This window comes from Caenorhabditis remanei, chromosome III (assembly GCF_010183535.1).
Source record: "Caenorhabditis remanei strain PX506 chromosome III, whole genome shotgun sequence".
NCBI classification, from domain to species: domain Eukaryota; kingdom Metazoa; phylum Nematoda; class Chromadorea; order Rhabditida; family Rhabditidae; genus Caenorhabditis; species Caenorhabditis remanei.
The window spans coordinates 13,866,370-13,998,281 of NC_071330.1; the positions used below are offsets into that span (position 1 = coordinate 13,866,370).

Here is a 131,912-nt window from a genome sequence, read left to right on the forward strand (position 1 = left end):
TGAAAAATATAAATTTGGGACAATGGGGACAAAATGTGACACCAAGGGGACATGTCAAAGTTTGGTGTTTCTCTACTCAAATTTGATTGAGATTTCTCTACATTTTTCAGTTTCTGAGACTTTTAAAGAAAAAAAATCAAAAAACCACGTTTTTTTTCGAAAAACTCGAAATCGTCTTCCTACGGTATGCGCCTTTAAATGGGGTTACTGTAGTCATCGTGGTGGGACCCAACTTGCACCAAATATATGGTTGTTTATACTTTTCTGAAAGCTGAGAACTTGTTAAATCCAAAAATGTAAATTTACGAGAAATTGGGTAAAATCTGACTGAGGTACGGCTAAATTGTTTTTTAATTTTTCGAAAATTTTCGAAAATCTCCAAATTTTCCATTTTTCCACGTTTCTGATTTATTTTCAGCTCAATACATGGCAAATCATCTAAACTATTCTAGAAAAATATTCGCCACAAAGTTCCTCTCCAATAACTACAGTAACCTCGTGTTTTCGTAGCGGGACCCAATTTTTTTCATTTTTTTTCTGTTATTATCAAACCTAGGCATAATTATACTTTTCTGAAAGCTCATGATGTGAAAATCACTATATGATGGCCTAGAAAACCAACAAAAGTCAGACGCGTACCTGTATGCGGGGTGTTCTCTTAAAACTCCACGAGAGTTGCATTTTCTCATGCACAAACGCATTATGTCACCGCACAAACTACATTGGATGAATTCTGGCACTTTTGTGGTTACACCATTCCAAGTAACTTCCAACATTGCGATTATACCACTTGAAAGATTTTTCAGTCGATCTTTTTTCTTCATTCCTAATATGCCATGTGTCAATTGCATCGGGCCGCCGAACACTAGTCTTTTCTGAAATTTTGCATTTTTTACATTAAGCAGACTTGTCACGGGCCGGGCCGGGCCGGGCCGGGCCAAAATCAGGAAAAATCTCGGCCCGGCCCGGCCCGTTTTGAAAAATTTTTTCAAAATTTTTTTTGTTTTTCAACTTTTTTTTGGAAATTTTTTGAATTTTTTTGAACTTTTTTGAAAAAAGTATAGTTTTTGAATAAACATTTAAAATTGAATCAAAATGTAAATATGTATGATAATTTAAGCATTTTTACTCTTTTTTTCGAAACATTTAAAAAAAAAAATTGGTAAAAATGGGTACCCATTTTTGAATCCGGGCCGACCGGGCCGGGCCGGGCCAAGAGAAATTTCGGCCCGGCCCGGCCCGGTCAAGAAAAATCTCGGCCCGGCCCGGCCCGATTTTTGACAAGTCTGACATTAAGTTCATTTAATTCCACTCATTTCAAGCCAAAAATAATACAAAACTATCGGAAAACTACAAAGTTACAGAATTTCGAAACATTTCAAAATAAAAATTCAAAAAAATCACAAAAACTACCGTAACCCGGTCAGTTTTGTTTCAAATAAAATAAAACTTAGATATTCGGATTCAGCTCGTCAAGACGCTTCGAATGAGTATAATCATCACCGATTTGGTGAAAGTTGGGTCTCACCACGAAAATACGCTATGCGCCTTTAACCTAGAGAGGGGTACTGTAGTTTTCGTGGTGGGACCCGATTGGAAGCAAATATAGGCGTGTTTATACTTTTCTGAAAGCTGAGAATTTTATAAATCCAAAAAAGCAAATTTCACAAAAATTGGGTAAAGTCTGACTGAGATACAACTAAAATTCAATTATTTTGATTTTTCGAAAATCTCCAACTTTTCCATTTTTGCACTTTTCTGACTGATTTTTAGCTCAAAACATGGCAAATCATCTAATCTACTTAGAAAAAATATTTGCCACGAAGTCCCTCACCAATAACTACAGTAGCCTCGTGTTTTCGTGGTGGGACCCAATTTTTGTCATTTTTTCAGTTTTTTTTTAAACCTAGGCATGATCATACTCTTCTGAAAGCTCTTGTCGTGCTGAATTCAGAAATATTAATTTTATATGATTTCAGTCAACAATCACTGAATTAAAGAAATTTGAGTTTTCTATAATTTTCGTAATTTTTCGAAAATCTGTAACTCTGTCATTTTCTAACCGATTTTGATGATTTTTAGCTTTAAAATGACCGCAACATTCTAGATTTTTCTCAAAAAAACATTCCTCACCTTTCTTTCAATGCGTTCATCCAATTCCTTGCTCAAAAACTTGCTTACATCATTGTTTTGCATATGATGAATACGTGCCAAATTTTTGAACAGACTTGGCGAAGAACGCGACAAAGATTCACAGTATTCTGGAAACGCCGCCAACGGTGCGGGCGTCTGAATGATCTTTTGAAATGCCGATGAATCTTCAGGTGGTTTTATGAAATTCTTGAATTCGTCTGACTGCATGTACTCGCAGATTTTGAATTCGTTGAGAATCAGTTTCTGAGCCAATGCCTGTTTTTGTCGCATGGATTCTTGGATTCGTGCTTTTTTGAGATCTACCATTCGCTGGATTTCTTCTTTATCGATTTCATCTTCTTCTTTTTCTTCTTTTTCCTCCACGTCTTCTATCAAAACTGCACTTTTATTGATAATATTTGATATATCATCCGTAGAATTTACAGCCGGACGCTTTCCAAACGACGCCAGATTGAAATTTCTCACAACTTTCTGTGTGAACCGACTGAACTTTTTTGTCTGAAACTCTTCCGGAAAATCTTTCATTGGTTCCTGGGCGCCGAGAAAAATTCTAGATGGTGAGGTGCTTCGTTGAAGCGCGGCGGGCTCGTAGATACTTTTGGTTTTCCCTGGTTCTTGATCAAGAACCGGAATTCTGGGTTGCATCGCTGACGTATAGCCACTTTGAATCTGAAATAATAATAATAATGAGTCAGATTTATCAGGTACAGTACCGCCCAAAAATATATCATATTTTGCCTTTTTCAGTTGAAAATGAGCAACTTTGAGAGGGTGTCAGGATAATACTTATTATCCCATTAAGTAGTTTTTTAACGGATCGTACAGATCAAAAGTAGAACTCCATTTTTGTAGTTGACAACTTTTTTGTACGGACAATCCCTAGAGAGTTATGGTCATTTTAAGAGACCTCGCATTGAAAATGGTCGATTTGAGGGAGAAATTACTTTGTTGATATGTAACATGCTAGGGAGTGTCCGTACAAAAAAATTCTCAACTAAAAAATTGAAGCCCTTAAAATTTTTCACATTTTACTAGTTTCCACCTTTTTGATATCTCTTCACCCTGCAGAGATATACCGCTTCAAAGTTGGGAAGACGCAGACGAGCAGAGCGTCTGACTGTCTGCGTCTCTCCGAAAAGAATGTTTGAAATGATGTTTGAAGTTTTTTGTTTTAAAAATGTCATGTTCTACACGTTTGTGATTTGAAAAAATGGATTTTTCGAATAAAAATTTGAAATAAAAAGACAAATTTTCATCTTGAAGTGTGATTTTCAGTTGATAATTTCCAAACTTTGAGAGTGTGTCATGGTAAAACAAATTGTCCCATCAAGTAGATTTTTAATGGATCATAGAGATCAAAAGTAGAACTTAATTTTTGTAGTTGACCACTTTTTGTACGGACACTCCGTAGCAAACATTCTTTTCGGAGAGACGCAGACAGTCAGACGCTCTGCTCGTCTGCGTCTCCCCAACTTTGAAGCGGTGTATCTCTGCAGGTTGAAGAGATATCAAAAAGGTGAAAACTAGCAAAATGTGTGAAATTTCAAGGGCTTCATTTTTGTAATTGACAACTTTTTCGTACCGACTTTCCCTAGCAAGTTACATATTGACAAAGTAATTTCTCCCTCAAATCGACCAATTTTAGTGCAAGGTGTCTTAAAATGACCATAACTCTTTAGGGAGTACTCGTACAAAAAAAATTGACAACAAAAATGGATCTCTATCTTTGATCTGTATAATTCATTAAAAATCTACTTGATGAGACAATCAATATTACCATGACACACTCTCAAAGTTGGACAATTTCAACTCAAAACGGCCAAAGTTAAGTTAACAACCTTTTGAGCTATACTGTACTTCTGTTTGATTTTGTAAAAAAAACTTACTGTACTATAAGGGCTTCCAGTGTCTTCCATCGGTTCTTCTTTCACGTCTATTGGCTCTTCTTTAACCAGTTTCTGAGTCATTTCACAACAGATTGGTTGATTTGTCAATTCTCGATTTCCATTTCCCGGTTGAAGGCGTTGAGTTAAACCAGGAGGTGGTGCAAGAATCACTTTTTGGATTTGAGGAGGAGGTGGTACTCTTTTTATCACAACTCTTCGAGTCGTAACAATTTTCCCATCTGGTCCACGTGTGATAAAGATTTTCTCCATTGTCGTTCCACTTGGGATATAAGTTGGTGCGGTAGGGAGTAGCTCTTCCTTCGGTTGTTTAAGACCACTCAGTGTCTGCAAAAACACGGATATCATATTTCCTAAAAAATCCAAAAAATGCTGAGCATTTTCCATCCAAAACCAGTCGAAAATCTCGAAAACTCAAAAAGTTACAGATTTTCTAAACTTTTCGAAAATCTGAAAATCACAATTCCTACTGTACCTCGGTCCAGATGCGCCCGATTCTAATGAAATTTATATTTTTAGAATCAGCAAAATTTGGCTTTAAAAATTGGTCCAAAATTTGCAAATTTTGGACCAGAAATGTCACAGGTCTGAAAACAAGCTGGTGGCCTAGAACCCCAAAACTAGTGTCTGAAACTCAAATTTTTGAATTCAGCGCGTTGAGAGCTTTAAAGAAAAGTATAATCATGCCTATATTCGAATCGAACTGGACCCCACCACGAAAACTACAGTACCCCCCACCCCGATTAAAGGCGCATACCGTATTTTCGTGGTGAGACCAAATCTAGTCATGATTATACTCATTCGAATCGTCTTGACGAGCTGAATCCGAAAATCAAAGTTTTATTGAATTTGAAACAAAACTTACGATGGTTTTTGTGATTTTCGGACTTTAAGATTTTCGAAAAGTTTCGAAAATCTATAACTTTTTGAGTTTTAGAAATTTTCGACTGGTTTTTGATGGAAAATGCTCAGCAATGTTTGGATTTTTTGGGAAAATGTTCTGCTTTGATTACCTTCACTGCAACCGTACTGGAGGATGGATTGGATGGTCTCATTATTGTTTTCACAGGTAGCATCGTTGGTACACGTCTCGGATTCTGTAGTATAGGGAGTCGTAGAGTTTGTCCGTTTTGAGAACATGCGACATTTCTACGGACTACGGTATTAGGAGGACTCAAAAAGTCAACGTGTCTCTTTAATGTCTTAGGTTCCGGCATTTTGTTCAATATCGAAACGTCGGCGGTCGCAGTAATATAGTTGACGATTTCAGCGTCTTGTGCAGCCGCTTGATATCCAGTAGGCATTTTCCCGTTGGTACGTGTCTCAATTATCTTTTTCACCGCTGCTTCTCGAATTCGAGCGACAGTCATAGCGGCCTCCTCGTCTAGTCGAAAATCTTCTTCTTTTTCTTGTTCGTCATCTTTCTTGAATTTTATAGGCGGTTTGGCGTCTGGTTCCAGGACACTGGCTGGAATCGAAATTACTAGTAAAACAAGGCTAACTTCAAACCGCTGTATCTCAAAAGTGGGTGGAGCTAGAAAAAAGTTGTCAACTACAAAAATGTAGAGAATTTTAAGAACTAAATTATTTCAGTTGACAATTTTAAGAGAACTTTGCCCACTTTTGAGATACAACGGTTTGAAGTTAGATGGAGAGAGAAGGAGAGGGAGAGACGCAGAGAAGCGGGTGTGTCTGACTGTCTGCGATCTCTCTGTTTCTGTTGATTAGAGTTTTTGAAACGAACGTCTTTTTGAGGATTTCCAGCAAAAATTCCAAAAATAAATAGCACAGTTAGTGATTTTTCGGGTTTTTTTTTCAGTCGGAAATTATCGAAAAACGTTTTTTTTGTTGATTTTTTCGGTTTTTTCGATCTAAAATTACTGGAAAACTTTTTTTTCGAATTTTTCAATTTTTCGGTCTGAAATTATCGAAAAACAGTTTTTAAAATGAATTTTCCGGTAGTTCCGGCCTGAAATTATCTGGAAACTTTATTTTTTTCGAATTTTTCAACTTTTTCGGTCTGAAATTATAGAAAAACTTTTTTTCCAAATTTATCGATTTTTCCGGTCTGAAATTATCGAAAAACTTTTTTTTTCAAAATTTTCGGTTTTTTCGGTCTGAAATTATCGGTTTTTTTTTTCGAATTTTTCAACTTTTTCGGTCTGAAATTATAGAAAAACTTTTTTTTCCAAATTTATCGATTTTTCCGGTCTGAAATTATCGAAAAACTTTTTTTTTCAAAATTTTCGGTTTTTTCGGTCTGAAATTATCGGTTTTTTTTTCGAATTTTTCAACTTTTTCGGTCTGAAATTATAGAAAAACTTTTTTTCCAAATTTATCGATTTTTCCGGTCTGAAATTATCGAAAAACTTTTTTTTTCAAAATTTTCGGTTTTTTCGGTCTGAAATTATCGGTTTTTTTTTCGAATTTTTCGTTACAAAATTTTTCGAAATTTTTTTTATTTTTTTCCACTTTAGACACTTACCGTATTCTAACGCACGATTTTGTTCTTCGACAATTCTTTGAGTGTGTTGCTCTTGCATCCATATCAAACTATTCCTTACGGCAGAGTCATTTCTAGGCGCCGGCTGAAATTTCTTTTTTTTTAAATAAAAATGCAATGACAGTAACCTACAAAAAGTTTGGCGATCTGAGATTGACCTTGATTTGCATTTTCCAATTTTTCATTCACCTTTCGTTCTTCGGTTACAATTTCGGACTTTTTCACAAATGTATCCGTCATTATTACCTGTAATAATGCATTATTTGGAAGAAAAGTTAGTTTTTTTGAGTAAAAATTCTTTTTAATTGGAGAAAATGGGAAAAAACCGTAAAAAGAACAACCAGAATAGGCAAAAAAGAATGAGAATAACAATCCCGATCTCGCGCGTCTCAATGGAGCGCGTTTTCCTTGGCGCGTGGAGGGTGCGAGACGGTTAGAGAAAAGAGGGAGAGAGACAACGCAAATAGAGGAGGGTGCGAGAGAAACAACACCTGCAGGGAGTTCCGTTGGATTAGATACGGTCGGGAACCATACTACCACAGAAAATTAAATAAATAAAAGATTTGAAAATTTTCGAAAATCTGAAAATTGCTCATTTTTGATTTTTTATGTCAAAAAAAAAAAAGAAATTTGTCAAAGTTTGATGAAAAAATAGGTTGGGAGTAGCTGACAGCTAGATTACTGTAGGATTACTGTAGTTTTCCTAGTGGGACACAATTTTTTGGCATTTTTGAAAATTTTCGAAAATTTTCGAAATTCCAAAACTTTTCCAGTTTTTCAGATTTTCGAAAAGTTCGAAGCGTATATTGTTGCTAAAAGAAATTTTTGAGGTTTTTTTTTCGAGAAACTTATTTTCCTTAAAAAACTGAAAATTCCCAAGAAAAACAGTTTTTAGAGTCAGTTTTTGATGCGAAATTCATATTTTTTATCCATTTTTATTGCTAGATGGTCATTTCTGTGATTTTTCGTAGAATTTAATGTCTGGTGACACCGTAAACCATATCGTTGGCAAAAATCTGTCTAGAATGGTTTTTGATGCGAAATTCAAATTCTTTGCCGTTTTCCAGTTCTGGACGTTTTATTACCAAGTAATTGTGCATTTTAAAGTAAAATTCAGTCCATGATCGGTGTTTGCGTACTATCCCTAACTGCAGTACCCTTTGAGCCCCAAAAATGGTTTCCTAATCCAAATTTTGCGGTGAAAATCCGAAAATCCGGTGGTTCTGGTTATGTATACTGTTTTGAGCGCCCAAGAATCCGACTTTTTTGGTTTTCCAGACCATCATATTGTGATTTCCACATTCAGCTGGACATGAGCTTCCAGAAAAGTATAGTCATGCATAGGTTGGGTCCCACCACGACAACTACAGTAACCCAGACTATGGTAGTTTTTGTGGTGAGACCCTACCATGGCATGATTATACTTTTCTGAAAGCGCTCAGCGCAAAAATTATTATTTTTTGACATTATCAGAACAATTTTTGAACCGAAGAAAAAAGGAACAAAAAAAGAATCAAAATATTATTCTCCCCAACACCAAAAACCCATCCATCTTCGGACATCATCTAGTACATAGTTCACGTAGTTCATCATCTCTCTTATTTTCTTCATTTTCTTCTCGAAAGAGAGAGAAATGTTGACCTTATCTTGATTTCCAATCTGTCCATTTTTCTTCTCTCTCTTTTTTCTTTTTCCTCAACTTTTTGGTGGTAGTGGTCACATCACTTTTCACACGGATTATTGGCTGCTTTTTGTTTTTGTTCAATTTAAAACTGGTCAGAGATTCTGATAATTTGATATTAGACCATCACCCGTACACATACACGGACAGAAAGACGGAGACAACTTCATTTTTGATTGAATTGGACTTTTGGACACACAGACAGAAAGGTTTTTTGTTAAATATTGAAAGAATTTATTCAGATTTAAAAAAAAAAACTAAGAAGCAGCAAAGCTATTTACCAAAAAAGTACGAACATTTTCCTAAATTTAACCATTTTTATAACTTTTTTCCGCAAAATAAAGACGAGATTGTTTTGAATTTAAAATCTAGGCCATCCGTGTTTTTAGGCGGTTTTAGGCGGTTTCAAGAGATTTTTGACTCTGAAAACGTGAAAAATTGCTCAAAAATGAAAATTTGGATTTCTAGGCCACCGAATTTGGGGTTACCGTCTTTTAGGCGGTTTTTTAAACGATTTTGAGCAATTTCGCTAAGATTTTTGACTCTGAAACCGTAAAAAATCGCTCAAAAATAAAAAATTTGGGTTTCTAGGCAACCAGTTTGGTATTCAAGACCTCAGGTGTCATTTCTGAGAGTTTGAGACTGATTTTCGCAACTTTTTGGCAAGTTTTGACATGTTTTAAGCGATTTTTTGGTTAAAAACACCTTAAAAGTCGGAAACCGGAAATTTGGGTTTCTAGGCCACCAGCTTGAGGATTTTCATGACATCTTACAGTTCCCAGTCACTTAGCAACAAAATACGTTTTGAATTTTTGAAAATCTAAAAATCTGGAAAAGTTTTGGAATTTCGAAAATTTTAAAAATCCAAAAAAAGCTGATTCCACCGTAACCAGGCCAGTTTTTGTCTGAAACATCGATTTTCAGAAGGGTCTGATCACGAAAACTACCGTAGTCTCGGTTACTGTAGTTTTCTGAGTAGGAAAATGACCATTTTGCAAAATTGCAAAACTAAATATTTTAAATTTGGAAAAATAAAACCAAAAGTGGGTCCACTAGGAAAACTACAGTAATCCTACAGTAATCTAGCGATCAGCTACTCCAAAACTATGTTTCCATCAAACTTTGACAAATTATCTTTCTTTTGACATCAAAAAATTTCAAAATCACTCAAAAATGAGCAATTTTCAGATTTTCGAAAATTTTCGAATTTTGACTCATAACTTTATTAGTTCATTATTACAGTATGCCGAATTAGAAGACGCATACCGTTACCGTAACTGCATGAAAAATTATCTAAGAATCTCAAAACTCTCACAAACAGGTTGGATTTTTTTTTCAAAATCTTTGAAAATGATAATACACAGTTTTTTTCTGAAATTTTTTATTTTACTTTTTTTTTTTAAATTCCCAAGGTTTGTACTCTTTACCTATTCATGTAACTAACTTCCTTTCCATATTATTCTTGCCTTCTTGCTCCCCTTTCACCTCATTATTCCCATTATCTCGAGCAGCCCATTGTGACGTACCTATTCTTCCATTCTTTTCCTTTTCTGAACCAAAAAAAAAAGAAAATAGAAGAAAAAGAAGTAACTTTACTTCTCCATTCACACAGAGCCACCACCAGAGCAGAGCAACACATTTCTTCTTTTGTGACTGCTCTTTTCTTCCCCATTTTCTTATGCCTCCGGAGCAAGAGACCCAAGAGAGACGCAGACGGTGAGAGAGCACACGAGATAGTGTGGATACCAGAAGAGACTGCAGAGTATTCCCCCTTCTTCTCTTATTTTCTTCGTTTTCTGTTTTCTGGCAGCCGGCTGGCCCGGCGGACGGCCGTCCGCTCCACTTTGATTATCGTTGAGGGGTGAGAGAGTGTGTGGAAGAGAGAGACGCAGACACGAGGGGGACCATAAAAAGTTGAAATGGTCCCCCGGTCCCGGTTGCCTTTTTTTGGAGTGTTTTGAAATGTTTTTTTGCTTTTTTTTCTTGGCGTTTTGTGTATTTTGAGGTTTTGGAATGTCTGAGAGAGTGATATTGTTGCATTTTTGCTGAAAATTTTTTTTTTTGCATTTAACTATGGTTTTGGTGTCTAATTCCTTCTTTTCGAGTCGAAATTGATTTCAGATACGTTTTGACTGGAAATAACATTAAAATTGTTACTTTTTGAATTTTTTTCCGTGTTTTAACAAGTTTTAAACCAAATTGAACTGAAAATTATAAATATTTCTGATTTTCTCTTCTTGAGACCTGTTTTTCAATCTGATTATCATTTTCCACTTCTAGTACTCTCATTTTTTGAACTTTTGAACTGGTTCTTACTACTAAACGTCAGAAAAATAGACCCGAAATACGTTTTTTTTTGCAAATTTTCATAATATTACAATCGGCTTATACAACATTTGAATATTGATATAACTCATTGTTTCACCTCACTCTTTTTTTTTGTTCAGGATTTTTTCAGTTTTCATTCCTGTTTATAGAAATTCCGCCTAGAACACTCGAATTTACTGATATTTTTGAGATTTTTGGCACTACACGGTCAGGCTTGGTCGGATAATTTTATGAATTTTGCCGGGAACGCTCTGGGAATCTCAATAGTGTTATTTTTGGATGTATGTCACTGGGTTATTGATTTTTAACTGCATTTTGTCTGAATCAAAAAAGTGTCCCTTGAGTTCTGGCGATTTTATCCGAAATTTTTTATCCGAATTTTATCTGAAAAAAAGTCGGATAAAAGTTTCATAATTTTTCATAAACGCGACTACAAACGAAAAATTAAGTGTAAAAGTGTTCAACTCGCTAATATCTACAATTATAGATAGGCAACTGGTTCTGAGAAATTGTGTGCGCAAAGTTAAACGATTTTTATCCGACTTTCTCCGACTTTTTCTCCGACCAAGCCTGTACACGGTCTCCCAGCCTCCCAATAAGAACTGCAAGAAAATTTTTGATCCACCCTCATGAAACGAAAAATTTGAGAAAAATCATGGATTCAGATATTATTTCAGGTAGAAATAGCAATTTTTCATTTTTGATTTCGTAAATTTATATCAGCGTTTTTATTTCTCCACATTATCGAACGACTGATAGCTTAAAACATGCGCCAAACGTTTTTACACATTTTTTATGGACAGGACCAAATTTGGCTTGGTAGTTTTCGAGAAATCGATCAATTTTTGAAAATTTTGTGATTTTTTGTTATTTTGTCCATAAAAAAGTGTAAAAACGTTTGGCGCATGTTTTAAGCTATCATTCGTTCGATAATGTGGAGAAATAAAAACGCTGATATAAATTTACGAAATCAAAAATGAAAAATTGTTATTTCTACCTGAAACAATATCTGAATCCAGGATTTTTTACATTGAATGGGTGGATAATGCACTCAGAATAATTCTAAAACTGACATTTTCTTACTTGAGCTTTACGCTAAAATTTAAAATAATAACGCTTTAGAGCTGCTAATTTCTCAAATTTTTCGTTTCATGAGGGTAGATCAAAAATGTTCTTGCAGTTCTTTTTGGGAGGCTGGGAGACCGTGCACTAAGACGATCAGTTTGAACCATTTTAAGGGTTTTTTACAACCAAAAATGTCACAATCGTCTTAGAATTCGAAATGGACAAATTTCGACTTGAAAACACTCAAAAAATGAAAATTTGAGTTTCTAGGCCATCCGTGTTTTTTTTGACAATTTTCGACTCTGAAAACGTGAAAAAATGCTAAAAACTGAAAAGTTGGGTTTCAAGGCCACCAGTTTGGTATTTTAGGCCACTTGTCTCATTTTTGAGGGCTTGAAGCCGGTTTTTTGCAACTTTTTGGCAAGTTTTTGGCAAGTTTTAAGCTATTTTTTGGTTAAAAAACACAAAAAACAAGAAAAATCTGTCAAAAACCGGACATGTGGATTTCTAGGCCACCGATTTGAGGTTTTCTAGGCCATCTGTGTTTTAGGCGGTTTTTAGGCGGTTTTGAGCGATTTTGCAATGATTTTCGACTCTGAAAACGTGAAAAAATGCTAAAAACTGAAAAGTTGGGTTTCAAGGCCACCAGTTTGGTATTCTAGGCCACAGGTGTCATTTCTGAGGGTTTGAGACCGGTTTTTGCAACTTTTTGGCTAGTTTTGACATGTTTTAAGCGATTTTTGGTTGAAAAACACCCAAAACAAGAAAAATCTGTCAAAAACCGGACATTTTCGCTTTCCGCCTCCCTTTTTTTAAATTCTCAACTTCTTTTAATTAAAATTTCCGCAACTTTTTCTCTCAAACTTCTCCCCGACTCCTCTCAATATAATTCAACAATTTTTCAGATCCACCCCCCGTTCCTCCTATGGGTGATTTCGAAACAACATCATCATCGGATGGGTCAACTGGAAAGATGATGATGAGAGACGGGTCGAATGATACGGAGGAGAGGGTCACATTCTCGAGCACGTTGGATGATGGTGAGAGTTTATTTTGCTCCGAAACTTGAATTATTTAAAAATAGGAAAAATTCTGCATCTTTTAAATATAAACACTGTAAGGAAATGTTGGAAATTGAGAAAGCTAGAAAATTCAAGTACACAAAAACTACTATAACTCGATAATGCCTTTCTCAAACAGTTTGAAATTACAATTTTTGAATTCAGCGTGTCAAGACGCTTCGAATGAGTATAATCATGACCGAATCGGGTCTCGACGCGAAAACTACCGTCTGGGGTACTGTAGTTTTCGTGGTGGGACCCTGCTAGGGCATGATTATACTCATTTGAAAGGTCTTGGCACGCTGAATCTAAAAATGTAGGTATTATTGAGTTTGAGAAAAAACTGACTGAATTATGGTAACTGGATAACTTCAAAAGTTTCGAAATGTTTCGAAAATCTGTAATTTTGCTGGTTTTTATCGGTTTGTCATGAATTTTAGTTCAACATGTGCAGAATTTCACAATATTACCGGGAAAAATAGATTTTACTCTTTTTGATCAGCTATGACCACAGTATGGGACAGGTTTCAACGGTGAAATCTATCAGACCATGTTCTAAAAGTGAACACCCCCAAAAACAAAAAAAACATTTTCGTTGTAAAAACCCAATAAATAACTTTCTATACGAAAAATAACCGATTTTTCTCATTTTTTAATCTATTTTTAAAGTAACTGACTAGAAAATGTAATAAATCAGCATTACTAGTCCCCGCACTCAATATTTGCAAAAAATGAAATAGTGCAAATAAGTTATCTATTTCTATCACTTAGGACAGAAACAGACTTTGAGAACTAAGAACACAACTAAAACTTACAAGTCAAAGAGCGTTTATTTGTTGCCAAAAGCAAAACTTAGAACTTAGAACTGATTAATTAAGGAAAGTTCAATTTCACATCAGCCTTTGACGTGGCTTGGGTCGTCCAGATTCCACGTGCCTTTTCTTCTTTTGTTTCTTCGCTTCCAATGGGTTTCGAGAATGTAGAACTTCGGCAAAGCCACTAATAGAAAAAAAAAGTGGGTCTTGGTTTATGAATACTTTTGATTAAAATTGAAACTATGAGAATGAGAAATATAATTTTTTATATTACCCATCCGCCGGTGGCTGACCACTCGCTCAAAGTTCGACCCGGGACGCGGAGTGGGTCTCGTTGCGGAATTTTGATTCACGGCGGCTCTTGACCGTACTTTCGCCATGAAAAAGTTTTATACTACGGTAGTCGCGTCGAGACCCACACCTCGTCCCCGGGCCGAACTTTGAGCGAGCGGTCAGCCACCGGCGGATGGGTAATAGCTGACTAGAAAATAGCAAAAGTTTGAAGCACAATATTTCGACTCTCTTTAGAGATACAACTTTAAAAAAAATTGAAACCATATATTATAAATATCGAACTATATTTTGTTAGTTGACAACTTTTCGACATCTCCTTTGGGAAACAAGACATACCGGTTTGAACCTCTGGGTGCACCTCTAATACTGGGTTTACCATACTTGTCAACCGGGCCAAAACGGTCCGACACGGGCCGCCGCGTAACTCACTTCAAACTCAATATTGTGTGCTGAAAATTATACCAAAATGTAGATCTCAGCGAGTTCTATGTCCGTGACCTACTACGGGCCGGATGGCCATTCGTCAATGTGCCGCGGGCCGGGAAAAAGTGCCAAAAAACGCGAAAATGGCCAAAAAAGAAGCCATTCTAGCCCGGGCTGCGGCACATTAACGAATAGCCATCCAGCCCGTAGTAAGTCACGGACATAGAACTCGCTGAGATCTACATTTTGGTATATTTTTAAGCTCACAATATTGAGTTTGAAGTGAGTTACGCGCCGGCCCGTGTCGGCCCGCTTTGCAAGTATGGGTTTTACGGTACCCCCGAAAAATCAAAACAACACGTTTCCGACCTGGTGTCTCAAATAAAAAATGTTGTTGTTCCCCCCGATCCCCCTATTGTATCAACATCATTGGTATTTATTATTATTCTGTATGTTAAACCCCCCTGTAACCTCCCCCCGTCGCCCCCCTCTTCAGTACCTGTGTCTACCACCACTATTTTCATTTTTCACTGTTTCCAAAGCAGACAGAAAAAACTAGTCAATCGGAAAGTTTTTTAAATGTGTGAGTGCAATTGGGTGGTTGTGGTTCTATTCAATATTTCGAGGTTTTTAATGTGCCAAACAAAATTTGAAAAAAATCCTACTCGAATTTACTGAAATTTTTGAGATTCTTTGTAGTAAAGCTACCAGTTTTTTTGCAAAAAACTAAATTTTACACAATTTTAACCATTCTTAGGACCTTTTTACAACAAAATAAGGTCGGAACCTTGGATTTTTAGGCCATCCATGTTTTAGGAGGTTTTTAAGCAGTTTTGAGCAATTTTCCAAAGATTTTTGACTCTGAAAACGTGGTTTCTAGGCCATGATTTACCAAAAAGTACTAAAAATTTCCCAAATTTAACCATTTTTTGAAACTTTTTACAGCAAAATACAGCCAAAATCATCTTCGAATTCGGAATCCACAAATTTCGACTTGAAAACACTCAAAAAATGAAAATTTGGATTTCTAGGCCACCAATTTGGGGGTTTCTAGGCCATCCGTGTTTTTATGTGGTTTTTAAGCAGTTTTGAGCAATTTTTGAAAGATTTTTGAGTCTGAAAACGTGAAAAATCGCTCAAAAATGAAAATTTGGGTTTCTAGGCCACCAGTTTGGTATTTTAGGCCACTTGTCTCATTTTTGAGAGTTTGAGACCCGTTTTTGCAACTTTTTGGGTAGTTTTGACATGTTTTAAGCGATTTTTTGGTTAAAAAACACTTAAAAAGTCGGAAATTGGAAATTTGGATTTCTAGGCATTTCACTATTTTCTAGCCGACTCTCCACTAAATTTTGCCTGTTTTTTACGCCTATTTTTAGTCATTTTTCACAGATTTTTCACATTCCCTACTCTACTTCCTAACCTTCACACATTTCCTTTACACATCCCAAAAGTATAATCATGACCATATTCCCACACCTTTTTGGTCTCGCCGCGAAACTACAAACTACAAACTACTGTATGCGCCTTTAAACTCAATTTTTCAATTTTTGCAGAATATAGGCATGATTATACTCATTTGAAAGGTCTCAACGCGCTAATTTTGAAAATGTAAGTTTCATTGAGTTTAGGTGAATTCCTAGAGAGTTATAGTCATAACAAGGATGACAAGATTTTCGAAAAGTTTCGAAATTCTGTAACTTTGTTGGTTTTGAAAATAGAAAAGTGGTTTTAGACTCAAAATGAGTGAAAAAATTTGTTCTAGCCATGAAAAAAAAACGCCGATATTCCCAGTTTCGGTCTCACCACGAGAACTACAGTACCCCCAAATTGGCCCAAAATTTCGAAAATTTTCAAACCTTGACATGATTATACTCATTTGAAAGGTCTCAACACGCTGATTTCAATAATTTAATTATTATTTATTTTCAGTGAATTCCTGGAGAGTTATGGCAGTAAACAGGATAACAAGATTTTCGAAAAGTTTCGAAAATCTGTAACTCTTCGAATATTTGACTTACAGAGATGGTTTTACGCCTAAAATGTAGGAAATTTAATTTGGTTTCAATGAAAAATAGTAGACCATGACGTGGGATTCTAGTCCTCCAAACTGCTTTCTGCCTTCCGCCATTTGAAAAATCTGTTTGAGACCATTAAACACCCTATTTTTCACGATTTTCACGCCTATTTTAGTTATTTTTTAAAACATATTTTTCACATTCATCTTATCCCCATTTCATTTCCTTCACACATCCCATTACCCCATTTCCCCTCCCCCAATCTCATTCCATTTTTGAAAGCTCCGAGAGCTCCGAGCTATTTTTCACCACACCCACAATACAAAAAGACCCATTATGGGTTCCTTTATTTCCAAGAGGAGTCTTTTTTTTTCCATTTGCCTCCTGGCCCATTCCATTAAACTTCTTCCCGTCCGTCCACACACACTCACATTATTCTTTTTTGTACTCTCCTCTCCTCGTAGTCTCCTCCTACTCTTCTTTTCATTTTTTGCTCTTTTTGCTTTTCTCTTGGTGGCCTAGAATCCCACGTCATGGCCTAGAAATCCAAAACTTGTTTACCAAAATTTAAAGAAATCATTTTTCACTAAAACTTCAATATACTTCCTACATTTTAAGCCTATAACCAGCTCTGTAGGTCAAAAATTCGAAGAGTTACAGATTTTCGAAACTTTTCGAAAATCCTGTTATCCTTATAACTACCATAACTCCCCAGGAATTCACTCAAATTTGATGAAACTTAAATTTCTGAAATCAGCGCGTTGAGACCTTTCAAATGAGTATAATCATGCCTAGGTTTGAAAAATTTCAAAATTTTGTTATAATTTGGGGTTACTGCAGTTTTCGTGGTGAGACCGAAACTGGGAATATCGGAGTTTTTTTTCATGGCTAGAACAAACATTTTCACACAGTTTAAGTCTAAAACCACTTTTCTATCTTCAAAACCAATAAAGTTACAGAATTTCGAAACTTTTCGAAAATCTTGTTATCCTTATAACTACCATAACTCTCCAGAAATTCACTCAAACTTGATTAAACTTAAATTTTTGAAATCAGCACGTTGAGACCTTTCAGATGAGTATAATCATGCCCATATTCTGTAAAAATTGAAGAATTGAGTTTAAAGGCGCATACCGTTGTTTGTAGTTTGTAGTTTTGCGGCGAGACCCAAAAGGTGTGGGAATACGGTCATGATTATACTCATTTGAACGGTCTCGGCAAACTAAATCTGAAAATCTTAGTTTTAGAGGATTTGGAATAAATCTGAAAAAGTTATGGCAGTTTTTAGTAAAGAAATTTTCGAAATCTCATAACTTTCTCAGTTTCCAACCGATTTTTTCAATTTTTTTGTAAAAATTACATATTTTTTCCAGAAGACTGCGTCTCCGACACTCTCCATTACCATTCGATGAATCCGACGCTAGTGGAGGAATGTGATCTATGTGTTCTCGAAAATGGCCGCATTTTTTATATTCAGTAAGTTTTTGCCCTTGATTAAATATTCTTTTTATTCTCCTTGAGAAAATTGCGCCCCGAGCACTTTGTGTGTGCTCTTTTTTGCTGCTCCGGGGCTCCGCGGCTCAAAAAGAGCAAGAATAAAACGAGGAAGAGTTCATTACAATTGAGAAAATTTAAAATTCTGAAAGACACGTCTTCTGAATTATTAAGAATATGTAGACGTAGAAGGGAATGCACGTCAATGGAAGGGTAATCTATCCCATCGGGCAAATGGGTTTTCTGGTTGGAAAAAAAAATAAAAATGAATAAAAAGGGGAGAAATTGAGAAAAATCAAAAAAATTTCAGTTAAATATGGCTAAAATTTGTATAAAATGGGAAAAAATCAGAATTTCGTAATGATTTTCGAGTCCCACTCGTCAAGAGCTTTCAGAAAAGTATAATCATGCCCACATTCGCTTCAGGTTGGGTCCCACCACGAAAACTACAGTAACCCAGGTTACGGTAGTTTTCGTGGCGGGACCCAACTCGCTCAGAATATGGACATGATTATACTCATTCGAAGCGTCTTGACACGCTGAATTCGAAAATTTAAGTTTCAAGGATCTTGACACGTGACTGACGGTAGTTTTAGTGATTTTTGGATTTTCGAAATGTTTCGAAAAGTTTCGAAAATCTGTAACTTTCTCAGTTTGTAAGACATTTCAATGATTTTTGGTTCAAAAAGTAGTGAATCATTAGTACTAACTTTAAAAAATGGAAACAGTAGAATCTCTCCAGGGTTACTGTAGTTTTGGTGGTGAGGTTCCAATATTTTGAAATTTTTCGATTTTTTACAAATCTAGACATGATTATACTCATTTGAAGCGTCTTGACACGCTGAATAGGAAGTAAAGACAAATTTTGAGTTTTGGGATAAATTTAGTCAAGTTATGCCGCTTTTAGTTAAGAGGGAATTTTCGAAATGTTTTGAAAATTTACAATATTGGAAAGTTTTAAAATTAAAAAAAAAATTTTAAAAAATTATTCAAAGCAAAATTAACGGGATCTTATTTATAAAGAGTTTTTCCATTCTCAATTAAAAAAATTAATTTTGATTTTTTTTCTTCTTTTTCAAATTCCAATGCAAAACATCAGTCTCCATGTTCCCTTTTTCCTCCAAAAAAATATATTTCTATTTTCTTTTCGGAGAGACATAAAAAAGTGAAAACGACGACATGTCGCCCCGTCGTGCCGTCCGAAATGTTTATATTCACACACACACGCATAGAGACGGGCGGACGGACACATGTGCATTTCACAGAAGAAAAAAACTGACACCAGAAAGACGACGAAAAAGACAAACGGATGACAATCCGTTTTTTTTTTCGTGTTGGTTCTTCTTTTTTCAGTGATTTTTGGTGGTTCTGGAGCTTTTTTGAACAATTTTTTGTTTTTTGGACTCTAAAAGGACTACTGTAACATTGGGACTGTACGCAAACACCAAGAAACCAAATTTACTAATTCTGAACGGATTTTTGGATTTAACGCAAAATTTTGATTTGGAGGGTACTGTAGTTAGGAAAAGTACGCAAACACCGAGCCATGCAATTAGTCGGTTATAGAACGTCCTGGAAAAATGACAAGGAATTCGAATTTCGCATCAAAAATTGACCCCAGAAACTGTTTTACTCATATTTTTCAAAAGTTGTTAGAAGAAAAACACGTTTTTCAAAAAAAAAGCTTCAAAAATGTTTCCACAGATTGTTCCACTAACTTCTCAGTTAGCTGAGTCAATTAGCAACATTATACACTTTAAATTTTTCGAAAATCTGGAAAATTGGAAAAGTTATGGAATTTCGAAAATTTTCGATAATTTTTAATGTTCGAAAACAAGAGATCTACCGTAATCCGGCCAATTTTGGGTCTGAAACAGCGATTGCATGAGTTTTCAGAAAAGTATAACCATGCCAAAGTAGGGTCCCACCACGAAAACTACAGTACCCCTCCCCTAGTTTAAAGGCGCATTCCGTAAATTGACCGAAAAGTTTCGAAAATCTGTAACTTTGTTGGTTTTGAAAATAGAAAAGTGAATTTAGACTCCAAATGAGTGAAAAAATTTGATCTAGCCATGAAAAAAAACGCCGATATTCCCAGTTTCGGTCTCACCACGAGAACTACAGTACCCCCAAATTGGCCCAAAATTTCGAAAATTTTCAAACCTAGGCATAATTATACTCATTTGAAAGGTCTTAACGCGCTGATTTCAAAAATGTAAGTTTCATTGAGTTTGAGTGCATTTTTAGAGAGTTATGGAAGTAATGAAGATAACAAGGTTTTCGAAAAATTTCGAAATTCTGTAAACTCGGTCAAATTTGAACTGATTTAAAAAAAAACTAGATATTCAGAATCAGCATGCTAATAGCTTTAAAAAAAGTATAGTCATGCCTGGATTCTCAAAAATTGGGTCCCATACTGAAAACTACAGTAGTACCACAAGTTTAAAGACGAATACCGCAGTTATAGGGAAGGGTAAAGGTTTGCTTTTTTTCATGAAAATTTCATAGTTATTTGTTTATTCTGCAACTAAAAATACAAAAAATGGTCAAAAAACAACAAAGTTACAGACTATCGAAAATTTTCAAAAAATTTAAAAATTAAAATTTTGAAATTTTGAAATGAGTCTAACTCGGTCAGTTTTGCGTCAATATCAAAAAAACTTAAATTTTTTGACTCAGCCGGCCGAGACCTTCCAAATGAGTATAATCATGCCTAGTTTTGGTGAAAGTTGGGTCCCACCACGAAACTACAAACTACAAAAACTCAATTTTTAAATTTTCGCAGAATATAGGCATGATTACACTCATTTGAAAGGTTTTGACGGGCTGATTTCAAAAATGTAAATTTCATTGAGTTAGGGTGAATTCCTGGAGAGTTATGGTAGTAATAAGGTAAGAAGGTTTTCGAAAAGTTTCGAAAATCTGTAACTCTCCAATTTTTTGACTCACAGAGATGGTTTTAGGCTTAAAATGTAGGATATTTAGTGGGGTTTCAATGAAAAATTGTTCCAGATTGTTGCGAAAAATCGAAAATCTGAAAAACTGGAAAACGCAAAATTTTCAAAAATTTGTCTTTTTCACTTTGTGCTTCTCCTCGTAATCCCCATGGCCCATTCTGGCGCCACGTGCCCTCCAGACATTTACAAATACTCTCATTTTCCCACGACATGAAATTCTTTTCTTCTTTTGCCATAATTTTCCACGATTTTATTCAGATGGAGCTCTGCAGCCTATAAAAATGTAAATTTCGACTTCTTTTTCTTCTTTTTTGGACAAAAAAAAACAAAACGTCTAGAATTTCAATTTGTCTCCATTTCATGTCAATCATTAGAGAACATCAGAACACATTGAGGGGACCGCCCATGTTGTTCAAACATCGGTTTCAGTTTTTTTGTCCGAAATAAAAAATTTTCGATCTGAAATTATTTTTAAATGGTAGAACTTAACATTACCATCATTTAGACATATAAATTGAGAAATTTGGCTAAAAATTTAGAAAGTTACAGATTTTCGAAACTTTTCGAAAATCTTCAAAAATTCAATTTCCTGTAACTTTATCATTTTTCACTCAATTCTCATAAAATTTTGTTTTTTTTGGAATCAGCGCGACGAGAGCTTTCAGAAAAGTATAATCATGCCCACATTCGGTGAAAGTTGGGTCCCACCACGAAAACTACAGTAACCCAGGTTACGGTAGTTTTCGTGGTGGGACCCAAAAATTTTCCAAACCTAGGCATGATTACACTTTTCTGAAAGCTCTCGTCCCGTGGATTTCGAAAATAAAATTTTCGTCAAGATTGAGTCAAAACTGATCAAGTTACAGTTCATTCGATTTTCAGAAATTTTCGAAAAGTTTCGAAAATCTATAACTTTCTCAATTTTCAGTCAAATTTCTTGATTTGTATGTCGAAACTACGGCAATATTCAGCTCTATCATTTAAGAATAATTCTAAGCCGCCAAAACTTACACAAGACCAGATGTTGACCTCCTTGCACTTTCCTCCATTCTTAGTAGAGCGCACTTGCACTATCACTATACGACTCTCTTTGACTAGACACCTAAAATCAGAATCTCATAACATAAAACTCCCAAGAGAGGTCATTTGAACCAAGAGAGAGAGAGCACAAACATTAAATTCGATACCCCCCATCTCACTCTCTCCCCACTTTTAATTTATGCAAAGTGAAACCGAGTCGGTGACGTCAGAGAGTTCATTTTTTGATACTTTAACTATTTTTTATTGGAACCCCATTAAATTTCCTTTGTTTTAAGCGTAAAACCATCTCTGTAGGTCAAACATTCGAAGAGTTACAGATTTTCGAAACTTTTCGAAAACCTTGTTATCCTGTTTACTATCATAACTCTCCAGGAATTCAACCTAATTCGATGAAACTTACATTTTCATAATTAGCACGTTAAGACCTTTCAAATGAGTATAATCATGCCTACATTCCGTCAAAATTGAAAAATCGAGTTTAAAGGCGCATACCGTAGTTTGTAGTTTCGTTGTGGACCCAACATTCACCAAAACTAGGCATGATTATACTCATTTGAAAGGTCTCACCGCGCTGATTTCAAAAAATTAAATTTATTTGAGATTGGCGCAGAACTGACAGAGTAAGAGTCATTTCAAAATTTCAGGAATTTCCGAGTTTTTCGAAAATTTTCGAAAATCTGTAACTTTGTTGTTTTTTGACCAATTTTTGTATTTTTAGTTGCAAAATAACCAAATAACTATGAAATTTTCATAAAAAATAAATGCCAGCAGACCCCTGCTACGGTATGCACCTTTACACTCTGTTCTCTTTGGTCTACTGTAGTTTTCGTGGTGAGACCCAAAATTTCTAGAATCCGGGCATGATTATACTTTTCTGAAAGCTCTTAGCAAGCTGATTCTGAATTTTTAGTTTTCTTGGAAATCAGTTCAAATTTGACCGAGTTAAGATGGTTTCTAAATTTTTTGACGTTTCGAAATGTTTCGAAAATCTGTAACTTTTCTGATTTAAGTGATTTTCGGCTGTTTTTTATTGGAATTTGCACGACAAACACTGAAAAAGCCAAAAAAAATACAGGTGGCCAATTTCGAATTGGTAAGATTACGGTATGCGCCTTTAAACCTGTCCTACTGTAGTTTTCGTGTTTTTTTAGAAACCGCCCATGATTATACTCATTCGACGCGTCTTTTTGCGCTGATTTTGAAAAATTGCATCAAAATTTATATAAATCGGTTTTCAAAGACATTCACCTCATGTGAATTGTGAAGCTAACTCACTATTCACTTTTCCCCCTTTCTGCGTCTCTCATTCTCTCTGTTTTCTATTTTTTTTCGAAAAAAAGGGGGAAAACTTCAATTGTGTATACACTATAGACTGACTGCACACACACACATCGTTATCTCTGTTTTTACTGGTATTTATATATATATTTTACTCCGTTCTCCCCCATTCTCACCAACTACTACTATACTTCTATTCTTCAAAATATTTTTCTCACCTTTTCTTTAGCTTTCTTTCTATAACTATTCATGGGGGACAAGTAGCGGTCAAAAACAAATAGAAATTCGCGCGACACTTTTTGTTCTAAGCCATTTTTTGGAGGTTAGGGGGACGGGGGGGGGGGGGGGGGGGGGGTGACGACAAATATTTGTAATTTTTTCGTGGTTTTCGGTTAGTTTTTGGTTTTTATAAAATTTAGGTCATTCAAAAATTCTAATTTTTCCACAAAAAAAAGAAAGTTTTGACTGCTGAAATGGATTCCACGTAGTCGAAAGTACATACAGTACCGCTCAAAAGTATTTCAAGTTTTGCCTTTTTTAGTTGAAAACGTCAAACTTTGAGAGTGTGTCATTGTAATATTTATTGTCCCATCAAGTAGATTTTTAATTGATCATACAGATCAAAAGTAGAGCTCCATTTTTGTAGTTGACAACTTTTTTGGACGGACATTCCCAAGCAAGTTACATATCGTCGAAGTAATTTCTCTCTCAAATCGACCAATTTTAGTGCAAGGTGTCTTAAAATGACCGTAACTCTCTAGGGAGTGTCCGTACAAAAAAATTGTCAACTACAAAAATGGAGCTCTACTTTTGATCTGTATGATCCATTAGAAATCTACTCAATGGGACAATAAGTATAACCATGACACACTCTCAAAGTCGGACCTTTTCAACTGAAAAAACCCAAATTTCCATAGTACATACAGTAGCGATCATAGGTGAGTACACCTGCATACTTTCATATGTATCTCAGCTGAAGTCTGTCCGTTTTGCATAAACTTTTTTTTCAAAGATAGCTGAAACATTCAGCAATACGAAAATCGGTTTTTTGAAATAGTTCCAATTTTGATTTTTTTTGATAATCGATTTTTCCTGATCGTGATTTGAAAATTCAAAAAAAAACTTTTTATTTTTCTCTTGGAGTTATTGAGTTTTTAATGTCAAAATGTTGGAAAACACTCAAATAAACAAAAAATTATGTTGAATCCGCATTCTACTTTTTGAGCATCGTGCCACAGCTCCAGAAGTCAAAAGTCGCGCCCTCGGGAAAATCATCATAACTCTTCAAAAAATGCTTCAAATTAGTCGAAACATGTACCAACATGTGTGTCTTGAGTTTTTCTACAAATAAATATTAAAAAGTTACAATTTTAGAAAAATAATTTTTCAAATTTTTTTCACTCAAAGATTTTTTTGATTCCCATTTTTTCCTAATTTCCGATTGGTTCTGGCTATAAAACAAAGAAAGAATGCAGAAATGTCTTTGATTACGTGTGGAGAAACACTTTGAATCCTGTTTGTGAGAGGTATGCTCGTTTTATAGCCAGAACCAATCGAAAATTAGGAAAAAATGGGAATCAAAAAAATCTTTGAGTGAAAAAAATTTGAAAAATTATTTTTCTAAAATTGTAACTTTTTAATATTTATTTGTAGAAAAACTCAAGACACACATGTTGGTACATGTTTCGACTAATTTGAAGCATTTTTTGAAGAGTTATGATGATTTTCCCGAGGGCGCGACTTTTGACTTCTGGAGCTGTGGCACGATGCTCAAAAAGTAGAATGCGGATTCAACATAATTTTTTGTTTATTTGAGTGTTTTCCAACATTTTGACATTAAAAACTCAATAACTCCAAGAGAAAAATAAAAAGTTTTTTTTTAATTTTCAAATCACGATCAGGAAAAATCGATTATCAAAAAAAATCAGAATTGGAACCATTTCAAAAAATTGATTTTCGTATTGCTGAATGTTTCAGCTATCTTTGAAAAAAAGTTTATGCAAAACGGTCTTATTTCAGCTGAGATACATATGAAAGTATGCAGGTGTACTCACCTATGATCGCTACTGTAAAAACCATCCGGGCCGTAGTAGGTCAGGAATATAGAACTCGCCGAGATCTACATTTTGGTATATTTTTCAGCCCATAAAATTGCGTTCTAAGTGAGTTACGCGTCTTTTACTTTTATTTTTGTCGTATCTGACATTTTTCACTTTTTTTCCAAAGTCTTACAAGCATTTTGCATAGTTTAGCCATACTATCGGCGTCACATAGACTAACTTTAAAAAATGCCTAACATTTGAAACTCGTTTCAATTAATTCAGATATCTGTACAGGTTTGTGAAGTTGCTCAACCAGTTTTATATTCTGCTTAGAGATTTTAAAACTTCTCAACACTTCTAGTATGTCTTAATTAAGTTTCCTAGACTGCTTAACTGAATTTAAGCGCTGCTCAACCTACCGATATACTTGAAATCCCGCAAAAACTTCTCCAGACGATTTTTCCTCTGCAAAATATAAAATTGTTACGTAGATCAACCAAAGAGCACCAAAACTTCCTTTTTCCAAACCGATGAATCATTTCTATCTTGCACTTTTGTTCCTTATCTTTCTTCTTTCTTTTTATTTTTCATAAAACGCTAAGCCTTCACTTTTTTAGCTGCTTTGACCTATATTGGCACTGCTTAGGAGGCTCCTGATGACGTCACCAATTCCCCAAACCCCTATTCTTTTCATTTTTCCCACATCTGAGACAAAAATTGCGAAAAAAATGTCAAATATAGCAAATCAAGTTGTTGGGGTGTGAGAAATTCGTTATTTTTAGGAGTTAGAGATTATCGCTATCTTTCGCTATCTTTGTCGCTATCCTTTGCTATCACTATCGCTATCCTTCGCTATCCTTCGCTATCCTTCGCTATCCTTCGCTATCCTTCGCTATCCTTCGCTACCTTTCGCTATCCTTCGCTATCCTTCGCTATCCTTATCGATATCTTTCGCTATCTTTGTCGCTATCCTTTGCTATCCTTCGCTATCCTTTGCTATCACTATCGCTATCCTTCGCTATCACTATCGCTATCCTTCTATATTTTCTATCGCTATCTATAGCTATCCTTCGCTATCTTTCGCTATCGCTATCGGTATCTTTGATATCCTTTTCGCTATCCCTCGCTATCCTTCGTTATCCTTCGCTATCCTTCGTTATCCTTCGCTATCCTTATCGATATCTTTCGCTATCACTATCGCTATCCTTCGCTATCTTTCGCTATCCTTATCGATATCTTTCGCTATCACTATCGGTATCCGTCGCTATCCTTCGCTATCCTTATCGCTATCTTTCGCTATCCTTATCGATATCTTTCGCTATCTTTCGCTATCCTTTGCTATCCTTCGCTATCCTTATCGATATCTTTCGCTATCTTTCGCTATCCTTTGCTATCCTTCGCTATCCTTATCGATATCTTTCGCTATCTTTCGCTATCCTTTGCTATCCTTCGCTATCCTTATCGCTATCTTTCGCCCGTCTTTGGTCAAATGAATCACCCCGAAGCGTGAGAACTATTTTGTGCTGTCCAAAAAGAGGAGTGGTCTTCACATATGTATATGCATATGATTAAGCATTTCTTCTCTCCCCAAACAACTTTCTTCCCCCTCTTCTTTTAAAACTCAAACTCTAAGAAATTTCCGGAATCCCCCCCCCCTTTTCCTGACACCAAAATGTCAACCCATCTGTTCGGGGGGACTATTCTTGTTTCTTGCCCCCCCCCCCTGGGGACCATTTCTTTCAAGTTTTCTCGTTTTCTATGAGAAACTCAATCCACATTTTTTGAAAAGAAAAGGAAAGTAGCCCTGCCTTTTTTGTACTATTTTTTGGAGGAAATATTGCATGAACTTGAGCTTTTTTGTGAGAAATCCAATGGTCAGCGACCTAAAATCCGATTTTTTGGTTTTCTAGGCCATTATTTTGTCATTTCAGATGGTCAAGAGATTGCAAAAAAAGTGTAGTCATGCCTAGGTTGGGTCCCACCACGAAACATTACAGTAGAAGGCGCATACCGTAATCCTAAAATTGGCTACCTGTATTTTTTGTGGCTTTTTTAGTGTTTTTCGTGCAATTTTCAATAAAAAACAGCAAAAATATCACTTAAACTAGAGAAGTTACAGATTTTCGAAATTTTTCGAAAATTCGAACACTTATAAACCATCATAACTCGGTCAAATTTGAACTGATTTCAAAGAAAACTAGATATTCAGAATTAGCATGCTAAAAGCTTTCAGAAAAGTATAATCATGCCTGGATTCTAAATTTTGGGTCTCAACACGAAAACTACCGTAACCCAGCCTACTGTAGTTTTCGTGGCGTGACCCAAAAAGTATCAGAACTCAGGCATGATTATACTTTTCTGAACGCTAAGTTTTTCAGTTTTCGAAATGTTTCGAAAAGTTTCGAAAATCTGTAACTTTTCTGATTTAACTGATTCTTGGCTATTTTTTATTGGAAATCGCATGGCATTTTGAGTCTGCGAGATTACGGTATGCGCCTTCAAACCTAGCGCCTACTGCAGTTTTCGTGTTGAGACACAACTTCATCAGTTTTCACTCAATTAATTCAAAAACGTGATTTTTGAAACCAGCTCGTGTAAAGCTTTCAGAAAAGTATAATCATGCCTAGGTTTGAACAAAATTGGGTCCCACCACGAAAACTACAATAACCTACTCCAGGAGTACTGTAGTTTTCGTGGCGGGACCCAACTTGCACGGAATATAGGCATGATTATACTTTTCTGAAAGCTCTCGATGAGCTGATCTCAAATCTCAAATCTGTTACTGATTTTTTGAAAAAATTTTGATAGATCCCAGAAATTTTCAACGAAAAAAAAATTTCAATCTCAGTGTGTTAGTTTCGTAATTTCATTCATTCGGACTTCTTTTTTTTTCTTCTTTCTCGTTTCCTCCCTGCAGTCATCCCTTAGTTTCATTTCTCTTTTTTATATATCAAATTTCACATGGGGGAGCTCCCAGGCTCACACGCCGTAGAGCACCCGGACAAATTGCCCCCCCCCTTCTGTTTTTGTCCCCCTTTGTTTTCTGTTAACACTGTGAATGAAATTTTATTTTCTTTTCGTTGTATTACTTCCAGTTCTCGCTAACATCCCCCCACCCCATCATTCCTCTTTTTTTAGTCTCGTTGTTGTTTTTTGGTATCATGTCAGAATTTTAGATTTTCGAATTTCTCAAGAATTTGGAATGTCTGGGAGGATTTTGAACGCAAAAATTGAATTCGTCATTGTTTTTTACCCTTGGGAACCCGTTAATTGAAAAAAAATCTGTGTTTAAAATTTTTTTGGAATTTTCAATTTTTTGGTTGGGAAAAGTATTATACCCAAAGAATAAGTTCCTAGACTCATTTTTAGTTGTGAAATTCAATTTTCCCGTTGTTTTCTACCTCTGGAACACTTTTCTGGGCGAAATCTGCAATTTGTCGTAAGATATGATGCACCTGCGGTGTTTGCGTACTTTTCAGCCTACAGTAACCGGAATAACTAAAAAATTCGAAACTGAAATTTCAAAATTCTAGTTTGACCAATTTTTCGCCGTAGAATTTGAATATTTTGTTTTTAAATGTTCCGGTTCCCCGTCTTATTCCGAAAAATCTTTTTTTTCAAAGTTTTTATATTTAAAAAAAAATTTATTTTCTCCAAATTTTTCCAAAAAATCTCAGTTTTTATACTCATTTTTGACGGGAAATTCAATTTTCCTGTTGTTTTCTACCTCTGGGACACTTTTCTGGGCAAATTCTGCAATTTGTCGTAAGATATGGTGCATCCGAGGTGCTTGTGCACTTTCCAACCTACAGTAACCCGAAAATTCAAAAAAATCAAATCAGAAATATCAAAATTCTGTCTAGACCAGTTTTCTACGCTGATTCCGAATATAATGCTGAAAATCCTCAAATCCTCATTCTTCTCCTGCTACTTTTATGTTTCCTTCTTCTCTATCCGTCTGAAAAATCTGAATTTTTTTTTGAAAATCTGAAAAATAAATTTTGAGTCGAATGGTATCATGATCAAATCGAAAAGTCTGCAATTCTACGCGAGTGGCTCTCAATCACCACCGAAACGTATCTGTTGTTCGGGAAGTGTTGATGAGATTAAGGATTTGATGTGAGTGAGCCAAGGGGGGATTGGAGCTCTAAAAGTGTGGGGGGGGGGGGTCTAGAAATTGGTGAAAATATTTTTCAGAGGTAGATCGAGTGGTTTGAAACATTTTAAGACAAAAATCATGAAAATCGAGTCGGAAATTAAAAAGTTATAGATTTTCGAAAACTTTCGAAAATTTTCGAAAATTTTCAAAAATTCAATTTGCTTTAACTTTGTTATTTTCACTCAATTATTATAAAATTTGGTTTTTTGAAATCAGCGCGACGTGAGCTTTCAGAAAAGTATAAACATGCCTAGGTTTAAACAAAATTGGGTCCCACCACGAAAATCCGAATTTCGGGTTACTGTAGTTTTCGTGGTGGGACCCAACTTGCTTCAAATAGGGACATGATTATACTTTTCTGAAAGCTCTCAACCAGCTAAACACAAACATCAAAGTGTCAGACCTGCTAACTGTCACCACAAAAAGTTTGAAAAAATAAATTAAATTTCAGCCATACAACCCGCAGCTCCCACTGGGAACCACCATGGGCTTCATGGAGGTGTCGACTCGGCCTACCGTATGGATGGGAACAGGCAAAGGATAACGATGGGAACACTTATTATATTGAGTGAGTCTGATCTGAGATAAAAATTTTTTTGAAAATTTAAAAAATTCGAAAAATTCAAAAAATTTCAGCCACCTAAACCGTACCACCACTTACACGGACCCGAGGAAGACACGCCCACCGGATGGGAAGAGAAGTGTTAGTATCCGACGGGGGAAGGATATTGGATTCGGATTTGTGGCTGCCGGACAACTGCCCACTATTATTCAGTTTGTGTCGCCGGGTTAGTATTGAAAATTTAAAAAAAAAAATAATTTGCAAGTCAATATTAACATTTTTCACTGAATGCTAACGTTTTTCTGCTGAATTTCAGCTAAAAATCATTGAAATTGAGCGAAAAATAACAAAGTTACAGAATTTCGAAACATTTCGAAAATCTTGAAAATTTCAAATTCTTGTAATTTGTTTATTTTTCAACCAAACTTGACAAAAATTAAATTTTTGAAACCAGCTCGTCAAAAGCTCTCAAAAAAGTATAATCATGCCCACATTCAGTGGAAGTTGGGTCCCACCACGAAAATCCGAATTTCGGGTTACGGTAGTTTTCGTGGTGGGACCCAATGGTGACCAAACCCAGACATGATTACACTTTTCTGAAAGCTCTCGGCGAGCTGATTTCAAATCTGTCAATTATTTTTTGAAATTTTTTGTCGTTTTTCCAGAAGGACCCTCCGACGGTCTCCTGTTTGCCAATGACCAAATCCTGGAAGTGAACGGAGCGGACATGCAAAACGAGTCGAAAGACAATGTGGTGAATGCAGTCAGAGCAACAAAAGAAGAACTCCAGATTACTGTACAACAACTGCCACAACGACCAAAAAGTTCAAGAAAGAATTGCAAAGTTCGGTTTACGGATCGGGTGCTAGTCTCGTCGAATAATGATAATGTGAGTTTTTGAAGCGATGTATCTTAAAAATGGGCGGAGCTACCGGAAATCTGTTAACTACAAAAATGTAGACCTTGAAATTTTACACATTTTGTTAATTTACAACTTTTTGATATCTGTTCACCCCGTCAAGTTACAACCGTTTAAAGATTTGAGGGGAAAGACGCAGACAGTCAGACACTCTGCTTGTCTGCGTCTCCCCAACTTTGAAGCGGTGTATCTCGGCGGGGTGAAGAGATATCAAAGAGGCAAAAATTAGTAAAATGTGTAAAATTTCAAGAGCTACATTTATGTAGTTGACAACTTTTTTGTACCGACATTTCCTAGAGAGTTATGTATTGACAAAGTAATTTCTTCCTCAATCGTGTTTTTGGGCCAAAAACGCAATTTTTAGTAAAAAAAATCAATTTTTTCAAATCAATAACTTGTAGAAAATAACATTTTTAAAACTAAATACTGATTTTTAACTCAAAAAACTTGTTTTTAGCATGAAAATTATCATTTTGTGTTTTTTTGAACCACCGAACTTCAGATTTTTGGCTAAAAATCGATTTTTAAAGCGAAAAAACGTTTTTGAAGGTTTTTGATCAAAAATAGTCATTTCCATGCTGAAAACAAGGTTTTTGATTTAGAACATTGGATTTTTCTACTAAAAATTGCGTTTGTAACCTAAAAACACCAATTTTGAAAAATATTTGCTTCCAGAACTCTGACTTCCCACCACAACTGCCAAACGTGTTGCGTGTCTACCTGGAAAACGGACAGACTCGATCATTCAAATATGACACATTGACGACGGTTAAAAATATATTGGAAAGTATACTCGAAAAACTACAAATCACCGCCAAATCTCACTTCTCGTTGGCTGTCGAGTACTCGTTGGGCGCGAGAACGAGCAGAATTAGTCTGCTTAGGCCGGACTGCAAAATTAAATCGGTGGGTTGGGGCGAAATTTGGATTCAGAGGGAAGAGAGCTTTCAGAAAAGTATAATCATGCCCATATTCTGAACGAGTTGGGTCTCGTCACGAAAACTACAGTACCCCGGGTTACTGTAGCTTTCGTGGTGGGACCCAACTCGCTCAAAGGCTAGGCTTGTTTATACTTTTTTGAAAGCTCTTAAAGAGTAGAGTTTGAAAATAATATTAGTTTTTAGTTTTGAGTAAAAAAATTGTTTTTTTTTTAAATTTTCTGAATGTTTTGTAGGAAAGGTAAGTTTTAGCCTAGTTTTTATTTATCAAGGTGTCTACAAGTATTTTTTTTACTGAAAATTCATAACATTTTGCACATTTTAAACCAAAAAATCATCGAAATTGCTGAAAACTAGAAAAGTTACAGATTTTCGAAAAATTTCGAAAAACTTCAAAAATCACTAAATCTGAAAATATACCGTAATTCATTCAGATTCACCCCAAACTAAAAATTTCTAAGATTTTCAGATTAAGCACATTGAGACTTTTCATTTGAGTATAATCATGCCTAGGTTTGAACAAAATTGGGTCCCGCCACGAAAGCTACAGTAACCCGAAATTCGGATTTTCGTGGTGGGACCCAACTTTCACCGAATTGGGGCATGATTGTACTTTTCTGAAAGCTCTCAACGAATAGATTCCAAGAATGTAATTTTTATCAAATTTGAGTCAAAACTGATCAAGTTATGGCGAATTGAAATTTATAAGAATTTTCGAAAAGTTTCGAAAAGTTTCGAAAATCTATAACTTTCTAAATTTTCATTCAAATTCCATCGTTTTGGTGTCAAAATGACGGCAATATCAAGCTCTACCATTTAAAATTGTTTTCAACATTCCCACATCCTAATGAAATCCAAAAAATTCTACATTCTTACAGATCGTCGACCTGCCCAACTCGGAACACCTGCGTTGCGTCTTCCGTCTATCGTTCGCCCCGTCCGACGCTTTTGTGCTCCTTCTGAATGATCCAAAAGCTTTAGAATACTATTATCAACAATGTGTGAACGATGTGGTCCGCGGGCGGTTCGCCATGGAAATGAGATATGAGGCCTGTATCAGGCTGGCAGCACTACATGTACAACAGGTCGCGTATGATTGCAATATTTTGAAGGAGAATAACAAAGTGTCGGTGCATCGAGTCGAGTGAGTTGGAAAAAGCTGAAAAAAGCTGAAAAGTTGGTGCAAAATGGCGGTTTCTACAAGCTAAACAGACCATTTTAAGCCTCATGGCCTAAAAATTGACCTGGTAGCCTAGAAATCCAAAACGAGGCCATCAAACTTATATAGTCAGAATCAACTCGCCGAGAGCTTCCAGAAAAGTATAATCATGCCTATATTCTGAACAAGTTGGGTCTCGCCACGAAAACTACAGTACCCCTGAAGTGGGTTACTGTAGTTTTCGTGGTCGGACCCGACTTGATCAAAGGCTAGGCTTGTTTATACTTTTCTGAAAGCTCTCGACGAGCTTAGTTTGAAAATAAGATTGGTTTTTAGTAAAAACAAAATTTTAAGCAGATTTTTTTCAGACGCGAATACGGACTGGGCACATTCCTCCCTGCCATTGTTCTGGAGAATGTGAAACGTCGTGACGTCCGGAAACATATTAGATTCTATTTGAAACGAGACAGCTCTCGATTAGTGGATTGTCTAGGGAAGCCGAGTATTAGCAATGGATACCCGCCAGAGTTGGAGGCTTGTGAGTTTTTTTTTGGGGGTATGGATGTTGAAATTATTTTTTAATGATAGAGCTTAACATTAAAATCATTTTGACATATAAATCGAAAATTTTGGCTGAAAATTTAGAAAGTTATAGATTTTCGAAACTTTTCAAAAATACTAATAAACTTCAAATTGTCATAACTGGATCAGGTTTGACTCAAACTTGATAAAAATTGTATTTTTGAAATCATCGAAATGAGAGCTTTCAGAAAAGTATAACCATACCTGGGTTTGGTTGAAATTGGGAATTACCATGGGTTACTGTAGTTTTCGTGGTGGGACCCAAAAATTTTCTAAACCTAGGCATGATTATACTTTTCTGAAAGCTCTCGTTGCGCTGAGTACAAAAAATTTAATTTTATAAAAATTGGATAAAAAATGACAAAGTTACAAAACATTGAATTTTTCAAGATTTTCGAAATTTTCGAAAATTTTCGAAAATCTGTAACTTGCGAATTTTCGACTCAATTTTTATGATTTTAGTCTTAAAGTGTTTCAAATCATTTTATCTAACTCTAAAAATCATCTTTACCAATTTCTAGGCACCTCCCAATTCGCCAACGAGCCAAGTATGATGGTTCGTCTCAAGTACATCCATATCGTCTCCCATCTCCCATCTTTTGGCGGTCGCTCGTTTTGTGTCACTTTCAAAGAGTCTCAAATCGATATGCTGATGCAAGTGGAGCCACGTACCGGGTTACTTGTCAGACATCCCGGGAAATCCGGCCAGCCGTCGATTTCTATCGGATTCGATTTAATTGGAAAATTGGTGGTTTGCCAGGAGACAGAGGTGGCGTCAATGATTAGTATACGGTTGGCAAGTAATCCGCATCAAGGATTGGAGTTTTTGGTGGATAAGGATGATTTGGATGACTTGGTCATGTATATTATTGGGTATCATAAGGTGAGAAAGAACGAAAAAACGCTATATCTCAAAAGTGGGCGGAGCTATCTAAAAATTGTCAACTACAAAAATGTAGCCCTTGAAATTTCCTGCATTTTACCAATTTTCACTTTTTCCATATCTCTTCACCCCACCGAGTTACGCCTCTTCAAAGATAAGGAGGTGGAGAGTAGGAGGGCGCAGAGAAGCGAGACGCTCTAACTGTCTGTGTCTCTCTACAAATGTTTGAAGGCCTGTAACTCGGCGGGGTGAAGAGATATCAAAAAGTTCTTAACTGAAGAAATGTAGGAAATTTCAAGGGCTACATTTTTGCAGTGAACAATTTTCCAGTTGCTCCGCTCACTTCTGAGATACACTGCTTTAAAGTTAGGGAGACGCAGACAAGCGCAGTGTCTGACTGTCTGCGTCTTTCCATGGGATATAACTCAAAAGTGGGCGGAGCTACTGGAAAAGTTTTAACTACAAAAATGTAGAAAATTACAAGGACTATTTTTTTGTTGTTGATAATTTTTTGATAACTTGACTCCTTCTTGAGATAAACTGCTTAGAAATTCAAAGAGAAAAATGAGGAACGAAGGAGGAGCAGACAGCAAGACACTCTGACCGTCTGCGCTCTCTCATTTTTTGAAATTGCAAGTTTTTTTAATTTTAACTGTGAAAAACGCCTTATTCACAAAATAAGAAGCAGAGTGAGCGCAGACAGTTAGAGTGTTTAGCTGTCTGCGTCCTCTCTGTTAACCTCCAAGCTCTATATCTCAAAAGTGGGCGGAGCTACTGAAACATTTTCAACTAGAAAAATGTGACCCTTAAAATTTCCTACATTTCAACAGTTGACAGCTTTTTGATATCTCTTCACCCCGCCGAGTTACAGCCCTTCAAACATTTGTGGAGAGACGCAGACAGTTAGAGCGTCTCACTTCTCTGCACCCTCCTACTCTCTACCTCCTTATCTTTAAAGAGGCGTATCTCGGTAGGGTGAAGAGATATCAAAAAAGTGAAAACTGCTAAAATGTAGCAAATTTCAAGGGCCTCATTTTCGTAGTTGACAATTTTTAGATAACTCCTCCCACTTTTGAGATATAGTGCTTTTTCTGAAGTAACATAGTTTATAGCGATCTTAGCCGATCTCAACCGATCTTTTGACCGATTTCAACCAATCAATCTTCCAGGTAACGTACGAAAAAGACCTCGAATGCGAAATCGACGACTCCCCACCAAAAGCCCGGGAACTTCCCGACAAAGCGCCGCCCTACTCGGCCATCCATACCGTAATCAAATCCGACTGGAATTATAGCGAAAGCTCGACACAAATCGAGAACGCCTTCGATCCGACGGATGGTCCGCCGAGTTATGAGATTGCGAATTCGTTTGTGCAGATTGCATTTGAAAATGGGAATGAGAATGAGGAGGATAATTATGTTGGTAGTAATCCGGACGGTCTGGGGCACATGGATAAGAAATTTGAGCCCAAGAAGTTGCTCCGTGCCACCGACTCCCTACTTATCAAAAATTCGCGGGAACTCCACGCCAAAGAAATTCAAAAATCAGAAAACGATGAGTCCTCTGACACTGAAGATTCCTCGTTCTCCTCGCCACTCCGTTCCCCGAATATCGATCGATTATGCGATGGAATTGATCTACTTGTCACAGGTCCCCCTAATAGAAGGGCATCCATCGAAACGCTACTGCAAAATAATCAGAATCCGAATACCAACTTGGAGAGCTTGATTCTACAGTTTCCGGCGATTCCGGATGACGAGGAAGGGGCGGAGGATACTGTAGGTGGTGGCGGTGGGATGCAGACGTCGACGACTACGGTAGTGACGAATGGGAAGACGAGGTGCTATAGGAATGGGTCAAGTGTGACAAAGTGTCCCAAGAATAAGTGAGTTTTTTTTTTGAATTTTCAAATGTTTTCTTGAAAACTACAGATTTTCGAAACTTTTCGAAAATCTTCAAAAATCTTCACAAATTGAAATACCTGTAACTTTGTCATTTTTCATTCAATTCTTAAAAAATTATGTTTTTTGGAATCAGCACAATAAGAGCTTTCAGAAAAATATAATCATGCCTGGGTTTGGTTGAAATTGGGATATACCATGGGTTACTGTAGTTTTCGTGGTGGGACCCAAAAACTTTCCAAACCTAGGCATGATTATACTCTTCTGAAAGCTCTTATTGTGCTGATTCCAAAAAACATAATTTTTTAAGAATTGAATGAAAAATGACAAAGTTACAGGTATTTCAATTTGTGAAGATTTTTGAAGATTTTCGAAAAGTTTCGAAAATCTGTAACTTTTCGATTTTTCAAGGATTGGGATGGCTTTTTGGCTTAAAATCTGCAGCATTATATGAATTTTCAGTAAGAAATACTTGTAGACATTTTAGTCACACTAAAATAGAATTTTTCTAAAAAACAATCAAAACTCAAAAAAAAAATGTTGATTTTTTTCAGCGAAACTTAAATTTTTTATACTATATAACTTTCAAATATCAATGATTTCATTTTTTTCCAAAAATTCTTTTAATTCTGCACACTTTTAGCTAAACCTTACTTTTCTCCTGTCAAAACTAAAATAGTTACAGAATTTCGAAATACTTCGAAAAAATCTTGTACAATTCAATTTATTGTAACTTTGTCATTTTTCACCAATTCTTTATAAAATTATGTTTATTGAAATCAGCGCAACGAGAGCTTTCAGAAAAGTATAATCATGCCTAGGTTTGGAAAATTTTTGGTCTCACCACGAAAACTACAGTAACCCATGGTAACTTCCAATTTCAACCAAACCCAGGCATGATTATACTCATATGAAAGGTCTTGTCACGCTGATTCTGAATATTTTATTATTATAGTATTTGGATAAAAACTGGTCAGGTTACATCTATTTTATTTTTTTGAATTTTACGAAATGCTTCGAAAATCTGTAACTTTTTGATTTTTCAACATTTTCAAGTGATTTTTGGCTTAAAATGTGCGGAATTTTTCAGGCAAGCTGTAAAAATAGTAATTGTGTTTTCCAGCAAGCAACTAATCTCGACTCCAGTCTCCGGTGACTCTCTACTCGGTGATAGCTCTTCGATTGCAGCAATAGATGATGATGTGCCGCTTCTTTGATAATTATATAATTATTGACTTTTTTAATTATTTTTCTTTTTTCCAACACACATTCCTATCCCATTGTGATGATACGAATTCCTTCTCTTTTCCCATCCAGATGTTTCCCATTAATAATAAATCACCACACTCAGAGCTCTTTGAGCAAAAGCACTAACAGGGGGCGTGGCTTATTTTGCGGGGAGAAAAGGGGCGTGGCTCGTTAGCCGGGTAAAACAGATGAAGGGTAAGACGGATCAGTCGGAAGCAGATGGGCTCGGCGAGCCTGGTTTTCTCTTCTTTTTTCGATTTTTGGTTCATTTTTGACGATTTTTCAATTTTAGACGCTTTCTCTTACTATTTTAGTGAAGAATTCCCTTCAAAATACCCCAAAAACGATTTTGATGCCTAAAACCTTGTTTGATGGCTTAGAATTCCATCTGGTGGCCTAGAATTCCAATTTCCGATTTTTGAAACATTTCAAAATGTTTCCGACGTTAAGATGGCTGTAACCTGACCAGTTTTTATCCGAATACTGTAAAAATTAAATACTCAAAATCACCTTGTCGAGACCTTTCAAATGAGTATAATCATGCCTAGGTTTGGAAAATTTTTGGGTCCCACCACGAAAACTACAGTACCCCTCCTCCCACCCGTATCTCAACCAAACCTAGGCATGATTATACTCATTTGAAAGGTCTCGACAAGGTGATTTTGAGTATTTAATTTTTACGGTATTTGAATAAAAACTAAAGAAGTTACAACTAGGTTCGCTTGAAATAGGGTCTCACCACGAAAATCCAAATTTCGGGTTACTGTAGTTTTCGTGATGGGACCCAATTTTGTGTAAACCTAGGCATGATTATATTCTTTTGAAGCGTCTTGTTGCGCTAAATCCAAAAATGTTATTTCCAAGCAAGTTGGAAAAAATCTGAAAGAGTTACGGTAGGTTGAAATAGGGCTACTGTAGTTTTCGTGATGGGACCCAAAAATTTTCTAAACCTAGGCATGATTATACTTTTCTGAAAGCTCTCATTGTGCTGATTCCAAAAAACATAATTTTTTAAGAATTGAATGAAAAATGACAAAGTTACAGGTATTTGAATTTGTGAAGATTTTTGAAGATTTTCGAAAATCTGTAACTTTTTCAGTTTTCAACATTTTTGAGTGGTTTTTGGTTAGGATTGTAGAAAAGTTTCAGAGAAATCCGTAAAAAATTATTTTTGGTACATTTTGTCACACTTGACCCATTCCTAGAGCACAGTATCCTCCCTGACTAGATACCCTGATTTTTGAGCTCCTTAGTTATCATTTTCCGTTTTCCAAAAATTGCAAATTTTGTAATTCGAGCCACTTCTCAAATTTCAGTCATCCGATGATTCATAACAAATTCATTTCTGTTTATATTCCTTTGTAATTGTTTAGATTGATCTCCATTGTTTATTCCCCCCGACCAATCACCAATCTCTGCGTCTCTCATGTTCCAGAACTCTCTCTGCTTTGTCTGCGTCTCCACAATCAACACACTCTCTCTTTCTAGCTCCGCCCCTTACAGCACCCGTATAAAAGGGCGGCCCGTTCCCTTTAGAATCTATAGTTCTAATAGTTTTCTCGATTTTCCGGATTATCAGAAATTCAGAAAAGTGAGTGTTTGGTATAAAAATTAGGGAAATTGTAGATTTTTTAAATTTTGACTTTTACGAAAAAGTTTTTTGAAATTTAAGCGATAGCGATAGGGATAGGGATAGAGATAGCGATCACCCCAATAAGTACAGTAACCCTTCCGCGCATACAGTATTCCGTGGTTGGACTTTAAAATAACTGGTAGTACTTAACATTGCCATCATTTTGACTTATAAATCAAAAAATTTGGCAAAAAATTGTGAAAGTTACAGATTTTCGAAACTTTTCGAAACTTTACGAAAATCTAAATAAATTTCAATTTGTCATAACTCGCTCAGGTTTGACTCAATTTTGATGAAAATGTTATTTTTGGAATCATCGAGATGAGAGCTTTCAGAAAAGTATAATCATGCCTAGATTCCCTCACAATAGGGTCCCACCACGAAAACTACAGTAACCCTTCCCAATTTAAAGGCGCATATAGTAGGAGTTTCGTGGTGAGACCCTAGATAGGGCATGATTATACTCATTTGAAGCATCTTGACATGCTGATTCTGAAAATTGTAAAATTAAAAAGATTGAATTAGATCTGATAGGGTTATAGCGATTTAAAATTTTCTTGAAATTTCGAAAAGTTTGCCAGTTTTTGACGGATTTTTTTGATTTTAGGCTTAAAATGACCCGAAAGTTTAATATTTTTGATGAAAAATACTCTGACACGTAGTCTGACAGCGCTAACCACCAAAAATAAATGTTTTAGATTTTTCCTTGAAGTTAATGCAATTTCATCCGGATTTCAAACTATTTCAATAACGTTTCTGGAAAATTATATTTTTTACAATTAGTTCTCAAAAATCCGCGTTTTTTGAGCCAAAAACTTCCTTAAAAAGTTGAAAAATTGAAAAATTACCGATTTTCGAAAAATTTCGAAAAACTTTGAAAGAATGCAAAAAATTGAAAATGCTCTTACTCTCTCTAATATACTCCGAATTGGAAAATTTTTTGATTATTTGATTCAGCGCGTTGGGGAGTTCACACCACGAAGGTGTGTCCTGCACCCTTTAAACATTACTGTAGTTTTCATGTCTTATTCTTCTTCTGTACAATTCCTTAAAACACTCATATTACATAAATAATCCTCGTTTTTCCAGTAATGAAAGCTGCCACCCTTCTCATCCTCGCCTCCCTGGCCACAATCGCCGCCACCGAATTCATTGAGATCGGGTGGAAAACCTGCAAAGCCGATGGCACCGTCACCATGGTAAAGGCGGACGGATGTAATCTCCAGATCAAGGATGGCAAAAAAGTCTGTTTCTTCAAGAAAGGAAGCCGTCCGGAAATCCAGATTGCATTCAAACCCTCCAAGGATTCTGAGAAGCTCAAAACGTCAGTCCGCGCCAAGGTTGGAGGAAGTGCAATGGTCGATTTCCCACAAACCAACACGGACGCCTGTACCTACGGTTAGTTTTGGGAATTGTGGAAATGTGGAAGTCTAGGAAAAAACGTGAGAACTTTTGGAGTAATTTGATATAGAAATGAGGAAAAACTGACTGAAACTGAGAAAGTTATAGAGTTTAGAAGATTTTGGACAAGGTTACTGTAGTTTTCGTGGTGGGGTCCTGACCTGAGCATGACTGTACTTTTTTGAAAGCCCTGATACTAAAATATAAAGGTTTTGAGTATATTTGGCAGAGCTTTCAATTTTCAACAGTTTTAGGAGGTTTTTGGTTCAATTTTTGTCTCGTTTTCTAAAAGTCTCCGTTTTAAAACGTCCACTTTGATATCAATAGCCAATATACTAAGACCTACGGTTTCTCTATGTAATTACATTTTCATTTAGAATTTCTCGTTGGATTCTCAAAAAAATCCCGGTGTCTAACCAGACAAGATTTCAACAACTTCGGAGCTCTCGATTTTAGTTTGACCGAAATTTAAATTTAAAAAATTGGGTATTTTCAAATGATTGTTGAAAGAGAGACACTACATTGTCAAAATTTAAGATTTTTTAATATGAATCGTTTAATGAGAGATGGACCATGCCGTGAGAGTTGGTCCAACTTTTTTACCAAATTGTTTTCCTTTATAACTTTGTCAATTTTGGTCGGATCGGGAGGATTTTTATACGATTCGAAACCTTTTGTTGTTCTCTATCGATATAATCCAATTTAAAACAATTTCCGTTAAAAATTGCAGTACCGCCCGAAAGGTTACCAACTTTGGCTGTTTTCAGTGGAAAATGACCAACTTTGAGAGTGTATTTCGGTGTCACCTGATTGTCCGTCAAACTCAATTTTGTATGGGTTAAACAGAGCAAAAAAGCACATCATTTTTGTAGTTGACCATTTTTTTCTAGGGACACTATCTTGAAAGTTACAGGTTGTCAAAGTGAAAAGCTCTAAAATTTTGCTTATGAAATTAGTCCGTAACTTTGACAACCTGTAACTTTCAAGATAGTGTCCCTAGAAAAAAATGATCAACTACCAAAATGATGTGCTTTTTTTGCTCTGTCCAACCCATATTAAATAAAATTAGCCGGATAATCAAGTGACACCGAAATACACTGTCAAAGTTGGTCATTTTTCACTGAAAACAGACAAAATTGATACCTTTTTGTCCGGTACTGTAAGTAACATCCCATAACTCCAAACTGATTTTGTGACCTTTCTAGTGAGTATTTGACTTTTTAGCCAAAAAACAGTATACAATTCGAAAAATTTGGAATTCGAATTTAGGCGCCAAAATAGCGAAGGGCTGAAGTGTCATATTTGTTTTATGGCAGAATTCGATATTTATGGAAAATCTAAGAAACATTTATTATTGACCCATATATGTTAAAACCGTTGCGATTTCCGTTCCTCTGACTCAAAATGAGGCTAGGTGGAAGAGTTTTTCCGGGCGTTCGTGTAGTCCTCTCGGACAAGAAGATTTTAGCTCAAATCCCTCGTTTTATTCGCTTTTTCCAACAAATGTTCGTTTTTTTCTCTTTTTGCGATATGAATTGATTAATTGAAGAAAATCTTGTCCGAGAGGACTACACTGCCGCGTGGAAAAACTCTTCCATCAAGGCTCCTCAGGAGAACGGGAACCGTAGCGATTTTTTAGCATGAAACTGTCATTTTTATCATTTTTAGGCGTAAAAATCGATTTAATATCTTCTGATTCTCAATTTTTTCCAATTCCCATCTCATTTTCCAGGAGTATCCTGTCCAGTCATTGCATCCAAGGACCAACTCTTCCAACAGTCGATTGCAATTACCGACAATCATCCAGCTGGTGACGTCATCCAAGTCAATTGGCAGCTCACCCGCCCGGACTCTGGAAAGGAGGTCTGTATCATTTTCTTGGCACAGATCGAGGACTAATTGGACTAATTGCTGATGGATACCCTTGCCCCAATTGTCCAATTATCCCAATCCGTCCTCCATCCACACCTTGCATCCCAAAAAACCCAAAAAAAAAATTAGTAGTCTTCGAACATTTTGAGATTCAGAATCTCTGGAACTTGGAAGCTCGTCTTGAGCTTTCAGGAGTCCTGTGGATTCAGAATCTCGGGAATTCTGGAAGTCCTGTAGAAAATCCGGAAATTTTGAAAAAAAAATTTTCGAAATTTTTTTTTTCGGATTTTTCCTGGAATCCAGAATTCCCCCCTCTTATATATGCTTCGCTTCCCTTTTGTCTCTCCTTTTTTGTTTTTTGTGCCTGTAATTTTGATATATTCCTGCTTTTTTTCTATTTTTTCTGTAACTTCATTTTTTTTCTTAAATAAATTAAATTGCAAGCATAGTTAATGCTTTTTGTTTTTTGTTTTCATTTTTACAGGTCTCGATTTGAGTCAAAACAAGATTTGAGCCACATTTTTAAATTCCCCTTGTCGAGAGCTTTCAGAAAAGTATAATCATGCCTACGTTCTGAACAGTTTGGGTCTCGCCACGAAAACTACAGTACTCCCCTCGACTGTAGTTACTGTAGTTTTCGTGGTGGGACCCAAACTGGTCAGAACGTAGGCATGATTATACTCTTTAGAAGCGTCTTGACATGCTGAATCTGAAAATCTAAAAATTTTCTATTTCGGACTAAAAATAAGAGAGTTATAGCGTTTTTAGTGAAATTTGGGGTTTCGAATGTTTTCGAAATTCTGTAACTTTTTCAGTTTTGACGGGAAACGAGTGGGTTTTAGCTCAAAATGTGCAGAAAGAAATAAATGTTTAGAAAAAAATTAATTCATTTATACTTATAAACGATATAATATAAAAAATGCAGTTTTGGTATGAAAATGCAACTCAATTTCCAAAAACTTTCGAAATTCTGTAACTTTGTCAGTTTTTGAGATAGATAAACGGTTTTTGGCTTAAAATAATCAGAATTTTTGGAATTTTCAGCAAAAAATGCCACTAAAACGTTTTGACAAACTGGAAACGCGTCAAAGGTGCGCCATCCGAAATATTGAAAAATTTTGTCTGGGGTGCCTTGAGCGCGAATTTCAATTGGAATAGTCGGGAAGGCTCGAAATCGTCAATGTTTTGCATCTGGGGCGCTATTGACGCGTTTTAAGATTTTGAAAACGCGTCAAAGGCGCGCCAGATGCTTGTTCTGTGGTTTCAAGCGATTCTAACAAGTTCAAGTATCTGTACATTCAGATTTTTCTAGATTTCGAAAAATGTTTTTTGGAAAATGTTGAAAATTGAAAAATCGAAAATTTTATATTCATCTTGTAGATCAAAACCAGAGCTAAGTTCTAGTAGTTGATAATTTTTGGTACAGGCGGTCCCTGGGGAGTTACAGCTCAAAATTTATGTGAAAACGCGTCGAAGGTGCACCAGCCACTAAAGCGTTGACAGACGTCACCGGATGTTTTTGCAGAATGACCACATGGTCTTCAATTTCCTGTCATGTCTGTATGGTGAGAAAAAAAAACATTTTTTATTTCAGCCCCAAAATTTTCTTTTCAGTCTCTCCGCGATGAAAACTTACTTTCAATACTCGAATGTCTTTACAAAGATCGGTTTTGGCGCCGGATTCATTACCAACATATTTTTGATCTACCTTACCGTATTCCACGTAAAAAAGATTGTTGGAACGTACAAGACAATCGTGATCTCGTTTGCTATTATGGGAATTGTGTTCGCCGGATGGGAATTGGTGTCACGACCATTTATGCACAATTATGACAAAGCTTTAGTATATTTCAGTTTGGCCGATGGAACTCCCCAATTCTTTCAGTTTAGTATTGCATTTTACGCTATGATCTACATGTCCATCTTGTCTTTTATCGCTGTCCAATTTGTTTATCGATATCTCGCACTTTTCAATCTGAAAATCGCACAAAAATTCGATGGGAATGGGGTTTTCGGGTGGTTAGGGTACCCGATTATACCTGGAATGATTTACGGCTCATCGTTCTATTTGTATTGCCAACCTGATGCGGATTCGGATGATTTTGTGAGGTAAGAAGAAGATTTTTTTGATAGCGACAGAGATAGCAATAGGGATAATGATAACAACCTGAAGCAGATCGCTGACAGAACTATTTTTATGAAAAATTAGAAATATTCTGAGTATTCCAAGCTATAAATCATGAGAATCGGATGAAAACTCGAAAAGTTACAGATTTTCGAAAAATTACGAAAAATTGAATTAACACATTTTCTACCGTAACTTAGCGAGTTTTTGTTTGAATGATCTTAAAATTATATTTTCAAATTCAGCGCATCTGGACGGTTCAGAAAAGTATAATCATGTCGATATACGGTGCGAGTTGGGTCACACCACGAAAACCAGCAGTTTAAAGGCGCGTACCGTAGTCTCGGGAGGGTCGACTCAAATTATTCATTGGTAAACCCACTCGATACATATACACAGACAGGACAGGAAATTAAAGACAATGTGATCGTACTGCAAAAACATCCGGTTACGTCTACACGCTAACACCAACGCTTTAGTGGCTGGCGCACCTTCGGCGCGTTTTTACATAAACTTTTGAATCGTAACTCCCCAAGGACCGCCTGCACCAAAAAATTATCACCTACAAGATTTTAGCTCTGGTTTTGATCTGCAAGATGAATATCAAATTTTCAAACATTAGAATGTTATGCACCTTTTTTCAGACAAGAAATGCTCTACAACTACGAATTGGCTATTGGGGAGGTACCCCGATTTGTGATTGTCTCATATGTAAGTCTGTCTGTGTGTCCGAATGTCCGAATGTCCGAGAAACGTGTTCATGGTGTCGAACCTTTGACGCGCTTCTTGCAAAATTTACCTTTTTTTCCTGACTGGCGCGCTCTCTTAACGAACCATTGAAGCGCAATATCTCAAAAGTGGGCGAAGCCACCAAAAAACTGTCAACTACAAAAATGTAGCCCTTGAAATTTTACACATTTTATCAGTTTTCGCTTTTTTGATATCTCTTCACCCCGCCGAGATACACCGCTTCAAAGTTGGGGAGACGCAGACAAGCAGAGTGTCTGACTGTCTGCGTCTCTCCCTCGAATCTTTAAACGGTTGTAACTCGACGGGGTGAAGAGATATCAAAAAGTTGTAAACTTACAAAATGTGTAAAATTTCAAGGGCTGTAATTTTATAATTAACAGATTTTCGGTAGCTCCGCCCCTTTTCGAAATGCATCGGTTCAAGATGTGACAGTTGAGTAAGGGAGAAACGGTTTTTGGCTTAAAATAATCAGAATTTTTGGAATTTTCAGCAAAAAAATGCCACTAAAACGTTTTGACAAACTGGAAACGCGTCAAAGGTGCGCCAACCGAAATATTGAAACATTTTGTCTGGGGTGCCTTGGGCGCGATTTTCAATTGGAATAGTCGGAAAGGCTCGAAATCGTCAATGTTTTGCATCTGGCGCGCTATTGACGCGTTTTGAGCTTTTTAAAACGTGTTGAAGGTGCGCCAGATTCTTGTTTTGTGGTTTCAAGCTATTCTAACAAGTTCTAGTATCTCTATTTTCAGATTTTTCTAGATTTCGGGAGTTACAATTCAAAATTAACGCGCCAGCCACTTAAGCCTTGGTGTCCTACAAGATGAAAAATTTTCTTAATTTTCCAATTTTTTCTTCTTTTTTTCGAAAACCAAAAAAATCTGAAAATTCAGATATTTGAACATGTTAGATTAGGTTGAAAGCATCTGGCGCACCTTTGACTCGTTTTCAAATCTTAAAACGCGTCAATAGCGCGCCAGATGAAAAACATTGACGATTCCGAGCCTTCTCGACCATTCTAATTGAAAATCGCGGCCAAGGCACCCCAGACAAAATTTTTCAATATTTCGGTTGGCGCACCTTTGACGCGTTTACAAAATTTTGGAAAAAAATCTTGAAACGCGTTAAAGTTGGTGGAAAAAGAGTCGAAATATATCAAAATTTAGCAATTTTTTCCTGACTGGCGCGCCACTGACGCGTCTCTAAACTATTTTAAGGAAAAAATGTTTTAGAATTCGGACGGAACGCTTCGCTGGAAAAATATGTGTTTTCTGGTGCAAGGTGTCGCCGTCATCGGTCTTCACTACGCCGTCATCATCTATTTCGGTCTCAAAATGCATTTCAACATGAAATCAAAACTGAAAGACTACTCCACCACCTATCGACGTCTTCAAAATCAATTCTTTCGGGCGCTCGTCGTCCAGACTATGGCACCGACAATTATGTTTGTCATACCAGCTGGATGCATCCTTCTCGGACCCCTCTTCTCTCCAATATTTGGAATCCATATGAGTCTACAGACCGGATGGTTGTGCTCCGTGTTCAGTCTGTATCCACCCATTGATAGTATCGCGTTTATGATAATTGTCACCGAGTATAAGAAGATTATTAAGGGTGAGTGCTGAAAAAACGAGACTCAAAATTTGGATTCTTTGTGACTCAAAATTTATCAAAAATCCTGATTTTCAGACTCAAAATTAGCGAAAACTCGTGATTTTCAGTCTCAAAATGTGGCAAAAATCGTGATTTTCAGACTCAGAATTTGTTAAAAATCAAGATTTTCGAACTCAAAATTTGCTGAAAATCCTGAATTTCAGACTAAAAATGTATCAATACTCGGGATTTTTAGACTTAAAATTTGCCAAAAATCGTGATTTTCAGACTAAAAAATGTGTCAAAAATCCTGATTTTCAGACTCAAAATTAGCGAAAACTCGGGATTATAAGGCTCAAAATTTGCCAAAAATCGTGATTTTCAGACAAAACATTTGTCAAAAATCGAGATTTTCAGTCTCAAAATTTGTCAAAAATCAAGATTTTTAGACTCAAAGTTTGTCAAAAATCAAGATTTTTAGACTCAAAATTTGTCAAAAATCAAGATTTTTAGACTCAAAATTTGTCAAAAATCGTAATTTTCAGTCTCGAATTTGCTAAAAATCGTGATTTTTAGACTTAAAATTTGCCAAAAATCGTGATTTTCAGACTCAAAATTTGTCAAAAATCCTGATTTTTAGACTTAATATTTGCCAAAAATCGTGATTTTTAGACTTAAAATTTGCCAAAAATCGTGATTTTCAGACTCAAAATTTGTCAAAAATCCTGATTTTTAGACTTAATATTTGCCAAAAATCGTGATTTTCAGTCTCAACATTTGACAAAAAAACCTGATTTTCGGTCTCAAAATTTGTCAAAAACAAAGCTTTTTTTTGGTGTTTCTAGTCTAAAAATTCATGTAGAATTTCAATTTTAGAGCGATTTTGAGCTAAACTGCGTCCAAAACATTTTCTGTTTCTATTTTTTTGCAGAACACTTCGAATTCTTGTTCACACCACCAGAAACTGTGGGTACAGTAAGCCAGACGACGGATACGCGAGCAAAACCCATTTGGAATTGAGATTATTTTTTTGATTATTTTTTTCCTGAAAATTAAACAAATTCTGCGCATTTTGAGCTTAAAACCACCCAGAAATGTTGAAAATTCACAAAGTTACAGATTTTCGAAATTTTTCGAAAATTAATATATCACATTTTTCAACGTAACTTTCTTAGATTTGTCTCAAACTTATTGAAATTAACATTTTCAGACTCAGCATGTCAAAACGCTTCAAATGAGTATAATCATGCCCTATCTAGGGTCCCACCACGAAACGCCTACTGTATGCGCCTTTAAATTCAGAAGGGTTACTGTAGTTTTCGTGGTGGGACACAACTTTCAGGAAATGTGAGCATGATTATACTTTTCTGAAGCGTCTCGATGTGTTGATTTCGAAAATACAAGTTTTATACATTTTGAAGCAAATCTGATAAAGTTACAGTAGTTTGAAAATTTTCTAGATTTCCGAAAAGTTTCGAAAATCTGTAACTTGGCTCATCTTTGAGGTAGAGAGCTGATGTTTGACTCAAAAAATTTTAAATTCAATAAACTTTCAGTGAAAAATATTTTGGGTTCATATATTCCAACATTTTCAGCCAAAACTCAAGTTAGGCTGAAAATTTCAATGATTTTCAATCTGAAATCTTTTTTCGCAGTTTTTTTTTCAATTAATTAATTAACACAATAAACTTTATTTCTGGTTCTTTTTCAACAAATTCGATGATGATGGCGGCTGTGGTGGGAAAATAGGGTGACTCTCATTCTGGAGATGGTTGGGTAATTAATGGTAATTAAAGGGTAATTAACTGAGAAAAAACTTTCAGCTAACAAATAAATAAGAACATTTTTGCGAAAAATAAGTGAAGACGATGACAGAAAATGGGATCAATAGCAAGTTTCCTCGACCTTTTGCTCGCAGAGTGGATCGTTGCTGATGGAACAGACACATTCGGTGAGACGGACGCAGAACGAGGCTGAAAATTATGAGAAATGGAGTTGAGATTCAGAATCAGCACAACAAGAGCTTTCAGAAAAGTATAATCATGCCTAGGTTTGGTTGGGATACGGGTTACTGTAGTTTTCGTGGTGGGACCCAAATTTTCAAATTTTCAAAAATCTTATGATTATACTTTTCTGAAAGCTCTTGTTGTGCTGATTCCAAAAAAACATAGTTTCATGAAAATTGAGTGAAAAATGACAAAGTTACAGCAAGTTGAATTTTTGAGGATTTTCGAAAATTTTCGAAAATCTGTAATTTTTTATTTACCAACTCGATTTCCATGATTGTTGTCTTAAAATGCCTCAAATCACTCCACCTATCTCTAAAAAAACACTTTTCATCTATCTGGGTCTCACCACGAAACTACGCGCCTTTAAACAAACGGGGTACTGTAGTTTTCGTGGCGGGACCAAAATTGGTCGGAATATGAACTTTTATTTATTTATTTTTACCTCAAAATGTATGTAATACATCCAGTTTGCAGTAAAAATAAACTTTGCCAGTTTTTATGTATTTTCCTTACAGTATACTGCAGTTTTCGCTGTAAGACCCAACTCAAACCGAACCTAGGCATGATTATAGTCATTAGTAAGGTTTTGATTAGTCAACTAATTAAAAATAACCGTTTTTGTTGTTCAATACTTTCCCACGGTCTAATTGTTACTTCCTTTTCAAAATAATAATTGCTTTCGTATGCACAAATAAATGAAATCAAACTCAAATTGAATTTTTTCCCAAAAATATGTTTTCAAACTTTGTTGGGAAATAATTTGGACTCTAGACTTAACAGACTTGACATAATAGATGACGTGAATTTTTATTTTGCTTCTTTTTTTTCGGAAACTATTTGATTTGATTCAATTTTAATATTATTTTGGGTATACACGTCACACATAGCAAAAAAACAGATCAATCTACGTACACTTTTTATATATTTTCCTTTAAACTGGGTTACTGTAGTTTTCGTGTCGAGACCCAACTTATACGAAATCTAGTCATGATTATACTCATTCGGAGCGTCTTAATGAGCTGATTTCAGAAATTTAGGAATTTTTTGTTTTTGACAAAAACCAACAAAGTTACAGCAAATTTTGTGAATTTCAGATTTTCGAAAAGTTTCGAAATTTTATTACTTTTTTCTTAAATGGAATTAAGTTGCACATTCTATAAAATATGCCGTCGCTCTAATCACAAAGCGCCAAACTAACAAAACTTTCAGAATATTGGCAGAAAACTGCGTATACTTTTAATATATAATAGTGCTCCCCGTAAAAAAACTCAAAAAATTTGCATTCACTAAAAGAAGTCAGCTTAATCATAAACATATTAAGATGAACTGGATCAATCGGATGTTATGAATTAATAGGGAACGAAACAACATTCAAGGTGTTTATCAGTGTGAGCTATAAAACTTTTATGTGAAAAAAATATTTTTTTCTATATAAAATTTGTGATATTTGAAACTTAGAAGACTAACCAAAGATTAGTGTGAAAATTTTGGTTTGAGATAGAAATCTCGCCAAAATTGCGCGTTTTCCAGCCAAAAATTAGAAAAAATGGGACAGAATTTTGAAAATTTTCTAAATTTTGTAACTTTCTGAATTTTCACCTTTTTTTGGTGATTTTAGGCTCAAAATGTGCAGGATTTTTGAAATTTTCATAAAAAAAATAAAATCTAGTATCCCTGACCAATGATCTCTCCCTATCTGACACCAAACAATCACGAGTTCTCCCCGGAGCCAATTTTCTTATTTCCGGACCTACCAAACGGATTGAATGGATCACGAAGAATGCATTGGCTGCACGCGGATCTCACGCAGAACAAGTTGCCAGGTTTACAGAACGCCTGGATCGATTCGCTGGTGCACGCTGTGTTAACGCCTGAAATATTTTTGTCATTGTAAGAAAATTTTTGTCCTTGTAAAAAAAATTGTCATTGTAAAAAAATGTTGGTCATTGTAAAAAAAATTTTGGTTTATTGTAAAAACAGCCTTCCTTAGGCTTAAGGCCTTCTTAGGCTTAAGGCTTTCTTAGGCTTAAGGCCTTCTTAGGCTTAAGGCTTTCTTAGGCTTAGAGCCTTCCTTAGGCTTAAAATCTTCCTTAGGCTTAAGGTCTTCTTAGGCTTAGAAACTTCTTAGGCTTAAGCCTTCCCTAGGCTTAGAGTGTTCCTTAGGCTTAAGGCCTTCCTTAGGCTTAAGGCCTCCCTTAGGCTTAAGGCTTTCTTAGGCTTAAGGCCTTCTTTAGGCTTAAGGCCTTCTTAGGCTTAAGACCCTCTTAGGCTTAAAATCTTCTTAGACTTACCAATAACCGGTCCTGGACGTGGAATAGCATCGGCGCCCGACGACAAGAAACCGACGACAAAGAGAAGCGATAGAGCACTGACCAACGAGATTTTAGAGCTCATTGTAATATACCTGGAATCCAAAAATGTTGATATCAAATCAAAATGAGAAAAAGAATGAACTGAGACGGAGAAAGCTGAAAATCTGAGGAAAAAAGGGGCGTGTCTTGAATTCTAGAGGAAGAAAGGGGGCGGAGCCTGGCTGCCAGAACTGGAATTAGAAATTTATGAACATGCGATATTTGGAGAGGAGGAGAAGAACAATAAGAAGAGGATGGCTGGATTGAAAAATAAAAATAAAAATGGAAGTTGATATTTTTGGAGAAAAAAACAACATGGTCACTTCTTGGTTTTAATTTAGTTCCTAGAGCGGGGGAAACTTGATCTCGTAAATCTACACAGGAAGCCGCGTAAATCGACACAAGTAACTCGTAAATCTACCGGATGCCCTCGTAATCCAAAATAGAGCTTTCCTCGCCGTCTGTCTGTGTCAATCCAGATGTCCACTTTTTTTTCGATTTTGAAAAAAATCTTTACGAAAGTTCTGTTAATCCACAAAGAAGCTTCGTAAATCGATTTTTGTTCTTGTAAATCTACACGGACTACTTTAAGGATTTGATCAAGGCTAATTACATCTTATTGACTTGAAAATTACGTTAATTAGCGCGCTAATTAGCACCAAGAACAGTCTATAGAGATATCAAAATCAAAATTTCCTCCTCCTGGCATCGCTAAATCAAAATCTTTAGAATTCATTTTGCGAAAAATCAGAATCAGAATCCGATCAGAATACAAATTCTGATTCTTCGTGACTTTTCTCAAAACTTTAATCATCTGGAGTATTCCAGAAGCTCTCTTTTTTGTATTCTGATTTCTTATGGCTTATGACACCTTCTTATTGACGTAAGAGGAGTCATAATTGCTCTACAAATAAATTGTTTCTGTGAAATAAAATCATCTGATGGGCATACGGTAGTTTTAGAAGAACCCGGAATGTCAGTAAATCCTCAAAAAACTCTCGTAAATCTACACCAAAGGCTCGTAAACCCACACAACTTCTTTCAGTCCCGTAAATCCACACAGTAACTCCGTAAATCCACACAAAGCCTTTGAAGTAGTTCTTGAGAATAGTTACTAGACAACCTGCATATGTAGACACCCCTCTGGAGAAAATTCCTGGGAACAGAATGTCTGGGGAATTCATGAGTGTTCTACGAACAATCTTTGTGTAGCCTTCCAAGGATCTCGGGTAAATTTACGAGGGACTTGTGTGGATTTACGAGAGAGAAAATGAAAACAATCTGGACATCTGGGTTGACAGAGGGACAGACAGACGATGAGGAACGGTTTATGAAGGTTTACGAGAGCCTCGGGTAGATTTACGAGGGACTTGTGTGGATTTACGGCGCTCTTTGCTTATTTAATCTACCTTATGATCATAAGGATTAGTTTCTCACGAGCAGAATTTATTTGTAAAGCAACTATGACTCCTCTTACGTCAATAAGAAGGTGTCATAAGCCATAAGAAATCAGAATACAAAAATTGAGAGCTTCTGGAACATTCCAGATGATTCGAATTTTGAGAAAAGTCACGGAGAATCAGAATTTGTATTCTGATCGGATTCTGATTCTTCGCCGCGATGCCAGGAGGAAATGTTTATTTGATATCTCTGTAGAGTGTTCGTGGTGCTAATTAGCGCCCTAATTAACGTAATTTTCAAGTCAATGAGATGTCATTACCCTTGATCACATCCTTAAAGTGGTCCGTGTAGATTTACGAGAACAAAAATCGATTTACGAAGCTTCTCTGTGAATTCACAGAGCTGATGTGTAGATTCATTTTCAAAATCGTAAAAAGTGGACATCAGGATTGACAGAGGGACAGACAGACTCGGGTAGATTTACGCGAGCCTTGTGTCGATTTACGCTGATTTCGTAAATCGAAGCTGTGCAGCTTCAGAACAAACATCCCCCATCCCCATAAGTCTACACCATTTATATGACTCAAAGAGTTCCCCGTAAGCTCCGCCTCCACTTCCGTGTCCAATTAAGTCGTCAAAAAAAAAGAACAAAGAAGGAGAAGTGACATGACAAAGAAAAGTTATGCGTTGTACATATTCCAAATATGGAAAAAAAAGTTTGGGCCTCGATGGAAAAACTCAATTTTTCGAATATTTAATAAAAATGGAATTTTATTTCCCTAGAGCCCACTCCTGGGGAGGAATCCATGGACACTTGAAAATTTCTAAGTGGGACATCCGGACAGACAGGCAGGCACACAGACAGATAGAAAAACAAAATCATACCAAAAACGCGTCCCTAGGCGCGCCAGACATGAGGAAAACAACCAAACTGATTTTTGAGCAAACGCGCCCAAGGTGCGCCAGCCGACTGAAAATCGAGAGTTTTGAGCGAAAAACTAGCTATTTTTATGGAAAAAAGCAACGATTTTTGGAAAAAAATAAAATTTTTGAGCAAAAACGATGAAAAGTGAATAGAAAATTGCAATTTTTTCATAAAACTGAAAATGTTCAAAAATAAAAAAAAGTTTCATATTCAATTCACCCACATGTCCTTCCTCCCCTCCCCACTTCTACTTGTTACCTATTATAAATTCTATTCAAATTTCTCTTTTTCTCTTCTTTAAAAGGGATAGAGTCATGTTATCCGAATGATGTATACATATGTACGTAAATTTTGTTAAAACATGTGGATTTTGATCTTTTGGGCTTTGAAAATTTGGAAAAAATAGGGTACGTATCTCATTTTCAACATTTTTGACCCAAATTAACAGAAAAAATGAATAAAAATGCACAAAATTGATTAAGATTAGTTGAGATCGGTTGAGATCGGTTGAGATTGATATTTCCTCAGAAAAAGCGGTATAACTCGAAATCGGGCGGAGCTACTAAAAAATGCAAAACTACAAAAATGTAGCTCTTAAAATTTCCTACATTTTACCAGTTTTCACTTTTTTGATATCTCTTCACCCCACCGAGTTACACCCCTTCAAAGATGAGGAGGTAGAGAGTAGGAGGGCGCAGAGAAGTGAGACACTCTAACTGTCTGCGTCTCTCCACAAATGTTTGAAGGAGTGTAACTCGGCGGGGTGAGAAGTTATCAAAAAAGTGATAACTGATAAAATGTGGGAAATTTCAAGGGCTACATTTTTGTAGTTGAAAATTTTTCAGTAACTCCGCCCATTTTTGAGATATAGCGTTTTTCTGAGGTAATAGCGATATCAGTCGATCCCAACCGATCTCAATCGATTTGAAGCTAGATTTTTAGTATTTTCTATATACAATTTCCCAAAAATGAAGACCAAGAAGTGACATCCAACTTCACCTCCTTCTCGCTATTTATCATTTTTACACAAATGTTTCTGATTGAATGGAGAAAATAGGAAAGAGTTTTTCATCAGAAGGTAATACCCTTAATCGCACGTATTGTACTCCTTCTGACGTCTGGAGACGTGAGAAATTATTCTGGAAATGTGATGTAATTTTCTAAGAAGAACTTTTGGGATCGGACTACAAACTACGAAAATCTTTGAAACGCTATATCTCGAAATGGGCGGTGCCACCTGAAAACTGTCAATTACAAAAATGTAGGCCTTGAAATTTCCTACATTTTTCTAATTAATAACTTTTTGATATCTCTTCACCCCGCCGAGTTACACCGTTTCAAAGATAAGGGAGACGCAGACAACTAGAGTGTCTGACTGTCTGCGGCTCTCCACTCAAATCTTTAAGCGGTTGTATCTCTGCAGGGTGAAGAGATATAAAAAAAGGTCTAATTAATAAAATGTGTCAAATTTCAAGTGCTACATTTTTGTAGTTAACAGATTTCCGGTAGCTCCGCCCACTTTTGAGATATCGTGTTTCAAAGATGTGAAAGTAGAGAGATTAGGCGCAGAGAAGCTGGGTCGTTAACTCTTTTTTTCCGTTTAAAAAAAAAGTATATACCAAAAACTTTTTAAAAGTTTCAGCCAAGGACTAATTGGTTTCCAAAAATAAAAGAGAAAATGGAAATATATAAGTGAAAAGTTTATTGCTTTTCCGTTTTCCTTTTGAGCTTTTGAACTAAGAAAAATGAGAAAAAATTTTGGTGGAAAAATAAAAACGTGATGTCATATGTAGATGTGGGGGACCTAATTCATATATTTTCGAAAAAAAATTGTTTTAAATTCATCTAGAATTCGGTGAGTGGCAGAATGTCGATAATTTTCGAAAATTCTGAAAAACTGAAAAAGCTGTAAATCCTCCGTCAATTCTGATCCGATTTACACGAAACTAACATTTTTGAATGCAGCGTGTTGAGACCTCTCAGATGAGCATAATCATGCCATAGTTGGGTCCCACCGCGAAAACTACAGTACCCCTTTCCCATTTTAGGCGACTTTAGCCATCCTACCCCTACGACGACTCTAAGTTAGCACCGACTTTTTGCATTTTGTTTTGCATATATAATTGAAGATTTGACAATCATTTTAAGCCAAAAACTTACAAAACTGTCAAAAACTGGCAAAGTAACAAATTTTCGAAAATTTTCGAAAATTTTTGAAAATTTAAAATCACTGTAACGCTGCCAGATTTTACCCAATTTTTCTGAATTTACTATTTTTAGATTCAGCATGTCAAAACGCTTCGAATGAGTATAATCATGGCTAGGTTTGTACAAAATTGGGTCCCACAGCGGAAACTACAGTAACCCGAAATTTAGATTTTCGTGGTGAGACCCAATTTCTACCGATTGTGGGCATGATTATTCTTTTCTGAAAGCTCTCATAAAGCTGAGTTTGAAGTTTCTCACCACGAAACTCCTACTGTGTGCGCGTTTAAATTAGTAGGGGTTACTGTAGTTTTCGTGGTGGGACCCAACCTGATCCAAACCTAGGCATGATTAAACTCATTTGAAAGGTCTCAACAAGCTGAATCTGAAAATGTAAAGATTTTCAGATTTGGATTTTATTTGACAGAGTTAGAGCACTTTCAATTTTTCGAATTTTTCGAAAAGTTTCGAAAATCTGTAACTTTATGAATTTTTGAGGTATGGACGTGGTTTTAGTCTCAAAATGTCCAGAAATTGATAAATTTTAAACGAAAAATAGAATCGGCCTAGTAAGAGATCGAGTTTGAAAAAATGTTAAAAAGATGAAAGACCAACAAAATATGAAAATTTCTGACCTACTTTAAATTTCTGATTCTCCTCAAATCCAAAATTTATGAGAAAATCTAAGTGAGTAGGTGTGGGGCATTAAGATTTTCGGATTTTCTGACTTCTCACGGACTTTCTCATGTTTTAGACATCTCACAGAGTCCAAATGATGTGAATTTTTGAGAGAATCCAAAAAAGGTGTCCATGACCAATTCTCGGTGATGTGTGAAAAAGAAAGGGACCTGGGGCAAGAAAACAATGGGCGGGACACAGGAAATGACGAAAAAAAATTGAAGAGAAGAGAACAATGGGAAATGATGATTGAGGGGATAGGGACCCGAGTCATGTGATTCTTTTCCGGAGTGGAAAGGATTTTTTTTTTGAAAAAAAAAAATTTTTTTAAGGAAAAAATTTGGGAGAGACGAACATTGAAGGGGAAGAGGTTGCCAAGAAGCAGCTTGGCAACACCTCAGCTTTATGAGAAACTAGACACTCTAGCTTCTCTGCGCCCTCCTTCTCTCTCCTTTCACATACTTGAAGCGATGTTTCTCAAAAGTGGGTGGAGCTACCAAAAATATGTTAACTATAAAAATAAAGCCCTTGAAATTTTACGCATTTTATCAGTTTACAATTTTTTGATATCTGTTTACCCCGTCGAGTTACAACCGCTTAAAGATTTGAGGTGAGAGACGCAGACAGTTAGACGCTCTGCTTGTCTGCGTCTCCCCTATCTTTGAAACCGTGTAACTCGGCGGGGTGAAGAGATATCAAAAAGTTATTAATTAGAAAAATGTAGGAAATTTCAAAGACTACATTTCTGTAGTTAAAACTTTTCCAGTAGCTCCGCCCACTTTAGATTTACACTCCTTCAAACATTCTGAGGAGAGACGCAGACAGTCAGACACTCTGCTTGTCTGCGTCTCTCCAGCTTTGAAGCAGTGTATCTCAGCGGGGTGAAGAGATAACAAAAAGTTAAAAAGTAACAAAATGTGTGAAATTTTAAGGGCTACGTTTTTGCAGTTGACAGTTTTTTGGTGACTCCGCCCACTTTAGAGATATAGCGTTTCTAAGTCCAATGAAAAGGTTGTGTGGGTTTACGAGTCTCTGGTGTAGATTTACAAGAGTCTTGTGTGGATTTACAGCGTTCTTTTTAGATTTCCACTCATTTCAAGTAGATTTTGATTGGTAATCTACCGCCGAGAAATCTTCTCTTACGTCAATAAGAAGGTGTCATAAGCCGTAAGAAATCAGAATACAAAAAATATGAGATCCTGGAACATTCCAGATGATTCGAATTTTGAGAAAAGTCACGAAGAATCAGAATTTGTATTCTGATCGGATTCTGATTCTGATTCTGATTCTTCGTCGATGATTCTATAGAGTTTAGCAATGTTAGAATGAAATTTTGAATAATTAGGCAGAAAAATAGAAACGAGAAGGTAAGAGCGCACATAGGGCTCCTCAAATACAGTTTTTACGGTAGATTGTCTAACAGTCTAACTTTTGACACCCTTATCTTTGAAGGAGAATATCTTGATGGGGTAAGGAGATATCAAGAAGTAGTCAATTAATAAAATATAGCTTTTGAAATTTCCTACATTTTATCATTTGACAACTTTTTGATATCTCTTCACCCCGCCGAGTTACGCCCCTTCAAAGATAAGAAGGTAGAGAGTAGGAGGGAGCAGAGAAGCGAGACGCTCTAACTGTCTGCGTCTCTCCTCAAATGTTTGAAGGGATGTAACTCGGCGGGGTGGATGTTCGGCAGCTCTGGAAAAGCTAAGCAGCTCTTTATTATATACATAAATTCCACCTGATATATATATATTTTTCTGAAATTTTATATTTTTTGTGGAACTGACCTGTGATATCAAAAAGGCGTCACGCATCACTAGTTTTTTGAGTCATAAAACATGAAAACAAATAATTTCAGACAATGCTTTTAATTTCAGCTGGAATTTCAGAACACCCACTGGAATATTATGGCTATGATGATTCAATAACACACACAGACACACTTAATCAATTATTCTATTATTCTGTAGAAATTTCCGCACTTTTTTCACTTAAAAAGTACATAGAGTCTGAAAACAATAACATATTCAAAATCAGCTTTATGAGGGCTTTCAGAAAAGTATAAACACGCCCACAATCGGTAGAAATTGGGTCTCACCACGAAAATCTAAATTTCGGGTTACTGTATATTTCGCGGTGGGACCTAATTTTGTTCAAACCTAGGCATGATTATACTCATTTGAAGCGTCTTGACATGCTGAACCTGAAAATAGTTAATTCAGAAAGATTGGGTAAAATCTGACAGAGTTATAGCGATTTGAAATTTTCTAGAAATATCGAAATGTTTCGAAAATCAGTAACTTTGCCAGTTCTTGACGGATTTTGTTGAATTTAGGCTTAAAATAACCGTAAAATTATCGATTACGCGGGAAAAATAAAATGCAAAAAGATTTTAGCGTTAGCTTGAAAACTCAATGAGTTACAGTAGTTTAAGTGGAATTCTCGATTTTCGAAAATTTTCGAAATTCTCTAACTTTCCGAGTTTTTTAAGAAAATAACTGATTTTTGGCTCAAAAAATGCAGCATTCTCTTTATTTCAGTGAAAAATATATCCCGGTGGGTCCTACCACGAAAACTACAGTACCCCTATTTTAAAGGCGCATCGGTATGCATAAATCAAAATTTTACCAAAATAGGTCATAATTATACTTATTTGAAAGGTCTCGACGTGCTGATTATAAAAATTTCATTTGTTTTGCCGTTTGAAGAACAAAAATTACAGATTTTCAGAAAAAAAAAACTTTGGAATTTTTTTTTTTGAAATTTTTTATTTTTTTTAGATTTTTCGGAGGATCAGTAAGAATTATTTTCAATAAAAATTAATAATAGTACCAGTAATAAATTATTCCAGAATATTCCAGAACAATTCCCTCCCTCCCCTCTCATCACTATTCTTCCTCGGCCGCCTCCTTCCCCGTCGGCAATTTCCTCACTCTTCTCACCGCCCTGTTGCCCCGAGTTCCGCCGTGCCGTCGATAGCTCAGTTGGTAGAGCGGAGGACTGTAGCCACAGGTAAAACGGGGAAACCGAGAAATGGGGTGATCGGCAGCCCGGGGGAGACCTGCCAGGGAACAACTGGCAGTTCAAACCCCGGGCCGCCGGCAGGCTGCCTTTGGGCTGCTGGCGGTTCAAAATTTGGGCAGCACCTACCCCCTATTATTGGTATTATACTTCGTTCTTAATACGATTTCTACCTAATTAGTCCTATATTTAGTTAACAATGTGTTTTAATGTAGTATTGTAATTCCTTCATCGTTCATTTTCCCATATTCTCCGGACTTGTGATTTTTTTTTCGATTTTCACTCAATCTTTTTCACATGAAAACAAGTTACGACTGTTATTTTTAACTAATTTTCTTTTTGAAACGATAACCTACCGTCTTACCTCATTTCCAACTGAAAAATATTAACTTCGTTTCAATAAGAACATTAGCGAAACAACCCCGTTTTCATTTTAAAGTGAGCGAAAACCGACTTCCGCCACAAGGCCCAAAAATAATAATTTTCAACCGATTTTCATTTCGGAGCAGTTCAAACTTACTTACTTACCTTTTTATCCACCTGAAATCATATATTAGACTGTTCCGAAATGAAAATCGGAGGAAAACGGTATTTGATTTTTGAATAGCCGGTTTTCGGCGTCAATGTCCAATTTTGTGTCGGAAATAGCTTCCGCAAGTTTTCAATAGATACATTTCATTTTTCTCTACATTTTGTAACTTGTTTTCAGTGAAAAAAGTCGAGTTTAAGCGAATTACGCTTTGAAAATGGGAAAAAAGGCTGCCGGCGAATTATTTGTTTTCTTGGGAAGGGTAGTCTAGTGCTATAGTATGAGTAGACGAGCAACGGTTTAAAGGCGCAGAGACTTTTACGCGAAAAAGGTCCCGTCGCGACAGCCACCCACGCTATGCGCGGGCCGGTCATCTTTTCCTCATTCTACGTGTTCGTTAACGTTGGTAGCGATTTCTACGTATTTTTTGCGTAAAGTTTCGTAACAATCGTTATATTGGACTCTATTCGTAACATTTGTTGTCGACAAGAAAGTAAGATGACCGACGAAGGACAAGTACCCGCCACTGGGTCATTTTCAATGGAGCTAATGAGACAGTTCAAGGACGAATTTCTGGAGATGATCGCTCCGGAACTGCTCGCAATGAGAAAAGGAGACGAGAAGGTTCCGGAATTGTCGCAAAAAGGCCTTCAGAAACAGGCGGAAATAAACGTACAAGTCATCAATATGCTGAATAACGGTGCGGCGGATCTTGGGAAAGCTGTGGAGGAGGTCGTCGGTCTGCTGAAAAGAAGAAACCAAGAGCTGATGTTGCTGGATAAAGACCCCTCGGCTCTGAAGAATGTGGAGAAACTGCGAGCGATAGCGGCGGTCACGAGTGGAGAGGGAAGCAGTGCAGGGGACGCGCAGTTGATGGCACTGGCTCAGTTGATGGGTCAAGGAGACACCAGGAGTCAGAGAGGATCGGCGAGAAGACAGTGGTTTCCAGCAGCGGGCTTCGGAGGAAGGCAATCCGGAGTCCGCAATTTCTCAGCCTATTCGCAAAGAGGAGGTGAAAGAGCGTTCGGGACGAAAAGACCGTTCAGTGGAAGCTCGACTTCTGAAGACGTTCCAAAACGTTCTCAAATCCAATGCTTCAGTTGCGGACAAATTGGGCACTACAGTACCCAATGCGGTCGTGGCAGGTAAGGTATACCCCAACAGGCTCTCGGAGCATATACAGTTTTGGTGTGAATTAACGAGAGAACATTGGATTTTAGAGGTAATAAAGAACGGGTACGAAATTCCATTAGATAAACAATTTCCTCTTCCCGCACCAGAGGGAATGAGGAAGATGGCTAAGAATAATATGAATTTTGTAATTACAGAAATCAATAAACTACGCGAGACAGGTGTCGTGTCGGTGGCGGAGAGCCCGGTGGTAGTCAGCCCGCTTCAAGTGGCGAGAAATGGTGAGAAATTGAGACTAATCTTGGATCTTTCCAAACTAAATAAAGGGTTATCGCCTGCCAGTTTCAGGCAAGAGGACTGGAAAACGGTCTGGCCGTTTTTGAGTGAAGCATGTTATGCAGCTACTTTTGATTTTCGTAGTGGGTACCACCATATTAAGATTTCGGAAGCGTCTTCAGATTTGCTCGCTTTTTCGCTTTCGGATCCCCCATCCTCTCCGTTTCTGAAATTCAACGCGCTCCCATTTGGTCTCTCTACAGCTCCCTGGTTATTCACAAAAATTTTTAGACCCCTAGTCGGAAGATGGAGAGCAGCGGGAATAAATATATTTCTTTATCTGGATGATGGCTTGATTTTAGCCAAAACCAGGGAGGAAGCGGAGCGAGCGGTGAGAATGGTGAGAGAGGATTTGAAGGCGGCGGGAGTGTGTGTAGCAGAGGATAAGTCAAACTGGGTACCAAGCGCACAGTTTACTTGGCTGGGCATAAGAGGAGACTTGTCAGAAAGAACGGTCAGATTGACTGGGAAAAGAGAGAATTCTCTCCGAGATCAGATCTCGTTGTTAAAAAGGAGCCGGGCTCCGTCGGTTCTGGACCGACAGAAAATGTGTGGTTATTTGTCATCATTGACTATCGTTGCAGGGCACGAAGCGATTGGTCGTCAGCGACAGATGGCTTCGGTGGTAGCAGAGGAGACGGACGGGCTCGAAAGAGCTGGATCGATAAGACGACAATTGAGTGAAGGTGAGATATCTGAGTTGGATTTCTGGAAAGAAAAGCTAGAGAGCGGCGGCATGATAAGAGGCATGGAAGAAGAGTTTGAACCACAGTGGTTTTTATTCACCGACGCATCTGCAGAGGGACTCGGCGCAGTGTTGAAGAACGGGAGTGGACAAACAGTGATGAGAATGTCCGAACTAGGAGGAACAGGTTTCCAGAATGAGTCGAGCGCACTGAGAGAGTTGAGGGCCGTGCTAATGGCAGTAGAAAGAATGGCGTCGTGGAAAAGAGGAGCAGTTTTGATCCATACAGACAGCCAAGCAGCAGTCATCATTTTGAGAAAAGGCTCAATGAAAAGGGCGCTACAGAGTGTGGCTGAAAGAGTATGGGAGAGTTTGCGCAGTATTGGCCAGGCGAAATATATCTGGATTCCCAGAGAACAGAATAAGGAAGCGGATGAGGCTAGCAGAGACTTCGATTATGACGACTGGGCAGTGCAAAATTGGGCGTTTGAGTGGGCGCAAAAAAGATGGGGTGAAGTCAAATGTGACTGGTTCGCAGACGAACAGAACACGAAAACAGAGCTATTCTTTTCCAGGCTGCCAGAACCAGGGACTCTTGGCGCAGACGTCTTCGAGAATGTTGACAAAGCTGGATCTATCGGATTGGCTTGGTGGGTACCTCCTCCTGTTCTTATTCCACGCCTAATGCGGGTGGCACGGCAGAAGAAATTGAGAGGAATTTTAGCAACGCCCTTGTGGAAAACACATCCCTCATATCAAGCGCTAGTCAACGAGCGGGGAGAGTTCATCCCGGAGATTAGAGATAGTAGAATATTCAAGGTTAATACTAAAATTATTTCGCCAGGTAGAGGCTCCCAGAGAGGAGAAAGAATGGCTTCAGAGTTTTGCAGATCCCCATTCATGCTCGCATTTATCGATTTTTCTTTTTAGCCCAATGGCTTTGCGTGTTCTACCAATTTTCGAAACACGAAACCCAATAAATTCTGTAATATCGAATAGTGTTAATAATCAATTTTCCTCTTTTTAGCCTAGGACCAAAGAAAACTAATTCTCTCGACCCGAATGGGGAGGGAGAATTATTTGTTTTCTTGGGAAGGGTAGTCTAGTGCTATAGTATGAGTAGACGAGCAACGGTTTAAAGGCGCAGAGACTTTTACGCGAAAAAGGTCCCGTCGCGACAGCCACCCACGCTATGCGCGGGCCGGTCATCTTTTCCTCATTCTACGTGTTCGTTAACGTCCCTCCCACCCGGACCCAACGAACACGAATAAGAGAGAGGGAGAGAAAAAGGGGCAGGACAGTTCAAGAAGGCTGAAAAGGAATAATAAGTTTTTGCAGAAGGAGAGAAGTTGACGTTCGTCAAAAACATGCTCAACTCGCTCGGACCGGGAAATCTTGTGAAAGCAATCGAATTTCTGGCCAGGGCGGCTCTAGAGGGAAAAGCACCGTCGACAGCTCGGGACTACTTGAAAGAGAACGCCGCCAGAAGGAGATGGATACAAAATAACGGTCTTCCACTCAACGAGACATCCACTCTGATATACTTGGCATCCAGGTCGGAGTTGGTGGGCGGTGGTTCGCTGGCGAAAATCGTGGCAGCATTCAAGATGTCTAACACAGAAATGTCAAAAGTTGGACGTCAGCTGGCAGCGGATGTGATTCGAGCCACACGGAGGAAAGAAGTGCAGAAGAGACAACAACCGAAAGCAGTGTCGTGGAGTGAGCTGCAAGTCGTCGCTGGAACGAAGAGCAACGATGAGAAAGGTGAAAGAGATACACTGATTCTGTTGCTGTCTCATCAAGCGTTACTGAGAGCTGAGGAAGCCGCGAATCTGAAATGGTCGGACCTTACCCAAACCAACGGAATCTTGGAAATCCGAGTGAGAAAAGCAAAGAACGATCAGCAGGCACTCGGTCGAAGCACGTTCATTCCTTGTTCGGATGGTTCGGATTTGGACTGTCGCCTCAAGCGATGGAAAGTTTGCGAATCTCTACGATCGAGAAAGAGTGAGTATTTGTTTTCAAATTTGAATAATGGAGCTGGACTCTCGGCGAGCGCGATAAGCTCCATAGTTAAAAAGAAGCTGATGGAGTTCGGGATAGACGGGACTCACCACTCATTGAGACGAGGAGCCGCTAACGACTTCCAACGACTAGGATTTTCGAAGGAGGAGATCAAGGCGCGTGGGAGATGGCGATCTGATGCTGGCCTCGAAAGGTACTTGGTGGATACGCCGGAAGCGCAAGGAATATCGGCCGGAGCGGAGGAGAAGGAGGATGGACCACCGGTGCTAATACGTCAGCCAGAAGAAGGATGAGATCAGTCCATGTTGTCTAATTACCTAATTACCGTTCCGGTTACTCTACGTTATTTGTTTCTGTTTTATTAATTACCGTTCCCGGTACTCTACTTTAACTGTTTCTGTTTTACTAACCCTGTTCACCCAATTAAACCGGTCATCATGTAAATTCATTATCGATTATCGACTATCGATTAATCATAGAATCATATTCTGTATCATTTATAGCTACCAATTTTCGAAACACGAAACCCAATAAATTCTGTAATATCGAATAGTGTTAATAATCAATTTTCCTCTTTTTAGCCTAGGACCAAAGAAAACTAATTCTCTCGACCCGAATGGGGAGGGAGAATAAAATAAATGTGATGTGGATTTACGGTAAACAACACGCTCGGCCGGGATACCGGAGTGTCGTTGCGCTTTACAGTAAAGGCTTCACTGCTTCCCTGGCTGTGACACGGACTCTACAGCGAGCCATCTCGAAAAAAGCGTGACGCAATCGCGCTCAACGGCACAGCGTCACTTTTTGGCGCGAAGCACTAAAATTCAAATTTAATTATTTTCCAGACGAAGTTTTTCACTTGAAAAATACCGTTTTTCGATGGGAAAGAGAGATTTTAATATCATAACTCAAGCAGTAGATAATAAGAAAATTTTTCGAATTGAAAAGCGCAAAAAATATTCTGATTTTGTATATAATTTGGAATAGAAAGACGCAAGTCGTTCATTTGTGAAGCGAAAACTGATATTCGTTTGTAAATTTCGCTTAGTTTCGGAGGATTGTTGTTAATTCCGAAGTCGGTGTCAACCAAATGTACATTTACTTATAAATTCTAAAAGAAAAATAAAGAAATCAAATTTTATTATGAAAAAAAGGGGAAAAAAGAAAGAAAAATTAAGATGTTCCGACGCCGGAAGGTGCTGGTTCACGGGAGAAGTGATCCTTTCTGACTTATTCCGGTGGCCAAACTGTTCCTGGAAAATGTTCACTCTCAACTACGATTTTAGAGGAAACGGAAAGACACATAAAGAAAAAATAGACCTATCGGAAAAAATATGAATAGACCATCAAAATTTGAGCATCTGGTGTCGTTGAAAAGATCGAAGAAGGCAGATGCCGGTGGAGTTATCTAGAAAATGCTTTTTTTTTCACTAAATAATATTGAAAAACAAAAAAAAACAGTTTTTTAAGCGAAAAATCGTATTTTTGTCTTCGTTTCTCACCTTTTAATGCCTCTTTAGTCATTGCAGTAGTCGCCATTTCTCGTTGTTCGAGTGAAATCTACTTCTTTCTGTAAAACTGATGTTCTGGCCCGTATATCGAAGAATTATTTAAAATTTATAAACGGGAAGAAGAAAAATATAAATATGTATCCCGGATAATCATTATTTTAGCAAAAAAGTACAAAAAAGTTGCATTAAAACACATAATTCATTGATAAAACGATGAGAAAATTAAAAATTGCGGCTGAAAGCGCAAACGCGCTCCACTGAAAATCGCGTTTTCCCGCTTTTTTTTTTGAATCGAGATGGCTCGCTGTAGAGTCCGTGTGTGAGTCAATGAGTAATTAAAGAACAGATTTTAAAGCGAATTTTCACAGAAAATACAAAAAAATCAGAGAAAGAACCGATTGTTTCGAAAAGAAAACACTTTTCTACAAGTGTCGGAAAACATAGAGTAGTTCCATTGTTCTAAGACTTATCAAGATTCCAGAAGTGTAACTGGAAACGTTAGGTTGAGTCATTTAGCACTCTGGCCAAGGCTTTCTAACATTGGGAATCTGACAAAACTAAAAAGAATTGTAAGTGACAGTGTATAATTTACCGTAACAGCTCTAATGAGGTGTTCACAAAGAACTATGTTCAACGCGGTATATCTTTTTTCTCAAAGGAGATATCAAAACGTTGCCAACAGACAAAATAGAGCAGAATACTTACAAAATATTTCTTCAGTTGGAAAAAATTTGATAGCTCATGAGGGAGTTGAGATATTGAGCTCCAAACTCTTCCTACTGGGAGCACCTCTATTATAGGTATTACTGTATTTAATCTTGTTATCCTAATCAACATTCTATGAAAACGTTATCTTCTTATCTCTTTTCTTCTCTCTATCGGAAATCTGACTACAAGAACTTGTTAAAATCACTATAGACATACACCTTGAACCACCATTCGGCCGCCACTGGCCTGCCGGCAAACCTCCACTGACCAACCCGCGGTTCTTCAGCCGCCGTTCAGCCGCCAATCAGCCACTTTATCAAAATTATTAAATTTTTAGAAATAAAGACTGTCATTAGACTAGAAAGGATTCTAAGGTATCATACACAATTTTTTTTCCACAAAAGTTGCGGTTTTCTATAGAACTCTAACAATTTTTACTTTGGACCACTTTTGGACTGCTTGCGGTCTGCCGGCCACCAGTCGGCAACTCTTCAGCTGTTCGCGGTTTTTCGGCTGCCGACCGGCCATCCTTCGCCTGTTTGCGGTTCTCAAGCCGCCGACCACCCCATTTCTCGGCATCCCCGTTTTACCTGTGGCGTCAGTGGGTATCCTTAGGTCGCTGGTTCGAATCCGGCTCGACGGATTTCTTTTTTTCTTTTTTTGATTTCACTGTTTTTGTTATTAAAAACTATTTCTGAGTGATTTTTGATGTGTTTTTGATAGTAATTATGATGTATGACAGCTGGTTTTTGCAAAAAGTTGGCTGAAAGAGGCTGAAAAAAGAAAAACAGGAAAAAAACAACAACAAAAAATATATATAGAAAACATGCATTATTTATTTCAGAAAAATCCGGTCATTTTGTCAATCAAGTCAATCTAATACCAGAAAACTCCAGACCTATTTCAGTCATCAATGCGGACACATCTAATTGCAGCTCCACACCATTCGCCTCTGCGATCACTTTCACTTGATTTTTGTCGACAGTTGGGTCGGTGACAGTAGAGAATTGCTGAAATTTTAGGCATAAAAAATGAAAAAATGGAACTAACATACCGATAAAATATCACAAGCCGGCAGCGGAGAGATTTTCCCACAGATGGTGGCATCGTGGGATCCAGTAATCATGTCGGAGGAGAAATTCGAGAACTGAATTATTTTTAAAAAATGGGCGGAGCTAGCAAAAAATTTTTAACTACAAAAATGTAGCCTTGGACATTATACACATTTTGCTAGTTTACAATTTTTTGATATCTCTTCACCCTGCAGAGATACACCGCTTCAAAGTTGGAGAGACGCAGACAAGCAGAGTGTCTAACTGTCTGCGTCTCTCACCTCAAATCTTTAAACGGTTGTAACTTGACGGGATGAAGAGATATCAAAAAGTTATCAACTAACAAAACGTGTAAAATTTTAAGGGTATCATTTTTCTAGTAGAAAGATTTTTGGTAGCTCCGCCCACATTTGAGATACTCACCGTACTCCCTCCCAAATCGGTGTAACTTGGCAACTCGGACATGGCCGTGGAAGCCGAGAAATCATTTTCATTTTCCGAGTTATCCGAATTATCGATTGGTTTCAAGTAGATCAAATTATTGGTCATTGGACGCGGGATTTTCGATGGTGACGTGGAAATGAGATCCGGTTTTTCAGATGGCGACACGGCCGGTTTTTCGACTTGATATCCTTTTTGGAAAATAGGGATTCTCGATGGAGACGGTTTGTTGGGGAGACTAGGAATCTGCAAAAAAAATTAAAAAATTGCAAAAAAAACTGAATGAGATCGGTTGAGATCGGTTGAGATCTGTTGAGATCGGCTAAAATCCGCTATATCTCAAAAACTAAAAACATTTTCAGAAAGTTGTTAACTACAAAAATATAGCTCTTGAAATTTCCTACATTTTATCAGTTTCCAGTTTTTTGATATCTCTTTACCCCGCCCAGTTACACAGCTTTAAAGATAAGAAGGTAGAGAGTAGGAGGGTGCAGAGAAGCGAGACGGTCTAACTGTCTGCGTCTCTCTCCATTTTTTTCTCTGTTGGCTTAAAACTGCAAAAATACATTTAAACAATACCCAAATGGCTCAAATTAGAAAAAGTGGCAGAGGTAGAGAGTAGGAGGGTGCAGATAAGCAGAGAGCCTGGGTGTCTGCATCTCTTCTAAGCTATGTATCTCAAAAGTGGGAGGAGCTAACGAAATTTTTTTAACTACAAAAATGTAGCCCTTAAAATTTGCTACATTTCATCAGTTGACAACTTTTTGATATCTCTTCACCCCACCAAGTTACGGCCCTTCAAACATTTGAGGAGAGACGCAGACAGTTAGAGCGTCTCGCTTCTCTGCACCCTCCTACTCTCTACCTCCTTATCTTCGAAGGGACGTAACTCGGCGGGGTTAAGAGATATCAAAAAAGTGAAAACTGATCAAATGTGGGAAATTTCAAGGGCTACATTTTTGTAGTAAACAATTTCCAGGTAGCTCCGCCCATTTTTGAGATATAGCGGTTTTTCTGAGGTAATAGCGATATCAGCCAATCTCAACCGATCTCAATCAATTTTTTTGCATTTTTTTGCATTTTCTTCCCCCCAGTTACCTCACAATTCGTCTCATCACTCAAAACCGAACTCGGCTCATCGGCCGTCTCCAAACCAGCCACCTGATTCTCAGCGGCCACTCGTGCCGCACGTCTTCTAGCCTTCGCGCGGCGACCCATTTCTTCTGAAAATGAAAAATCTGTCTGTGTGTTTGTGTTCTGTCCGGATGTCTCCTCCTCACCAATTATTGCTTGCTCAGTGTGCTCGCGGAGCTCTTCGCTAAACGAAAGTGCAGTCCGGCAGTCGGCGTCGAGCAATCTGAAACCGGAAATTGGAGTAATTTCCGGATAAGAAAACGATGAAGAAAAAGAAATTGATCTTACTCGAGCTCAGATTCCGTGTACTGCTGGAGTGTCTGCAAAAAAATTGAGTCTAAAAATGAAAAACTGGATAGAAGGGATCCGGGGATCCAGGGAAATAAAGTACTAGGATCATAAATCTGCAGTTTTTTGTTGAAAACGGACGACTTTGTGAGTGAGAGACGGCCTCCCTCATTATGTCACAATAACAAATGTTTATGGACTGTATAGATCACGAATAGAGCTTCATTTTTGTAGTTGACAACTTTTTGTTAGCTCCGCCCACTTTTGAGATATGCGCCTTTAAAGATGAACGCGCTCTTTTTCACTGTTGGTTTCAAAGGCGTATATCTCAAAAATGGGCTTAGTTTACAAAAAAATTGTCAACTACAAAAATGAAGCGCTACTTGTGATCTATACAATGCATAGTCTCAAAATTGACACTTTTCAACTATAAACTGCATATCTCGGATTCTTTATGGCCAGTACTGTACATGCAAACCGGGCGGCGTGTAACTGACTTCAAACTCAATGTTATAAGTTTTAAAAAAAACAAAATGTAGATCTCGGCGAGTTCTATGTCCGTGACCTACTACGGGCCGGGTGACAGATCGTTAATGTGTCGCGGGCCGGACAAGAATGGATTTTTGACCATTGTGGTGTTTTTTGGCGCTTTTTTTCGGACAACATGAAGCATGTTTGAAAAAATCGCACTTTCAATTATCTGTAATCCATAAAATCTCATGTCTGAGTAGTTTATGCTGAAAATACGTCTGTTCTGGGTTAAAAATGCTCAAAAAATCAGAATTTCGAGCCCTGACATAGAAACCGCTGAGATCTACATTTGGGTATATTTTTTAACTTATAATATGGAGTTTGAAGTCAGTTACGCGCTGGCCCGGTTTGCAAGTACAGTACTGGCCATAAAGAATCCGAGACATGCAGTTTATAGTTGAAAAGTGTCAACTTTGTGAGTGTGTCTATTGTTAATGCATTTTATAGATCACAAGTAGCACTTCATTTTTGTAGTTGACAACTTTTTGTTAGATCCGCCCATTTTTTAGATATACGCCTTTGAAACCAACAGTATTGTGACATAATGAGAAAGGCCGTCTCACACTCACTAAGTTGACCATTTTCAACAAAAAACTGCAAGTGTCGCATTCTTTATGGCCAGTAGGTAGGTCAGTGACATAGATCTCGCCGTGATCTACATTTTGATATATTTTTCAGATCATAACATTGAGTTTTAAGCGAGTTACGCGACGATCCGGTTTTGCGTATAATAAACGTTAAAAGTGGATAAAACTATTTTGAAATGTCACAATTTTAATGATTAGTACTGTAGGTGACCCCAAACCCCAAAAAATTCAAAAATCCACTACGTGTCAAAAACTGTGTGAAAAGAGACCACCCTTCCCATTGAAAAGATAGCAATCTGACCCGAAAACCGCTAAAAACACACGAAAAGAAAAAATCTTTTTTCAAATCTTTTTATTTTCCCCTAAAAGAATATCTTACCGTTCCAATCGCTTCATTCGACATCACTTTCGATTCTCTCTTTCTCACGGAGACTTTCGCAGATTTTAATCGAATTTATTGGGAAATGAATAGTATGAAAAAACTAGACGCGGAGAGAATTATTGATTTTTTGTTGGTGACGTGGAATTTTCCAGGGAATTGGGGAAATGGGGAAAAGTCACGTGTGTTATTTTACCACGTGAGGTAAAATGATGCTATAGGGACGTTACTCAAATTTGAAATCGGTTAAAACTAGTGTAACTCCAAGGATAAATCAAAAACATATTTTGGGTGATTAGCGCTGTCAGACTACGTCCCGCAATATAATTCACCAAAAATATCAAACATGAGGGTCATTTTAAGCTTAAAACCAAAGAAATCCGTCAAAAACTGACAAAGTTACAGATTTTCGAAAATTTTCGAAAAAATCAAAAAGTTGAAGGCGCTCTAACTCTGTCAAATTTACTCCAAATCGGAAAAATTCTTGAATTTTTAGATTCAGGAAGTCAAGAGCTTTCCGAAAAGTATAATCATGCCTGGGTTTCACGGAAATTAAAATTTTGCGATTTCATGCGCCTTTAAATTGGTAAAGGGTTACTGTAGTTTTCGTGGTGGGGCCCATATAAAGCATGATTATTCTTTTCTAAAAACCCCTGATGCCCTGAATCTAGAAATATAAAATTTTTCCGATTCGGAGTGTTGTTGACAAAGTTACAGCGCTTTTAATTTTTCGAATTTTTCGAAATTTTTCGAAAATCTTTAACTTTTCGATTTTTTTACATTTTTAGCAGGTTTTTAGCTCAAACGACGCAGATATTTTAGAATTAATTTTTGAAAGTACATTAGTCAAGTTTTTCATCAAAAATATCAAACATTAGGGTCATTTCAAGTCTAAAACCAATAAAATACGTCAAAAAGCAGGCGAAACTTTTCGAAATTTCTAGAAATCATCAAATTGTTTTTTCAATCATTGGATTGTATGTTTTAGAAATATTGTATTTTCCGTGTGAATACCTGAAATTCCCCACATTTTAAGCCAAGAAACATGTAAAACTCGGAAAGTTTGACCGAGTTACAAATTTTCGAATATTTTCTGCTATAGCTTTTTCTGGCTTAATTTCAATGCTGTAAATAGCGAATTTTTGTATTTTGCTTATTGAGACCTTTAATTTGAGTATAAACAAGACATATTTCTGTTCACTTTGTAAATTTGTCAATTTTTTGCGTCTTGGAGCATTCAACCCCTTACGATGGCTCTAGATTTGAGCCAATTTTTGCATTTTATTTATCACGTAAAATTCAAAAATTGACGGTCATTTTAAGCTGAAAACCAATAAAATCCGTCAAAAACTCACAAAGTTAGAGATTTTTGAAAATTTTCAAAAATTTTCAAAATTTCTAGAAAATTTTCAAATTGCTATAACTCTGTCATATCTTACCCGATCTTTTTAATTTTTTTAAATTTGAAATCAGCATGTCAGAACGCTTCGAATGGTATAATCATGCCCTATGGTCGCACCACGAAAACTACAGTATCCCAATTTAAAGGCGCATACCAGGAAATCGCAAAAATTCAATATCCTCCAAACCAAGGCATGATTATACTTTTCTGAAAGCTCTCAACGCGCTGAATCTTAAAATTTTTATGTTTTTTCAACTCAGAATACATTTAACAGAGTTACAGCTCTTTCAATTTTTTGAATTTTTCGAAAGTTTTCGAAAATCTGCAACTTTCTTATTTTCAGTTATTTTTCAGTGATTTTTAATTTAAAATGTAGCAAATCAATTGAACTAACCAGGAAAAGTAAATCCGGTCAAGTCCCACCCGGAGTTTTTGTGGCAGGACCCAAATTTTCAAAAAAACAAAAAAAAAACAACAAAAAATTTCAGAATACAGGCATGATTATACTTTTCTGAAAGCTCTCAACTCGCCGAGTCTAAAAATATTTTTTTTTTTTAATCTGAAATAAATTAAATATAAAAAAAGGTCCCCGATTCAAGACACCCATTAAGACTTCATCAACAACGAATATCCAGTGTGTGGAAGGTATTCGATTGTCGTGAAGTCCTAAAAGGCGGACGGGCGAGTAGATCAAACTTACGTGAGGTAGATCGAAAATGCTCTAAAAATCATAAAATTATCCGCCGAGAGCACTTAGTGAGCCGCCAGCTCCATATTATAGGGCGGACGGCTCCGATGACAGGTTTATGGGCGTTTAAGGAGGAGGAGGGAGGCATAAAATGGGGGGAGGTAAGAGGACACCACTTTAGATGAGGGGCGGACGGATGGACATTAGGAAGATGAAGAATATGATTTGTGAATTGGTTTGACAGGGGGAAATTGGAAATTTTAGTGTTTTAAAGAGAGGTAAAATAATGTTTTAGGGACGTTTTTCAGAGTTTGAACGAACATTTTTGGAAAATAGAGTAAAGGCGCAAGGTAAACGTCCAGAAAATCGGACGAATGTATTTTTTTACAATTCGTTCTGAAAATTCCGCGTTTTTTGAGACTAAAACCTCCGAAAAATGTTGAATAATAACAAAGTTATAGATTTTCGAAAAAATTGAAAGTGCTCTAACTCAGTCAAATTTACTCCAAATCAAAAAATTCTTGAATTTTTAGATTCGGGAAGGCAAGAGCTTTCCAAAAAGTATAATCATGCCTGGGTTTCAAGAAAATTAAAATTTTGCGATTTCCTGGTATGCGCCTTTAAATTGGTAAAGGGTTACTGTAGTTTTCGTGGTGGGACCCATACCTGAGCATGATTATACTTTTCTGAAAGCCCCTGATGCGCTGAATCTGGAAATATAAAAAATTTGCTTATTTGGAGTATATTTGACCGAGTTTGAGCGCTTTCAATTTTTCAATTTTTTCGAAAATTTTCGAAAATTTGTAACTTGTCGATTTTTCAACATTTTCAGGAGATTTTTGGCTCGAAAAACGAAGATTTTTGCGATCTGATTGTAATCAATATATTCGTTAAGTTTTTCATGTTTCACTACTAAATTAAAAGGGTTAAATGCTCTCACATTGAGATTTCTACTGCTCTTGTAGTTTTCAGCTCAGAAAACATCTTTTTAGGGGGTTCGCTGTCCGAGAGTATTTTTTTCCAAGGATATCAAACATTACGGTCATTTTAAGCTAAAAACCAACAAAATCCGTCAAAACTGGCAAAGTTATAGATTTTCGAAACATTTCGATATTTCTAGAAAACTTCAAATCACTATAACTCTGTCAGATGTTACTCAATTTTTCTAAATTAACTATTTTCAGAATCAGCACGTCAAGACGCTTCGAATGAGTATAATCATGCTCTATCCAGGGTCCCACCACGAAAGTCCTACTGTATGCGCGGAAGGGTTACTGTAGTTTTCGTGGCGGGTCCCAACTTTTACCGAATGTTGGCATAATTATACTTATTCGATGCGTTTCGTCGCGTTGATTCCGAAAATACAAATTTCATGCAGTTTGGAGCAAATCTGATAAAGTTACGGTAGTTGGAAGATTTTCTTTATTTTCGAAAAATTTCGAAAATCTGTAAGTCTGGCAAATTTTTAGATTTTCAAAAAATTTTTGGCTCAAAATGTGCAAAATAAGCTGAACTTATGGTAAAAATAGAATCAATAAGATTCTTTATGAAATTTTCAGACTTTTACTCATTCGAAGCGTCTCGACGTGCTGGATTTGAAAATTTGGGTTAAATTTGATACTCAGAGTCAGAAATCATATTAAATATCCAAAATTTTATTTTCAAAAAAGTCCCCGGAAAAAGTCCCCCTAACTCATCCCAGATGTCCATTTTATCAAAAAGTCCATAAAATTCTTATTAATCAAAAATGCATGAAAATGTGTGGGGGCTCTTTCGAAATTCATACTTGATGATCCCAGCTCTATCTCATCTAGAAACATACCATCAAAAAAAGAATAGATGAGAATATAGTGAGCAACGGCAGAGGACCGCAACACCACGAATCAGAATGCATTAAATTCTAGGGCCGAGGGACCCTCGTCGGTAAACCAATCCTCTATTCCAGATGGCCCCCTCCTAACTCTGCGTCTCTCATTTCCCCATGCTCTCTCTCTCTGCATATGACTACTGTAGAGGCGGAGCTTAGAGAGTGGGGTAACCTGATACTGTTTGTTTAATTTTTGGGAAGAAGGCGCACATGAGGACCTTTTTGGGAGGGAAACGGGGGACAGATGGTTTGGGAATATTATAGAATTGGATTCGGGTGAATTGGAAAAGGGTGAAGAATGGGGGGGAAGGTGACTAGCTTTAAGGGATGTCATGGTGTAACTGATTGCCTGGAAAAGATAGGTGTTGTCGGGAACAAAAATAGCCATTATTCTAACAACTTTGGCCATTTTCAGTTGAAAATGTCCAAAAGGATGTCAGGGTTTCATTAATTGACTCATTAAGAAAATTTTGTATGGACTATATAGAATACAGGTAGAGCTTCATTTTCGTAGTTGACAACTTTTTTGTACGGACACTCCCTAGAGAGTTACGTGTCGATCAAATCGAACGAATTCAGTGCAAAATAGTACGATTTTCACGGAGTGTCCGTTGAAGACAGTTGTCAACTACAAAAATAGAACACTACTTTTAATTTGTATGGTTTGTACCAGAGTTGCGCGGAAGTGATTTTTTCTAAAACGGAAGTCGGAAGTAGGAATTAACTAGCCATTAATTCACGACCTTCATAAACCAGCCTAACAACTCTATGGCGTCTGTTAGATTCACAAATATCTAACCAAAATGGCTATAACAAATGGTTTTGACAATGAATTCAATACGTGTTACGTGACCTTCCCGAGGAAATGCTCAACAACTCTCGTCGACTACTTGCGTGCCCTGACCTCTGATTGTGCCGACCCCAAGATAACGATCGCCCTCGATTCGCTGCATATAAGGAAACGGAATCAACGGGAAACTTCACTCTACTCTTGTTCAACACTCTTTCGCTCTACGGGACATTCAACTGCTGGAAGCTCCATCAATCGACGCCTCAACCGCGTCTCCGACAACTACTCCACCTATGCTCCGGCTCCCGAAGAACTCGAGACACCTAAAGTATCCTCCTGACCCTTTAACACTATTGAATAAATCTGTCACACCTTTCCTCTATTGTTATTCTCGCATTCTAAGTCTGACGGGGTTCACCTTCCCTCTAACGTCAGCACAACAGTTGTCAACTACAAAAATAGAACACTACTTTTAATTTGTATGGTTTGTACCAGAGTTGCGCGGAAGTGATTTTTTCTAAAACGGAAGTCGGAAGTAAAATTTTGAAAACGGAAGTCGGAAGACGGAAGTAAAATTTTGAAAACGGAAGTCGGAAGTAAAATTTTGAAAACGGAAGTCGGAAGACGGAAGTAAAATTTTGAAAACGGAAGTCGGAAGTAAAATTTTGAAAACGGAAGTCGGAAGACGGAAGTAAAATTTTGAAAACGGAAGTCGGAAGTAAAATTTTGAAAACGGAAGTCGGAAGACGGAAGTAAAATTTTGAAAACGGAAGTCGGAAGACGGAAGTAAAATTTTGAAAACAGAAGTCGGAAGACGGAAGTAAAATTTTGAAAACAGAAGTCGGAAGACGGAAGTAAAATTTTGAAAACAGAAGTCGGGAGTGAAATTTTGAAAACGGAAGTCGGAAGACGGAAGTCGGAAGTCGGAAATTGGAAGTCGGAAGTCGGAAGTAGATGTTTTCGCAAAGATTCAAAAACTCCAAGAGAAAAATCATAAAATTCGCGGAAATCAGTGAGAAATTAGTTTTTGGCTGAAGAAAAACCTATTTTCAGTCATTTGAGACCATTTTTCCTTGTATTTCTGCAAAATATACTTTTCGGAAATTCCACAGTTATGGAATGGTGGAAGTCGGAAGTAAAATTCCTTATCCGGAAGTCGGAAGTCGGAAGTTGGAAGTGAAAAAAACCCGGAAGTCGGAAGTCGGAATTCTCAACAACACTGCTAGGGAGCGCTCGTACCAAAGCAAAAAAATTGCACATATTCAAAATGTTGAGATTTTTTAGGCTCAAATGGTAGTAACATACTTGCAAAAACGGGCCGGCGCATAACTCGCGTCAAAATGAATATCTTGAACTGAAAAATATACCAAAATGTAGATCTCAACGAGTTCTATGTCCATGATATAATACGGGTCGGATGGCTATTCGTTAATATGTCGCGGGCCGGGCTAGAATGACTTTTTTGGCCTTTTTCGCGTTTTTTGGCACTTTTTCCCGGTCCGCGACATATTAACGAATACCGGCCCGTAGTAGGACACGGACATTGAACTTGTTGAGATCTACATTTTGGTATATTTTTCAGCTCATAATATTGAGTTTAACACAAGTTACGCGCCAGCCCGTGTCGGCCCGGTTTGCAAGTATGGGTAGTTATACCTTCAATACAACTAATTAGCTTTGTCTTCAGATCCATACATTCCGTTATTACTTCCACACCGCTCTGCTATATTGATATTCTTGTATGATCTCCCAATGAGAAATTCTCAAATTATTATCCCAAAACAGAATTGGCGAACGTCAAATGAGGATCACAGAGGAAGATTATCCTTCAAAATAAATCTAGCTTTCCTTGCAGATGTGAGCCTCGACTAAAGTGAAGATTATCCGGATTCGGTTTGCCGAGAGTACTTACTGTCTACCAGTTTTTTTGTTGGATTTTTTCAAACTTGAGCAAACATAAAGAACTTTTAAAAAAGAACACAAAAATGTTAGGTAATTACGTATGTATATGGAACCACGGAGAATGTTGAGATGAGGGTTTCAAAAAACTTGGAATTCTAGATTTTTTCAGTTTTCCAAACATTTAAATGAATTGATTACACTAATGTCATTAAATAAAACAATTATAGCCTTCTGGAATTCCATTTGTTTCGTTTCTCCATTTTTCCTTCTCACAATAAACCTGGTTGCTTCATAATTCCAATTTCGTAGGATATTGTGACCTGAAGATTTATTTTTGTAGTTGACAATTTTTCCTGAGACAAGATTCCTGTAGCTTTCACTGCTTGGGTTATGATTTGCTAGGGAGCAGGGTTTTCGCGGAAGTGATTTTTTCTAAAACGGAAGTCGGAAGTAAAATTTTCAAAACGGAAGTCGGAAGTAGATTTTTTCGCAAATATTCAAAAACTCCTAGAAAAAGTTCATAAAATTCGCGAAAATGAGTGGAAAATTAGTTTTTGACTGAAGAAAAGCCTATTTTCTGTCCATTTAGACCATTTTTCCTTGTATTTCTGCAAAATATACTTTTCGGAAATTCCACTATTATGGAATGGAGGAAGTCGGAAGTAAAATTCCTTATCCGGAAGTCGGAAGTCGGAAGTCGGAACGATAAAAATGCCCGGAAGTCGGATGTTGGAATTCCATGAAACTCTGGTACCGACGCGTAACTTGCCTAAAACGCAATATTATGCCCTAAAAATGGGTTAATGTGTCGCGGGCCGGCTTTTTGAAGTCATTTATGTGATTTTCGGCCATTTTTGGCCATTTTTCTCGGCCCGTGGTACATTAACAAATAAACATCGGTTCCGTTGTAGGTCATGTTTATAGAACTCGTCGTGATCTACATTTTGGTATATTCTTCAGCTCACAATATTGAGTTTTAAGCAAGTTGTAAGTCATTTTTGGTGAAAAAATGCCGTTTTTTGTCAGATTTTCGTCATTTTCATCGATTTTAAATGTAAAAACCTTTTTTTTTAATTTTATTTTTGCACTTTTCTGTTCGCACGTGCTACTTTGGATGAAAAAGTCTGTTTTTTCTGTTTTTTAAAAAAGAAAAATACAGTTTTCAGGCGGTTATCAGTTTGAAAATGTCTGTTTTTACTCATTTGTTGTGAGTTTCCGTCTTTTTAAGTTTTACACCCCAATTTTTGACTGCAAATCATCAAAATATGGGCCGGATGCACGCTTGTTAAGGTACCGAAAAATGACAAAAATTGCATTTTGTCTGTGTGTCCGGATGTCTCTTCCCTTTCTAAATTAAACTTCAAAGAACACATGCCAAATCGAAAAGAAGAAAAAAAGGGAGCAACAAAATAGGCGTGGCCTATTTTGTTGCTCCCTGGAAGAGACAAACTGGAGAGACGCAGAGAGTGAGAGTGTCACGCCTTCTTCTTTTGGGACATGGGCTCTAAACAGAGCACACCACTCGTCACCACTCCCCGCCGACTCCGGGACTCTGAGAGAGTAGTCTTCTTCTTTTTAGCAACAACTTAGCAAGTACTTGAAACATGGTGAGTGATTTCTTTTTTCTTAGAATTTGAATTTAAAATGTTAAGATTGTGAAAAATGTGTTCAGAATGTTAAGAGCTTTCAGAAAAGTATAATCAAGCCTATATTTGGAAAAAAACGATTTTCGGACACTTAGGTGTGAAACAAAAAACAACCTTTAAACTGGGAGTACTGTAGTTAGTTCTACGCGATTTTTTCCAGAATTTTGATTGTTTTTTGGAAATCTTTAAGTTTCTACAAGTATTTTAAGCTAAAAAACAACCCGGTGCATCGAAAGTTTTGAGTTTTTGTGGAAAAACCAAAGCGATTTTATATTTATGATAACAATAACAATATTTTGCATGATTTTCATAAAAATTCAGATTCGGCCGGCCATTTTGAGCACAAAAACTCAAAAATTGGATGAAAATTTCATTAGTTATGGAATTTCGAAAATTTTCGAAATTTTCAAAAATCTGAAAATTTTGAATTTTAGTCATTTTTCGTTCAGATTTTTCAGTGTTAAACACAAAATTTTAAAATATCTAGAATCAGCAGGTTGAGAGCTTTCAGAAAAGTATAATCATGCCCTCATTCGCTGAAAGTTGGGTCTCACCACGAAAACTACAGTACCCCCTCTCCCTCCCGTCACTAAACCTACTGTAACTTTATCCAATCTGAGCCAAATCATATAAAAACACAACTGTTGAATTCAGCACGGCGAGTATAATCATGCCCACATTCTGTAAAAGTTAGGTACCACCACGAAATTCCTACTGTATTCGCATTTAAATTAGGAAGGCCTACTGTAGTTTTCGTGGTGGGACCCAACATTCACCGAATGTGGGCATGGTTATACTTTTCTGAAAGCTGTTAACCTGCTAATTCTAATTATGCAACAATTTTGGGTTTAGTACTAAATCTGAACAAAAAATAACAAAAATGAAAAATTTTGAGATTTTCAAAAATTTTGAAATTTTCGAAATTCTCTAACTTTTTGATTTTGCAACGAATTTTTGAGTTTTTCGGCTTAAAATGACCGCCAGAATCTGAATTTTATGAACAAATACTTTAAGTTCATCAATCAAGGAGTTGAGACGGATTTTTAGAACTTTAATGTTCAAATTACCATAACTTTACCTAGATTTGCCCATTTTTATTTTCATGGCTCACTTCCTTCAAAATTTTCAAAGAATCAAATCTCGCCTCAACACCTTTTGACCCCCAACGTCTTCCCTTCCCATTTTTCGACTCATTGAGCACACCTGGTACCCCAGGGGGACAACCGGACATCCGGTTGTCTCTACATACGCGCGGACGGACACGAAAATGTTGCCAATTCAACTGAAAACTGCTCTTGGAGCCCTATTTTAAAAGAAGAGGGGACTCAGAGGAGCCCAAAATGGATCCAATTTGGGCGAAGAGAAAAGTGTCCCCTCTTTTTGAGTCTTCGAGAATTTCGAAGCGAAATTGAAAAAGAGAAAAATGTTAGAGAGAAGAGGAATAGTGGGAGAAGATGGGCTATTGCGAAATCCCAGCCCTTTGGCCCCTCTAAAACTACAGTAACCTTGTCTAGCCGTTTAAAATCTTATATTTTTGAATTCTACTCGTCGAGAGCTTTCAGAAAAGTATAATCATGATGATATTCTGAAATTTTTGATTTTTTTGATTTTTGAGAGTTTGAGACCGCAAAAAATACTGTAAGGTATGTACACTGTAGGAGAGTTTCATTTTTCACAAATAGATAAACTAATTTTGCACAATTTGAGCCATAAACCAGTTTTCTATCTCAAAAACTCACAAAGTTACAGATTTTCGAAATTTTTCGAAAATATTTAAAATAAAGAATATCTTTAAACTACCGTAACTTTGTCAGGTTTGCTCCAAACTGCCTAAAATTTATATTTTTGAATTCAGCTCGCCGAGATGCTTCAGAAAAGTATAATCATGACTAGGTTTGACGCAAGTTGGGTCCCACCACGAAAATCCGAAATTTGGGTTACTGTAGTTTTCGTGGTGAGACCCAACTTTCACCGATTGTGGGCATGATTATACTTTGCTGAACCGTCTTGTCACGCTGAATTTAACAGTTGTGTTTTTATATGATTTGGCTCAGATTGGACAAAGTTACAGTAGGTTTTGTGATAAGAGTGGGAAGGGGTACTGTAGTTTTCGTGGTGGGACCCAATTTCTACCGATTGTGGGCATGATTATACTTTGCTGAACCGTCTTGTTACGCTGAATTTAACAGTTGTGTTTTTATATGATTTGGCTCAGATTGGACAAAGTTACAGTAGGTTTTGTGATAAGAGTGGGAAGGGGTACTGTAGTTTTCGTGGTGGGACCCAATTTCTACCGATTGTGGGCATGATTATACTTTTCTGAAAGCTCTCAACGCGTCGAATCTAAGAATACAACAATTTTTTAGTTTAGAGAATATTTGAGAAAGTTAGAGCATTTTCAATTTTTCGAAAATTTTCGAAAATCTGTAACTTTTCGATTTTTCAACGTTTTCAAGCGGTTTTGACTCAAAAAAAGCGGATTTTTTAGAACTAATTGTAAAAAATTAATTCGTCAAGATTACTAATTAATTTCCAGAGAGAAGTAATCTCGATCCACATCGGACAAGCCGGAGTCCAGATCGGTAACGCGTGTTGGGAGTTGTACTGTCTGGAGCATGGAATTCAACCCGACGGTCAAATGCCGTCCGACAAGTCGTTGGGCGGTTCCGACGACTCATTCTCCACCTTTTTCTCGGAAACTGGAAGTGGACGACACGTGCCGAGAGCTATTATGGTCGACTTGGAGCCGACGGTTATTGGTGGGTAAATTAAAAAGATCGCGTCTGGAAAGGAAAATGAGCTACATTTTTGAATTCAGCCGGTTGAGACGGTTCAGAAAAGTATAATCATGCCTATATTCTTTAAATTTTGAAAATTTGAAAAAAGCGCTCATTTTTCTAAAATTCCGAAATTTTCAGGCTACAGGCTACCTAGTCAATTTTGTGTTAAAATCCATAAAACTTATATTTTTGGATTCAGCGTGTTTTCAGCTTCCAGAAAAGTGTAATCATGACTATATTCTGACAATTTTGATTTTTGGGGTCAGAGACGCAGAGTGTCTGGTTTCTCTGCCCGCTAGCCTCTCTCTAAAACTACCATAACTCAATCACATTTTATCCAATTTGCTTGAAAATTAAATTTTAGGGTTCAGCGCAAGAAGACGCTTCGAATAAGTATAATCAAGCCCACCTTCGGTGAAATTTGGGTCCCACCACGAAAACTACAGTAACCCGAAATTCGGATTTTCTAGATGGGACCCAATTTCCTCTGGATTGGGGCATGATTATACTTTACTGAAGCGTCTTGTCACGCTGAATCTAACAGTTGTGTTTTTATATGTTTTGGCTCAGATTGGACAAAGTTACAGTAGGTTTTGTGATAAGAGTGGGAGGGGGTACTGTAGTTTTCGTGTTGGGACCAAATCTGCTCAGAATAGAGGCATCTTTATACTTTTCTGAAAGCTCTCAATCTGCTGATTCTAGCTATTTTAAAATTTTGAGTTTAACACTGAAAAATCTGAACGAAAAATGACTAAAATTCAAAATTTTTAGATTTTTGAAAATTTCGAAAAGTTTCGAAATTCCATAACTAAGTGAATTTTCATCCAATTTTTAGCGTTTTGTGCTCAAAATGACCGTCAGAGATTGAATTTTATAAAAAATATTTTAAACTGGATATCTGCACATCCAATTTCATAAAACCCTCAAAAACCCGTTCCCCATAAAAAAGAGCACCAATTCCATTCCATATCCGTCGCTTTCAAAAGATGCTCCATTTCTTTTTGCACCAACACAGAGCTCATTTCAATTCCTCTCTCTGGTCATTGTGTGTCTGTGTGATGCAATTAGATGCCCCCCTCCCCCCCCCCCTCTCCGCTACACATCTGCCGACATACAAATATACATGTGAAAAGAGAGGGGATACCCCGGGAAAACATTATTAGTGTCGAATAGAATACATAAAGGAAATGCACTTTTAGAAGTGGAAAAAAATGTTCCAAAAATTTTTTTTTGAAAATTTTTTTTGTCTGAAAGTGGTTTCGGTAGCGGCATATCTGAAAATCCTGACACAATGTGGTTCAAACTATTTTTTCTCAACAACTTCAGGTTATTCCCAATATTTTAAGCCCAAAACCATCTCTCTACCACAAAACTGGGCGGAGCTACAGATTTTCGAAACTTTTCGAAAATCTATTTTAAGCTGATATGGTTGTAACCAAGATAGTTTTTGCAGAAACTGCTCCATTTTAAGATTTTTAAGTTTAGCATGTCAAGAGCTTTCAAATAAGTATAATCATGACTACTTTTGATGCAAGTTGGGTCCCACCACGAAAATCCGAATTTTGGGTTACTGTAGTTTTCGTGGTGGGACCCAATTTTCACCGAAAACCTAGGCATGATTATAGTTTTCTGAAGCGTCTCGTCGCGCTGACTTCAAAAATATAAGTTTTATGCAGTTTGACGCAAATCTGATAAAGTTACAGTAGTTTAAAGATTTTCTTTATTTTCGAAACTTTTCGAAAATCTGTAACTTTGTCCATTTTTGAGATATCAAATCGGTTTTAGCTGAAAATGTCAGAAATTAAATGGTTATTCTAGTAAAAATAAATTCATATAGATCCCCATAGTGCACCACTAATTATAGAGCTCCACAACTGACTTTGAGCTCCAAAAAAAATTGAAAAATTTTTTTTTTGTTTCTGTGTTTTTTTTTCATCTCAAAGTTTGTTTTCTTCTTCCAAAATACTGAACAACTTGTAACTCTTCTCAACAACAAAAAATGAATGTATCCCATGAGGGGGGTCTTAGGGAACCTCATTCTCCTCATCCTTCATTTTCACCACTCCCCTCAAAAAAAATTCCAACATCTTTTCACATCTTCTTCCCCTTCTTCTTCTTCTTCTTCCTCTACTATTCATATAAAAAGTGGAGAGAAAAGAAGAGGAAAAAGAAGATGAAACGCATCGGATATTCATCGAAAACCGAAACCCAAAAGAAGCAGACGAAACACATAAAATTCATTGGGGAGGAGGGGAAAAAGATGAGAAGGAAGAAATGGGAAATGTGGATGGGAAGATGGGGACCAAAATGCGAAAAAAAAGTGCAAAAAATTGATTAAGATCGGTGGAAATTGGTTAAAATTGGTTAAAATCGGTGGAAATTGGTTAAAATTGGTTAAAATCGGTTAAAATCGGCTAAGATCGCATCTAAACTGTGTTACCTCGGAAAATCCACTACACCTCAAAAGTGGGCGGAGCTACCTGAAAATTTTTTTATACAAAAATGTAGCTCTTGAAATTTCCTACATTTTACCAATTGTCACTTTTTTTATATCTCTTCACCCCATCGAGTTACAGCCCTTCAAAGATAGGAGGTAGAGAGTAGGAGAGTGCAGAGAAGCGAGACACTCTAACTGTCTGCGTCTCTCCTCAAATGTTTGAAGCGCTGTAATTCGGTGGGGTGAGGAGATATCAAAAAGTTATGAACTGATGAAATGTAGGAAATTTTAAGGGCTACATTTTTTCGGGTAAAAAATTTTAGTGGCTCCGCCCTTTTTTGAGATAGGGGCGGTTGGAAATCAATTCGTGTTTTTTACTCAAAATTATCGTTTTTATTTGTTTTAATCATAAACTTTGACAGTTTCTTACAAAAATGCACAAGAATTGAAAATTCTAAAAGCAGATGAAATCAGTCAACACCTATCAAAACCCTTATTTTCGAGGTTATTTTGCTCACACCAACTTCTAAGCGCTGTATTTCAATAATGGGCGGAGCTAGCCAAAAATTTTCAACTAGAAAAATGTAGCCCTTACAATTTCCTACATTTTCTCAGTTGTCAACTTTTTGATATCTCTTTACCCTGCCGAGATACAGCCCTTCAAACATTATGAGGAGAGACGCAGTCAGTTAGAGCGTCTCGTTTCTCTGCACCCTCCTACTCTATACCTCCTATTTTTAAAGGGTCGTAACTCGGTGGGGTGAAGAGATATCGAAAAATTGAAAATTGGTAAAATGTAGGAAATTTTAAGGACTACATTTTTGTAGTTAACAATTTTCAGGTAGCTCCGCCCACTTTTGTGATATAGCGGATTTTCTGAAGTAACATAGTTTACAGCGATCTTAGCCGATCTCAATCGATCTTTTGACCGATTTAAGCCGATCTTAACCGATCTTAACCAATTTTCGTTAATCTCAACCAATTTCAACCAATCCATAACCCTTTTCCATAATTTCCAGATGAGATCCGCACCGGCACCTACCGTTCGCTCTTCCATCCGGAACAACTCATCACCGGAAAAGAGGATGCGGCGAATAACTACGCCCGTGGTCACTACACCATCGGAAAAGAAATTATCGATTTGACTTTGGACCGTATCCGTCGTCTCGCCGATAACTGTACCGGACTCCAAGGATTCTTGGTATTCCATTCGTTTGGCGGTGGAACTGGATCCGGATTCACTTCTCTTCTTATGGAGAGACTCTCCGTTGACTATGGAAAGAAGGCGAAACTCGAATTTTCGATTTATCCGGCGCCTCAAGTCTCCACTGCTGTCGTCGAGCCGTACAACTCGATTCTGACGACTCATACCACTTTGGAGCACTCCGATTGCTCGTTTATGGTGGATAATGAGGTGATTTTTTATTTTTAGAGATAGATCTGGAATTTCTCGTAATTTTGAGCTAAAAATCAACTAAAAATACTGGAAAATGAAAAAGGTGTGGAATTTCGAAAATTTTCCATAAACTGAATTTGCCGTAACTCACTTAATTTTTAGTTAAATTTCCAAATAAAGTGAATTTCCGAATTCAGCGCTTCAAGACGCTTCGAATGAGTATAATCATGCCCACATTTTATGAAAGTTGGGTCCCACCACGAAAGCTACAGTACCCCTCTTCCAGTTTAAAGGCACAGGCATACTGTAGTTTTCGTAGTGAGACCCAACTTGGAGCAAACCAGGGCATGATTATACTTTTCTGAGAGCTAAGAACACGGTAAATCTAAAAATAATGATTTTAAAAAATTTTCAGAGGAATAGGAAAAAGTTGTGACGGATTTTCAGAAAATTTAGAAGTCAAAGGGTTACTGTAGTTTATGTAACATTATTTCGCTGTTTTTGTACCAGAATTATTTTTCGCAAGAAATTCAATCGCTTGTTTTGAGCTATAAATCACCCGAATCCATCAAAAATTGACAAAGTTACAGATTTTCGAAAAATTTCTAAAATGTTCCAAAGTTTCAAATCGTTATAACTTTCTCCATTCTTACCCGATCTTTCCGATTTTAGTAATTTTAGAATTAGCATGTCAAGACGCTTCGAATGAGTATAGTCATGCCCTATCTAGAGTCTCACCACTGTATGCGCCTTGAAATTGGGAAGGGGTACTGTAGTTTTCGTGGTGGGACCCAGCTGTAACCGAATGTGGACATGATTATACTCATTCAAAGCGTCTTGACGCGCTGATTCTGAAAAATTAAGTTTTATTTAGTTACTTTGAAAACTGACTGAGTTATGGCAATTTAAATTTTTTGATTTTTTGAAAAAAATTAAAATTTTGAAAAGTTTCGAAAATCCATAACTTTCTTTAATTTCAACGTACCACCAAGTTTTTAGGCTTAAAAAACGTAGAATTTCATTTTTTATTCTCTATAAATAATTACAGGCAATTTACGACATCTGTCGTCGCAACCTTGACATCGAACGTCCCTCCTACACCAACTTGAACCGTCTCATCGGTCAAATCGTCTCCTCGATCACCGCGTCTCTTCGTTTCGACGGAGCACTCAACGTCGACTTGACAGAATTCCAAACAAATCTGGTACCGTACCCCCGAATCCATTTCCCGTTGGCCACATTCTCTCCGGTCATTTCTGCCGAGAAGGCGTATCACGAACAACTTTCCGTCGCTGAAATCACCAATATGTGCTTCGAACCGCATAATCAGATGGTCAAGTGTGATCCACGACATGGAAAGTATATGGCCGTTTGTCTTTTGTTCCGTGGAGACGTTGTGCCGAAAGATGTGAATGCTGCTATTGCGACGATCAAGACGAAGAGAAGCATCCAGTTTGTGGATTGGTGTCCGACCGGATTTAAGGTACATGTCTGTTTAAAATTACAAAAATGTAGCCCTTAAAATTTCCTACATTTTTCTAGTTTTGAGTTTTTTGATATCTCTTCACCCTGCCGAGATACGCCTCTTCAAAGATAAGGAGGTAGAGAGTAGGAGGGTGCAGAGAAACGAGACACTCTAACTGTCTGCGTCTCTCTTTTAGAGGTGGAGCATTTATAGTTTTCCAAGAGTCTCCAGAACATTCTGAACATTTTGAACCTAAAAACTTTATAAAAGCTCTAAAAATTATCGAGTTGGGGTTTTCGAAAACTTTCGAAAACTTTTTTTTGTTGAAATTTTTCCAAAAATTGGTCATAACTTTCTAATTTTTTTCCAAAAAGCAATAAAACATGAATTTTTGAATTCAGCATTTCCAGAGCTTTCATATGAGTATAATCATGCCTAGGTTCTGAAAAAATCTGAACATTTCGGAGATTTGGGTCTTGTGTGGAAATTTAAAATTTTGAGGATTACTGTAGTTTTTTGAGTGGCCAGAGGGGTGATCTGATTTCTTACAGTTGGTTGAATTTATTCGTAATATTTTGAACCTAAAAGGAGCAAAAACAGATAAAAATGAACAGAGTTACTGATTTTCGAAAATTAAAAAATGTTTTTTTTTTGAAATTTTGAAAATCACTCATTACTCCCTAAAAACGCATTAATACTTAGATTTTTGAATTCATTACTTTTAGAGCTTTCATATGAATATAATCAGGTCTAGGTTTGCTCCCAATCGAGTCCCACCACGAAAACTACAGTACCCCCGGGGGTACGGTAGATTTCGCGTCAAGACCTAAATAACTCGAATCTTAGGCATGATTATACTTTTCTGAATCGACTCAACGAGCTGAATTCAATTATCATAGTTCCATCACCCAATTGTTCGAGCTTCAAAAAATTCAAAAAAGTTGGTCCCTAGATTTCAATGCAAAATTTCCTTTTTTTTTCCCCAAGGTATCAGTTATCATTCTAAAAGTAACCTACGTCACTCTTGTGTATTTTTCTACTTTCTCTTTTTATTTGTTCAAATAAATAACACATAGTCTAGCAATGTGGGGGAAGAAGATTGTTGACTTTGTGACCCCAAGATATCATTTTTTTGAAAAAAAATAGGAATAAAGAAAACAGATTAAAATATTTATTGATTACCTAAAAACAGTGGGAAAATAAAGACCAAAATAAAAAAAAAAATGCAAAAATTGATTAAGACCGGTGGAAATCGGCTAAGATCGCAATATACCATGTAACTTCAGAAAAAGCGCTCTATATGAAAAGTGGGCGGAGCTTACCAAAAATTTTCAATTAGAAAAATGTAGCCCTTGAAATTTCCTACATTTTATCAGTTTTCTTTTTTTTAATATCTCTTCACCCCGCTGAGTTACAGCCCTTCAAACATTTGTGAAGAGACGCAGACAGTTAGAGCGTCTCGCTTCTCTGCACCCTCCTACTCTCTACCTCCTTTTCTTTGAAGAGGCGTATCTCGGTAGGGTGAAGAGATATGGAAAAAGTGAAAATTGATAAAATGTAGGAAATTTCAAGGGCTACATTTTTGTAGTGAAAAGTTTCCTGGTGGCTCCGCCCACTTTTGAGAAAAATTTGAAAATGTGAAGAAAAAAAATCGAAAATTTGAAAAAAAAATTCTTTATCTCCTCATCTTTAAAGGGTTGTAACTCGGCAGGGTGAAGAAATATCAAATAGTTGTCAACTAACGAAATATTGGAAATTTTATAGGCTACATTTTTGTAATTAAAAATTTCTTGCTAGCTCCGCCCACTTTTGAGATTTAACGCGTTTTCTGAGCTCTAGCGATCTTAGCCGATTTCAACCGATCTCGACCGATCTTCAACCGATTTCAGCCGATCTTTTAACCGATTTCAACCAATTTTTTCCTATTTTTAGGTCGGAATCAACTACCAACCGCCGACAGTTGTGCCAGGTGGTGACTTGGCCAAAGTTCCCCGTGCCGTCTGCATGCTCTCCAACACCACGGCCATCGCCGAAGCGTGGGCTCGTCTCGACCACAAATTCGACCTAATGTACGCGAAGAGAGCCTTCGTCCACTGGTACGTCGGAGAAGGAATGGAAGAGGGAGAGTTCAGTGAGGCGAGAGAAGATTTGGCCGCGTTGGAGAAGGATTACGAGGAGGTCGGTGTCGACAGTTTGGAGGATAATGGAGAGGAGGGCGATGAGTATTAATTCGATGATTTCCGTGGTTTTAGACTCCAAAAAACCCTCAAAAACCCCCTGAAATACCCCTGAAAACCCTTAAAACCCTTAACGCTTTATGAAAAAAAAACTTTTTATGTGAATTCTCCCCCCTTCGCTATGCTTTTTCGCTTCTTTTTTTTCAATTTTTCAATTTTTTATGTCTACAGTATGTCTTTGTCTTTTTTGTCTTAAAACAACGATCGATAAACTTGTTTCTCTCCACAGTCAGTTTTTGAAGAAAACGTTTTATTTTTTAAAAAAGTTTTCCAGATTTCGATTTTTCTCAAAAATGGGCGGAGCTACCTGAAAACTATTAACTACGAAAATGTAGCCCTTCAAATTTCCTATATTTTACCTGTTTTCACTTTTTTGATATCTCTTCACCCCGCCGAGTTACGCCCCTTCAAAGATAAGGGGTAGAAGGTAGGAGGGTGCAGAGAAGCGAGACGCTCTAACTGTCTGCGTCTCTCCTCATAATGTTTGAAGGGATGTAACTCGGTGGGGTGAAGAGATATCAAAAACTAAAATCGCTCTAAAATCGACTAAAATCGCTACCAACCATGTTACCTCAGAAAAAACCCTCTATCTCAAAAATGGGCGGAGCTACTCAAATTTTTTTAAACTACCAAAATATAGCCCTTAAAATTTGCTACATTTCATCAGTTGACAACTTTTTGATATCTCTTCACCCCGCCGAGTTACATCCCTTCAAACATTTGTGGAGAGACGCAGACAGTTAGAGCGTCTCGTTTCTCTGCACCCTCCTACTCTCCGCCTCCTTATCTTTGAAGGGGCGTATCTCGGCGGGGTGATGAGATATCAAAAAAGTGAAAACTGATAAAATGTAGGAAATTTCAAAGGCTACATGTTTGTAGTTAATAATTTTTTTTTTTTTTTTTTTTGCCCACTTTTGAGATATATTGCTTTTTCTAAAGTTACATGGTTTATGGCAATCTTAGCCGATTTTGACCAATCATTTGATAGTTTTTTATTCAGCAACTATAAATAATAAAAATATCAGTTATCCTTTGGCGCATCCGGTTGTCTACTCGCCTCCGCTGCTTGAAATTCTGGAATTTCAGCCAAAACGCTAGCGATCCTGGAGATGGTGGGGTACGGTGTCATGTCCACGTTGTACCTGAAAAAAATCACAAAAAAACTGAAATTTTCGAAAAAAAAAGGTACTTATACTTGGCGTTATACACAATTGATGGTAGATTGATGTCGGCTACAGTAATCTGATCGCCAACACAGAATTTTCCGGAATATTTCTTCAGTAGTTCCTCGAGAGCGTCGAAACCGTAGGTGATGTGATGGTTGCACCACTGGAAATTGGATTATGTCCAATTTTTCATTATTTCTGTTTAGAACTCTCAAAAATCTTATATTTAAGATAAAATTTATCACTAAAAACCGAAAAACTAAATTTCGAAACTTTTGCGAAAATCTTGAACTCTGAAAATCACCCTAACTTTGTTAGAATTTACCAGATCTAAATGAAAATAGAATTTTTGAATTCAGCTCGGTGAGACGGTCCAGAAAAGTATAATCATGACTAGGTTTGACGCAAGTTGGGTCCCACCACGAAAATCCGAATTTTGGGTTACTGTAGTTTTCGTGGTGAGACCCAACTTGCTTCAAACCTAGGCATGACTATACTTTTATAAAAGCTGGAAACGTGATGAATTTGAAAATGTTAATTTTGAAAGATTTGAATCAAAACTGGCAAAGTTACAAAAAATCGAAATTTTTGACCGTTTTTGTCGGTTTTTGCAGCGAATTTTGGTTTTTTCTTGAATTTTTCTTCAGAAAACTCAATTCAATTATTCCTACCGTAATTCCATAATCGGGCTTTATCTTGTCCACCATCTTACAAATCGCCAGGTTCTGGAGTGGCTGGATGTTGGAGGAGATCTGGAATCAAAACAGTGGATATTTTGACAGATTTGATTTAAAAATTCGTGTTCGGTGTGTTGAGAGCTTTCAGAAAAGTATAATCATGCCCATATTCTGTGAAAATTGGGTCCCGCCACGAAAACTACAGTAACCCAAAATTTAGTTTTCGTGGTGGGACCCAACTTTCACCGAATATGGGCATGATTATACTTTTCTGAACCGTCTTGAAGAGTTGAATCCGAAAATATAAGTTTCAGATTATTTAAACGAAAACTCGTTGAGTTACGGTAGAAAATGTCAAAATGTGATTTTTTGTAATTTTTCGAAAATCTGTAACTTTGTCCGTTTTCGACGGATCTTGTTGATTTTAGGCTTACAATAACCCTAATGTTTGATATTTTCGGTAAAATTATATCGCACGGATTATGACACCGATAACCACCCATTGGGTCTCGCCACGAATTCAACCGAGTTACAGTATTCCCATGACTCACATGAAATGCAATAGCTCTGGCGTGAGCTTTCTCTCCGGCGTCTTTTGGTAGCAATGGGGGATTCGGGTAGACCTCATCCAGGTACTCAATTATAGCCATCGATTCGGTCAGGGTGAGTCCATTGATTTTCAGAATTGGCACCTTTTTCGCTGGGTTGTTGAGGAAAAAGTCTTTCTGGAATGAGGAGGTTTGCTAAGAGGGGGAGAAATCTAATTCGATGAGAATCAATTTTTCAAGAAAATTCAGAAGATTTCCGACATTTTGAGCCAAGAATCTTCTGAATATGTTTAAAACTAAAAAAGTTACGGATTTTCGAAATCTTTCGAAATTTCTGAAAAATTGAAATTGCTATAAATCTGTCAATTTTGACGCGATTCACATGAAACTAACATTTTTGAATTCAGCGTGTTAAGACGCTTCGAATGAGTATCTCCAACAATAATCATGTCTAGTTTTGGGTTCACAACAAAATTACGGTATGCGCCTTTAAACTGGGTTACTGTAGTTTTCGTGGTGGGACCCGATTGGGAGGGAATCTAGGCTTGTTTATACTTTTCTGAAAGCGCTCGACACTCTACGTCTGAAAATGCAAATATCATGTAATTTGGGTCAGAAATGACTGAAATACGGTATTACCAGTTTTTGACAATTTTTCGAAAATTTTCGAAAATCTCCAACTTTTCCATTTTTTCACTTTTCTTTCTGATTTTTATTTCAAAACGTGGCAAATCATCTAAACTACTCAATAAAAATATTTGCCACAAAATCCCTCCCCAATAACTACAGTAACCTCGAGTTTTCGTGGCGGGACCCAATTTTTATCATTTTTAAAGTTTTTTTCCAAACGTAGGCATGATTATACTTTTCGGAAAGCTCTCTTTGCGCTGATTCAGAATGTTTCAATTTTATGTAGTTTCAGTCGAAAATGACTGAATTACAGCAAATTGAAATTTCAGAATTTCGAAATTTTTCGAAAATCTGTAACTTTGCGAGTTTTTGCTCGTTTTTGTTGATTTTTAGCTTAAAACCATTGAAATTTTCTGAATTTTTTATAAAATTCATATCAAAAGGTCCTCATTTTCAGAATCGTAGACCAAGAACGCACCTGCTCCTCCTCCGACCGTATATTCACCGCATGATACTCGTAGTCGATTTTTTTGAGTGCTAGTGCTGAAAATTATCATTTTTCTGCAAATTTTTAGCTTCAATTACCTATTCTGACTCTAGACGAACAAGACGAACTCCAAGATGAGTACAGTATGGGTAGGGCCATTGTTTTTTTTCGAAAAATCGATAATTTTTTTGTTTAGATGTGAAGAAAATTATATGATGTATTATATATTTGGTCAAAGTTGTCATTGTTTACCAAAAAAATAGGAAAAAAAGATGAGAGACGCAGAAAAAAAAAGAAAATGGGAAACTGATAACAAGCATGATGACAACGTGTAGGAGGAGGGGGTAGTACAAAGTACAAAATATGAAACATGGCTAGAAAAACGGAGTCAGAAACATTAATTTTCAGTTTTTCTAAATTAGTATGTCGATTTTCAGATTCAGCGCGTTGAGAGCTTTCAGAAAAGTATAATCATGCCTGTTTTCTGAAAATTTTTTTGTTTTTCTGAAAATTTTTTTGAGTCCCGCCACGAAAACTTTGGGTTACTGTAGTGGGATCCAACCACATCCATTTTTTTGGTTAGTTCAGTTGATTTGCAACATTTTCAACTTAAAATCACTGAAAAATATCTGAAAATGGGAAAGTTACAGATTTTCGAAACATTTCGAAAAAAATTCGAAACACTAAAACTACAGTATCCCGATCGGTTGGAGACCTATTGCATTGACTTTTTGATTTTTGGATTCAGCTAGTCGAGAGCTTTCAGAAAAGTATAATCATGCCCACAACCGGTAAAACTTGGGTCCCACCACGAAAATCCGAATTTCGGGTTACTGTAGTTTTTGTGGTGGGACCCAACATGAAGCGATTCTAAGCATGATTATACTTTTCTGAAAGCTGAAAACGAGCTGAGTTTGAAAATGTGAATTTCAAAGCAGTTGGTTTGAAACTCAGCGAGATATGGTAGTTTTTCAAAAACCGAAATTTTCGAAAAGTTTCGAAAATCCATAACTTTGCTCTTTTTTGACATTTTTCAAAAGTTAAAAGTGGAAAATGTTAAAATTTAATTATACTAACTATAAAAATAGAGGAGCCTCGAAAAAACAACAACACCCTCGAAATGTTTGAAATAATTTCAAACAGATCCGTTTTTCTTCGATTTCTTCTACCAAAAAGTGGGCGGAGCTTATTCTTCCTAGAGTATCCCCCAATGATTCCCCCTTTCAAACCAATTCATCTCACTCTTTGTTCCTCCCCTTTGGAACCAAAAACCCCCCACAATTCACGTGTAATTAATTAAATAAATATTTGAAATTTAACTTTTTTTTTTCAAAATTTTAGAAAAGTTCCAATTTCAATTTTTCATTTTCCACGTGTACTACAACTCCAATAACCGTAACCTTCTGATCAAATCAAACGATAATTGATTTCCCGAAAATCGATTATTCTGAAAATAATTCAAGAAAAGAGAAGGAGTACTGTAACAAAATGAGCGGCTCGGAGGAGAATGAGGTAAACTTTAGAAAATCAATCAATAAATCAATAAATCGATAATTTCCATCAGGGTGCCAATAATTCTACAAATGAAATCATTAACACTTTCAATGAATTTTTCAAAAATGTTCCCGTCGAGAAGAGTTTCGATATGACTTATAAAGGTACAGTAACCCAATGGAGGGATTGAGATGCAAAAATTATATTTTCCATAAAACTTTAGAATTTTGCGTAATTCCGTGATTTTTGACTGAAATCTATTGGAATTTATATTTTTAGAATCAGCATAAAAAGAGCCTTCAGAAAAGTATAATCATGCCTCGGTTTGAAGAAAACTGGAAAAATGATAAAAATTGGGTCCCGCCACGAAAACTCGAGGTTACTGTAGTTATTGGAGAGGGAATTTGTGGCAAAAATTTGTATCAAGTAGTTTCAATGACTTGCTATGTTTTAAGCTTAAAATCAGTTAGAAAAACTCAAAATTGGAAAAGTTGGAGATTTTCGAAAAATCAAAGAAAATAAAAATCTGAATTTTAGACGTATTTCAGTCCGATTTCACCCAATTTTTATAGAATTTACATTTTTGAATTCAAAAGATTCTCAGCTTTCAGAAAAGTATAAACAAGCCTATTCTTGCTTCAAATTGGGTCCCACCACGAAAACTACAGTACCCCTTCCCAATTTAAAGGCGCATACAGTAGGAATTTCGTAGTGTGACCCTAGATAGTGCATGATTATACTTATTCGAAACGTCTCGACACGCTGAATTCAAAAATTTTAGTATCATTTGAGTTGCGTCGGATTTATAGCGATTTCAAAATTTCCAGAGTTTTCGATTTTCAAAAATTTTCGAAAATCTGTAACTTTTTGATTTTCTATCCAATTTCCCTGGTTTTTGGCTTAAAAAATGCAGAAAATTCTGCATTTTTTGTTAAAAGTACTTTAAAACCAGAATTTTCAGTTTATCTCCGTGAACTGGCCGATATGGATGACCATTCGACTCTCTCCGCCCGTTCTTCATCCACCAATATTCAAGAACCCAAAGTTTTGGCTTCATTTGGCACCGTGCCAAAAATGAATTCAGTGAGAGAATAAGCTCCGCCCCCTTTTCACAGAAAAATCGATAATTTCTCATCTCATTTCAGACAACGTCTTCCGCCACGTCAACGGAGGAATTCGCTCGAAAAGATCGATCGATGGTCTCATTGACTGAAATTCATCGAAAAATCAATAATCAATCGATCGATTCGAAGAAGAATCCCGATTGGTCTCTCTCGCCGACTTTCTATAATTTGAGTATTCTGAAACCGTCGACGCCTTCTGAATTGCCACCAAAACGATCGACGTCTTCATCTGCGCCGCCGTCGACGTTCACGAAGAAGGAAAAATTGGAATTTGAGAAAATAATTGAGACGAAAGTGGAAGAAAACGGAGAGAATGGTGGAATCGAACTATACGTTAATATCAATGATTGCTTTAATTAGATTATGAATAAAAAGAACTCTTGGGTTCGCAACTTTTTTGTAGATCAAATTGATTAATTTTTAGTAGCATATTCAGAATCAGCGCGTCGAGACGCTTCAGAAAAGTATAATCATGCCAAGGTTTGATGCAAATTGAGTCTCGACACGAAAACTACAGTAAGCTGGAGTGGAGTACTGTAGTTTTCGTGGTGGGACCCAATTTGCACGAAATATAGGCATGATTATACTTTTCTGAAAGCTGAAAACGAGCTGATTTGGATAGTTAAGGTTTCAGAATTTTTGGATTTCTGGATTTTGAGAAAATTTTCAAAGGATGAGAATCTTAAAGTTGCTCTCAAAAAATCTAGGAACGAACGCGTTAAAGTTGCGCCAGACAGACAGAAAATTATTCTTCTTGATTTGTATCCGACTTTTTCTGTATTTCAACTGATTTTTTTGTGAAAATTGGGTTTCGGAGTATTTTTGACAAAAAATTCAGAACTATACATTAATATCAATGATTACTTTAATTAGATGAATGAAAAGAACTCTCGGATTCGCAACTTTTTTGTAGATCAAATTGATTAATTTTTAGTAGCATATTCAGGATCAGCGCGTCGAGAGCTTTCAGAAAAGTATAATCATGCCTATATTTGCTCTCAATCGGGTCCCACCACGAAAACTACAGTAACCCAGTTTAAAGGCGCATACCATATTTTTGTCATGTGGTCCAAGCCTAGTCATGATTATACTCATTCGATGCGCCTTGACACGCTGAATTCAAAAATGTTAGTTTTTGGTGAATCCAGTCAAAATTGACGGATTTTTAGCAATTTCAATATTTCCAGAATTTTCGAAATGTTTCGAAAATCTGTAACTTTTTGATTTCTTGAGATTTTCGGCAGCTTTTTTGTTGAAAATGTGCCCGAATAGACTGAAAACCTGTCAAAAATAATTCGGACCATAATATTATCAAAATAAAAAAGTTCCGACATTTTTTCTTACGACAAAATGCAGACTCAGTACAAAATTACTACTGTGTCTGCATTCTGACGTGAAAAAAAATGTCGGAACTTTTTTATTTCGACAATAGTACAGTAATCCCATAATTATCAGACTTGCAACGGGCCGGGCCGGAATGAGAATTTCCAGGGCCCGGCCCGGTCGGCCCGGAAGTTCAGTACTGAAAAAAATTCAAATTTTTTTTTCGAAAATTTCACGATTTTTTTTGAAAAATATTTCTTAAAAACAATTTTTTGTAGGTTTCGAAGGTTTTTGAAAAATATACTTGAAGAAAAATATGAAAAATTTTCAGAAAATAAATTTTTGGACAAAAAATTGTAGTGAAAAAAGTTCAAAAATTCAAATCCGGGCCGACCGGGCCGGGCCGGGCCGGGCCGGCGGGCCGGCCCGGAATCTTGCAAGTCTGATAATTATCGCTGTGAGACCCAAAAATTTCCGATTTTTTCGAATTTATCCAAACCTATGCATGATTATACTTTTTCGAAAGCTAAAAACAAGGTGATCAAGAATAATTAGCTTAAAATTAATAAAAATTGTATTTGGAGCAAAAAAAAAGCCATTCGATTTTCCAACTTTTTGCCCTCACGCTCTTATCATAAAAATCTTTCTTTTTCCCAAAACGCACTATAATTTCGTCTTTTTTATCGGTAAATTGAGATTCTTATCAAAAATCGGAGTAAAAATGGAGAAAACCTTCTTGATATTTCTTTTTCGAATATTCAAAAAAAAATTGAAAATTTTTTTTTTTGAAATTTTTTTCCAGAATTTTTTTTGTTGTTTGTACATATATATGCATGAGTATAAATATAAGAAACCTTATATTCCCTTTCTCATAGAAAAAGGGGGAAAACGGGAAAACCACATGGCCCCCTCGTCCTCCTCCTCCCAAAATTAAACCACCTGCTCTCCGACTACTAGTGGTGGTGGTGGTGCATATGCTCTTAGGCTTAGGCTTAATGAAAATTTCTCTAAATCTCTTATATTTGCATATTGTTCAACAAGGAGATAGGGTTTCTTAGATTTTTGGTGAAAAAAAAAATTTCGAAAAAAATTTTTTTGGCCAGTGTAAAGTTCGAATTTTTTTTTCAAATTTGAAATTTATTGAAATTTTTATTTTTATTTCGTAAAAATGTAGAATGCTGCGGTCATTTTAAGCTAAAATTCATCAAAATCGGTTAGAAATTGACAAAGTTACAGGTTTTCGAAACTTTTCGAAAAATATAAAAAGTTCAAATTGCGGTAATTCAGTGATTTTTGACTGAAATTATTTGAAATTTATATTTTTAGAATCAGCATAAAAAGAGCTTTCAGAAAAGTATAATCATGCCTAGGTTTGAAAAAAACAGAAAAAATGACAAAAATTGCGTCCTGCCACGAAAACACGAGGTTACTGTAGTTATTGGAGAGGAACTTTGTGGCAAATATTTTTCTTATGTAGTTTGGATTATTTTCCATGTTTTGAGCTAAAAATAAGTCTGAATAGTCCAAAAATGGAAAAGATAGAGATTTTCGAAAATTTTCGAAAAATCAAAAAATTAAAAATCTGAATTTTAGCTGTATCTCAGCCCGATTTTATCCAATTTTCATAAAATTTACATTTTTGAATTCAGAAGATTCTCAGCTTTCAGGAAAGTATAAACAAGCCTATATTCTCTCCCAATCGTGTCCCACCACGAAAACTACAGTAACCCAGTTTAAAGGCGCATACCGTAGTTTTGCCATGTGACGTAACATAGGCATGATTAGATTCATTTGAAGCGTCTTGACACGCTAAATTCAAAAATTTTAGTTTCATGTGAATTCTGTGAAAATTGACGGATTTACAGTAATTTCAATTTTTCAGAATTTTCGAAAAGTTTCGAAAATCTGTAACTTTTTTGTTTTCCAACCAATTTTGTTGATTTTAAGCTTAAAAAACGCGGGGAATTCTGAATTTTTTGCTAAAAATGTTTCAAAACACGAACTAGCCGATATAGATGACCATTCCACTCTCTCCACCCGTTCTTCATCCACCAATATTCAAGAACCCAAAGTTTTGGCTTCGTTTGGCACCGTGCCAAATATGAATTCAGTGAGAGAATAAGCCCCGCCCCCTTTTCACAGGAAAATCAACGTAAACTCCATTTTTAAGCCCCGCCCCTTTTTTCTGACCATAAAAGTGGTGGTGACTAACCACCACCAGTCATCGTCACTATTAAGAGAGAGAGTGAGGGAGAGAGACGCAGAGAAAAAAACGTTATGCGATAACATCGACACGAAGAGAGTGACGATTCAATGGAGACGGAGAGATTGACAATTTGTGTAGAGACGCAGACAGTGAGAGACCTCTCTTTTCCTGAGAGAAAGAGGACAAAACGACGGAAAAAAGAGAAATTTTATCTACACGCGGACGGCTAGACGTACGACGAAAAAGCCACGTTTGTATTGCTGTGGCGGAATCAAGAATTAATAGAATACATTTTTTTTTCACTTAGAAATTGTGATTTTCGTGGCGAGACCCCACTTTTAATTTTTAGTTTTTTTATCACAAATTTTACTCAATATTTTTTAGTTTTTAACTAACAATTTTTATTTTAAAAGTTTTTAACACCGAGTTTATGTTTTTTCCGAAGATTTTAGACGAAATTTGAGCCGAAAACAGTGAAAAGAACGAATTAAAACTTTTTGAAATTTGTGCATGCGCCTTTAAATGTACAGTAACCCAAAAACGAATTTTTTAACGGATTTTCACCTTTTTAAAACAAGAAAATGTGAAAATACACTGTTTTTGACTTAAAAAATACAAAAATTCAACAATATTTAGTGAAAAACTCGAAAAATCAGTTTTTCTGAAAAAAACCTTTAAAACTAGATTTTTTGTGATTTTTTTCAATTTTTACTGATTTTTCCAGTTTTTTCACTGATTTTTCGTGTTTGTAAAAGTCAAAAACCACAAATTTACGTTAAAAAATCGAAAAATAAACCAATTTTCATTCAAAAAACGAGCCAAAACCAATTTAAAAACATTTTCGCTTCGAGACCCAACTTTTCAATTTCACCCATGCGCCTTTAATTCTACAGTAAGATTTTCTTGAATTTCAGCGATTTTTTCTATTTTTACCCAATTTCCACCGATTTATCTCAAATTTTTGATCTAAAAAACTGAAAAAATCGATTTTCAACCAAAAAAACGCGTTAAAACCTGATCTAATCAATCAAAATCTGTCATTTTCGTCGCCCTTATCCCCCTATAACCTTGACATCACCTGTTTGTCTTCCTTCAAAGTACTTTTTCTTTGATTTTATCGATTTTTGTGTGTAAAATTTTAGGAAGAATTCAAAAATTTTGGTTGCAGGGATCAAAGACCGGCGGGGAATGAATGAGCAACCACATGCAGTTGTCGAGGAATATTTAATGAGAAATGTTACTGGGTGAGTGTTTAATTCATTAAAAATTCATTAAAAATTCAGAAAAATGATAGAAATATCAAGAAAAATCAGAAAAAATAACCTAAAAACTACTTTTTCAAAATTTCAAAAAAAAATTTTTTCAAAATTTTTTTTTTCAAAATTTTTTTTGTTGTATTTTTCAAAGAGTGTTCTAAACCACTTCCTCCCTCTAAAAATACCAAAAAATCCATCAATTGAACGTCAACTGACCTCCTAACCGGTTTCTAGCCAATTTCTCCCCGAAAATTTTGAAAATTGAAAAAAAAAATTGGAAAAAAAAACGATTTCGTTGTGATTTTTAACGTTTTGAATCAATTTTTAGGGTGAAAAATTGTCAAAAACTAGAAAAATATGGGCTTTCACCAGTAGTTATTGCCAAAATCCATCCTTTCCGATTTTTTGCTAAAAACTCGTAGTTTTCAGTCACTTTTTTTCGAAAAAATCGATTTTTTTAATAGAAAATTGTTCAAAAATCGTTTCTCTGGCTACTAGAAATGATTTTTCCCTAGTTTTTCACAGGATTTTAGCGAAAAAATTTGATTTTTTTTTGGTCAAAATGGTCATTTTTCACGGTTTTCGACCTAGAAAGCAGAATTTTTCGCAAAAAATTGAATTTATGCATTGAAAACTGAAATAAACACGAAAATTGCCATTTTCAGACCGATTTTCATGCATTTTTCACCCAAAAAGCTACATTTCTGCTAAAACTATAATTTGAGACATGAAAAACAGAGTTTTTGGAAATTTTAGTCGAAAAAAATGCCAAAAAATCCGAACCACTTTTCCAGAACAGCGTAATTTTCTGATTTTCAGCTTAATTTCTCTGAATTTAACTACTGAAAATTGCAGATTTAGTGAAAACTAGGTTTTCAATCATAGAGATATCATAATTTGCGACTTGAAAACACTCAAAAAACGAAAATTTGGGATTCTAGGCCACCAATTTTGGGTTTTCTAGACCATTCGTGTTTTAGACGGTTTTAAGCGATTTTGCATAGATTTTCGACTCTGAAAACGTGGAAAATCGCCTAAAAATGAAAGTTTGGGTTTCTAGGCCACTAGTTCGGTATTCTAGGCCACAAGTATATTTCTGAGAGTTTGAGACCGGTTTTTTGCAATTTTTTGGGTAGTTTTGACATGTTTTAAGCGATTTTTCATTGAAGAAACACCTAAAAAGTCGTAAATCGGAATTTTGGGTTTTTAGGCCACCAATTTGAGGATTTTTAGGCCATATCATTATTTTGAGTGTTTATTGTCGCTTAAAACATTCCAAAATTATCCAAAAAGTTGCGAAACCCGGTCTCAAACTCTCAGGTATGAGACCTGTGGCCTAGAATACCAAATTGGTGGCCTAGAAATCCAAATTTTCAGTTTAGAGTGATTTTTCACGTTGTCAGAGTCGAAAATCTCGGGAAAAAACCGCCGAAAAACACGGATGGCCTAGAAACCCTCTAATTGGTGGCCTAGAACTCCGAATTTTCATTTTTGAGAGTGAAATAACGAATTCAATTAACTAATAAATATGAATTTAGTGATCTCAGTTTTCCTCACAATAAGAATCCTATTTTTTCATTCAAAACCTCAGAAAACCCCATTTTTAAATTAAAAACCTTCAAAAACCTCCAAAAAACTCTCAAAAAGCTCATTTTTAACCTCAAAAATCACTTAAAAAACTTAAAATCCCATTTTTTTAATCAAAAGCCTTCAAAAAACGCACAAAACCCTAATTTTTTACTTAAAAATCTTGTTTTGAACCTCAAAAATCTTATTTTCTACACATTTTGGAACAAAAAATTCTCGAAAATCCCCAAAAAAAAACCGAATTTTTCCAACAAATTTCGAGTTTTTTCACTATTATCACCCAATTTTTTTGTTTATTTTTCTTTCAACTTTACCATTATTTCCTGAGAAATACCAGTTTCCTCCGCCACTCCCCTATCACTATTTTCCTTCAATCTATAATGGGCGTAGAGAGGAAGTAGACGAGAGAGGAAATACTTCCTCTCTCTCTCTCCGCCACTCACAAAATTAAACAAATATTTAAAAATTTTGGAAAATTATTTGAGAAGACGAAAGAGAGAGAGAGAACAGTTCTATCTATTTTCTCCCCCACCTTTTTAACGTTTTAACTGGTTTTTTGATAAGAATTAGGTGATTTTTTGGGAATTTTGAGGTTAAAATAAGATATTGATGTTGAAAATTAGGTTTTTCTGCCAAAAAAATGTGAATGGCTAAAACTTGCATTTTCTGCATTTTTTTGACTCTGAATACCCCAATTTTCACAAAATATCGATATTTTGAGTCGTAAAAACTTGATCTTGACGATTTTTTTGCACATTTTCAAATATTTTCTCGATCTATATGAAGACTTTTCACTAAATACACACATTTCATACATCGACACTTTGTATTCATTTTTGTGAATAGGGAGAAGTAATCGGATTAGCATTTTTATAGAAAAAGATAGAAGAGAGAAGTCAAAAAGAAGTGAAGGGAACGATGGCTTTTCAAAATTTCTGAGTAAAAGTTGACTTTTCTGGGTTAGTAGTTATAAAATATGAGTTTTCCGTGATATAAATTCGTCGAAATCTAGTTTTTGGCTAAAAATATCGAGATTTTGTGAAAATTGAGATCAAGATAGCAGAGCTGCATGGAATTCCGACTTCCGGATAAGGAATTTTACTTCTGACTTCCGTCATTTCATAACTGTGTAATTTCGGAAAAGTGCATTTTGCAAAAATACATAGAAAAATGGTCTAAAAGGACAGAAAATATGATGTTCTACAGCCAAAAACTAATTTTTCACTGATTTTCGCGAATTCTATGATTTTTCTCTGGGAATTTTTGAATATTTGCGTAAAAATCTACTTCCGACTTCCGACTTCCGACTTCCGGGCGTTATTTCACTTCCGACTTCCGAGTTCCGGATAAGAAATTTTCACTTCCATGCAACTCTGGAAGAGAGCTCTGAAAAATGCGCCAATAATAAAAGTTTCTTGGAATTGTCACAAGTATCAGAATCTGAAATTTAAAAAAAAAAAAGACGTCAGTGCTCCTTTAAGCAGCTCCGCCACTCAATATTTATGTCTGTAGTATGCACACCCCCCCCCCCCTTCTCTATACTTTTCTCTCTCCATGTTCGTGTGTCCATCCGTCCCCTGTGTTATTTGTTTATTTAGTCAGTTTCCTCCTATTTCTCTCTCTCTCTCTTATTTTCTCTTTTTCCACTGCTTCCACTTCTATTTCTAAATTTCTGATGGTCATAATGATTGTAATATCGATTTTTACGTTTTGAGCAGAATTAGCTCCAATTTCAGCCGATTTTCCGCTTAAAAACTTGGGTTTTTAGTCTATTTTCAGTCCTGATTGGCTATGAGTCATTATTGTTGATAGTTCTCACTATAGGCGTCATATTTTTTGAAAATACGTCTTTTTCAGCAGTTTTTAGACGGTTTCATGGGAATTTAGTGATATTTGAACGAATTTCGGCTCTAGAATTGGCTGATTTGAATAATTTTCAGCAGTTTTTAGACGGTTTCTTGGGAATTTAGTGATTTTTGAAGGCTTTTTGACCATTTTTAACCAGTTTTGAAGGTAATTTTCAGCCAAATTTAGTTGTTTTCTTTATAAACGGGTTTTTTGCTCGAAAATTGTGAATTTTCAGTGATTTTCCAGGCATTTTTGACAAATTTTGGCCTATTTATGTGGAAAACAAACATTTTGATCAATTTTAGTCGATTTTCAGCCATTTTTGTCAATTTCAGTCAAATATAGGTATTGTCTGAAAATGATAGGATTTGACCTAGTGGCCCAGTGACCAGAATTTGGAGCATTTTCGATCTGAAATTTCGCAATTTTTGAGAACGTGAGTTACATAATGTGACCAAAATTTTGAATTTTTTGCATTTTGGCGCCAAGATTCAGAATTTTTTTAAATCTGAACAATTTGCAGCTTGGAAAGTGCAAAAACCGTTCTAAAAATACCTCCCTTCGATTCCAGTTTCCGTACTAAAAAACAGACGGCAAAGTTCTGTATTTTAGTATTTTATGTTTTGTGCCATCTCACTCTCTCGTATTGATACTAAATGAGTCATTTCTCTCTAACTGTCTGCGTCTCTCTCACCGTCACTCTCTCGTCGCACACATCGGAAACTATTTGATTTGTTTGAGAGTCAGAGTACTCTTTTGTGACTTTGCCATGATTTGGAGTTTGTACTCCTGAAAAAAGTGGGCGGAGCTTACTTTAGCTGGCGACTGTAAAGTCTACAGTGTAGACAAGAATAGGATGATGCTCCAGTTTGATTTCCAGAGGTCATTGGGATCGGTTTGACTCTATTTTCGTAGATTTTGGGGTGGAAACTGCTTTTTTGGCGATGCTTAGAACTTTCTGGGAGCTGCTTAGCTAGCCCGATCAAGATTTCTAGCACGACCCGAAATCACCTAGATTCATACTTGCAAATTTACGGCCCGGCCTCAAAAAAAGGTACCTATTTTTTACCAAATTTTTTGAAATTTTTTGAAATTTTACATTAAAAATTTCAATTTTTTGACGCATAACTACCTTTTGATTGAATTCTGAAGTATAGTCAAAAATTCGACTTTTTTGGGAAAAAATTCAAAAAAATTCAAATTTTCGTTCAAATTTTCAGTTCAAATTTTTCAGCCGGGCCGTGGAAATTCTCGTCACGGCCCGGCCCGTTGCAAGTATGCCTAGATTATAATCTAGCGGATTCCATCTTTTCTCACCACTGGTAAAACCATTTTTTTTTTCATAGTTGTCAAGGCCCGGGCCGGTAGAAAATTTTCAAGGCCCGGCCCGGCCCGAAGGCCCGGCTTCAAAAAATGACCCCTTTTTTCCAATTTTTTTTTGAAATTTTTTCAATTTTTCATCAAAAATGTGACCATTTTTTAACTATTTTTCAGAATTTCTTCTAAGTCTGAATGATAGTCGAAAATTTGACTTTTTCGCAAAAAATTTGAAAATTTGGCTTTCGCGTTAATTTGCCCGGGCCGGGCCTTGACAACTATGTCATTTTTGAACTGAAAATGCAATTTATTCACATTTTTCAACCCGAAAACCCATGATTTTCGTCAATTTTTCACTAAAAAATAGAATTTTTCATTCGAAAAATCACATTTCCAGTCTATTTTTGAGCTGAAAATGCGATTTTTCCACTATTTTTACCCGAAAAACAATGATTTTAGTCAATTTTTCATTCAAAATTGGCAGTTTTGCTTTGAAAAATCACATTTTCATTTTTTACCCAAATTCCAACCAAAAACTCCTAAATGTTCCGGAAAAAAAGAGCGATTTTTGCTCATTGTTTTGATGTAATGCGTCAATTTTTGATCTGAAAATCTGAAAATCTGAAAATCCAGTCTATAAAAATAACGTTTTCCGACTAAACATCAACACCAGAAAATAGGGGAGAGAGGAAGGATAAGCTTAATCCCTATGAGCTCACGGAGCAGGATTTTCAGATTTCATTTTTATTGAAAAAATATGAAAATTCGGTCAAAATTGCCCGAAAAAACCTGAAAATTTTCATTTTTTCGCCCCAAAACCCGCATTTTTTCGGAATTTTTCCCGTTTTTTTCTTATAACACCTTCTCTCCGCCCTCTCTCCGCTAGAATAAATCTAATTTCCATCCGCCCGACGGCTCTTTTTTTTTGGTCTCCAAGGGATACGCTATGACACCACCATCACCCCCTCCGTCTCTTGTGGTCTCTTACGTTTTATCAGTTTCTCCGTTTTGGAGTAGTAGTAGGTGTGGTGGTGTCCCCCGTTTTGTAGTCATCCATTTGTTGGATGGGTGGTCTTTTTATTTTCGAAAAATAGGCGAAAATATGAGATTTTTGGCCTAAAATTAAGCTGAAAATCGCTCAAAATAGACTGAAATCCATTAAAAATAAGCTAAAATTCAAGGAAATTGACTCAAAACTCACCAAAAAATCAATTTTAGAGCTGCTCAACTCACTTTTAACGTTAAATCTATCCAAAACTGACTAAAAAATTATGAAAATCGGTTAAAATTGACCAAAAACGAGTTCAGGAGCTGCTTAACAATACTTGTAGCGGCTTAGACAACTCTGATCACCGATTATTTAACAAATTAGGTAAAAAATACTCAAAATCGGTAAAATTCATGATTTTGAGTATTTTTTACCTAATTTGTTGAATAATCGGTGATCAGAGTTGTCTAAGCCGCATCAAGTATTGTTAAGCAGCTCCTGGACTCATTTTTGGTCAATTTTAACCGATTTTCATAATTTTTTAGTCAGTTTTTGATAGATTTAGCGTTAAAACTGAGTTGAGCAGCTCTAAAATTGATTTTTTTGAATTTTGAGCCAATTTTCTTGATTTTGCGCCCTGATACTCGTTTTTGATGAATTTCATCCATTTGTTCGATGGGTGGTCTTTTTATTTTTGAAAAATAGGCGAAAATATGGGATTTTTGGCCTAAAATTAAGGGGAAATCGCTCGAAATAGACTGAAATCCATCAAAAATAAGCTAAAAATCGAGAAAATTGGCTCAAAACTTACCAAAAATGAGTTCGCAGCTCCTGGACTCATGTTCGGTCTATTTTAACCGATTTTCATCATTTTCAGCCAGTTTTTTGATAGATTTTACGTTGAAAATGTCTTTTAGTAGATTTTGAGCCAATTTTTTTCGATTTTTGGCTCATTTCTGATAATTTCAATGCAAAATTTGAGTTAAGCAGCTCCAAGTTGATATAATCATCTTCATGTAGATTTTGAGCCAATTTTTTTGATTTTAAGGTAATTTTTAGCGACAAAATGTGTAAAAATAGGCTGAAAACTCTGAAAATCGTACTTCTCGATTTTGGCGCTGCTTAGCCCAAAACCACGAATTTCCACTCCATTTTGTACCCATTGTGACCAATTTTTATGCAAATTCTTGTTTGAACTATAATCTCTCTGTTTCTCTTATTTCCTTCCGAATTTTTGTGTCCAAAATCGCATTTTTCTGCTGAAATTGTAGTTTGTAGTGTGTTTTTTAATAGATTTAGCTACAATTTTGCTCGAATTTTCGATTTTTTTCATGAATTTTGAGTTCTTAAAGTTCTCTCTTGACTCATTCCGTTGATGACGTCTCTCTCTTCTCTAGTTGTTCAAATTTTGAAATATTCGTTGCGTGTGTCACCTGACACGACACACGAACTGATAACGTGTTTTTGAGCTGAAAATTGTCGAGTTTTCGTGATTTTTTTGATGAGAAAGGTGATTTTTGGCGTTAGAATGGTCGAAAATCGCGTCTAAGCAGCTCCGATTTGACATAAGCAGCGTCAGAGCATGCTAAGCAGCTCCTGGCGTCCACTAAGAATTCGGAGCACATAGAGCCCCGGAGCAGTTTCTCAGATTCCCCTAGGCTCTCTAAGCAGCTCCAATTTGCTATAAGCATTACCTCCGATCCTCAAGCTTCTAAGCAGCTCCTGACAACCTTTTAGGCGTTGCTTAGAGGCAGTCAGGAGCTGCTTAGAAGCTTGAGGATCGGAGGTACTGCTTATAGCAAATTGGAGCTCCTTGAAGAGCCAGGAACATGAGGAGCTGCTTAGAGGCTCTATGTGCTTCGAATAGTCTATTTTGGCGGTGCTTAGTGAAGACCAGGAGCTGCTTAACCCATTCCAACTCCAAAAATCATGAGATCAGCTCCCAAATAGCTCTGAGCAGCTCCATCAGAGCCTTAAGCAGCTCCCTGAGAGCTCCAAGCAGCTCCCACAGAGCTCTAAGCAGCTCCCTCAGAGTTCTAAGCAGCTCCCATAGAGCCTTGAGCAGCTCCCTCTGAGCTCTAAGCAGCTCCCACAGAGCTCTAAGCAGCTCCCTCAGAGTTCTAAGCAGCTCCCATAGAGCCTTGAGCAGCTCCCTCAGAGTTCTAAGCAGCTCCCATAGAACTCTAAGCAGCTCCCTGAGATCCTTAAGCAGCTCCCTGAGATCCTTAAGCAGCTCTCATAGAGCCCTAAGCAGCTCCCTGAGAGCCCTAAGCAGCTCCCTCAGCTCAAATCAACTGTTCTCCCCTTTCCCATATCAAAAAGTGTGTGTTACATGCCCTTCCTCCCTTTTTCCCCTTTTTCTACTACTTATCACCTGACACTCTCCGCCCGCCGACTCGTTGGCACACACACACTTTTATGTATAATACACATTCCATTATCGTTTCTCTCTCACTTTTTTCCCTTAACCAAATAAAGTAAAAGTTTTTGACTTTTCGACTTGAAAAAACTGATAAAATTGGTCGATTTGACGCTGATTTTTGATTCTAAATTGGTTTTTTTTAGTCCAAATTGGTTTGGGAGCTGCTTAGAGTATCTAGGAGCTGCTTAGGTCGTCTAGATACTCAAAATTTCATTTTCGACAAAATTTCAGCTCTGAAATTCCGAATTTAAGCACAAAAATCTCACATTTTTCATCAGTTTCTTAATGTAATAGTGTCAAATTTGATTCTGGCGCTGCTTCGAACATGTAGGTCGTTTTCGGCGCTGCTTAACTCATATAGATGCTGAAAATCTTGTTTTCCGCGGTTTTTCATCGAAAATTCCTCAAAATGAAGGGATTTTAGATGAAAAATCGCGGGAAATGAGATTTTCAGCATCTATATGAGTTAAGCAGCGCCAAAACGGTCCTACATGTTCTAAGCAGCGCCAGAATCAAATTTGACGCAGTTTCAGTAAGAAACTGGTGAGAAATTTGAGATTTTCGAGCGAAAAATGTGAATTTTGTGGCTCAAATCGTGGGTAAGCAGCTCCAAGATACTCTAAGCAGCTACCAAACCAATTTGGAATAAAAAATCAGTGCACTTTTAGTGATCATAGTGATTTCACCTGTTCTTCTGAAATTTTCAGACTGAAAATCGAAATTTTTTTCTGAAAATCTGAAAAAAAAACGATTCTCGCACGTGCCTTTGTGTTCTTTGTGGGAAACCTTATGATTAATTTTTCCTCTTTTTTGTCAGTCCGCCTGTCTTCTAGTGTCTCCAGAATTCCAGAATTCTATTGATTCTATTGAAAAAAATCCATTTTCCGCCGATTTTTTCTGTCTAAAATCGATCAAATTCCGTTTTCCGCCGATTTTTTTTCGACTTTTTTCTCTCGATTCTACAGTAATCATGAGATCTGTGTGTCAGGGGTGTCCAAATTCCGTTTTTTCCGAGATTTGAGACGTCAGAGAGGCTTCTAGAAGGTTTTTGGCACCGAAAATGGGTCTGTCTGTGTGTCTATAGTGTCCGGATGTCCGGATGTCGTTTTTCGAGATTTTTGACATCTGTCTGTCCATCTGTCGGTTCATCTGGATGTCCACCGCATTAGTCACTTTTGCCGGATTCCTATCGATTCTGATCGTCTTATCTACAGTAATCCTGATGTCTGTCTGATTTCTGTGTGTCCGGATGTCCACAAGATCAAATTTTTTGGCCGCTTTTTTGGAATTGAAAATGTCCAAATTCCGTTTTTTCGAGATTTTTGACGTCAGAGAGACTTCTAGAAGGTTTTTGACAACGAAAATAGGTCTACCGGTGTGTCTGTAGTGTCCGGATGTCCAGATGTCGTTTTTCGAGATTTGTGACGTTTTGAGACGTCAGAGAGACTTCTAGAAGGTTTTTGACACCGAAAATTGGTCTTTCGGTCTGTCTGTAGTGTCCGGATGTCCAAAATCCCGTATTTCTAGTCATTTTTCGACAATTTTACAGTTTCTGTGTGTTTCGAGTGTCCAAATTCCGTTTTTCCCGCGGTTTTTTTCAATTTTTCGGCCTAAAATCGATGTAAACTGATAAGATAAAGGAAATTGAGATCGGTTCGTCTTGTGCTCTCTTGTGCTCTCTGCTCTCTCTCTCTCAAAAAGTTGCTCTCTCTTGGCTACAACGAATTATAGATAAGATAGTGATACAAGTCATACCGTGGATTATTTCCCCCTCGAAAAATTTGAAATTGCGTCATTTTTTCGTGTTTTCCAGCGATTTTTCCCGTTTAATTACATGTTTTTCCGAGATTTTTGAGATTATTGAGATCTATAGACGTCAGAGAGAGTTCTAGAAGATTCTGGTGAACAAAAATCGGATTTTTGATGTCTATCGGTGTGTCGGTACTGTCCGGATGTCCAAATTCAGTTTTTTCGAGATTTTGACGTTTTGAAACGTCAGGGAGACTTCTAGAAGGTTTTTGACGCCAAAAATGGGGCTGTCTGTGTGTCTGTAGTGTCCGGATGTCCGGAATCACGTTTTTCCGGGTTTTTGACGTCTGTCTGTCGGTTCATCCGGATGTCCACCGCATTAGTCACTTTTGCCGGATTCCTATCGATCCTGAGCGTCTTATCTACATTAATCCTGATGTCTGTCTGATTTCTGTGTATCCGGATGTCTACAAGATCCAATTTTTGGCCAATTTCCGTTTTTTTTTTTTTGGAATTTCTGTGTGTCCGGATGTCCAACGAACCGGAAAACAGCCAATTTCCACTCTGTCTGTGCAGACGGATGTCCGGATGTCCGGATGTCTGTCTGTCTGTCATTCCGGATGTCCGCAGACACCGATTCAGCGCTAAAATAGACAATTTTCAAGCATTTTTAGTAGGTTTTTCGTTAAAAATGACATTCTGGAGTGGAAAAAAACTAATTTTTGTTAATTTTCGAGCCAAAAATGCAAAAGAAAATCTGAAAATCCGCATTTTTACCCGATATTTCATTCAAAATTGGCACTTTTCGGGGGTAAAAATTGGATTTTCAGTGCATTTTTGAGCTGAAAATGCGATTTTCCACAATTTTTACCCGAAAAATTATGATTTTTATCGATTTTCGCTCAATTTTTTTCGAAAAACCACCGAAAAACCGATTTCCGCTTCCAAATCCAAATTTCGTATGTCTGTCTATCCGGATGTCCATTCTCTGACGTCAAAAAAAAAACCCAAATCTGGTGTCATTTCCGTCTGAAAATAGAGGAGATACATTCTATTTTTACACCTCAGAGCGTCTCCTTTTTTCTGCAAAAAATGTGAGAATTCTGCGTCTCTTCGTGACGTAAAATCCCCCCTTTTTATGAAGAAAGGGATCACAGATTATGGAGAGAAACGAAGCGGAAATGAAGGTTCTCAGTGTCCACTCCGTCTTAGCGCTGCTTAGCTCGAAATCGACTAAAATTATGGTTTTTTGGCTGAAAATGATGGAAAATGTGATTTTTCAAATCAAAAATGCTATTTTTTAGTGAAAAATTGACGAAAATCATGGCTTTTCGGGTTAAAAAATGTGAAAAAATTGCATTTTCAGCTCAAAAATAGACTGAAAATGTGATTTTTTATATCAAAAATACTATTTTTTAATGAAAAATCGACGAAAATCATGGCTTTTCGGGTTAAAAAATGTGAAAAAATTGCATTTTTAGTTCAAAATGACTGAAAATCCGATTATTAAACCCGAAAAGTGCCAATTTCGGATGAAAAATTGGCTGAAAATGCCATATTTTCAGATTTTTTTTTGCATTTTTGGTTCGAAAATTAACGAAAATTTGTTTTTTCCACTCCAAAATGTCATTTTCGACGAAAAATCTACTAAAAATGCTGGAAAATTGTCTATTTTAGCGCTGCTTAGCTCTATTTTAACGTCTGGCGCACCTTTGAAAAACGCGTCAACGGTGCGCCAGACGCCAGATTTTATCGCTGCTTAGGTTGAAAATCGCTAGAAAACTCGAAAATTCAACTGGAAATGAGCTAAAAACTCGAATTCCTGCCAAAAATTGAACCGAAAAACGTCAATTTATCACCAAAAACGCGCCGGAGGCACCCCAGACTGCCAACTGGCGCACCTTTAACGCGTTTTTCAAAAAATAGTCGAAAATTGGCGTTTTCGATCGTTTTTTGTCTATTTTAGCGCCTCTTAGCTCGATTTAACCGAAATTTCTTTCGTTTTTTGATTTTAAGCTCCGCCCCCTTTTTGTCCCATTATCATCTGAAAATAATTTCAGCATGGCATCCACCGCCTCATCCTCAAATGGATTCCCGACACCTGCCGATCCGTCGTCTATAGGAAGTGTGAACACGTTGGATGAAGGTGAATTTTGGACGATTTGGCGCTACTTAACAGCGTTGAAATCAAAAATTTTTACCAAAAATTGAGATTTTTATGCGAAATGGTATGAATAATTGAATTCAGCTCGTCGAGAGCTTTCAGAATAGTATAATCATGCCCCGATTCGGTGAAAGTTGGGTCCCACCACGAAATTCCTACTGTATGCGCCTTTAAATTTGAGGGTTACTGTAGTTTTCGTGGTGGGACCCAATTGGAAGCGAATCTGGGCATTATTATACTTTTCTGAAAGCTGAGAATGAGATGAACATGGCTGTGATAGAAAAATGAACGAAAAATGAAGTTAGGAGTAGAAAAAAGACTACATTTAAATAATAAAAGTTTTTTTTCGAATTTAGAAAAAAACGGATGTTACAGCTAGGTTCAGCTTGACGAGACGCTTCGAATGAGTATAATCATGCCCAGATTCGGTTCAAAATTGGGTCCCACCACGAAAACTACAGTACCCCTGGAGTGGGTTACTGTAGTTTTCGTGGTGGGACCCAATTTTGAACCGAATCTAGTCATGATTATACTCATTCGAACCGTCTCGATGAGCTGAATTCGAATATGTCTATAGTTTTCGAAAAAAAGAGAATTGGTGGCCTAGAAACCCAAAACTAGTCCCTCGACTGAAAATCGATGAATTTTAACGTTTTTTGTGGTTTTTTGAGTTTTTGAATGCGATTTCGACAGAAATGACTAAAAATTTAAATAAAATCGCGCCGGGGTGAGATAAGCAGCGCCAAAATCTGAAAATTTCATTTCCACGTGAAAAAATCCAGATTTTTGTCAAAAAAAAGTGCCAAAAATTTTTAATTTCCTGTTTTCTGATTCATTTCTAATTAATAAAAAGAAAAAAAGAAGGAAAAAATTGATAACGAATCGGAATTCTACTTGGACGAATCGGTGTTTAGAAGTGAGAGAGCTGCTTAGCTATTTTGACCCATTTTTTTTACCAAAAAATGCTATTTTTTGTGAAAAATCGAAGAAAATTATGGTTTTTCAGTGAAAATTGTGGAAAAATCGCATTTTTAGTTGAAAAATAGACTGAAAATGTGATTTTTACCCCCGAAAAGTGACAATCTTGAATGAAAAATCGGATTTTTGGCTCGAAAATCGCTTTTTTCACTCCAAAATGTCATTTTCGACGAAAAATCTACTAAAAATGCTCAAAAATTGTCTATTTTAGCGCTGCTTAGCTCTATTTTAACGTCTGGGGCACCTTTGAAAAACGCGTCAAAGGTGCGCCAGACGCCAGATTTTATCGCTTCTTAGGTTGAAAATCGCTGGAAAACTCGAAAATTCAACTGGAAATGAGCTAAAAACTCGAATTCCTGCCAAAAATTGAACTGAAAATCGTCAATTTATCACCAAAAACGCGCCGGAGGCACCCCCGCCAGACAACTGGCGCACCTTTGACGCGTTTTTCAAAAAATAGTCGAAAATTAACGTTTTCGATCGTTGTTTGACTCAAAATCTTTAGTTTTCACTCAATTTTTGCGTAAATAATGTGTAATTAACCTTTTTTCAACAAAAATTTTAATTTGGAGAATCCCGGTCAATTTCTGGCGCACCTCAGGCGTGTTTTCCAAAATTGATGAAAAATGATCAAAAAAAGCTTAAAAACCGATAAAAATCTCAAAAATTTCGGCTGAAAACGTACTAAAAATGTGAATTTCGACTAAAAATGATCTAAAAACGCACCGGAGGCACCCCAGCCAGACAACTGGCGCACCTTTGACGCGCTTTTCAAAAAAAGTCGAAAATTGCCGTTTTCGATCATTTTTGTTGGTTTTTTTGTTGGTTAAAATCTATTTTAGCGCGGCTCAGCTCTATTTTTTCGATTTCTGTAGTTGCATCTGGAAATTGGAATTTTTAGATTTTTTGCTCAAAACTACTATCATAACCGAATTCAGCTCGTTCTCAGCTTTCAGAAAACTATAATCATGCCCTGATTCGCTTCAATTCGGGTCCCACCACGAAAACTACCGTAGTCTTGGTCTGGGTTACTGTAGTTTTCGTGGTGGGACCCGAATTGAAACGAATCAGGGCATGATTATAGTTTTCTGAAAGCTCTCGGCGAGCGGAATCTAACCGTGATAACCATTTTTGAATTTGGCGCTGCTTAGGGGTGTTTTGGCGCTGCTTAGCCGTTTTTAGCGCTGCTTAACTGAAATTTCCCGATTTTTATCATTTTTCTCTGATTTTTCGCTAATTTTCTCCCAATTTTGCAGTGCACTACGCCTCGACAGACTTCTACATCGGTCTGGGTCTCGCCGTCAGCTCGTCGCTCTTCATCGGCTCCTCGTTTATCATTAAAAAGAAGGCGTTACTCAAATTGGCGTCCGGTGACACGTCACAACGCGCGTCGGAAGGCGGTTACGGTTATTTGAGAGAGTGGATGTGGTGGATGGGCGTGATTACGAGTGAGTTTTATAAAATTGGTAAATTTTGAGCGAAAATTTGGGAAAAATCGGCCTAAAATGGTCTAAAATCGGCTCAAAATGGTCTAAAAATGGATCAAAATGGACATCCGGACATCCGGACGCCGCCTGGACACAGACACACAGACAGACTCATCATTTTCCATTTTCAGTGGGCGTTGGTGAGGCGTGTAACTTCGCCGCCTACGCTTTTGCTCCGGCTTCGTTGGTCACACCGCTTGGAGCGCTTTCTGTCATTGTTACGTGAGTTTTTTCACAAAAATTTGAAATTGGCTGAAAATGAATACTGTAGCTGAATTCAGCTCGTCGAGACGCTTCGAATGAGTATAATCATGCCCAGATTCGGAGAAAATTGGGTCCCGCCGCGAAAACTACAGTACTCCTGGAGTGGGTTACTGTAGTTTTCGTGGTGGCACCCAAGTTGAAGGGAATCGAGGCATGATTATACTTTTCTGAAAGCTGAGAGCGAACTGTCTTTGGTTATGATAGTAGTTTTGAGCAAAAATCAAAAGTTTTTTAAAATTCTAAAATTTTCTTCTTTTTTTTCTGTATCTTTGTCAGTTTTGACCCAATTTGCACAAAAGTAACATTTAAAGATTCACCTCGTTCCCAGCTTTCAGAAAAGTATAATCATGCCCATATTTGCTTCATGTTGGGTTCCGTCGCGAAAACTACAGTACCCCTGGAGTGGGGTACTGTAGTTTTCGTGGTGGGACCCGAGTTGAAGCGAATATAGGCATGATTATACTCATTCGAAGCGTCTCGACGTCCTGAATTCGAATATGTCGATTGTTTTTCGAAAAATTAAGAATTGGTGGCCTAGAAACCCAAAAACCGAGGATAACTGGTCCTTGACTGGAAATCGGCTATTTTTTTGTGGTTTTTTGGTGTTTTTCAATATTTTAAGTTACACTAGTTTCCACTCGTTTTTTCATTTTTCGCCGTCAAAAGTTCAACATTCATGGCCTAGAAACCCCAAAATCGGCGAAAACTAGTCCCCCTAATTTTTACAATTTTTGACGAGCTTTTGATGGTTTTTGAGCTGTTGAATGCGATTTTTACAGTTATGACTGGAAATTTCAATGAAAATTTTAATTTTCACAATGTTTGACGAGTTTCTGATCGTTTTCAGCTCAAAAATCCGTTTTTTTTTTCTTGAAAAATCTGACATTTTCCATGATTTTTGTGGTTTTCTATGATAAAACTCAATTTTAAGCAATTTTTTCTATTTTCAGACTATGCTGAAAATCCAATTTTCGACATTTTCTGCTCAAAAATCCGTTTTTTTCATGATTTTTGAGGTTTTCCAAGTCAAAAACAGACAACTGGCGCGCCTTTGACGCTTTATTCAAGAATAGTCGAAAATTACCGTTTTCGATGGATTTTTACCCAAAATCTTCAATTTTCACTCAATTTTGTTTAAATCGTGTCGAATTAAGATTGTCGGCCAAAAAACCAACAAAAATGATCGAAAACGCCAATTTTCGACTTTTTTTTGAAAAACGCGTCGAAGGTGCGCCAGATTTGTGGCTGGGGTGCCTCCGGTGCGTTTTTCGATCATTTTTCAGTCGAAATTCAAATTTTTAGTACGTTTTCGATGGATTTTTTACTCAAAATCTTCAAATTTTTCACTCAATTTTTAGCGATTTTAACCCATTTTTCTGCTAAAAATCCCCCAATTTTGCAGCGCAATCCTCTCATCCCGAATGCTAAACGAACGTCTCAATCTGCTCGGCTCAATCGGTTGTGCTCTCTGCCTTCTCGGCTCAACAGTCATCGTAATCCATTCGCCGAAAGAAGAAGAAGTCGGATCGATGGCCGAATTGGCGCTTAAAATGAAAGACGCCGGATTTTTGATCTACGTGATACTCATCATTCTCGCCACCGGATTCATTGTTGTCTACGTGGCGCCGCGATACGGTCATTCGAACATTTTGGTGTACATTTCGGTGTGTTCACTTATTGGATCATTGTCGGTGTTGTCGGTGAAAGGATTGGGTCTGGCGATTAAGGTAAATTTGGATGAAAATTTGAAGAAAAATGAGCCAAAATTGGGAAAAAATGAGCTGAGCAGCGCTAAAATTGCGCTAAGCAGCTCAAAATTTGAATTTTTAGATTCAGCTCGTCGAGAGCTTTCAGAAAAGTATAATCATGCCCAGATTTGGAGAAAATTGGGTCTCGCCACGAAACTCCTACTGTATGCGCCTTTAAATTTGAGGGTTACTGTAGTTTTCGCGTCGAGACCCAAATTGCTCCAAACCTAGTCATGATTATACTCATTCGAAGCGTCTCGGCGAGCTGAATTCGAATATGCCAAAAATTTTCCGAAAAATTGAGATTTGATGGCCTAGAAACCCAAAAATCTTTTAAAGTTAGTCCCCCGCCTGAAAAATAGTTGAATGTAACACTAGTCAAATATCGGCTGAAAATAGTGAAAATGAGACAAAAATTAGCCGAAAGTTGGAGAAAATTGCTGAAATTGGGGAAAAATGGATGAAATTCGGCGAAATAATGTGCCGTCTGAAAATTGGCGAAAATTTCTGAAAATGAGCCAAAGTTCGTTAAGAATGACATTTTGGAGTGGAAAAAGCGAATTTTTGTTGGATTTCGAGCCAAAAATCGGGTGAAAATTGCTGAAAATTGCTGAAAATGACCCAAGATTTGAGGAAAATGAGCAAAAAATCGGGAAATTTGAGCGAATTTCAGTCGATTTTTCAGCCAAAATTGCAATTTTTTCACATTTTTCACTAAAAAATAGCATTTTTGATTTGAAAAATCACATTTTCAGTCGATTTTTGAGCTGAAAATGCGATTTTTCCACTATTTTTTCTGAATTTTTGTGCTCTAAGCCGCTCCAAGCCTCCCTAAGCACCTCCTAATCCATCATTTCTTTTCCCAGGAAACCCTTGCCGGCAATCAACAATTCACGAATTGGCTAACGTACTTCTGGCTGGCATCAGTCGCCATGTGTGTCTCTGTCCAATTGATTTATTTAAATAAAGCATTGGACATCTTCAACACGTCGATGGTCACACCCATCTACTACGTCTTCTTCACCACTTTCGTCATTTTGGCGTCGTCGATTTTATACAAAGAATGGTCGTGTCTCGGCGCGTCGGACGTCATCGGAAACTTTGTCGGATTCTTGACGACGATTATCGGCATTTTCCAGGTAACTTTTGATCCAAAAATTCCTCAGATTTTCGTTGTTTTAACACAAAAATCGGTGGATTTTCAAAAATTTTTTGAAAAGTTGAAATCACGTTTTTGTCACAACTCGGTGGGTTTTGCATTGATTTGAAAATTAATTCGAAATTTGAATTCAGCTCGTCGAGACGCTTCGAATGAGTATAATCATGACTAGGTTTGCTTCAAGTAGGGTCCCACCACGAAAACTACAGTAACCCGGATCCAGGGGTACTGTAGTTTTCGTGGTGGGACCCAACTTGAAGCGAATCTGGGCATTATTATACTTTTCTGAAAGCTGAGAACGAACTGACTTCGGTTATGATAGTAGTGTTTAACGAAATTCAAACGTTTTTAGAAATCCTAAAAATTTCAGTTTTCTGTAACTTTTTCAATTTTGACCCAAACTTTACAAAATTAACAATTTCAGATTCAGCCCGTTCCCAGCTTTCAGAAAAGTATAATCATGCCCGGATTCGCTTCACGTTGGGTCCCACCACGAAAACTACAGTACCCCGGATCCAGGGGTACTGTAGTTTTCGCGTCGAGACCCAAATTGCTCCAAACCTAGTCATGATTATACTCATTCGAAGCGTCTCGGCGAGCTGAAAATAGCTGTAATAACTGTTTCCGAAATTTTTGAAATTGTTGGCCTAGAAAATTAAAAATGGGAAAAACTAGTCCCCGGTTCTTTTTTTTTGAGGAATTTTTGAGGTTTTGGGGTTTTTTTCTTCATTGGAAAAAACGACTTCTAACGTTATTCGCCAATTTTTCAGAAAAAATCAGTCCTTGAAACAGGATTTTTTGAAATTTTCTGTTCTAATCTCATTCTTCTGCAATTTTTCTTTCACAACCATCTTCAGCTCGTTTCCAGCTTTCAGAAAAGTATAGTCATGCCTATATTGGGATCAAATCGGGTCCCACCACGAAAACTACAGTAATCCAGTCCAGGGCTACTGTAGTTTTCGTGGTGGGACCTGAATTGAAACGAATCAGGGCATGATTATAGTTTTCTGAAAGCTGAGAACGAACTCAATTCGGTTATGATAGTAGTTTTGGGCAAAAAATCTAAAAATTTCAATTTTCAGATGCAACTATTCCGCGACGTGAACATTTCGCTGTACCAAGTGCAACGACTCGTCTCCCGACCGTCCGCCTCGCTAGCGAACGCCGATTTCTCGTCATCGTCGACGAATTTGGTGGACGATTACTGTATGCGACAATCGAACAGTAATCGACGAATGGTTTACACTTAAGCAAGCTCCGCCCACTTTTTTCCAGCCAATTACTGTAATAAAATAGATCAAAATTAACTTTTATAAAATGTTTTTCCCTTTTTTCCCCCAATTTGAGTACGTGTACCTTCCAGTTTTTTCCCCCATTTTTCCCGTTCCATGGCTCAATTTTTCTCCCTTTTTTTCAGTTTTCACTGTTAAACCCCGCCCCTTTCTTCTGTATCCTTCAAAAAAATTCGGTTTCACTTAGGCTCCGCCCACTTTTGTTTCCAGCAACACATCCCAAACAAGTACAGGTTTCAGCTTTCTCTCGCTCCCCTCCCCAACTTTTATCACATTCTGATGGTTTTTTCCCTTTTTTTTTCGGTTTTTTAATTAAAAATTCTATGATAAAAATTCTAAAATTGAGATTTTTGAGTTAGATAACTGAATTCTGCTCGTCGAGAGCTTTCAGAAAAGTATAATCATGCCCCGATTCGGAGAAAGTTGGGTCCCGCCACGAAACTCCTACAGTATGCGCCTTTTAATTGGCGGGGTACTGTAGTTTTCGTGGTGGGACCGGAAGTGAAGCGAATCAGGGCATGATTATAGTCATTCGAAAGCTGGGAACGAGCTGAATCTTAAAATGTTAATTTTGTAAAGATTGGGTCAAAACTGACAAAGTTACAGAAAACTGAAAATGTTAGGATTTCGCAAAACTTTTGATTTTTGCTCAAAACTGCTATCATAACCGAAGTCAGTTCGTTCTCAGCTTTCAAAAAAGTATAATAATGCCCAGATTCGGAGAAAGTTGGGTCTTGCCGCGAAAACTACAGTACCCTTGGAGTGGGTACTGTAGTTTTCGTGGTGGGACCCAACTTTCTCCGAATCTGGGCATGATTATGCTTCTCTGAAAGCTCTCGACGAGCTGATTTTGAAAATGCGAAAATATTGGGTCTCGCAGCGAAAAATTAGTTTTTCAAAATTTTACGAGAGGTATTTTGGAGTTTTTGATATTTCTAGACGTCTTACTGTATAGATGTCCACTTATGATTTTTCCGGAATTCTAATGAGGTAAGAGGCTGAAAATGATAATAGTGTAGTTTTTTTTGTCAATTTTCTCTGTTGTAAACTGAAAACTATACCAAAATGTAGATCTCAGCGAGTTCTATGTTTCTAATATGCGTATGTGATTTCAAAGTTAAAATATGCATAAAATAATATTTATTAATTCTAACGGGCATTTTCGAAATAGTTGGAAACAGTGGAACTATCTAGACGAAGAGTTGGTGAATAAAATACCTTCTGATTTTTATTTTTATTATTTCGAAGTCCATTGATTATTAACTTCTGCGCCAGACATCCTTCTCGGCTCTCAAGTTGGACACTCTCAGGGTTAGACCAGATTTCTGGCTCGATTAGCTTTCTAATCAAGTACTTCCAGGTGTCTTCAAGTGACATGACGTATTTGACATGCTCAATTGTAAGTAAACCATCTTCGAATTATAGTATAGTCTCCAAGTGTCTGCGTCGAGTTTCTAATTGTGGGGTGACTGACCGATAGAAAGTATTTACATAGAGACGACAACTGCTTAATTTTTGTGATTCTCTGCGTCTCTCACGTGTCACACACTATTTCATTTGGTCTCTCTCTTTCCGTTACCTATGTTCGACAGATGCAATTGTCTTGTTTGGGACGGTAACCAAGACAGCTAGCATAAAGACACCCAGACACACCTCCAGCCACCCTACACCACATTTTCCATCAATATGTATTGAGATAGTCTCCCTATTTTCTATTTTCCCTAGATATCCTACTGTATGGACGTCGAAACCATGTATTCTTCTATTTTTATTGAAAGCTAACTGTTTTTTTCTTTTTTCTAGACGTCTTACTGTATAGATGTCAACTTTATTGATTTTTCTGGAATTCTAATGAGGTAAGGGGTTGAAACTGGATATAAAAGATAATAAAATAGTTTTTTTGGTAATTTTCACTGTTTTCAGTTAAAAACGCGAAAATTGTGAAAAAAGCTATCCTAGTCCGGGGGCCGCGGTACATTAACGGCATAGGGCGATTATGGATAAGTAGTCAGAGAAGTTTTAACTAGTAAAAAATAAAGAATTTTAAAGCCTACATAATACATTTTGAATTTAAAAAAATTTAAAATTAAAATGTAACATTTTTTCAAACCAGTATATCTCAAAATTGAAAAAAGCAACCTAAAAATTGTTAACTAATAAAATGTAGCCCTTAAAGTTTTTCACATTTTATTAGTTGACAACTTTTTCGTAGCTCCGCCTATTTTTGAGATACAGCGGTCTGAAAGTCAGGATTCTGAAAAAAAAGTAAATGACTTCGAAACCTTAATTTTCTGAATTTTGACTAATTTTGAAGTGGAAAAATAAAGAAAACGCTTAAAATCACAATAGCTGATAAATACGCAGACAGTCAGACACTCTCGCTTCTCTGCGCTCTCTTCCTCCCCCTCTATCTCACCTCTAACCTTAAAACGCGTGTATCTTAAAAGTGAGTGAAGCTACTAAAAAGTTGTCAACTACAAAAATGTAGCCCGTAAAATTCTCTACATTTTATTAGTTGACAACTTTTTTCTAGCTCCTTCCATTTTTGAGTTACACCTCTTCAAAGTCTTTGAGAGATCACAGACAACTTTTTTTGGCCATTTGTGAATTGTCAAGTTCACGGAAGTAGTTTTCCGCCAACAGTTTACATAATTTCAGATTGAGATCCCCTCGGAATATCTGGTACCCAAAATTAAGAAACTCGCCGTGTCGCGAAAGAAAAACCTGGACGAACAAGTTGAATCAAGCGCACAGATCTTGACTTGATTCCAATGGCAAAACGGAAATTTACGACATGATGCTCAGATAGTAAGTTTTTTTTGAGTTTGAATTAGAACAATTGAAAACAATTTGAAAAGTATTCTAAAATATATTTTGAGCTTTTGACAACACATTTACAATTATAGTTCAATTCAGGTTGCCCATCACAACTTGGATTCCGAATCTTGTGCTTCTCCAATATCTGAATGATATTCCAATCGAGACCAAACAACATTGTTTACTGGAGTTCCAAAGTTTTCAATGAAAAATTGACGGATAAACTGGAAAGTATCACTAAATTATTCGACGATCCATCCGTTCTCAACCCATTCGAATTTGTTAATGGAGCGCTTTCAAATCGTTACGGACCAGAACAGCAGTATTTCTTTTTGGATTTTGCAATATTGAAGAATCATGACGAAAATCACGCGAACATTCCGTGCAACAAGTCGTTCAACTGGGATCGAAAGTGTTCCAGAATTGTATTATCGTCGTTTTACAATCAAAATACTGTGATGGATGCCTTCTATCTATTCTGAATCACATGTCTTACTCTCGTCAAAAAGTTTGTTTGGAATTTGGGACGTGGAGTGTGGAGTCCGAAGACACGAAAGAATATGAATCTGTGTTTTTCGTGGGTTGGCGACGATGGAAAAATGTACAAACCAAGCTGTTGGAGATATTCGAATGAAGAAGAGAGCTCCGGTCCAGCTCCGGAGAAGGAGCGCATCAGAGGTGACATCGGACTTCGAATTAATTTTATTCTCTATATTTATGGATATTTAATAAATCTTGTAAACTCACTCTTAGTTATAAGTAATCTTTTGTCTTAGATTTTCCGATTGCTACAGTACCCCGTGACAAGGCCCAACGCTCCATCTTTACTATTAACAAACACCAGATTCTGTATGTTTGTCCGCGTTGTCGCCGATCCTACCGCCCTCCCTGCTGAACCGATTTTCTTCAAAGTTGGACCAAAAGATCAGAAATTTTCTCTTGATGATGCCCGTCTTTTTCATTTTTCAAAACTATCAAAATGACGTCTTCTGAGACAGAAACACTGATAAAGCATGTGTGAATCGACAGCGAGAAGATTTTTTGATATCATCGGATTCGGAAAAAATGAAGGATTCCGAACGTGTTGTCCGTTTCCGGATTAATTAGGTAACATCTAGAAGGGTGGTGTTGAGAAGGAGGTTAACCGACTGGTAGCATAATATTCAGATGATTTGAAAGATCCCCTAATTTTGAAACTTTTCGAAATTCTATAACTCTGTCAGTTTTCAAGATTTTCTACCGGTTTTTGGCTTAAAATGCTCACAATAAGATGAAAAATGCGTGAAAAATGGTTCTGATGCCACAGTAACCCAGATTTTTGGTGGTCAGACCAATCATAGTCATGAGTATACTCATTGGAAAGGTCTTAAAATGCTAAATTCAGAAATTTGAGTTTTAATTCGCAATCTGCTCAAATTCGGACAAGTTACTGACCATCAGGGTGAGGTCTAGTCGTTCTAACTATAAAAAAAACCATTTTTTGAGCTTTTTGGAATAATTTGTGTACATTTTTGCAAAACAAAACAGAGAAGGACACCAAAAATGGTCCAATTCAATAGAAAAATTATAAATTTTCAGTATGCTAGGTCATCGATCAGGATTACTGTAGTTTTCGTGGTGGGACCCATCACGATTATACTCATTTTGAAGATCTCAACGCGCTGAATTCAAAAATAAAAATTTCAGTTCAGACGGACAACCCAGAAAAAAGTTACGGAGAATTCAAGGAACTTTTGGAAATGAATAAAACATTTCCCCCTCTCGACCGACGACGTCACACTTAGCGGACATAGAAAACAGAGAAAACGAAAGGAGAAAACAAAATAAAATAGTGTGGGACCCTTGAGAGACGCAGAGAATCGGTCCCCCTTTTCTCGTCACCCGGATAGCCATTCCCCTCCCCCCCCCCCCAGTCACTCACAACAAGTAGAGGTCTTCCCGGCAATAGACTTCGAAATAATATGTATTACCCCATTTATATCTAAAATATCTAATACTTAATTATTTAATTACCCCCTAGATATCCTACTGAATGGATGTCGAAACTATTATTTTATATTTGATTTTTCTGAAATTCTAATATTTTTTATTTATTATTTATTTTTGTTATGAAATGTAAGTTTTATTAGATATTTTTAAATATAAAATGTATTAGTTTTGACCATACTTGTCATCCACAGCCTTAAAATGAAAATTATTAGTGTCCTCACTTCCAACTTTGAAGAGGTGTATCCCAAAAAGGGGCGGAGCTAGAAAAAAGTTGTTAACTAATAAAATGTAGAGAATTTCAAGGGCTACGAAATACATTTTGAATTTTCAAAAAACATCCAAAATTCATAAAGTTATAGTTGTTGAAAACTTTTTCGGTAACATTTTTTTTCAAACCGGTATATCTCAAAATTGGACAGTGCAACCTAAAAATTGTTAACTAATAAAATGTAAATCTTATCATTTTTCACATTTTTGTAATTGACAACTTTTTGGTAGCTCCTCCCATTTTTGAGATACACCTGTCTGAAAGTTGAAAACTGAAAAAATTTACTCACTTTGACTAGAAAACATCATTTTTCTGGAATTTTCCGTTTTTTCTAACTTTTGAGCAGAAAATTGCACAAAAATGCTTTCTTAAATCCGTAAAAACTAAATACTTTCCAAAAACTGAGAGGGTGCAGACAGTCGGACACTCTCGTTTCTCTGTGTTCTCTTCCTCCCCTTTTATCTCACCGCTAAACTTAGAGCGGTTGTATCACAAAAGTGGGCGGAGCTACTAAAACGATGTTAACTACAAAAATATAGCCCTTAAAATTCTCTACATTTTTGTAATTAACAACTTTTTTCAAACTCCACCGTTTTTTGAGTTACACCTCTTCAAAGTCTTTGAGAGAGCGCAGACAACGAGGCACTCCCGTTTCTCTGCGTATCAAACATGGAACATGGAACGTTTCTAAGTTAGGTGCTGAAAATGACCTAAAATGTCAAAAAATGACAGAAAATTGCAGAAACTTGTAATTTTTACCGGAATTTTAGGCCTATAAGAGCTAGAAAAGGCGTCAGAGGTGCGCCAGATACAAACATTGAAAAATATAACAATTTGAGTAACTCGTTTAGAAAAACGGTTTAAAATCGCTTGAATTCCACCAAAAAACTCGAAATAGAGTAATTTGGCGGGAAATTCATTCAAAATGACAAAAAAATGACTGAAAATCTATAATAGATATTCCATATTCCTGTAATCCCACTCTGAAACGTTATTCTTCATTTTCAGATAGTTGGTCAAACTCTGGACTCTTGGATCAAAAAATTTCGAGATTCAAATTATTTCTAGTCTAAGAGGAACCCCACCCAATTGTAGACAACCGGAAGAGAGGATCCAAAATAGAACCCCGGCAGAAGAGCTGCGCGGAAAGCAAGAACGGAAGTCATCTGGCGAAGGATTAGTGTGGGGGGAAGAAGGAAAGAAGAAAGAAGAATGAAGACGAAGGAATAGCTACTGAAGCCTCCAAACTGCCGCCAAAAAGAAACCCAAGACTCCCAACATCAGCGTCGGACCGGATATTCAGAAGCCACGGGACCAGAAACCAAGAACACTCTGACAGCAACCGGGGTACAAACTCCAACTATCGTCAGGACATCCGCCCCCGAACAAACCTCAGCTTCCGACAGGACACTTACCGCCGCTCAAACTCCCATCACCACTAGGACATCCACCACAGTACGAACTCCCAGAGGATTCTGAAACTTCCTCTCAGACATATTCGATCAATCAATCGCCGTCAGGACGCCTCGCTCAAGTACTCCCGGACATCGATCACCAAAGTTGGAAGACGTATTCCCGAACTTTTGGAGGATTCTGAAGGTAAGAAATGAGATTTTAAGAATTAAAATAGCTAAACGCTCTTTTTCCATTTTTAGTGATACTTATTTTCAAACTGGTATATCTCAAATTTGGACAAAGCAACCTAAAAATTGTTAACTAACAAAATGTAGCTCTTAAAATATTTCATATTTTTGTAGTTGACAATTTTTTGACAGCTCCGAACACTTTTGAGATAGAGCGGTCTGAAAATCAGGATTCTGAAAATAAAGCCAGCATTTTTCAGAATTTTGACTGATTTTGATAGCTCACAAAGACGCAGATAGTCAGACACTCTCGCTTCTCTGCGTCCTCATCCTCTCCCTCTATCTCACCTCTAACCTTAGAACGGTTATATCTCAAAAGTGGGCAGAGCTACAAAAAAGTTGTTAACTGCAAAAATGTAGCCCTTGAAATTCTCTACATTTTATTAGTTGACAACTTTTTTCTAGCTCCGCCCCTTTTTGAGTTACACCTCTTTAAAGAAAGCGCAAACACTCGTTTCTCTGCGTCTTTAACATGGAATGTGTTTTGACTTTTGAAAAATTGAGATTTTTGGAAAAATGTTTTTTTTTCAGCCACAAGCAGCTCTGAAAAACAAAATGCCATCGTGGAAACAACAAGGAGAACTCGCTAAGATGATGGACTTAAAAATTTGTGGAAGGAAAGTCGTCAGATCTCCATCGATGGTTGAAAGAGTATGCCGAATTGGTATAAAAGATGGATATACCAAGAGAAACCGGAACAGAAGTATTTATATAATTCATTCTAAATTTTGCATTTTATTAATTCATTCTGGGTAATAAAGAAAAGTGGTTCATGAAACTTCTCTTTTAAATTTTCTGAATAGTCGAAAGACATTTTTGGATAGAATCAAGTGAGAATCTATAAAATTAGTCGTTTTTTGACAGAAAAATCGCTGAAATTCTTGTTTTAGACGCCTAAAACCGATTTTCGCTCGAAAAAACTCTATTTTATCCCGTTTTCCACTACGAAGCGTCATTTTTCACCCATTTCTTGTTAAAAATGCCCGAATGTCAGGTTTTTCACGACGAAATTGCATTTTCCATGAATAGTGAACAAAATTAGGGTCATTTTTGAATAAAAACGCTCTGAAATTCTAAATTTGGAGCAACAAGCCTGATATTTGCTTGAAAAACCCAAAAATTTTTTAAATTTCTACAGTTGACTGTCGCACCTTTGACGTGATTTCATGGGAACTCTAGGATTCTATCCCCGTATCTTTTACTTTACTCTACTTTGACGCTTTTCTCGATTTTACTATCGATTTTTGATTATCTGGCGCGCCTCTGGCGCGTTTTGTCCAGGATTTTCAATTAAAAAACACAGTTTATAGTGTATACAATCATTATTTATTCGTTGTGTCAAAAAGAATAGAAACTATTTTACAGGAAATTATAAATATTGTTTCCTGGAGTCGGCTTCTTCTCACTTGGTCCCTTCGGTACCACGCAGTTCGGGACGAATGCATCAAAGATGTTACACAGCTCCTTTTTTTCCCTCTGAAAAACATATTTCTCAAAAAAAAAAATTCAAAAATATTTCTTACGGTATGAGGCACGAACGATATTAAATACTTCGGTACCGCATACTTCACATCGTGGGTTAAGCTCCTGAAATATTTAAAATGAGTCATGAGACTTGAACTTTCAAAATCATTTACCTGATCATAATGTTCCGCATCAACTTGTACATTTCAGGATCATCCAAGTTGCGAGTTGGGTGAATGTTGGCTGCCCTACGTTCCAGGAAACGTTTTCGCAGTATCCATTCGACTGCACCCAATGGAAGCATACGGTGTTCACATACACGAGCTCATCCGCTTTTTGCTCGAACTTGTAGAAGGGAATATTGTTCTCCACAAGTTTGTCCTCTCCCGGCCAATAATTAAGATTATGAAAATCTGAAAGAGAATCTAATCAGCAAAAAATCGATACACCATGTTAGAGACCCGGAGAAACTTTAGTGTACTCTTTCATAGACTTTGAAGAGATGTATCTCAAAAAGGGGCGGAGCTAGAAAAAAGTTGTCAACTGATAAAATGTAGAAAATTTTAAGGGCTATATTTTTGTAGTTTACAACTTTTTAGTAGCTTTGTCCAACTTTGAGATACAAGCGTTCTAAGAATAGAGGTGAAAGAGAGGAAGAGGAAGAGAGCACAGTGAAGCGAGAGTGTCTCACTGTCTGCGTTCCCTTTAGTTTTTGTGAATTATTGTGCTTTTAAGCGTTTTTCTTTGTTTCTTCACTTTAAAACCAGTCAAAATTATGAAAATTAAAGTTTCTCAGTCATTTCCTTAATTTTCAGAATCCTGATTTTCAGACAGGTGTAACTCAAAAATGGGCGGAGCTACAAAAAAGTTGTACATCACAAAAATTTTAAAAATTTTAAAAGCTACATTTTGTTAGTTGACGATTTTCAGGTTGCTGTGTCCAAATTTGAGATATACCAATTTGAAAAAAAAGTGTTACTAAAAACTTTTCAACAGCTTTAACTTTTTAAATTTTTAACATTTTTCAAAAATTCAAATAAAATATTGTAGCTCTTAAAATTCTCTATTTTTGGTAATTAAAAACTTTTCATTAGCTCCGCCCCTTCTTGGAATACACCTCTTCAAAGTCAGGGTGTCTCGTTTCTCGGCGTTTCTCTCTACTTTATGGATTGTAACCTATAAAATTTTAATTTCTTACCTCCAGAATCTTCCGAAACATTGAGAAATTAAAAAAAAAAAGCAATAAATACTAGAATTCAATAAAAATAGGAAGACGATTGGTCGACGAGCCATTCAGTAGGCTATCATGAACACATATTGATGGAAATGAAGGGGGCAAGGAGGACACAGAGAGAGAAGACGCTTGGGGTCTGTGGAGGTGTGGGGGGGGGGGGGGGGGTGTCCGGGAAGGGTGTACTTAATGTATTATGTTATCGGAGTGTCCCCCGGCACCTGCTGCTAGAGAGACATAGAGAAAGAGACACATCTTTCCCAACCATCTGCCTTTCTTTCTCTTCCTGGGGCCGTCCTGGCCAAATGCGTCGTAGGCGCACCAGACTACATGTTTTATATATGTAATTGAGAATGAGAATGATAATCTCAGGTGTCTGGAAAGGGTCTACGGCAGAGTTGCATGGAATTCCGACTTCCGACTTCCGACTTCCGACTTCCGGGCAATTTTTCCATTCCGACTTCCGACTTCCGACTTCCGGATAAGGAAAATCGCTTCCGACTTCCGACTTCCGACTTCCGGATAAGGAAATTCACTTCCGACTTCCGACTTCCGACTTCCGGATAAGAAAATTTCACTTCCATGCAACTCTGGTCTACGGTAAATCATCAGAGAAGTTTATTCAAATGTTAGTTACATATTAGAGATAAACTTTACAAATTAGAAATAGGCCAATATTTATTCTCTCACATTCCATAGGTAATCGTTTTGTGAAATGAAAGACTGCGCTCTTCAATACATTCGAATAGCCTTAAAAACATTTAATTTCAAAAGTGATGGAATACATCGAGGAGAGAACTTACAAGCTCAATTTTGCTTTTGACTTCAATTCTTTGGATACGCGAACGATTTTTAAACATCGTCAATTGTTCCCACTGTGCAGACTTGCAAGGTCGACCACGCTTCGAAGCCTTCTTGATATCTTGCGGAGGCGTATTCTGAAAAATATGAAAATGGGTTCGCTTTTTATTTAAAGCTTTTTTTTTACTTACTTTTCTAGCCGATTGGTGACCATTTCCATTATTTCAATTGAAGCTGCAGTTGATATCATTAACGCTGTTGGATTGGAAAAAAACTAGGAATCCGTACCGTTTTCTGAAAAATTTGAAGAGTTTCGGTTAAATATTGTTTTCTTTTTAATCTCATGATGATTTTCTCTGCAAAACCTATCAATAGTAAAATACATTCCATGTTAGGAGACGCAGAGAAATTTTTGTTGCGCCAGGATGACGCAACTATCAGATATTGGATGAGAACCGCTGACAAATCAATGAATCATGTTTGCGCCCGACCCTTATCTCTCGGACAGATATCAAGAAAGTTTCGAAGCGTGGTCGACCTTGCAAGTCTGCACAGTGGAAACCATTGACGATGTTTAGAAGTCATATTCAAAATTGAAGTCATAAGCAAAATCGAGCCTGTGAGTTCTCGATGTATTCTATCACTTTTGAAATTACATGTTTTTAAAGCTATTCGAATGTATTGGAAAGCGCACCCACCAAAGTTGTCATCGTTATGAAAGAATTGACTATTTGGAATAAAAGTGTTTATCCCTAATATGCAACTGCCACTTGAAGAAACGTCTCTAATGCAGAATGCACATATTTCATAATTTACCGTAGACCCATTCTCAGTTACATGTATAAACCTTTGTAGTCTGGTGCGGAAGAGAAGGTTGTGTCTTTTTTTCTCCATTCGTTTACCTCCTTCTCGCTGCCAGTCCGATAACATAATACATTCCGTACACCTTCTCTGTCCCTCCATTTCCATCAGTTATGTATTCATGATAGCCTACTGAATGGCTCGTCGACCAATTGTCTCCTTATTTTTATTGAATTCTAGTATTTATTGCTTTATTTTACATTTCTCAATGTTTTGGTGGATTCTGGAGGTAAGCAATAAGGTCTTATAGCTAAAAATCCATAGTAGAGCCTGTTGTAGTCTCCATTATTCTGGCGGTATAAAAGAGATGCTTCCGTGGTAAGTTTATCGGCATAATAATGGTTACCCTCTATTGCAATGGCTCGACCAAAAAGTCCCCAAGGAAATACTGATCGTATGGTCAATTTTCGTTTGGAACACCTTGGTCCCGTACCGGTGCGGTTTGTGCACCGGCGGGGCCGGGTTGATTGTGTCTTAAGATTCCATAATTTAAGGTAAGGGTGGTTTTCTTTGGGGCTGGTATAATCAGTTTTTTATTCTTCAGGCCATCACAGTGCTTTTTTCTCGTCGCCATCCAATTCGTGACGTATCACCCCATTCCAATTTCCCCCATTTCTTCTTAATTTTGCCCCTTGTTTCTACTTACCTAATAAACTTAATATTCCACTACCACTGAATACATATCCACAGGTGCAACAACTTTGAAGAGGTGTATCTCAAAAAGGGGCGAAGCTAGAAAAAAATTGTCAACTGATAAAATGTAGAAAATTTTAAGTGCAATATTTTTTTAGTTAACAACTTTTTGGTAGCTCTTTCCACTTTTGAGATACAAGCGTTCTAAGATTAGAGGTGAGAGATAGGGTTAGGAGACGCAGAGAAGCCTTGAAGAGGTGTATCTCAAAAAGTGGGCGGAGCTAAAAAAAAGTTATCAATTACAAAAATGTAGAGAACTTTAAGGGCTACATTTTTAAAGTTGACAACTTTTTAGCAGACTTGTCAAAAATCGGGCCGGCCCGGGCCAAAATTTTTCCTGATTTCAAAAAATGGGAACCCGTTTTTACCAAATTTTATTTGAAATTTTTCGAAAAAATGGAGTAAAAATGCATAAATATTCACATTTTTTCTAAAATTTCAAAAAATTTCCAAAAAAAAATCAAAAACTCAACATGTTTCAAAAGAGCCTGGCCGGGCCGGGCCGACATTTTTCCTGAGTTCGGCCCGCCGGGCCGGGCCGGGCCAAAATTTTTCCTGATTTCGGCCCGGCCCGGCCCGGCCCGTGACAAGTCTGCTTTTTAGTAGTTCCGCCCACTTTTGAGCTATCAACGATCATCGACCGACTGGCGCACCTCTGACGTGTTTTAACATTTTAGGTGTATTTTTAGCTATTTTATACTTAAAATCTTATTCCTATTATTCCTTACATCAGAATCTTTCAAGACATTAGAGAAACTTTAAATAAAAGTGATAAATATTAGAATACAATAAAAATAAGGAGACGACAGGCCGACAGTAGGCTATCATGAATACATAACTGACGGAGAAATGGAAAATGGGGAAGGAGAGGAGGGGGTGTCTGGGAAAGGTGCACGGAATGTATGTGTTATCGG

General features: G+C 36.8%; 15 protein-coding genes across 15 annotated transcripts in view; 9 read left to right on the forward strand and 6 right to left on the reverse strand.

Moving 5' to 3' along the window:
• GCK72_011256 (uncharacterized protein) overlaps nt 1-6,801 on the reverse strand; it is a gene marked incomplete at both ends in the record, with an annotated part of 14,611 nt that extends 7,810 nt beyond the window's left edge. The window contains 6 exons of the mRNA XM_053728320.1: nt 640-875; nt 2,134-2,823; nt 4,041-4,385; nt 5,072-5,526; nt 6,544-6,646; nt 6,694-6,801. Of these exons, the coding sequence (XP_053587897.1) occupies nt 640-875; nt 2,134-2,823; nt 4,041-4,385; nt 5,072-5,526; nt 6,544-6,646; nt 6,694-6,801 (1,937 nt within the window). The remainder of the gene's footprint in view (nt 1-639; nt 876-2,133; nt 2,824-4,040; nt 4,386-5,071; nt 5,527-6,543; nt 6,647-6,693) is intronic.
• Nucleotides 6,802-29,073: 22,272 nt separating this feature from the next.
• GCK72_011257 (uncharacterized protein) lies at nt 29,074-37,375 on the forward strand (the record flags this gene model as incomplete). The annotated part of the gene is made up of 10 exons (XM_053728321.1): nt 29,074-29,174; nt 29,666-29,782; nt 29,851-30,002; nt 30,442-30,665; nt 31,371-31,601; nt 32,512-32,777; nt 33,161-33,330; nt 33,896-34,257; nt 35,427-36,142; nt 37,282-37,375. 10 exons carry the CDS (start codon nt 29,074-29,076, stop codon nt 37,373-37,375), a joined length of 2,433 nt encoding a protein of 810 aa, XP_053587898.1.
• A 2,755-nt stretch (nt 37,376-40,130) lies between these two features.
• GCK72_011258 (uncharacterized protein) lies at nt 40,131-42,339 on the forward strand (the record flags this gene model as incomplete). The annotated part of the gene is made up of 2 exons (XM_003099506.2): nt 40,131-40,437; nt 42,173-42,339. The coding sequence occupies 2 exons, from the start codon at nt 40,131-40,133 to the stop codon at nt 42,337-42,339; spliced, it is 474 nt and encodes a 157-aa protein (XP_003099554.2).
• Nucleotides 42,340-43,866: 1,527 nt separating this feature from the next.
• On the forward strand, nt 43,867-46,809 carry GCK72_011259 (uncharacterized protein; the record flags this gene model as incomplete). Its single annotated transcript, XM_053728322.1, has 4 exons — nt 43,867-43,877; nt 43,927-44,421; nt 45,082-45,148; nt 46,417-46,809. 4 exons carry the CDS (start codon nt 43,867-43,869, stop codon nt 46,807-46,809), a joined length of 966 nt encoding a protein of 321 aa, XP_053587899.1.
• Nucleotides 46,810-48,661: 1,852 nt separating this feature from the next.
• On the reverse strand, nt 48,662-51,180 carry GCK72_011260 (uncharacterized protein; the record flags this gene model as incomplete). Its single annotated transcript, XM_003099494.2, has 3 exons — nt 48,662-48,750; nt 50,541-50,657; nt 51,078-51,180. The coding sequence occupies 3 exons, from the start codon at nt 51,178-51,180 to the stop codon at nt 48,662-48,664; spliced, it is 309 nt and encodes a 102-aa protein (XP_003099542.2).
• A 12,238-nt stretch (nt 51,181-63,418) lies between these two features.
• On the forward strand, nt 63,419-64,369 carry GCK72_011261 (uncharacterized protein; the record flags this gene model as incomplete). Its single annotated transcript, XM_053728323.1, has 1 exon — nt 63,419-64,369. One exon carries the CDS (start codon nt 63,419-63,421, stop codon nt 64,367-64,369), a length of 951 nt encoding a protein of 316 aa, XP_053587900.1.
• A 2,792-nt stretch (nt 64,370-67,161) lies between these two features.
• Nucleotides 67,162-70,724, reverse strand: GCK72_011262 (uncharacterized protein; the record flags this gene model as incomplete). The annotated part of the gene is made up of 6 exons (XM_053728324.1): nt 67,162-67,305; nt 67,350-67,442; nt 67,771-68,034; nt 68,887-69,011; nt 69,069-69,145; nt 70,708-70,724. The coding sequence occupies 6 exons, from the start codon at nt 70,722-70,724 to the stop codon at nt 67,162-67,164; spliced, it is 720 nt and encodes a 239-aa protein (XP_053587901.1).
• Nucleotides 70,725-75,467: 4,743 nt separating this feature from the next.
• GCK72_011263 (uncharacterized protein) lies at nt 75,468-75,794 on the forward strand (the record flags this gene model as incomplete). Its single annotated transcript, XM_053728325.1, has 1 exon — nt 75,468-75,794. The coding sequence occupies one exon, from the start codon at nt 75,468-75,470 to the stop codon at nt 75,792-75,794; it is 327 nt and encodes a 108-aa protein (XP_053587902.1).
• A 5,093-nt stretch (nt 75,795-80,887) lies between these two features.
• Nucleotides 80,888-89,309, forward strand: GCK72_011264 (uncharacterized protein; the record flags this gene model as incomplete). The annotated part of the gene is made up of 5 exons (XM_053728326.1): nt 80,888-80,956; nt 81,539-81,761; nt 85,239-85,633; nt 86,664-87,098; nt 89,013-89,309. 5 exons carry the CDS (start codon nt 80,888-80,890, stop codon nt 89,307-89,309), a joined length of 1,419 nt encoding a protein of 472 aa, XP_053587903.1.
• GCK72_011265 (uncharacterized protein) lies at nt 86,658-87,104 on the reverse strand (the record flags this gene model as incomplete). The annotated part of the gene is made up of 1 exon (XM_053728327.1): nt 86,658-87,104. The coding sequence occupies one exon, from the start codon at nt 87,102-87,104 to the stop codon at nt 86,658-86,660; it is 447 nt and encodes a 148-aa protein (XP_053587904.1).
• Nucleotides 89,310-90,338: 1,029 nt separating the features above from the next.
• On the reverse strand, nt 90,339-92,984 carry GCK72_011266 (uncharacterized protein; the record flags this gene model as incomplete). The annotated part of the gene is made up of 6 exons (XM_053728328.1): nt 90,339-90,459; nt 90,513-90,646; nt 91,155-91,235; nt 91,712-91,885; nt 92,817-92,881; nt 92,924-92,984. The coding sequence occupies 6 exons, from the start codon at nt 92,982-92,984 to the stop codon at nt 90,339-90,341; spliced, it is 636 nt and encodes a 211-aa protein (XP_053587905.1).
• Nucleotides 92,985-94,313: 1,329 nt separating this feature from the next.
• GCK72_011267 (uncharacterized protein) lies at nt 94,314-95,803 on the forward strand (the record flags this gene model as incomplete). The annotated part of the gene is made up of 4 exons (XM_053728329.1): nt 94,314-94,337; nt 94,390-94,483; nt 95,281-95,402; nt 95,465-95,803. 4 exons carry the CDS (start codon nt 94,314-94,316, stop codon nt 95,801-95,803), a joined length of 579 nt encoding a protein of 192 aa, XP_053587906.1.
• A 16,397-nt stretch (nt 95,804-112,200) lies between these two features.
• Nucleotides 112,201-119,189, forward strand: GCK72_011268 (uncharacterized protein; the record flags this gene model as incomplete). The annotated part of the gene is made up of 6 exons (XM_053728330.1): nt 112,201-112,285; nt 114,538-114,729; nt 114,900-114,990; nt 116,435-116,759; nt 117,647-117,919; nt 119,022-119,189. The coding sequence occupies 6 exons, from the start codon at nt 112,201-112,203 to the stop codon at nt 119,187-119,189; spliced, it is 1,134 nt and encodes a 377-aa protein (XP_053587907.1).
• A 3,008-nt stretch (nt 119,190-122,197) lies between these two features.
• On the forward strand, nt 122,198-122,530 carry GCK72_011269 (uncharacterized protein; the record flags this gene model as incomplete). Its single annotated transcript, XM_053728331.1, has 1 exon — nt 122,198-122,530. The coding sequence occupies one exon, from the start codon at nt 122,198-122,200 to the stop codon at nt 122,528-122,530; it is 333 nt and encodes a 110-aa protein (XP_053587908.1).
• Nucleotides 122,531-127,307: 4,777 nt separating this feature from the next.
• On the reverse strand, nt 127,308-127,716 carry GCK72_011270 (uncharacterized protein; the record flags this gene model as incomplete). The annotated part of the gene is made up of 3 exons (XM_053728332.1): nt 127,308-127,424; nt 127,472-127,535; nt 127,586-127,716. 3 exons carry the CDS (start codon nt 127,714-127,716, stop codon nt 127,308-127,310), a joined length of 312 nt encoding a protein of 103 aa, XP_053587909.1.
• Nucleotides 127,717-131,912: the final 4,196 nt, after the last annotated feature.